The 115,392-nt window shown below is 43.4% G+C and overlaps 2 protein-coding genes across 2 annotated transcripts; both read right to left on the bottom strand.

Annotated features, from left to right (window-relative positions):
- Positions 1-16,838: 16,838 nt before the first annotated feature.
- Positions 16,839-36,072, bottom strand: LOC310800718 (solute carrier family 22 member 13-like; the record flags this gene model as incomplete). The annotated part of the gene is made up of 9 exons (XM_083663335.1): positions 16,839-17,037; positions 17,218-17,326; positions 17,435-17,649; positions 17,849-17,943; positions 18,045-18,165; positions 18,660-18,831; positions 25,901-26,055; positions 27,108-27,211; positions 35,698-36,072. The coding sequence occupies 9 exons, from the start codon at positions 36,070-36,072 to the stop codon at positions 16,839-16,841; spliced, it is 1,545 nt and encodes a 514-aa protein (XP_083519461.1).
- Positions 36,073-53,861: 17,789 nt separating this feature from the next.
- LOC310800708 (uncharacterized protein) lies at positions 53,862-115,107 on the bottom strand (the record flags this gene model as incomplete). Its single annotated transcript, XM_083663322.1, has 20 exons — positions 53,862-53,871; positions 64,350-64,544; positions 64,655-64,763; positions 65,138-65,352; positions 66,192-66,286; positions 66,391-66,511; positions 86,332-86,503; positions 87,346-87,500; positions 94,481-94,584; positions 98,427-98,809; positions 100,465-100,508; positions 106,801-106,995; positions 107,090-107,198; positions 107,585-107,799; positions 107,987-108,081; positions 108,178-108,298; positions 111,304-111,475; positions 112,284-112,438; positions 113,225-113,328; positions 114,733-115,107. The coding sequence occupies 20 exons, from the start codon at positions 115,105-115,107 to the stop codon at positions 53,862-53,864; spliced, it is 3,144 nt and encodes a 1,047-aa protein (XP_083519448.1).
- Positions 115,108-115,392: the final 285 nt, after the last annotated feature.

Here is a 115,392-nt window from a genome sequence, read left to right as displayed (position 1 = left end):
ATTAGGGCAAAGGAGCACATAGGCTGAAGTGAGGTCTATTGGTTTTATTGTAGGGTAGATGAGTGTTACAGTATGGTACAGGCAAAGGTTAAAGAGTGTGGCAAGGAGCGTGTGTGATCCAAATGTAAGCGAAGGGATGTGTGTGAGGAATGTGTGGAGAATTACGAGAGATTGAGTCCACAAAGTCACAATTTTCTACACTTTGCCACATGGATATTGTTACAGATGGGTCGTGAATGTGTCCATCTCATCTAACATGATATTAACTTCATCTATCTTCATTGTCTATAGCAGGGGTGTCAAACTCATTTTAGTCCACGGGCCATATGCGACCCAATTTGGTGTCAAGTGGGCCAGACAAAGAAAATCAATAATCAATAATAACCTATGAATGACAAAACCTCAAAATGTTCCTGTTTATCTTAAATAATTACAGGTACAACCCTACAACACATAGGGTTATATCAGATACCATCAGGCACATTGATTGATTGATTGATTGATTGATTGATTGATTGATTGATTGATTGATAACTTTATTGAAACAATAATAGCATGGATCGTACAAGACAACACAACATCATATTGATCAAAAGGAATAAAACACAATAAAGCCCGAGGGCTTGTTTCCATTGTGGTCCTTGTGTGTGGGACAAGAGGAGTGAATCTGTATGCAGGTATGAGCGCGTGTGTGCGCGGGCAAATACAACACAAACAGATAACATTTTACACTCAAACCAAACATACATTAAACCTTAAGTGAATGGTTATTTAGATACTTAGCAAGAATGCATCATTCAATAAATAATAAGATAGAGACCAGCTCTTAAACTAAGACAGGAACCTACCTAGGGTTTAAAACCCGCGACTATTCAGGGGACATAAGAAAAGGAAAATAAAAGGTTAGGATCACATTTGGGAGCCAACCAGCCATTTTTTCAAGGCAAGCTTAAAAGAGAACCTGGAGTTAAGGGTCTTAATACTCTCAGGGAGTTTGTTCCATAAAATAGCTGCTGAGTAAGAAAAGGTGCATTTACCCTTTAGAGTTTTAAATTTAGGGGGAACAATGTTGGAGGTGCTTCCTCTTGTGGAGTAGCCATGTACCTCACTGACTTTACAAAAATAGTCAGAGAGGTAGCGAGGAGCCTCCCGTTTAAAGATCCTAAATACCATGCACAATTTGATTTGGGAAACCCTCTCCTCCACTCTGAGCCACCTAAGGCTATGGAAGTGAGAGGGGAGGAGATGGACTCTGGGATGAAGTTTCAGAATAACCCGTATTAATTTATTCTGGGAGGTCTGAAGCCTGTTTTTGAGTTTGATGGTGATTCCCGTGAACCAGGAGGAGCAAGCATAGTCAAAGTGACATTGAATCAGAGCATTTGCCAAGGTTTCAATGGCGCTCTTGTCGATGAAAGAAGAAATTCTGGCTAGGAATTTGGTTCTTTGATTAACTTTGGAAATCACTTTTGAGGCCATGCTTTCTCCAGAAAGTTTGTTATCTAAAATGCAGCCAAGGTACGTAATCTCCTCCTTGGTGTTAACAACTACGTCACCCACGATGATTTTAAACTCGGGGGACTTTTTTAAATTAAAATTTGACCCAAATAAAATGGCCTCCGTTTTCCCCAGATGAAGTGATAATTTGTTATCCGAGAGCCACATACTAACACTGTGAAGCTCACTGCTCAATTTCCTTTCGATCTCCTGTCCTTGTGCGAGAACAAGAGGGCGGAGTCGTCCGCGAAAAGGAACAGGTTGCAATCACAGGCTGATTTCATATCGTTAATATAAATTAAAAAGAATAAAGGCCCTAAAATACTTCCCTGGGGGACCCCACACGTCAGGGGGAGGGGACATGACATTGATCCATTTACGTCCACCACCTGCTCCCTACCCTCCAGGTAGGACCTAACCCAGTTGAGGGAAGTGCTGTTGAAGCCCAGAGCCCCGAGCTTACACAGGAGGACATCATGGTTAACGGTGTCAAATGCTTTTTGTAGGTCAAGCATGACCATACCACAGTATTTGCCAGCGTCAACTTCCTTTCTGATGTGATCGTTTAGAAAAAGCAAACAGGTGTCAGTTGAATGAGATTTTCTGAATCCAGACTGAAATTTAAACAGGAGCTCCCGAGATGCAAGGTAACTGTCTATTTGTTCAAAAATGACTCTTTCCATTAACTTAGAGATGGAGGAGAGGATTGAGACTGGGCGATAATTTCCTGGTTCAAGTTTACTTCCTTTTTTATGAAGGGGGATTACCCTGGCTTGTTTGAAATCATGGGGGACATGACCTTCTCTACTGTCTGTACTGTGCATTACAATCAGGGGTGTATTGGAGGGTGAACGCAAGTAAACGCAATTTACCCACCCCTTTGAAATGAGGCAGATAGTTTATTCACCTATTTTCAGATCAACTGTATCAATCAATGAGGGCAAACAAGGTGGGTAAACTACTTAATATTTAACTTGCTCCTGAAACCTGGGGTGCCGCGTCTATGTGCCGACAGGCCGCAGTGCCGACAGGTCGCAATGCCGATAGCCCACAAGCAGAACCAGCTGAGCGAGGCGGCGTGCAGCGTGTCGGTGGAGCTATACCTCTCCCAGCCCCCACGCCAAACTTAACCTCCCCCCATGCCTAAACCTAACCTCCCCCAGACCCTAATCCAAAACCTAACCTCTCCCAGCCCCCACGCCAAACCTAACCTCCCCCCATGCCATGCCTAAACCTAACCTCCCCCAGACCCTAACCCAAAACCTAACCTCTCCCACCCCCACGCCTAAACCTAAGGTCGGCATTGCGGGTGGTCGGCATAGCAGGTGGTCGGCATAGCGGGTGGACCCCAAACCTGGTACCTCTTAGCCTTCACAAGTGCATCACATTGGATTGAAGGACTTCTCAGTGCAATTTTCACACTTTGCAAAGTCATCCTTTGGGCCTCATTGGACCCTTTGGGGGGCCGGATCTGGCCCCCGGGCCGCATGTTTGACACCCCTGGTCTATAGGGTTATTAATCATTTAAGCTATCACCAGCTTCCCGATTTGTGATCTCACATTTGTGTTTCACCCTATCAGTCTGGACCCTGGACGTGCGTTCCGGCGACCAAAGGACCAAAGGGCCGTTTGAAGCCCAATTTGGGCCGTTTGAAGCCCAATTTGGGCTGTTTGAAGGCCAATTTGGGTCATTTGAAGCAAGATTTAGTGAATATAATGCTAACGCGATGATACATGTTACCTATTTGTTCACTAATAGAAACATCAACATTGCCTAGATAACTGCAAGTATAATATGAAGAAGTAAAACCAAAAACATGCCTCTGTACAAACGCTTCACAGCAAACTTTATTTAAGGAAGAGTGATCAGATCGTGCATACTGCGTTATTCTCCACAGGCTTAAGAACTACACATCATAACAATAACAATAATAATAAACATTTACATATTCTCAGTTTCATTAAAGGACGGCTTTCCCGTGGGGAATATGAAGATATATTAAATCTCACGCCCCTAAGGTTTTCGAATCCGTTGAAATTTTTGAAATTGGTTGTTCAGAGCCTGAGCAATCAACCATCTCTCACATATTTTTTGGCCTCGCCGATGCGTTTTACGTCAGAGAGGCCAAGTCCGCCTTGCGGACGTCGAGCACCTATGAACTACAAGTGTTGTGGGGGTGTGCCGCCATGGTTCCGCCTCTAGAGGTCCTCCACGCCCCTTCAGAGGTCCTGAAGAAAAACAAAAGGCAGCCATCTTTTTTTCACACCGCATAGCCTAGGCTAGCTAATGTTAGCTCCCCATAGCTCCTTGCAAAGAACCATATCTCGGGAACGGAAACACCTACAGACACGGGACTGGCGGCATTGGAAAGCTCATCCAATTTTACATCTAGTAGAAGGTTACGAAATCAACGCTGAGCAATGTACCCTTTTTTACACATTTTTACATGAAATAGTTACAACATCAGATGCTCATAACTCCTAGGAAAATGCCTTAAAATGCATGAATTTTTTTATGAAGACATCTCCCGACATATATACTACCGTTTAAATTTGGTGCAATTTGGAGGCAATTTTTTTTTATTCTTCTTCTTCTAGTAATGTTTTTATGTCGAAGCCTTCTTCTTCTTCTTCTTTGAGTTTAATGGCGGTTGGCAAACATATATGTGCATTACCGCCACCTACTGGAGTTTGATATCAGCCAAATGCCTGAGGGGTGGGCGTGGAATCGAAGGCCACGCGAGCCCAGTGCATTGTGGGAACTGTAGGATTTCGGCTCCCCGCACCCGCCCCTCCCCCCCACCAGCCCCCCCCCCACACAGAGTGGATTTTGGTTGATTGCTCAGGCTCTGAACAACCAATTTAAAAAATGTCAACGGATTCAAACTCCTTAGGGGCGTGACATTTAATATATCTTCATATTCCCCACGGGAAAGCCTTCCTTTAAACATCTTCCTGTTTAAGCAAGCCCCTAACATTAAAGACATGGTAGTGTGTTCTGCTCAAGCCCCAACCTTTGTTTCTGAAAAATTTGGCCAACAATGGTTTTAGTCTCTATAGCCTATAGCCAAGTGTTGAGCAATGCAAAACTCAAGGCTCCAACACAAGAGTCCAGAAATGAATGAGTGACATCCAGGGATAGCGGAACGCATCTGAACTTGGGGGGGCCGGGGGGCGTGTCGGGGGGGCGTGTCGGGCACCCCCCCCCCCCCCCCCCCCCCACACACACACACACACACACACACACGTCTGTGAAGCACCATCATTGATTATTATTATTATCATCATATAAAGATTTTGGTCGTTTGAAGCCAGATTCATATAGGAATATCTAATTTTAAATTAACATTAGGATTAGACGGTTGTGATGTCAGTATTCAGTCTTAACAATCATATATTCGCTCCTTTTCTCACTCACTCCTATGTCACCACCTGCTCTCACTGCAGGGTTTGAGATTCAACTTTTTTTTTATCACCAGCCAATATGGCTGCTAGATTTTAAAGTTACGAGCCAAATAATTTCAACTAGCCAAAATGTTTTTCTTGAAATAAACCAGAATATGAGTGCGACTGGGTTTTACAGCAGGGCTATTCAACTAAATTGTTCAGGGGGCCACATTGTCAGAAACCTAAGGGACCGGGGGGCCGGACCATTCCCCGAGCCAGTACACTTGACACAATCCGCCACCATATTTTCGCAGCCGCGCTGGAACTATTATTAAGTAGAGGGTGCTGTAAGGAATGGAATCTCGGCAGCGTCGAAGAAAATTTTATGTTTTTTGGACTTTTATCCATATTTAGAAGAATATTTAATTTTAAATTAACATTAGGATTATACTGTTGTGATGTCATTATTCAGTATCTTCTCCTTTTCTATTACTAGTATTAAATACTGAGTATCTCATGAAAACCTATTAATATTGCATCTTTTGTGTTTAGCTCCGTCTCACAGCAGGCCCGGCTCCAGAACCAAATTACAGAGGGGGCCTGCCCCTAGCTTGGGGGGGCAAGCTACCCAAGGGGGGTCCGGGGGGATTTTGTACATTTTAAAGTAAAATTCGTCAACCTGGTGCATTTGAGAGCAAAATGAAGAGGCTAAATCTATGAAGAACTACACACATCTCTAATGTGTTGTGACTTTACAAATAATTAGGCCTAAACAATTAATATTAAATGTATTTACACATTGTGCACAAATTGCATTCATTGTGACAAATTTACAATAGTTAATATCCAGCCAGAATCATTGCAAATGGAGGTTCAAAGTAACAGTTAGCAATAGCATTCAGTTAATCAATGCCTAATGACAGCCAGATTCCGTTTTAAACTTTAAAACAGAAAAACGGAAAAACATTTTTAGCACACACACACAAAAAAAAAAAATTGAATGGGGGGGCCAGTTTAGGGAATGGGGGGGCCCGGCCCGGTCAGGCCCCCCTCCAACGCCGGGCCTGTCTCACAGCATTGTAACATTGTAGTGCAGCAAGAAAGGAAAACTACTGTAAACATTTGAACCATATTTCTTGTTTAGAACCTATAGCTAGCAACATCGCCATCCCCTGAAAAACATTAATATTGCACCTTTCTTGTGGCTACATCACAGCATCTACTGAAAAACATTTATAGTGGATCTGACTTGTTTAGTTCACTTTAGATTCACATCACATCTGAAAAACAACCAGTCGAGTGTAATAAGTAAATGAGGTTTAATTGTAAAAAAAAAATCTAAAAAATAAAATAAAAAAAATTGGGAACTGAAACGTACCCGGGCCCGGGCCCGTGTGGCCCGGGCGGTTCCGCGATCCCTGGTGACATCATGATGGCTCTGTCCATATTTTCATACCGTCTATGGTTCCGAGCTTCTGAGTCCAATTTTACAATGAGATACTTTAGCCACTTTAACCCTGCAGGTGTAATTATTACTTCAGACTAACTAATAAAGTAATAAAACCACTAGTAAACCAGTAGGTGGCGCCTGGCCTGCTGTACAGTGAGTGGCCTGACTGCGGGCACACACAAAAAAAAGAAAAAAAATTGCAGGCCAGGCCAGGCCACCGGGCATCGGCCCGACGTGCCCGATTATGCAGTCCGCGCCTGACTCCAAGCAGTCCACAGAATCCACAGGATGCTACACATCGGTGGTAGAGTTGAGTTCCCTCCCCCTCCCTCCCCTGATATGTGAAGTGCATTGAGTATCTAGAAAGGCGCTATATAAATCCAATCAATTATTATTATTATTATTATTGACAGACAACTCCTTCAGCCAATCAGCATAGCCAAATACAGTCCTTCAGCCAATCAGCGTCAGATCCAGTCAAATGCAAATCCACTCGGAAGAACAGCAAAAATGTCTGTTGTTATTGTTGTTATAGACCCCTATTTCTGCAATACTGTAACTGCACCTATGGCTGTGTAAACTTGACAAACGTTGACATTAGTGTTCGTTGCTTCACGAGCCGGAGAGCCATGATGGGAGCAGCCATTACTGTTTTTGCCAGCGGACAAAAACGGCTCGGAATTGTAAACTATAAGCAATATTTAAGAACACGAACAGCCTGACTCCACAGATGGGTGGCTTCCATAGAAAAGAATGAGTAGTCGAATTCTGAGGCTAGGAAAAGAATAACACTTGAATTAATTTGAGTTCAGATAACAGAAATACATGTGTCTACATCAATGTATTGCAAATGTTCGAGTTATCAAACATGTTTGTAGTAGAAAAACAAATCTTTGACATAATTGTGGTTACAAAAAAAATGTATTCAATAATTTACACATCAAAATATTAAATAATTAATAGATTGCATTTATACAGCACTTCAGATATCGGGGAGTGAGTCAGTGTGTGTGACTGAATGAATGAATGAAAGGGGGGGCACGGTGACGCAGTGGTAGCTCCATTGCCTCACAGCTAGAAGGTCCTGGGTTTGATTCCCACCTGAGACGCTGTGAGCGCTGAAGGAGTGCGTGCCCGTCCGCATGTCCTCGAGCGCCCACCTCCCGGGTGGGGTCGTCAAAAGGGCCTTTCTGTGTGGAGTTTGCATGTTCTCCCCGTACTCCCTGGGGGTTTCCTTCATATAGGAACCCCTCACAAAAACATGTGGTGCCTACTCTGGTCGTTCGGGGCGCCTGTTCGGAGGGAGGGCAACTTGTTGGAATAGCGTGATCCTCCCACGTGCTATGTCCTACCGGTGAAGCTTCCCCTGTCAGGTGAAAAGAAGCGACTGGCTACTGCCCATGTCTCGGAGGAAGCATGGAGCCAGTTTCGGCTCTCCCCAGATCGGCAGAGGGTGGAGCAGCAACCAGGATACAAAATCGAGGGGATTTTTTTTTTGCCCCTGATACCCGAGATATTTATTTTCTGATACCCAAGAGATTACGAGTAATATGTTTCTTTTGTATAAAGATAATGGTCTGTTGACTTATAGTAATCAACCAAAACTAAGAACCTATCATTTCATAAAAGACAGTTACTGTGTAGAGGCCTACAGTATGTGAAGTTTGATTTGGACAGACAAAAAATATATCTGTGTGCTCAATTACGCTCTGGAACTCTTCCCTTAGCACTAACCAGTAGGTTTAATGCTACCTCTGAAGAAGATAGACTCTGTTTACTATGAGAATTACCTGAAATTGAAAACTAGATTTTTTTTTGTTCTACTGTACTGTATATGATGATGCAAGGGATGTACTGTACTCTAGTAAAATGTCCACTATTTATTGATGTCGAGAGAACACAAACTACGAACCAAAGATTGGACCAGTGGACATGACGATGGAGAAACTTAACCGACCAGCAGTCTGCTTCAATCAATGAATGCTTTATATTTATTAAAATGAAATATGGTGATATCTGGTGGTCTGAAATTACTCTCTAGCTAGGGTAACTGGCTCATAGTGTGTCATATTATTGTAACGTCTGAATCAGCGTTTCATAACTTTATAATAGCCTAACGTTACTGTATAGCCTGGATTACATTAGCTAATGCTACGCAGCCTTCCATTGGCATATGCTGCCTTTAGCTTGTGGTATTATGGTACAGTAATATTGTATACAGTAGCTGGCTAGACAGACGGGTTTATCTGGAATCAGTGTGACAAGATCCCTGCTGCTAGCTTGTCTGCCTTTCTGTGTCACAGAGTAGCTACAGTATCTTAACAGACTGCATTACATGCTACACCATGCAAATATATTTCAATATAATTCAAACAATTAGCCCACCATACCACTGGACTGTACAGTATTGCTGTGAAAAAGTTACATTTGATTGTGTCAAGTGTTACACGTTATATTTCTAACTGAGCTTTGCGGAATTACCTCAACAGAATTGTGTATCAGCTTTAAATGTCCAATATATACAGCATTAAACAAATGACCAGCAGCATTCAAATGTGCAAAAACTTTATATTTATTGAAATGTGGTGATCATGTCACATTACATGCCCAAATGGTCTACTGCCCAGAAGCGTCACTTTACATGTTTGGCAGGGAATTATTTGAATTATGTTAAACCAGCATAATGCATTAAATCATAATCACAATGCTATGAAGACATTAGCTGATCACCACAGAGCTGCACAGACCAGTTTATCAGATAATTTCGCCATAAAATGTGTCCAGGTGATCAGCTCTGAAGCCCCAGCTTGTATGGTCGCTGCCCGTCCGCTAAAACCCGATTTCGATATAGCATTAGGTGTTATTTTGATCAACAGACCTCATAACGGGGATCTATACTGTTACGTGTGTCTACTAACATCATTAAAAGATCATAAATGCTGTTTCTGGTAGTTTACTTTAATCTATGGCTACGTTGCTAGCTCGCTAGCCTGCCTTGGCAACTGATTGTGCTGTGGTTGGGATCATCTGGTTTCCTGTGGCTGGTGTCAATCAAGGAAAATCCCGCCCCAAAAGTTAGTCTTTTTTTCTCGCCTCTTACTCGAAATGGGAACATCATTTAGAAAACAGAGCCCATGAGAGCATGAAAAAGACTTGGAATTGTTTATTCAGACCATAAACTCATTCGGAAAATGTTTATTTAAGATACAGACTGAGAGAGAAGTCGGCTCATTTTTCAATTGAAGCCAATGTGCGTGACGTCACTTCCGGACCTGACGTGCTACGGCCTTTCGTGTGGACGGAGTTCCCAGCATGCCCTGGGGTAGTGTGTTTTGTTTGTAGATCTTTTTGTCAATGTTTGTCAATTGTTTGTCAATGTGTTTTGGGGGTTAAAATGACTTATTGTTCTATATGCATGATGTTAGTTATCTGCAAAGTTACGTGTCGACTAATAGTGCTGTTCTGCATGCTAATACAAAGTTGAAATGTTGGCACCATGGGTGAGTCTGGTGTGCAGTTAAGTCACCCCATCTGAGATGCTATGTGTTGGTCAGTGTGTTGAATGCAAATAAATGGCATTTCCTGTAGTTTTACCCATAGCTTATTGGGCCACAGGATCTGTTATTAAAACGGGAGTTGAGTGTTTGATTATTAACTGTAATGTGATTACTGCACTTAGGAACAGTAGTGTGTCTTACACTACTCATTACAGTGATTACAGTAACCAACACTGGTCTTCAGGCACCTTCTCCACCTCATCTAATCCCTGATAAAATAATATTTGAGTTTGGTAAAAGTGTGGGGGGGGGATCTAGGTTTTGAAAAGTGGGAGGGACATGTCCCCCCTCTCCCCAGTGGAAAATACGCCCCTGGAGTTGGATGATTATGCTAAACATGGGTTGTGTTTAAAAAAAAGGAGCCTTCTTAATAGAACATTCTATTTGCCAGGCATGGGAGCAAAGACAGAACATTTTTGTTTAGAAAGTGATGATGTTTTGTGGTTTGAGCAGTATGTTGACTTGCCACTTGTCTTAACTTAAATGTACCACTATAGCGCCGGTTTATTATCATATTTTGTGTGTGTCTTGTAAACCCATGAGGGTTGAGCACTGTAGGCTGAAAAAACAAATCAATCAATCATTCAATCATATATATATAGATAGATAGATAGATAGATAGATATATATATATATATGTACATACACACACACACACACACACACACACACAGTATATATACATACATACATACATACATACATACATACATACACACACACACACACATACAGTACAGTGCGTATATATATTATATATTAGGGGTGGGAGAAAAAATCGATTCACCTAAGTATCGCGATTTTTAATGTCACGATTTTTTTAATCAATCTTTTATTCCAGAATCGATAATCGCAAAAAAAAAAAAAAAAAATGGTGCCCGCAGTCAGGCCACTCACTGAACAGCAGGTCAGGCGCCGCCTACTGGTTTACTAGTGGTTTTATTACTTTATTAGTTAGTCTGAAGTAATAATTACACTTCAGGGTTAAAGTGGGTGCATCTCATTGTAAAATTGGACATGGCCCAAATTGGGCTTCAAACGGCCCAAATTGGGCTTCAAGCGGCCCAAATCTGGCTTCAAACGACCCAAATTGGGCTTCAAACGGCCCAAATCTGGCTTCAAACGACCCAAATTGGGCTTCAAACGGCCCAAATTGGGCTTCAAACGACCCAAATTGGGCTTCAAACGGCCCAAATCTGGCTTCAAATGACCCAAATTGGGCTTCAAACAACCCAAATTGAGCGTCAAACGGCCCAAATTGGGCTTCAAACTACCCAAATTGAGCTTCAAACGGCCCAAATTGGGCTTCAAACGGCCCAAATTTCACGCGTGTCGGCCCATATCGGCCTGGCCTGCTTGGTATCTAATGCCCGGCCTGAATTATGATCCCAGTCCGCCCCTGTTTTTAACTATATCGCCCAGCCCTACTCATGATATAATATACAGTCTCTAGTGTATGATTAAACTTTTCCCATGTTCTAATCTAGTGTAAAAAAGCAAACAAACTGAAAAAAGAAAAGAAAAAAAGAAACAAAAATCGCAATAAATCGTAACATCGAATCGCAATAATCGTAGAATCGCAATATTTAAGAATCGCAATATATATCGAATCGGCACCCAAGTATCATGATAGTATCGAATCGGGAGATAAGTGAATCGGCACAGCCCTATTATATATACAGGATGTATATATCTATATAAATACTGTATATAGATATATGTATATAATAATAACAATAATAATAATAATGAGAATAATTTTTTTTTTATAGCAATTGACTCAAAGCATATGTGGGAAAAGAATAACACTTCAATTTATTTGAGTTCAGATAGAACTTCATCTGTATCTACATTCGTTTATTGCAAATGTTCCAGTTATCAGTTATCAAACACAACTTTTGTAGTCTAACAACAAATGTTTGTCAGATTGTGATAACAAAGAATACAATTTCTATTGAATAATTTACACATGAAAAATATTATTTTGAAGCTTAGGTGACAGTGTTAGTAACTGCATGCTGATATTTCTGTGTTCCATCAAGATGTAGTCTACATGATTTCTACCTGAAATCTACTGAAGAACTGTGAAAACTGTATTTGTGTAAAGAAAATCTGCAGAAAATACAAATATTAAACTCTATCACTATGATTCCAGTACGAGCAATCAGCGTGACGTAACAACACCGCAAACCCCCGGAACCGTGGCAGTTAACTACATGTAGTATGAGTTGTGCCAAACAAACGTAGAACAGAAGTAGCTCAAGAGTCTGATGTATAATGGATGTCATGTTAAAGTTGTGTGAACTGTTGCAGTTTTTAAAATGTAAACAGCACAGGGCTAGAGTGGACACTCAAGGCTGGCTCCATAGGGTCCCATTGCCGTTTCCACCCAGTGACGCCGTTTGTTTACCAAAATGCTTATCGGCTGATCCCTCGTATACATTATAATCTTGTGCTCTTCTCTGGCTTTTCCTCTTTATCGCAGAATCTATTTTCAACACTCCCATTCTCTGGTTTCCTGAAATTAAAAAGAGAGGCAAAATTATTATAGAAGTACTTTGAGTTAACCATGACCATGTCCCAGATGGTTTGCTACACCATCTGGGAATTCCCACTTTGAAAAAATGTTGATTGGATGAACCATCTCTGTATCACTGTCTATCAGGGGCCCGCCTTCGATGCCGATTGTTCCAGCCCACTGCTGGGACAGATTCAAACGCATATCTGGCAGCGTGGCAAGATGAATTTCTCACATGATCGTGATCTCACAAATCCAGCTGTCTTGCAAGGTTAACTTGGAGTTCTTTCTCTTAATACCAGTAATACCTTTTTTCAAGGCTCCGGTGACCCCTGTTTCAATCACGGGGTCAGTGTTGACATCGTGGAGGATTACAAGTACCTTGGAGTGTACATTGACAATAAACTGGACTGGGCTAAGAACTCTGATGCACTCTACAAGAAGGGGCAAAGCCGTCTCTACTTCCTGAGATGGCTGAGGTCCTTCAACGTCTGCCGGACCATGCTGAGGATGTTCTATGAGTCGGTGGTGGCCAGTGCCTTCCTGTATGCTATAGTGTGCTGGGGCAGCAGGCTGAAGGCAGCGGACGCCAACAGACTCAACAAACTGATCCGTAAGGCCAGGGACATTGTGGGGCTGGAGCTGGGCTCTCTGACAGCGGTGTCGGAGAAGAGAACACTGTCCAGGCTACGCTCCATCATGAGCAATGACTCTCACCCACTCCACGGCGTGCTGGTCAAACACAGGAGCACGTTCAGTGAGAGGCTGATCCCTCCCAGATGCAACACAGAGAGGCACAGGAAATAATTCCTGCCTGTGGCCATTAAACTCTTTAACGCCTCACTTAGAAGAGCACCTTGGAGACACTCAGTCTCCCTGAGACTGAGTCAGCCAATAGGTTAACTGTGCCTTAGCTGAGCCACATGTAATGTGCAAGCTGACTTAATATAATTCCAGTGTGCAATAACTGCAATTTGACACGTACTGTACATTCTACTTTATTCTACTTTATTCTACTTACTCTACTTTATTTTAGTTGACTCTATTGCATTTTACTGCATTTTACTTATTGTATTGACTGTTTACGTTTAGGGAGATACTGGGCCCTATTCTCCCACAAGCCTTCGGCGCTAAAACGGGCCTTAAACGCAAAAAAACGTGCCTTGCGCCTGTTTTGGGACGATATCAATATGGCTTTAGGCTGCCAAATGCGCTTTAGGCCGAATGGGCGTGGCGCAGTCCCAGAATGGGCCAAAGTGGGCGTGTCGGCGCTAAATACCGGCGTACTGCTATCTTCCGACCTGGCGTTAATTTAGCGCCTTGCGCCTTTGAAAAGCAGGCCTATTCAGTGGGCCAGTTGCGCGGAGCGCTCCCCTCTGGCTCTCTCCCTCCCCTCTGGCTCTCTCCTCTTTCACCCTTCTCTGTGTCACCTCTCTCCCTCTCTCCTCAGTCTGACAGGCACAATACCGACTATCTCTGACTCCCTCGCTCAGAGTCCCATAGAAAAAATAAGCTGTAACTTCACTGCAATGTGAATGTCCCAACATGCATTGTGTTTCTCCATTTCGCTACTAAATAGCAACCAAATGAGCCGAAAACCTATATTAAGGGAGGATCTAAATAATGTGTAATGGTAAGACAACCTCCAATTGTAGAACATTTCAATATTGGACCAAATAAAACATCGAAATGAAAACACCACCCTATTTGAAACATATATGTCCTACTGGGGCTATAAATATCCCTTGTCGATTTAACGTGATTTAGATAAGTGACAGCGGAACGCGCTTCGGAAGCTTCTACTGTCATCTGCTATACTGTGATGTCCGCTCCAATAACTTGGCCCTACTCCACATTTAGTTTTACAATAAAAACACATTTATGCAATGACTTTACATAATGTAGGCTATATTTATGTGCATCATCCTTCCTGCAGCAGGCGAGAGAAAATGATATCTTTCTGGACAAACTTTCACCAATCTAATTGGCTATATTTTTCTAGCTGATGCGTTTAGAACATTATTTTCACTTTGATCTTGCTATAGGCTAGTGTAGCGTTTTTACATGCTTGCAGTATTTCAACTGCAGTTATATTGGTTTGAGAAGCATCATAATATGGAATAATAGCCGATATATGGAGACAGACGGGATGAAGGGAGGTGGGGGGGGGGGGGGATCAGAGGCTTGGGTTTCGTCTGGTTTTGCTGGACCACTGGAATGGAGCTTAAAAGGCAAGCATGCGATTTGTTTATTGCACTTATCCAATGAACTGACGGTGCATAATTTTACGCTTAAAAGGCGTGGTTGTAATGGTTGAGGCTGCGTCTAGCGCCAAGACCAAGATATCAAGTGCGCTGGTCCACGCCCACTGATTTGAGCTGCGCCAGGCGCTCGGCCTAGAAACAGCGCCGATGCAACGATAGGGACCACTGTGTGATACTGTGTTATGCTATGTGTGTTCTGAGTGCGAGCAGCTGTAACTTGTCCCAATTTCCCCCCGGGGATCATTAAAGTCTTTCTGATTCTGATTCTGATTTTACATCAAAGGTCCCACTAATACACGTTTATTTTGTTACCCAGGAAAGCAGGGGGGCAGCAGCAGCAGCAGCAGCATCACAATTTTAAACTTTTTCTCAACCCGTTCAGTTTCTCCACGGCTGTGGGCTCTTTCTTCCCCCTCCCTTCTCACAAGGAGAAACATCCGGTTAAAACTTTCAAAATAATGTAATTTAAACAAGTAAATAGCCTTAGTGATGCATGTTGGAGGAGAAAAGGGTGTTTCAACAAACAACACAGCAAATATTGTATCAAAATACTTGTGATGTTAAGATTACATATGGAGTCAAACTGTGGCTGTAAAGCATTACTCAAAATTAACAATGTTAACGTTACAACAAGGGTTTTATGTTGAAAGCCCTAAAGTGGATGACCTACTTACGTACATACTGACTGACTTGATGCCTATATGTACAGTCTATGTGGTTGACGCATATGCATTACTATATCTGGTGTGTCCCAGGCTCCAGCCATAAATGGGGAGACATGCATTTTTCTGTCAGCATATTCCGTCAATGTAAAGACATTTTAAAGTAATTAACTGCTAAGAAAGTCCAATTTCAGCCTGTGGGAATCACTGAATCACTGAATCACTGACTCACTGGAAAAGGGGTGGGCGGCAAATCCAGAGGAGGAGAGTCAGGGGCGGAAAATAATGCGTTGGACCACCGGCAAGTTTTATATCACCAGCTGTGCAGAGCCGTCACGTTAATAACCCGCTTCACTTGCAGGGTTGCTGCAGCTAAACAGGACGGCTGGCAACTTTTAGACTGAAGAAAATGCCAGTAGTTTGTGGATATTAATGAGATCTTTGGCCAATCTAAAAGGGCCTTAAGTAGCCTATACCCTTAATACAGTATCTACTGCTATAGAGTACCGCAGTCTTTCATTTCATGTCTTTCATACTCATATGACATCTTTTCAACAACAAAAATTAGTGCTATATAAATGTACATTAACATAAATGTAGTGTAAATCATTACATTACTAAACATACAATGAGTAATAATGTTCTGTAATTCTACTCATATTCTCATATGCAAATTTTTCTTTTTTCTTTTTTTGAAAAGATGACATAGTATGAAAGACAGTAAGTTTTGGCCTGTCAGATGTGACTGGGGAGGGCATTCCAGAGGGAGGGGATACCTGCAGCAAGGTCAGAGCCCCCAGTCTAAATAGCAACTTGCGCTGTGACTTTCCAGTAATTTTCCACTGTTGTTGTGTAAGACGAGTTGACGTTCTATGCAGTTTTAATGTTATTAATGAATAGCCGAAACACTCGCGGAAAAGGAAAGCGGAAGTGATGGAAAAGACACCGTCACTTCCATTTCGGCTATTTGCTAAAAACATTAATGCATAAACACACTGCATAGAAGACGTCAACTCGTCTTACAACAACAGTAGAAAATTACTGGAAAGTCGTGGTGCAAGTTGCTATTTAGACTGTAAACAGTGGAGCGCGGACGCGGAAAAGGAAGTGACGGAGAAGCGAGGCACAGGAAGCTGGGAAAACGGTAGGGCTGTCCCAGAGTCTATTAATAGTGTATAAAATAGACTCTGGGTTCCTAGATTGGCCAGACAGTGACATGGAGATTTACAATAGTGAGCTATTTTTTTTTACCACTGCCATGGGAGTGGAAATTTGTGTTCAGCAGGATAATCTTCACAAATGAGGACCACTTATATGACTTTCGAAGCATTTTCTGAAAATCACATTTAAAAAAGAAAACGCGTTTATGCTTCAAAAGTCATAAAAGTGGTCCTTGTTTGTGAAGATTATCCTGCTGAACACAAATTTCCACTATTAATAGTTTCATTCATCCACCCATCCATTCAATCCATTTATTACCCTACAGTGAAAGGGCTAGTCATCTCACATGGCTTCAGTGTGGTCCTGAAGTTCAACATTGAGGGTCTCAGGCAGCAGCAGGCAGAGCCCCCCACTAGCCACGGGGATGATGCCATATATCAGCATGGGGATGGTGTGATGGTAGACCTCCAGGAGCCTGATCAGAGGGGCGAGGATGCCCGCCACACGAGCGCACATGGAGTTTAGACCCAAACCATTCTGCCTGAAAGGACAATATGCACAACGGGCTCATCAGGAATCTCAAGTCACATTTAATAACAAGGAAAATTTGCATTTTCTACCAGTATTACCTCTAATGACAGATAATCTGTTTGTTTGATGTCATCAGCAGGTAATAACAGAGAAAAGAAACATAAATGTTTTAATGTTGGGAGAAGATTACCTTAGAACAGTAGGATACAGTTCTGCAGTATAAACGTAAACTATGGTGAAAGAGGCATTGGCAGCAAACTTCCCCAGTACAGCGATGACTGTTACCACTACAGGAAGGTCTGATGGACAAATACATCAGATACACATGCATTTATCAGATCAATATGGGCAAATTCAGACTTCCAATGTGTTTCAGAATGCAGAAGATGTCTAAGGTTAAACGTTACCCTTTGGAATAGCAAGGATCACAAGGCAAGTACAGCCTGTTAAAAATAGGGTCACTGCTTGACATATTCTCCTCCCAAAGTGTTGAATAACAAACAAACTGCCCAGGCCCGAAGGAACCTCAACAATGCCAAAGATGAACTGTGTGAGGTAGATGTCCAGGCCAAAATTGCCAACATTCAGGCTCAGACCATAGTATACCAAGCTTGATGCAAACCTAACAGAGTGGGAGAGAGAGAGAAGCTATATGGTCTTGACTCTTGACAAATATATCATGAAAACATGGAATTTACTGTAGTGATTACATGTCACTATTAAAGATAATTGATGTGTTAATGCAATTTATACGTTGAGAATGACAGTGGCATGAACCATTCAATGAATCTCAACAGTTAATGGAGAAATTATAGACTCACCAGGCATAGCCCACCACGACAGTGCGTTTTCTCAAGTATGAGATCCTGAAGATGTCCAACATGTTTCCTCTTTTGGATGCAGCCTCGGCCTCCAGCTAAACACATTTTGTATAATTTTTAGATGATATGTGTTTAATTCAGAGATTTGCTGGTGTTTAATTTTGGTTAAATTCAAAATGAGGTTGATGCAGCTCACCTTGTCCAGCAGAGCTTCTGGGACCTTCCTCCCGTTCACCCCGGCTGCCCTCCAGACCTCCTTTTGCACTTCCTCCTTCCTGCCCTGGGTCATAAGCCAGCGAGCTGACTCTGGGAGAATCCTAACAGGCATATAGGTCCAGGATCACAAAATATAATTATCATTAATGATTTTTCTGGCAACAATGCTGGAGACTATAACATCTACAGTAAACTATTTTTCTGTAAGTATTCTGGCCACCAATCTGGGAACCCCTTGATTCAAAGTAATATCATTAATGTATATTTTGAAAATCTGTCTTGAAAGATTATCTGTTTGAAAGGGAAATTATATGCACATCACGTATATGTGGAAGGCTCTAGGAGAAAAAGCTGTATCAGTGAAAGGAGGTAGAGTCTGCACACTTACTCCATGCCGTAGTTTAATAAAGACAAAAAAGAATAATTGACAACGTTTTGATCCTACATTGGATCTTCGTCAGGTCAGAAAGGACCTGACGAAGATCCAATGTAGGATTGAAACGTCAATTATTCTTTTTTGTCCTCATTAAACTACGGCATGGAGTAAGTGTGCAGGCTCTACCTCCTTTCATTGAGAGATGATCTGGCCACTGACCAGTAGAGGACTCCCATGACCAAGAGAAGAGGGCTGAAGAGCACCAGCTGCAGGATCCTCCAGTTACGGATCAAATAGGCCATGCCTGACAACACCACCAGTCCAATAGAGGAGGCAAGCATGGGCAAGATGGTGAAGAGTGCAACCCTAGAGGGATCAGTCCACTCTGCACCTTCAAAACAGACAAAGGTTTGTAGTTGTCAGTTTACATTCTGACACATTGACCACTGAGGGCAGTTTTAAAAAGTGATAATAAAAAGTAATAATAATAATATTCCTCTAAATGGCATAATGCCATCTTCAGAAAGCTCCTTCAGTTTTTCCTGCACTGTTGCATTACAGTAACATTCAAATTATATAATCAAAGTAACGGTGAACAGATACAGTACATACCTATAACAAATGCATTCATTAGAAGGCCAGAAATTGAGGTGCCAGCTGCAAATCTGACAACCAAAAGCACAGTGCTGTAAAATGTGGTGGAAATGAGCCATATGAGGTGTCTGACTCTGCTGCGGACATGTGGGCCCCTATTCTCCATAGAAAGAAGAGGAAGTCTGCACACTGTTGACGCTCCAGCAACCACAATTTTATTTAAGGCTCACACAACGTTTCAACCCCTTCGGGTCTTCATCAGGTATGAAGAGTGCAGACATAGGCAGGTTAAAATAGGGAGCAAACAATCAAGTCCCAGCTGTCTCGGGGATAATGGACACCCCCCCCATCTTAAGGGGACAGGCTACAAACAGTATAATGAGTAGAAAAATAGAAATTCATTCATTTTAGTGACATAATGTAATGACATAATGCAGCACAATACAGTTTTAAGAGGCAAAAGAGCCAATGGACTAATTATATTATATTATATTGCCTCTCTACGCTACTGGGGTATAGAGAAGGTAGATAGGCCCCCTCGAGGGGGCGATCAGAATCGATTATTACTGCAACGAGAATCCTTCTATATATATACACTAAATACCATGGCCCCTGAGGAGTTTGACGTTAAACCTTTTCTGTAATAGCTTTTTGTCTTTTAACTTTTAATTTTTCTCTTTTTATTATACTGTCTTTTTGTCTATGCCTTCCCTATGGTACCATATTTGTGTACTTGTTCACTTATTTGATCTGTGCATCTAGGCCTTGAGTGATGTCTATTTGGAGCCTGTAAATGATTGCTCTATTCCTAATGTGTCTTTTTTGGGATCCCAAAAACACCCATGTACTGCCTATAATTAGTCCATTGGCTCTTTTGCCTCTTAAAACTGTATTGTGCTGCATTATGTCATTACATTATGTCACTAAAATGAATTTCTATTTTTCTACTCATTATACTGTTTGTAGCCTGTCCCCTTAAGATGGGGGGGGGTGTCCATTATCCCCGACACAGCTGGGACTTGATTGTTTGCTCCCTATTTTAACCTGCCTATGTCTGCACTCTTCATACCTGATGAAGACCCGAAGGGGTTGAAACGTTGTGTGAGCCTTAAATAAAATTGTGGTCGCTGGAGCGTCAACAGTGTGCGGACTTCCTCTTCTTTCTATGGTGTGTATTTTTGAGTCCAGCACCTGCTCATTTTTGGATATGTGGATTGAACTATGCAATGGAAGCCTCATCACTACCTTGTATCAAAAAGATACTGACAAAAACACTCTTCTCCTCTCCAGCAGCGCCCATCCGAGAGCTCTTAAATATGGTTTACCAAAAAGCCAGTTCTACAGGCTTAGACGCCTTTGTCATTCAGATCAAGACTTTCTTGACAAAGCTGCTGCCATGAAAAAACGTTTTCTGGACAGAGGCTACACAGTACACTGTGTGGATGAGGCTTTCCAGGTTGCTCTTTCAAAACCCCGCTCTGATCTTCTAAAGAAAAGTGTTAGAAAAGACATAAACTTTTCTGTTTCTTGTATTTGTACGTATACTCCTCAGACTCATATCCTTAAGAACACCATTCTAAAACTGGCCTATTTTGACCTCTGACCCAGCAGTGGCTCAGCATTTTAAAGATCCTCCTCTTTTTGTCCACAGAAGAGGTCCAAACCTGCGAAACAAGCTGGTGCGAGCTAATATTAAGACAAGCCCAAAACAGACTCTTCTAGCCCCACTGAAGGATGGGAACTATCCATGTGGCCATTGTGCCCAGTGTCACAACACATGGAGGACTCCAGTTTTTAGACATCCTAGATCAGGCAAAAGCTTCCCTGTCAAGGGCTTTATCACATGTAGTACAGAAAATGTCATCTATCTATTGAAATGTCCATGTGATAAAATTTATGTAGGTAAAACAACACGTATGCTGAAACAAAGGATTAGTGAACACAAGAGCTCCATCAGACGAAATTATATTAATTATCCTGTAGCTCGTCACTTTAATTTGTGTTCTCATCCTATTTCTTCTTTTCGTTTTCAGGGCATCGAACATATTGAACTGCCAAGAGCGGGAGATATAGATAGGAGATTATGTCAAAGAGAGCTCTTCTGGATTGATACCTTAAATGCTTTAGAACCCACTGGCCTTAATGAGGATTTTGACATGAGTGTTATGCTGTAGATCAGGATGTTTTTTCTGTTCTTGTCTTGTTCACTAATTCTCTCTTTCTTGTGTAGAGTAGGAGGCCTGACAAATGACGGCTCCAACCTGAAACCCTTTCATAGCTCCCTGTTCTATTTTTGATATTTAGTTTTTTATCTTACTTTGATAAAAATTTAAGGTATTTTCTATACCTGTGATATTTGTTTTTTTGTGGCACTTTACTGTAATATGCTTTATGATTGTTACTTTGTTTTTCTGTATTCCCTGTGTTACACTTTTTTTCAGTTAGTCTGGTAGGTCCCTTCAGTGGGACTCACAGCCTGAGAACTACAAACACCAAAAACTACAATTCCCAGAAGGTGTTGCTTCTACCTGAGTGTGCACAGGTGTTCGGCATACTGCTGATGACCAGAGCAGGAGTCTTAAGCCTGCCTGTCATTTGTGATCTGTATGCTCTGATGAAGGTCTAGTCGACCGAAAGCTTAATAAATGTGAAATCTGTACAGATTCAAGTGTGCGGAAATTCCTTTTATATTTGTAACTCTAGTTATTTTTCCAGCACCTTGGCCGAGACTTGGCTGGGTCGAGCGGTGGCCCTCCCTCAGATTTGAGTCCAGCACCTGCAAATTTCTACGGAGATGTGCGTGCTTCCCTTTTTGTTCTGGCCCCTATTCTCCCACAGGCCTTCGGCGCTAAAACGGGCCTTAAACGCAAAAAACGTGCCTTGCGCCTGCCTCGGGAAGATATCAACATGGCTTTACGCTGGCAAATGCGCTTTAGGCGGAATGGGCGTGGCGCACTCCCTGAATGGGCGAGAATGGGCGTGTCGGCCTTAAATGCCGGCCTAATAAATAGACGGCACGGTGGCTCAGTGGTTAACACTGTTGCCTCACAGCAAGAAGGTCCCGGGTTCGAACCCCGGTCCGTCCCAGGTCCTTTCTGTGTGGAGTTTGCATGTTCTCCCCGTGTCCGTGTGGGTTTTCTCCGGGTGCTCCGGTTTCCTCCCACCATCAAGAAAGACATGTATGTTAGGGTTAATACTCCTGTCAGTGCCCCTGACCAAGGTACTGGCAAAAGAACTGGAGTTGGTCCCTGCACAGTGGCTGCCCACTGCTCCTAGTTCTAGGAAGGTTCCTAGTAGAGGATGGGTCAAATGCAGAGGATGAATTTCCCCAAGGGGATAAATAAAGGATAACTTAACTTAAACTTAACTTAATGATATCTTCCCAACTGGCGTAAATTTAGCGCTTTGCGCTTTTGAAAACCAGGCCTATTCAGTGCGCCAGTTGCGAGGAGCGCTCTTCTGCCTCTCCCCTGTCACCCTTCTCTGTCTCTCTCTGAAACCAGGCCTATTCAGTGCGCCAGTTGCGAGGAGCGCTCTTCTGCCTCCTCTCTCTCTCTCTGACTCCCTCCTTCAGACAGACACAACACACTTCCCATAGAAAAAAGAAGTTGTAAGTTCACTGCCTGGCATGTCCCAGCATGCATTGTGCTCCTCCATTTCGCTACTAAATAGCAACCAAATGAGGCGAAATAGATATAAAAGGTAGATCTAAATAATGTGTAATGGTAACACAACCTGCAATTGTAGAACATTTCAATATTGGACCAAATAAAACATCGAAATGAAAACACCACCCTATGTGAAACATATATGTCCTCCTGGGCCTATATATATCCCTTGTTGATTTTGTGCGTGCGTGCGTGTGTGTGTTCAGCCAGTGTGTGTGAGCACTTACATTTTTACACTGGGCCCAAATGTTTCCACAACAACAGCATGGAGCATTAACACATTCAGTGCCACAGCGCTTCAGTAAAATTGTCTGGAGCCTGTGCCAGATTCACTTCCATTCAGTTGAAAACAGCTATAGAATTTTTTCTATTATGGCTATATTAACGGGGCTGGACTTTAATGAAAGATTGAACACTCCTGCTTCTTCCAAAGAAGAAATTTTGTTTCTAGACAGTTCCATTATGAAATTACAGCCTCTCAAAAAAGTGCACTTTCATGGGTTTTCTGTCGTTTTTTTTTTCTTTCCAAGATATAGCCCCTTTTATGAATACCTTTTGCACTCTAATTTCGAGCACCTTCACTGACTCTGGCTGGTGTTTTCTGATGTGGTGGCGTGTGGTGTGGTTTCTGTGCAGCCACACACCCCTCTCCCCCCCCCCCCCCCCCCCCCCCTCTCCACCTCTGAGCTGCGGGCTCCTCCCACACGCACAGAGTTTGCTTTCTCGACTCGTTTTTGCCCCGGACAGATCCCAGCTTTGCTGCGCGCATCATTTCCTTGATGGGCATCAAGGAAATGATGCGCGCTGGCAAACGCGACTGAACGAAAAGGCTTGGCCCGTTCGGCTTCGGATGCTGCCTTTCTAGGAAATCGTGTGGAGATAGATAGAAGCATAAGAGCTCAGTTGTGAGCGCGGATGCAGCCGAGCCCACTCTCGCTGTAGACGGAGCAATATATAGGCTCTGGCAGAAAGCATGCATCGGTTTCCACGGCTTTCTCCGCTGTCTCCTGTACAAAGTAAAGGATCTGAGGTGGGTGGAGCAGCTCCTGTGACGATGTTTAAGGTGGCGCCGTGTGATCCCTTGAAGGGATTCATGCTCACTGGCTGGGTACGACCTTAAACAGCAGAATTATGGAATAATATGAATTATGATTTTAGGACGTCCACAGACGTCCTTGGCACTGAACGTTACTTTTTTTTAGGACGTGCACAGACGTCCTTGGCACTGAATGTGTTAAGCACGGTGGAACACAGGTCATCATATAGGGATAGGCTATATTTTTCTAGCTGATGCATTTAGAACATTCTTTTCACTTTGATCTTGCTATAGTGTAGCGTATTTACATGCTTGCAGTATTTAAACTGCAGTTAGATTGGTTTGAGAAGCATAATAATATGGAATAATAGCCTATATATGGAGACAGACAGACGGGATGAAGGGAGGGGGGGGGGGGGCAGAGGCTTGGCTTTGTCTGGTTTTAACGGATTTCTCCTGGAATTGGAGCTTGTACTGCACTTCTCCAATGAGCGGACTGTGCATAATTTTACGCTTAACACCTTAACTGCCAACGACGAGTGTAGTCGTCAAACACAATCCAGCTGTTCACTGCCAGCGACGACTTGACTCGTCAAAAAAATGATTTTTTTTTTTTTGACCGTGGGATGTGCATCTAACCCTTTTACATCTCTTATATAATTATTGGAGCCACCGAACGTTTACAACCCATTCCACCGACCCACTAAGTGGCAACAGTGCTCTCCTGGCTAGAGGAAGGCAAGCATTTTTTTAACTTGTCACGCCATTCTCACCCCAGCCATTCTCATGAAAATGGATGGGGGAAAACGCTCTCGTTTTCGCGCTGATTGCTGGCGATGCGGGATTGCAAATTTACATAATACATTACAGGTGGAACACACTTTGAAACACGCAGCATAAATATGACCAGAATCGCAAAAGCTTCTCTCAACCAAAACTCCAAGAAGTGAGCGAGTCCATGCCGACTTCCTCAAACAGCGGCCGTGCAGACAGGCACAGGACAGCAGCAAAAGCACTGAGACTGTGACGGCCGCTGCAGCCAAGAAGAACGCCCACGGAGGGAGGAGTTGAAGCAACTCTCCCTCTCGCTCTCTCCCTCTCTCTCTCTCTCTCTCTCTCTCGCTCTCTCTCTCTCCCTCCCTCCCTCTCTCTCTCTCTCTCTCTCTCTCTCTCCCTCTCCCCCTCTCACTAGGATTAAACCTAGTGCGTCTCCCTCCCGAGAGGGAGGGAGAGAGAGAGAGAGGGAGGGAGAGCGAGAGGGAGGGAGAGAGAGAGAGAGAGAGAGAGAGAGGGAGGGAGAGCGAGAGGAAGGGAGAGAGAGAGAGAGAGAGAGAGAGAGAGAGCGAGAGAGGGAGAGAGAGAGAGAGAGAGCCAAAAATGAATGGTTAAAGTGACATTTCTATCGAATTTCACAAAAAGCCGTTTATCTCTGAATATTTTTTCTGACGCTAAAACCATGCTGTATTCAACTGCTAATGCTTACATAACTACTAACTCTACAAACTAACTCTTTTAGACAGAGAAAGTACACATTCTATTAGTACTTTTGAGATATTGTATGTTCACAAACTCCAAGCAGAAAATAATCCTCGGCTCTTGTAAAATGAGCCACAATCCTCAAAAAACGGCTTGGCAGAAGCTACCTACAGCAAGAAAAAAACGGCTGGCAGTCAATGTGTTAAAAGGCGTGGTTATAATGGTTGAGGCTGCATGTAGCGCCGATACCAAGATAGCGAGTGCGCTGGTCCACACCCACTAACTGCGCTAGGTGGCCTAGCGCTAGGCCTTAAACGCAGTTTCTATGCCGATTGCAACGATAGGGCCCGTGGTGTTTGACCAGTGTGAGCTGCACTAGCTTGTGCGGTATGGAGCATACTGTATGCATTTGCTAAGTCCAGCCACAACACTGACAGGTTACCCCTGTTCTCCCTGGCCTCTCAATTAAAGTATTATTTGGTAATAGTAGTAATTTAGAAACATCTATCATTTCAATGTAGTTTATAAGTAATAATAATAATGTTCCTCTAATGGCGTAATGTAATGTAATGTAGACAATGTATTGTAGTAAATCGCCTTCAGTGTTTCCTGCACTGTTGCATTATATATATATATATATATACAGTATATATATATAATCAAACTAACGGTGAACAGATACATACCTATAACAAATGCATTCATTAGAAGGCCAGAAATTGAGGTGCCAGCTGCAAATCTGACAACCATGTAAACATAGATGTTGGGTGAAAAAGCAACAGCTACACCAAACAACATTAGCCCAAGGACTGAAATCAGGACCACAAAGCGTCGACCAAACCTATAAAGACAAGAGAAGAGGATTAGCCATTGTTTTGTAATTCTTAGGTTTGAGATAACTCCTTTGTTCTTTGGGAAAGCCATCTCCATATCTCTATTCATACTGTATATTTTGTTTTGTTTGTTTCTGATGTAGCGGATATTAGGGGACAATTATGAACAAAGCATGTGGCACCAACACTAATCTACATCCATGATCCCCCCCCCCCCTTTTTTTTCCAAATAATGCTCCATTGCTTGAAAAGCAACCTTGACCTTCAACACTCACTGGATCGGTTTGCAGCTGAGTGTGAAGCGGCTAGAATGAGAATCAGCACCTCTAAATCTGAGGCCATGGTTCTTATCCGGAAACTGGTGGATTGCCCATTAGGGAGTGAGTCCTTACCCCAAGTGAGGGAGTTCAAGTATCTCAGGGGTCTTGTTTGCAAGTGAGGGGATGACGGAGCGTGAGATGGGCTGGAGAATCGGATGCCTTTGCTTTATCGCACCATTGTGTGATAGTAATTTTTCCTCCCAATCCTCATCTACTGTATGGTCATGAACTATGGGTCATATCAAAATGACAAGATCGCGACTACAAGGGGCTGAAATGGGTTTCCTCACAAGGGTGGCTGGCATCTCCTTTAGCGATAGGGTGAGAAGTTCAGTCATCCATGAGAGTCTCAGAGTAGAGGTGCCTCTCCTTCACGTAGAAAGGAGACAGTTGAGGTGGTTCGGGCATCTAGTAAGGATGCTCCCTGGTCGCCTCCACAGGGAGGTTTTCCAGGCACGTCCAGCTGGGAGGAGGTCACGTGGCAGACCGAGGACCAGATGGAGTTATTATATCTCCACACTGGCCTGGGAATGCCCTGGGATTCCCCCGCCAGAGCTGGTTAATGTGGCCAGGAAAAGGGACATTTGGGTTCCCCTGCTGGATCTGCTACTACTGTGACCCAACTCTGGATAAGCAGTTGAAGATGGATGGATGCTTTAAAAGCACAAAATATAATACATATCAAGTACATGGGAGTAGAGGTGGGAATGAATGACTGTAGTGTAGGGGTCCATGCATACCTGTCAGCCATCACCCCAAACACCAGCGCTCCAACCAGGAGACCTGCCATGTAGACGGACTGTGAAACCTCAAGCAAACTGCTCCTGTCACACACTAGATTAAACTGAGAAGAGAGAGGAGGACATGAAGAGAAGGTCCTGTCACACACTAGATTAAACTGAGAAGAGAGAGGAGGACATGAAGAGAAGGTCCTGTCACACACTAGATTAAACTGAGAAGAGAAATAGAGGAGGGCATGAAGAGAAGGTCCTGTCACACACTAGATTAAACTGAGAAGAGAAATAGAGGACATGAAGAGAAGGGAAAGGAATGGATCAAAGGAGGATCTGAGACATACAACTTCAAAGCACTAGATTTTCAAACCAAAGAAAATACCATTAGGCAATTTTGGATGTTCTCTACCATTTTTGCCATTTTGAAAGATGGAAAATGCGACTGCCAAAAACCCAGATTTTCAGAAAACCCCTTAAAAAAATCAAGAAGCAATTAGTACTGTATAATTTTACGCTTTATTCATTGAACACAGTCAGGTGCCTTAGTAGCTGTTGGAAGAATCATACGCAGACAGAACAGCCTGGCACCTCCTCCTCATGCTGGTCACCAGCCTGGTCACACATCTGTGGGATGGAAATGGCATTCCATTCCTCAACCAGGATTCATCACATGTCAGCCAACATGGTTGCGTTGGCCATCCTACAGTAGCACGCCCGAGCTGAGTTCACTTGGGATGAGTTCTGGGCTGTTAGCAGGCCATTCCACTCTCTCTACTCCCACATTCAGGAGGTAGTCTGTGATAACACCGGCTCTGTGCAGGTAGTCTGTGATAACATCGACTCTGTGGAGGTATTCTGTGATAACACCGACTCTGTGGAGGTATTCTGTGATAACACTGGCTCTGTGGAGGTATTCTGTGATAACACCGGCTCTGTGGAGGTATTCTGTGATAACACCGGCTCTGTGGAGGTATTCTGTGATAACACCGACTCTGTGGAGGTATTCTGTGATAACACTGGCTCTGTGGAGGTATTCTGTGATAACACCGGCTCTGTGGAGGTATTCTGTGATAACACTGGCTCTGTGGAGGTATTCTGTGATAACACCGACTCTGTGGAGGTATTCTGTGATAACACCGGCTCTGTGGAGGTATTCTGTGATAACACTGGCTCTGTGGAGGTATTCTGTGATAACACCGACTCTGTGGAGGTATTCTGTGATAACACCGACTCTGTGGAGGTATTCTGTGATAACACTGGCTCTGTGGAGGTATTCTGTGATAACACCGACTCTGTGGAGGTATTCTGTGATAACACCGGCTCTGTGGAGGTATTCTGTGATAACACCGACTCTGTGGAGGTATTCTGTGATAACACTGGCTCTGTGGAGGTATTCTGTGATAACACCGGCTCTGTGGAGGTATTCTGTGATAACACCGACTCTGTGGAGGTATTCTGTGATAACACCGACTCTGTGGAGGTATTCTGTGATAACACTGGCTCTGTGGAGGTAGTCTGTGATAACACCGGCTCTGTGGAGGTATTCTGTGATAACACCGACTCTGTGGAGGTATTCTGTGATAACACTGGCTCTGTGGAGGTATTCTGTGATAACACTGGCTCTGTGGAGGTATTCTGTGATAACACCGACTCTGTGGAGGTATTCTGTGATAACACTGGCTCTGTGGAGGTAGTCTGTGATAACACCGGCTCTGTGGAGGTATTCTGTGATAACACCGACTCTGTGGAGGTATTCTGTGATAACACTGGCTCTGTGGAGGTAGTCTGTGATAACACTAGCTCTGTGGAGGTAGTCTGTGATAACACTAGCTCTGTGGAGGTAGTCTGTGATAACACTGGCTCTGTGGAGGTAGTCTGTGATAACACTGGCTCTGTGGAGGTATTCTGTGATAACACTGGCTCTGTGGAGGTATTCTGTGATAACACAGACTCTGTGGAGGTATTCTGTGATAACACTGGCTCTGTGGAGGTAGTCTGTGATAACACTAGCTCTGTGGAGGTAGTCTGTGATAACACTGGCTCTGTGGAGGTAGTCTGTGATAACACTAGCTCTGTGGAGGTAGTCTGTGATAACACTAGCTCTGTGGAGGTAGTCTGTGATAACACTGGCTCTGTGGAGGTAGTCTGTGATAACACCGGCTCTGTGGAGGTAGTCTGTGATAACACTAGCTCTGTGGAGGTAGTCTGTGATAACACTGGCTCTGTGGAGGTATTCTGTGATAACACCGGCTCTGTGGAGGTATTCTGTGATAACACCGACTCTGTGGAGGTATTCTGTGATAACACCGACTCTGTGGAGGTATTCTGTGATAACACCGACTCTGTGGAGGTATTCTGTGATAACACTAGCTCTGTGGAGGTAGTCTGTGATAACACTAGCTCTGTGGAGGTAGTCTGTGATAACACTAGCTCTGTGGAGGTAGTCTGTGATAACACTGGCTCTGTGGAGGTAGTCTGTGATAACACTGGCTCTGTGGAGGTATTCTGTGATAACACTGGCTCTGTGGAGGTATTCTGCTGTGATAACACCGACTCTGTGGAGGTATTCTGTGATAACACTGGCTCTGTGGAGGTAGTCTGTGATAACACTAGCTCTGTGGAGGTAGTCTGTGATAACACTGGCTCTGTGGAGGTAGTCTGTGATAACACCGGCTCTGTGGAGGTAGTCTGTGATAACACCGGCTCTGTGGAGGTAGTCTGTGATAACAACACCGACTCTGTCGAGGTAGTCTGTGATAATACCGGCTCTGTGGAGGTATTCTGTGATAACACCGACTCTGTGGAGGTATTCTGTGATAACACCGGCTCTGTGGAGGTAGTCTGTGATAACACTGGCTCTGTGGGTGCGAGTATTGTCATCTTGGAGGATGGAGTTATAAGTCCCAGATTGTGGAGATATGGGATCGCCACTGGCTGCAGAATCTCGTCACGATATCTTTACTGCATTGAGATAGCCTTCAATGGTGACAAGCCTTGTTTTGCCAGTGAGGGGGATGCTGCCCCACACCATGATTGTCCATGTTGTCTGTCATCCCACAGCAACGTGTGACCAGGCGACCAGCATGAGGAGGAGGTCCCAGGCTGTTGTGTCTGCCCATACGGAAGAGGCATATATACACATATATGGACATACATCCGACACAAGGTCCACATATATGTCACATACATGTACATGTATGCACTTTGCATACAAACCCACCTGAGATATATGTATATATATGTGAGGATCATATATGTGATCCAAATATAAATTGACATATATGATCATATAGGCAATTAACATATATGAGTACTCCCATACATGTGATCATATATGCTCATGTAAGTAATGGACATATAGGATTATTCTAGCATATGTTTAGATATATGTACATATAAGCAATTAACATATAAGAATATTTCTACATATTTCCGCATATATGCAAATACAAGCAACACACATATATGTTATTCTCTTGCATATCAATATATGTGTGCATATAAGCATTAAACATATATGATCATTATTACGTATGTCAACATATATGCTCATATAATCAATTAACATATGCGGATGTTCGCATACATGTAATCATATATGTTTGTGTAAGCATTGAACATATAGGGTTAAACTTACATATGTCTACACATATGTGCATATCAGCAATTAACATATAAGAATTTACTTACATATGTAAGCATGTATGCTCATATAAGCAATTAACATATATGAGTATTCTCATACATGTGATCATATATGTTAATGCAAGTAATGGACATACAGGGTTATTCTTGCATATGTTTAGATATATGTACATATAAGCAATTAACATATAAGAATATTTCTACATATTTCCGCATATATGCAAATGCAAGCAACACACATATATGTTATTCTCTTGCATATCAAAATATGTGTGCATATGAGCATTAAACATATATGATTATTATTACGTATGTCAACATATATGCTCATATAATCAATTCACATATGCGGATGTTCGCATACATGTAATCATATGTTTGTGTAAGCATTGAACATATAGGGTTAAACTTACATATGCCTACATATATGTGCATATCAGCAATTACCATATAAGAATTTACTTACATATGTAAGCATGTATGCTCATATAAGCAATTAACATATATGAGTACTCCCATACATGTGATCATATATGCTCATGTAAGTAATGGACATATAGGGTTATTCTTGCATATGTTTAGATATATGTACATATAAGCAATTAACATATAATAATATTTCTACATATTTCCGCATATATGCAAATACAAGCAACACACATATCTGTTATTCTCTTGCATATCAAAATATGTGTGCATATAAGCATTACACATATATGATTATTATTACGTATGTCAACATATATGCTCATATAATCAATTAACATATGCGGATGTTCGCATACATGTAATCATATATGTTTGTGTAAGCATTGAACATATAGGGTTAAACTTACATATGTCTACACATATGTGCATATCAGCAATTAACATATAAGAATGTACTTACATATGTAAGCATGTATGCTCATATAAGCAATTAACATATATGAGTATTCTCATACATGTGATCATATATGTGCATGCAAGTAATGGGCATACAGGGTTATTCTTGCATATGTTTAGATATATGTACATATAAGCAATTAACATATACGAATATTTCTACATATTTCCGCATATATGCAAATACAAGCAACACACATATATGTTATTCTCTTGCATATCAACATATGTGTGCATATAAGCATTAAAGATATATGATTATTATTACGTATGTCAACATATATGCTCATATAATCAATTAACATATGCGGATGTTCGCATACATGTAATCATATATGTTTGTGTAAGCATTGAACATATAGGGTTAAACTTACATATGTCTACACATATGTGCATATCAGCAATTAACATATAAGAATTTACTTACATATGTAAGCATGTATGCTCATATAAGCAATTAACATATATGAGTATTGTCATACATGTGATCATATATGTTCATGCAAGTAATGGACATACAGGGTTATTCTATTATGTTTAGATATATGTACATATAAGCAATTAACATATTAAGAATGTTTCTACATATTTCTGCGTATATGCAAATACAAGCAACACACATATATGTTATTCTCTTGCATATCAAAATATGTGTGCATTTAAGCATTAAACATATATGATTATTATTACGTATGTCAACATATATGCTCATATAATCAATTAACATATGCGGATGTTCGCATACATGTAATCATATATGTTTGTGTAAGCATTGAACATATAGGGTTAAACTTACATATGTCTACACATATGTGCATATCAGCAATTAACATATAAGAATTTACTTACATATGTAAGCATGTATGCTCATATAAGCAATTAACATATATGAGTATTCTCATACATGTGATCATATATGTGCATGCAAGTAATGGACATACAGGGTTATTATTGCATATGTTTAGATATATGTACATATAAGCAATTAACATATAAGAATATTTCTACATATTTCCGCATATATGCAAATGCAAGCAACACACATATATGTTATTCTCTTGCATATCAAAATATGTGTGCATATAAGCATTAAACATATATGATTATTATTACGTATGTCAACATATATGCTCATATAATCAATTAACATATGCGGGTGTTCGCATACATGTAATCATATATGTTTGTGTAAGCATTGAACATATAGGGTTAAACTTACATATGCCTACATATATGTGCATATCAGCAATTACCATATAAGAATTTACTTACATATGTAAGCATGTATGCTCATATAAGCAATTAACATATATGAGTATTGTCATACTTGTGATCATATATGTTCAATCAGGAGAGGCCAGTTGGTAGGATTAGACAAACTTTATTTAGCAATCGGCGTGCATGGCAAATGCTTTGGCGCTTGACTCCATTGGCCAGTGGCGCTGCTCTTGAGGCAGAGGAGGGCGCCTGCATGGGCTACTCCATTGGCCAGTGGCGCTGCTCTTGAGGCAGAGGAGGGCGCCTGCATGGGCTAGGAGATCCCCCCCCCGTGGGGGATCAGGAGTCAAGACTCGTTGGTGGTGGACTGGGGAGGTGGGTGGGGCAAAACAACGCTTCGGGGCCGGCTTCAAGGGAGATGGACTGCCGTGGGCTGCTGCTGCTATGGTCGGCCAGAGAGAGAGAGGTGACGTAGGACCCTTGCTATATATATGAGGATTAACTGACGTCATGTTTGACGTCATAGCAGACGTCATACTAGGATTTTTTGACCACGTTGAGATCGGATTACGCGTGAGTGGCCTTCTGCTTGAACTATGGTCTGGAGACCTCACTTCATGCAAGTAATGGAGATACAAGGTTATTCTATTATGTTTAGATATATGTACATATAAGCAATTAACATATAAGAATGTTTCTAGATATTTCTGCGTATATGCAAATACAAGCAACACACATATATGTTATTCTCTTGCATATCAAAATATGTGTGCATTTAAGCATTAAACATATATGATTATTATTACGTATGTCAACATATATGCTCATATAATCAATTAACATATGCGGATGTTTGCATACATGTAATCATATATGTTTGTGTAAGCATTGAACATATAGGGTTAAACTTACATATGTCTACATATATGTGCATATCAGCAATTAACATATAAGAATTTACTTACATATGCAAGCATGTTTGCTCATATAAGCAATTAACATATGAGTATTCTCATACATGTGATCATATATGTTCATACAAGTAATGGACATACAGGGTTATTCTCTCATATGTTTAGATATATGTACATATAAGCAATTAACATATAAGAATATTTCTACATATTTCCGCATATATGCAAATACAAGCAACACACATATATGTTATTCTCTTCCATATCAAAATATGTGTTCGTATAAGCATTAAACATATATGATTACTATTATGTATGTCAACATATATGCTCATATAATCAGTTAACATATGCGGATATTCTCATACATGTAATCATATATGTTTGTGTACGCATTGAACATATAGGGTTAAACTTACATATGTCTACATATATGTGTATATCAGCAATTAACATAGAAGACTTTACTTACATATGTCTACATATATGTGTATATCAGCAATTAACATGACTTTACTGACATATGTCAGCAGGTATGCTCATATAAGCAATTAACATATATGAGTATTCTCATACATGTGATCATCTATGTTCATGTAAGTAATCCAGGGTGCAGCAGAGAGACTGGTTGGAGGGGGCGTGAACATTTCTCCAGAATTTGCATGGAAGTCCCATGATGCATTTGGGGCAGAGATTAGGGATCTAATATGGTTAATAACTCCACAGGATTTAATTTATGAAGCTTTTAAATTATATATTTGGAATCAGCTTTACGATGAGCTTCTAAATCATATATAATATATAATGTTTACACTAAAACCATAATATAGACTGTGGGGCATTTTAATGACTCCACTGTCAAAAAACCCTTATTTTTCAATCTCATGCACACTGGACAAACCTTGAAAATATCCAGTAGTGCTGGAAGTCTTGCACAAAACTAACCATTTTCATGGTGGGTTTCACTTCTGAGATGTTGTTCAATCAAAAATAATTTGGAAAATTACATCTCTTTTAATGAAGAGATATGTGTTTTGATTCCATACATGTTCATATATTGTGATATATATGCACATATATCCTGGATATATAGGTGGATATATGTCGAATAGAGATAAATACATACAGTTATACACAGGTAATAGTCATATATGTTCATATAAAATAAAACATATATGTATGTATAGTTATTATTCATATATAGTTTTATATGTATTAACCATATATGCCCGTATAGTGTCAATGCATACAAATGTACATATAATTAATTGCCATATGTGTCCATATACAATCTATACATGTATGCACATATATAATTATATAGGACAAACATATATGGACCATATATGAAACGTTCCAATTCCATACATGTTCATATATTGTGATATATATGCACATATATGCACATCTATCCTGGATATATAGGTGGATATATGTCGAATACAGATAAATACATACAGTTATACACAGGTAATAGTATTATATGTTCATATAAAATAAAACATATGCATGTATAGTTATTATTCATATATAGTTATATATGTATTAAGCATATATGTCCGTATAGTGTCAATGCATACAAATGTACATATAATTAATTACCATATGTGCCCATATACAATCTATACATGTATGCACATATATAATTATATAGGACTAACATATATGGACCATATATGAAACGTTCCAATTCCATACATGTTCATATATTGTGATACATATGTACATATATGCACATATATCCTGGATATATATGTGGATATATGTCGAATACTTATATGAACATATACTACATGTATGTTTACTACATATATGTGTATATATGCCTCTTCCGTATGGGTGATAGGGTTCAATCATCCAATCCAGCAAACAACTCAAAACTATAGAGTCAATACCAACAGAAGGATACTGTATATACTTTATCAATAACCTACCTCTGTTACTATGCTGGAGGCGCTCTTGGGTGCCTCATAATCCCATCCGTCTATGCACTTTGTGGTAGTATTAATCCCATATGCTTCAATGGTTTCCAAATCCAAATCCACAGGTGTGAACATTTCACAGCTTTCAAACGCCCCATCCGTGTTCAGAGGAAGGGTGAGATGTTTCTGTCTCTCATATGTCAAGTTGGGGCCACGGGCCAAGATCCAGTCAGTGTCACAGTGATGAGGGAAGCTCAAGCCCGTGAACACCTGAATCATAATGTCGAAGCCTACAAACAAGCGAGTTGTGCATATTGCAATTAATAAGCGCTTCTGAAATAAACCAAACTCCCCAATCTCCTTTAGGACCTGCCCGAAGTTGCTCATGTTGATGTCTAGCAGAATGTGCAGCGGTTCCTCTCGAGTTGTTTCAGAAGTGTCCTGTCAGCGTGTCAAAGTTCCTCTTGACGCTGCAGAGGGACTTTGCTACCTCCGCCTCCCCCCCCTCCCCCCCACACACAGGTGATTGGATCTGAGCCAGTTGAACCAGACTGTAGAATGTTCAATGTGGCATTGTCTTCACCCGCAGGGACAGCGTGTGGCTGGTATTCTCACCTTGTGAGTCTGTAGTGCCTTTTAAACATGAACTCTGGATCATGTCAGGCTAGAGAGAGCAGGATATTTTCAGGTTTTGCCTTTCTAAACGCCGCTCCCTGGCTGTAGCGGCTGCGTCCAGATGTTTTCGGGCCGCCACATACACAGTGGCCAGGTGATCTTGGTGTTCTTTCACCCAATCATCTGCCGTAGTAGAAGCTGTCTCTTCGTCGGCTCGTCCCAGCAGTAAGTCAACGGGCAGCTGGGGCTTCTGGCCAAACATCAATTCATATGGTGAATGAGCAGTTGACTGGTGGACTGTGGTGTTATAGGCAAACAGCAACTGAGGGAGCATTTGAGGCCACTTTCGCTTCTTCTCACCTGGGAGGGAACGCAACAGGTTGTGCAGTGTGCGGTTAAACCTCTCACATTGTCCGTTTCCCTCTGGGTGGTAAGGGGTCGTCCTAGTTTTTGCTATGCCATACAGCTGGCAGAGGCATTTGAGTAGTTCTCCTTCAAAGCTCCGGCCTTGGTCCGAATGGATCCGTTTAGGGACCCCGTAGGTGTAGAACCACTTCTCAGTCAGAATTTTAACTACTGTGTGGGCCTTTTGATCTGACGTCGGATATGCTTGAGTGAATTTTGAGAAAACGTCGGTCACGACCAAGATGTGTTCTCTCCCATCACTGGCTCTCTCCAACGTGGTAAAGTCAATTGCTAGCACTTCCAATGGTTTGGAGGCCATTAGGTGTCCCATAAAGGTTCTGACTGATGGCCGTACTGCTTTGGCAATGACACAGCATTCACACTCTTTACACCACTGGTCAATGTCCAAGCGCATGTTGGGCCAGTAACACCTCTCCCGGACAAGGGCTGTTGTCCTCTCTGCCCCCTGGTGGCCATGGTTGTCATGTAGACTGGTCAGTACTAGGGATGCACCGATTGCCATTTTCTTGGCCGATTCCGATTTCTGATTTTTGAATAGTCTGACTTGCCGATACCGATTTTTGCCGATTCCGATTTTTTTTCTAAAAACAACAATTGACAGCTTACACAAACGTTTTTGTAACTTTGTTTGAAAATTAAGATTCATAGAACAATTCTTACATCTAATGGGGATCCAAATAATCTTATCTTATCTTATCATTTGCATGAAGTAGGACCATCTCACTCAAACACATCTCAAAATAAAAGTGTTCCAGGTTAGGCTACTGGACAGAGCTTTTTTGTGCAAATACAATGAATACAAAAATTAAATTAAATCCAATAGCCTATATCCCACAGCTATCATGCATTTACTTTTCCAAAAGAAAACAGGTGCAACAGAACAAAATGATCCATGGACAAGGAGTTTATAGCCTGGCTCCAGACCAGTCCTCTTGAGTAGAGGGGAAATGAGTTTATGAGTTACAGTAACGATCTTCAGTCTGAATATCAGGCGGAGTTTACACACAGTCCGAAGTTTGGTATGCATATTTTTATCTGCCATCTGAAAAAATATCGTCACGCACAGAAATCCTTGCACACTTGTGAGTCCGATGCATTTTTATTATTATGTCCGTCGTTCTATTTGCAATACGAAACAAATAGTCTCTCCTGTATCAACGTTACAACATGACTGACAGGCTGAGGCACCAGCGCTGATGTGGAATGGAGAAGGCAGGTCGGACTGGACACAATGCTCGCGTTCACCTCGCCAAGTCGGCTGTGCACTGTGGCCGGGTGCAGCAGCACTGCTTCCCGGGTAGAGAGAGCAGAGAGAGGGGGGCCAGTGAGGTGAAGCGAGCCGCTCAGACTGGACTCCAGCCGAGCGGGACTCGGCCGCATCTCTGTCTCCACGGCTTATTTTCGATTTGCATGTGTGACAAACTGCGAGATTTGTCTACTTCACTGACGGTGAAAAAAATCCACAACGAGGAAGGTATGCTGGCGTGTGTGGTGTGGTGGCTGGGTGCCTGTCTCGGTGCTTTGAGTTGCGCGCACGTCATGTGAAAATCGGCTCACAGAATCGGCTATTTAGAGTGACCGGAACAGATCACCGATCGAGGCCGATCACGTGAAAATCGGCCATTTCCGGTCACGTGCCGATCGATCGGTGCATCCCTAGTCAGTACCTCAGTGTGTAGTGCTTTTGGTAATAGCAGCTGTTGCACTGCCTTTCGGCCTGGGGGCATCTGTACTTCTCGGTACAGCACGCTGTCTTTCTCTCTTATTCTCCTCCACTGCCGAGCGAGCTCCAAAACCTGGTCAGCTTCCCTTGACCGTTCTACATTGTTTGGGGGGCGCCCTCTCCTCCAGTAGGTAAGGAATGGTTTAATCACTGGGTCAGTGGCTTGCAAGGCCTGCAGGTCGGCCTTCTCCCGCACTGGAGCTGCGTCCACGGCCATGGTACTGACCGTGAGCCGTGGTTGCCCCACCGGGCGCTGTATGGAACTATTGGCCACGTGTGGGGGGACGGAGGAGCCAGGCACAATGGCAGGGAGGGACTGGGGCACTGGGGTGTTTGGTTGGCGGGAAAGGGCATCAGCATTGCGATTGGCTGTGCCGGGGTGGTACTTAGGGTCAAAGTTGAAACTGGCCAACTGGGATGCCCACCGCTGTTCTACAGCTGCCAATTTAGCCGTCTGGAGATGGCTCAGGGGGTTGTTATCTGTATATACAGTAAAGGTCGTCCCTAGGAGGTATTCTCTGAACTTCTCGGTGACGGCCCACTTCAAGGCAAGAAATTCCAATTTCATGGAGCTGTAGTTGGACATGTTTCTTTCCGTTGGCTTTAGTCCCCGACTGGCGAAAGCGATTGGCCTGCGTGCGCCATCCTGTACTTGGGAGAGTACCGTACCAAGGCCCTGGTGACTGGCATCAATTTCCAGGATAAAGGGCTGCTTAAAATCGGCATAGCCCAGGACAGGGGCAGTGACCAGCTTGTTCTTTAGTGTCTGGAATGCCTGTTCACAGTGTTCACTCCAATGTCCTTCCAACTTGACACTGACCCTTGACCGTCGTTTCTTGGGGCCTCCTTCCAACTCTCCGACCAGCCGGTGGAGTGGAGCAGCATGCTTGGCAAATCCTTCCACAAAACGTCTATAGTAGGAGCAGAAACCTAGGAAGGAACGGAGCTCGGTCACGGTTGACGGATGTTTCCACTCTGCTACCGCCCTGGTCTTCTCCGGGTCGGTGGCCACACCGGCAGAGGAAATGACATGGCCCAGATATTTCACCTCCCGCTGAAAGAAGTGGCATTTGGACAGCTTCAGTTTCAGGTTGTGCTGCTGGAGTCGACTCAGGACCATCTCCAACCGCTGCAGGTGTTGGCTGAAGGTCGTGGAGAAGATGACAATGTCATCCAAGTATAGCAGTAGTGACTGGAAACTCTGGTCGCCGAAGATGCGCTCCATCAGGCGTTGGAAGGTGCCTGGTGCGTTGCAAAGTCCAAATGGCATTCTGTTGAATTCAAAGAGGCCAAACGGGGTACAGAAAGCCGTCTTCTCTTTGTCTTTCTCTGCCATTGGTACTTGATTGTAACCGCTTGCCAAGTCGAGAGTCGAGAACCATCTAGCACCTGTAAGGGCATCCAACAACTCCTCGATGCGTGGCAGAGGGTAGGCGTCTTTTCTTGTCTTGGCATTGAGTTGTCTGTAATCAACACACAGCCGTATATCCCCACACTTCTTCTGGACCACCACGATGGGGGAAGAGTAGGGGCTGCAGCTCACTCTCACGATGCCCCGCTGTAGCAGGTCTTGTATGTGGGCCTTGACAAGTGAGAACTGAGAGGGGGGGAGGCGGCGGTACCGCTGGCGTACCGGGGCCTCGTCCATCACTGGAATATCGTGGTGGATCAAGTTGGTACAACCCAACTCCCCGTCAACAAGGCTGAATGCATCTCGATACTTAGTTAACAATGTCTTGGCTGCCTGTACATCATCAGGGGGGAGGTCAGGCCACTTCAGCTCATTCAGACCAGAGAGGGGGGGAGGGGGGAGGGAGACGGGGAACGGGGCTGTGCTGACATGGACTGAATGAATACGACCTGTCTGTCCGAGTCCTCAAACTGCTCCTCCACATGCACCGACTGGGAGGGGGAATGTAGATCGGCCAGATGTAGTGACCCCAGCACTGTTTTTGGTTTCAGCCACTGGTCTTCCTCTCCAACATTCACAATGGGGATGTTGACAGTCCCCCTGGAAACAGCGAGGAGGGCACTGGAAATCAGCAGGTTTACAGGGAGGTGACCTTTTCCATAGGGCAGGGGCTCCAGCATTACCTTGTCCAGTGCCGGACCAGGGCCTTGGTTACATGTGGCCTGGACGAACTTTAGGGAGCCTGCTGGTATGCGGAGTGCCGGACCTGGCAGGGCCACCGCTTCCCCCACACAGCCAGTCTGTAGGAGGCGTCCCAGCTTGTTGGACTAGAGGAGAAGAAAAGAGGTTGTTACCATGTTCCCTGAATAATACAGAATAGCAGCCACTGAGAATGTTCATTCCCAGCAGGCCAGGGACAGCAGTTTTTCGACACTTTGAAACTGGGTGAGGAGGGTCTTTTACCACCAGGATACCCATCTGTGGGAGGACCGTGCCCAGGACTTCAACATCCAACTCCACATATCCCAAGTATGGGATCTCCAATCCATTGGCTGCTATTAAAGGCCGGCTTTACCGTGGGGAATATGAATATATATTAATTCTTAAAAAATCTTAAATTTCGAATCCGTTGAAATTTTTGAAATTGCTTGTTCACAGCCAGAGAAAAAAATTAATTAAAAAAAAAAAAAAAAAAAAAAAAAAAAAAAAAATGGGCCAGGTGACGCGTTTCGACGCGAAACGGATTCGAAATTTAAGATTTTTTAAGAATTAATATATATTCATATTCCCCACGGTAAAGCCGGCATTTAAGTGAAGCCAGTTACAAGATTTCAGCTGTTCGTTAGTTTGGGGCTTAAGATGTTGTTCAAAGAAGGCCTGTGTTACGGTAGTTACCATTGACCCGGTATCAAGCAAGGACGGCACCACCACCCCTCCTATGATGACCTTAACCACGGGGCAACGTCCAATTAGCCTGGATGCTAAACTTGCCTGTTTTGAACCCAAAAAAAAACCTCCTGATGCCGGGTTCCCAACAACAGAGGGCGCTAGTTTTCCTGCTGCTCAACAGCATTCATCCTTACCCCCACCCTTTGGCCCTGTCCCCTTGACTCCACCCCACCTAGGAGCCCACTAGTGTCAACCCGACAAAACCTTGCAATATGACCTGCTCTGTTGCACCGCATGCATATTGGTTTACCATCTGGCTGAAACTTGTATGGCTTCAGCCTATTGCCATTGTGGAAGTCCTGGGGATTTACGTAGTTGGGGACAGAGGAAGAGGGGCCTAGATGTTTAAGAATGGCATCGAGTTGTACCTGCTGTTTACGTAAACACTCCTTCAATTCCCCCAACTCATCACTGGGCCTAACAGAAATGGCATTAGTATCAACCTCACCTTGACCAACTCCTGAGGCATAAGAGTCACAAGAATAAGCTCGTGCTCTATGTGTACTAGTAGGGGGCCCTCGCTTTTCCCATTTGATGGTGGCATTACGTACCTCAGTAAATGACTGGTTCGGGTGTTGCCGAACCAGATGAGCCAATTCACGCTGTAATTTAGTATCGCGTACATTTTCAATGAAAGTGTCACGAATTACCAATTCTGGATGTAAAACACCACGTGGATCTTTGCATTTAAGCAGCTCCATCAAATGTAACAAAGCATGAGAGAATTCACGTATGGACTCATTGTCCTGTTGTCGGCGTTGAAAGAACTGTCTCTGTAGCGTCACATATGTTTGATCACAACCAAAATTGTCAAGCAATATAGTAAAAATTTAGTCAGGGTTGGCTCTATCTGCTGAAGAGCCAAATTTAACTTCTCTTTTTGCTTCCCCATCTAAAAGATCACAGAGGAACGCTGCCTGTTCAGCTGGGGATGTTTGCCGTACAGACAATGACTTTCGCGGCTCCTCCACCCAATCCTCTACAGTCAAACCATCCTGAACCATGACTCCTGAAAAGCGTGGACATTTCCTCTCTCTTGGTGCATAAACATACACCCGCTCCGGTGCTGGATCATTTGTGACACCGTTAGCAGCTACATGGCTAGATGACCCAGAGGCCTCTACATTCACTGTGTCATTACCCCTGTCTTTGAGCCTATTATTTTCTGCCTGTAGCTGTTTAACAAGTCCAGTCAAAGCCCTGATTTGTTCATCAGATTCAGACATTTTACTAAGCTTTTTTTTTTTTTTTTTTTTTCCACAGCCAAAATGTCAATAACCTGGGCAGAGGTGAAGCACACAAGAAATGTCCACAGTGTATGCACCCGGATGGTATTGCAGCTAGAGGGCGGTAGATGTCCTCTTGATCTCCTCCTGGACAACCACTGCTCTTTTCCTCCAACCCTAACCTGTTGCTCTACAATGTTAGTGCCTCAAATTAACAACACACAAAAAGCCTCTGCGTCCGCTGCCGACTTACGCCAAATGTGACCAGATGGATGCTAGTCGTACTTTTGGATGAATCAAAGTGACAACGCCACTCTCTTTAAGGGGAGAGACCCTGAACCAACTATACAATTACTCCGTTACTGTTGTGACCAAATATCCCCATTCAGGTTGACAAGACAGACAGAGGCTTTTGTGCATACAATCATTTGACACTTTATTTAAATAGCAGGAGAAAGAGTCTACAGATAACACTATGTCTGTACCAACACGCTCATTGACCGGGGGGGGGGGGGGCAATAGCACTTTACAAAATAATCACACAGCATACAAAATAATCACACAGCACACTGATAATATTGAACACTGTTAAAACACTGCACTGGGGAGGGGACAAGCACGGTCGTCAATGTGAAGGTACAAAATAAGTGAGGACTCTTTATAAACTGAACACAAGGGAGGCACTTGGGCTACTAAAATAAACTAAATGGAGGAAAAGAACAGTGGCTGCCCTGCTGGGGGACCGCCTTCCATTCCGAAACACCACCGTTCCGACACCCCCCCACTCAGAAACCTCCCCATTCCGAAATTGATTTTCAAGTCCATATTTCTCCGAGTTTCCTGCATTCCTGCAGCATGAAATAAACGTTTCAACTCATTGTTTTTTTTATTATATGTCACTGTCTTCATATAATTTCGCTATAGCAGTAAACACGAGCCTGCTGCATTCAGATAGATACAGGAATGTGAACGTTGGATACATCCTAAAATCAGCTGTGGATCACAGACATGTTTGCACTCTGTGTTGTTCAGAATCACGCGAGCCGCTGCTCAGGGACTGGGCACAGCTGTCCCGCTTGCTTTCTCCCCCACTCCGCAAAGAAATAGGCTACACCTTGACAACGCACACTCTAGTTAAGCGCGTATCGGGCCCGGAGCAGTGTTTTTATTTTTTGGCACACAGACTTTCCACTCTGCTGGTCTAAATACCAGGTGTGGTCTTGCGCATTCCTGGCTCGCAGTTTTCTGCAGGTGCACATCTCTCTACAATCACTAAACATTGTTAATTTATGTTGTCTTGCCATACAGTTTGTTAAATTTGTCAAATGCGTAATCCGAGAGCGCAAGGATCTGTTCCACAGCAGCATATTCAACTGATTATTTATATCTCCTGACACGCCGAATCATAAATGATGTTTTCTACACATCTAAAGGTGAGCTGTTACACACGCCCACATCCATACCGTGAAAAGTGTTTGACATTTTTTTATTGTAACTTTGAGTCAAATGCTCACAGTTGAATAAGGTTCATTGAGTCATATTAGCAAGATGAGGACGTCCTTATTTGTGAATAACAGTCGGGTTGAACTGATTTTGTTTTATGAAAATCTGAGGAAATTTAGCTTCCCCATTCCCGATGGTCTAGCGCCGCTCACGGCTGGACTGCAATGTATTCTTACCGGTGCGATGGCCGCTGGGCCGCTGGGTAAGTGGGCCGGTCAGGTTGGTGAAAAAGTATGTATTATGTATTTGATTGGGCCGGTAGCGGCCCATTCAGGCATCAATAATGAATGATTCTGGTCTCTGGAGTCGCCCTCTAACCAATGCTAATGTATAGCGTGTTGAGTTAGACAGACTCACGACACGTCTGGTCAGGTTGAATACCCAGTCTAGACTGAGACAAGCTTTATTCTTCGTCACCCACAACCACTGCATCACACAGCTCCAGCACTCCTGCAGTGCCCCCTATGGGAGCACTTAGTATACAACATCATAATTGTGCATAACTCTATAACAGGCTGAGGAAGAGCTATTACTACATCTCCCTTTCTAAAGAACATCGGAAAACTCACATTCTCATTCTCATTCACTTTTTTTTTTTTTTTTTTTTCATTTCAACCAAACAGTCTCACTTCAACAAGCCTACACAGGCCAGGGTGGACTACCTGAGCCTGTGACTGAGGGTCTATGGGATTATTCTGCCCATGTGGTGAGACCACTCAGTGTTAGTTACAGTTCACATGAAAGTCCCGCAAATATGGTGGGGGGCCGCGCACCCGCTCGGGGTACCGACGCGGAGGAGGGGGAGGTGACTCTGCCCCCGGGGGAAACACATCTGGCTGTCCCGGTACGTCTGGGATGGCAGGATCTGTCAAGCTCTCACTGTCTGGCTGAGTGAGTGTGAGGTCCCTGCGATTACGCCTTACTATGCGGCCTTGCACTTGCACATAGTAGGACCGTGGTGTGTGTGCCTGCTGGTGCACTGTCCCTTTTTGTTTAGAGTCTCGCACCCAGACAGTGTCCCCTGGGTTGAGCTTTACGAGGGGTTTGGCCCTGTGGCGAGCGTCGAAATGAGCCTTCTGCTTCAGCTTGGCCTGCTGCTCCGCCTCTGAGAAAGCAGCCAGGTCAGGCCAGGCTGGTGTGAGGAGCGATGGATGAGTTGGCACCGTTGTGCGGAGTCGCCTCCCTTGGAGAAGCTCTGATGGGCTGTAGCCGCTGGCAAGGGGCGTGGAGCGGTAGGCCAGTAGGGCCAGGTAGGGGTCAGGTGATTTCCTGAGGAGTTGCTTTGCTGTGCGCACAGCGCGTTCTGCTGCACCGTTGCTCTGGGGGTACAGGGGGCTGGAGGTCACATGTGTGAAGCCCCAGGCCTGTGCAAACAGCCGGAAAGTGTCGGAGGAGAACTGTGGTCCATTATCTGTTATTACGTTCAGAGGGACCCCCTGGCGGGCAAACCAGGACTTGATGCGCTCCACGACTGCTTGTGAGGTCGTTGACTGCAGTTTGGCAACCTCAATGAACCTGGAGAAATAGTCAAACATGACGAGATACATGGAATTGTCCAGATGGAAGAGATCTGCCCCGACTTTCTGCCACGGGCCCTCTGGGGTCTCCCCAGGGAGGAGAGGCTCTGGGGGTTGCAGTCTGTATTGGGAGCAACTCTGGCATTTTTCCACCGTGTCTTGTAGCTGCCTGCTAAGACCTGGCCACCAAACCGAACACCTGGCCCTCCCCTGCATTTTGTGATGCCTTGGTGTCCAGTGTGAAGTTTGTCCAAGATGTCGTTTTGCATTGACACGGGGATGACCAGCCTAGCTCCTTTAAGCAGTAGGCCCTGGGCTATTGTGAGCTCTCCTGAGACAGCCCAGTAGGCCTTGAGGGCACTGTCCTTCTTAATGTCTTCCGGCCAGCCGTCCAGGCAATATTGCACCACCCGTCTTAACAGTTCGTCCGCCTGCTGTGCACGTCTCAGTTCTATGAGCCGCCCCTCTGTGATGGGCAGTGAAGTGAGCACAGCGTTCATGTACCCTTCCACTCGCTGCTCTTCAGCGTAGTCCTCGGGTGAGCAAGGGGGGCCAACCGGCGCCCTGGAGAGCACGTCTGCAGTGGCCAGACTCTTGCCCGGGACGTGTATGATAGAGAAATGAAACCACATGAGTCTCATTCTGAACCGCAGTATACGGGGAGACAACTCGTCCAGGTGTTTGGTTTTCAGGAGGGGAAGGAGTGGTTTGTGGTCAGTTTCCACCTGGAATGTCATCCCCATAATGAAGTCCTTAAAGCGTTCACAGGCCCATGTTATGGCCAGAGCCTCCTTTTCGATTTGAGCGTAGCGCTGCTCGGTGGGAGAGAGAGCCCGGGAGACATATGCAATGGGGCGCCAGTCGGAGTCCTGTCGCCGTTGGAGGAGGACTGCCCCCAGGCCGTAAGAGGAGGCATCTGCTGAAACCTTTGTCTCGTAGGAAGGGTCATACAGTGCCAAGCCCGGCGGGGATGTTAGCTCCTTCTTTATATCAGTGAAGGCCTGAGATTGTTGAGGGCCCCAGTACCAGGCCGCCTCCTTGCTCAGGAGGTCTCTGAGCGGCTTGGTTTTCTCTGCCAGGTTAGTGATATATTTCCCCAGGTGGCCCACGAGGCCTATGAAGCGACGGACCTCCGAAACATTTTGTGGTTCTACCATCTGCATGAGGGCACTGACTTTACCAGGGTCGGGTCTGACTCCCTTGTCGTTGATGATCTGTCCAAGGAACTTGACCTCCCTCTTTGAGAATTCACACTTTTCGTTTAGTGTGAGGCCTGCCCGATGCAGCCTGTCCAGGACAGCCATGAGCCGTGCATCATGCTGTTCCTGTGTTGCCGCAAACACAAGTATGTCGTCCATCTGGCATACCACCCCCTCCAGCCCCTCCAGAAGCTGGGACATGCGCCGCTGGAAGTGTTCTGGCGCAGAGGAGATCCCAAAGGGCAATCTCTGGAAACAAAAGCGCCCAAAGGGGGTGATAAAGGTGGTTAGGAGCATTGACTCAGGAGAGAGAGGAATCTGCCAGAAGCCAGATTTAGCATCGAGCTTCGTGAAGATTTTGGCGTCCTGCAGCTGTCCGAGTGTGTACTCGACACATGGCAGTATGTGGCGCTCACGGCAGACGTTATCATTCAGTTTGGTGAGATCGACACAGATTCTCACCTTCTCTTTCCCACTGGGGACCACCACCATTCCCGCGCACCAAGCAGTGGGCTGCTCAACCCGGGAGATGATGCCCAGCTCCTCCATCCTGAGAAGTTCCTCTTTGACCCTGCCCATGAGAGGGAGAGAAATGCGCCTTGGAGTGGTCAAGGCAAAGGGTGTAGCGTCTTCTTTGAGAACAACGTGGTACTCCCCATCAAGTTTGCCTATGCCCTCGAAGAGCCCTGGGAAGCGTCTTTTGGCCTCCTGCTCCACGCAGCGGGGTGAGGAGGTAACATTACTAATATCTGCTCTTTTAATTAAGCCCAGGGCAGCGATAGCAGGGCGGCCTAAAAGGGCTGTGTGGAGGCCATGGACTACGTAGATGGTCTGCTCTGATGACCGTTTGCCCACTTTTAAGTTGGCTGTGAACTTTCCGCTCACATCCAGTTTGATTCTGCTAGGGCCATAGAGCGGTTTTGTTGTGTGCTGCAAGGGCTGTGTTTGTAGTCCTTGATAGAGTGAATCAGATATTACAGTGACGTCAGCCCCTGTGTCTATCTTGAACTGAATGTTATGACCCCCCAGGCTAATGTCTGTAACCCACGGCTCCCCAGCGTCAACCTCAAGGGCGCCCAGAAACGCATCTTCTTCTTCTGGGTCTTGTGACACCTCCGACAGCATTGGGCGGGACCTACAGACTGCTGCAAAGTGACCCTTCTTCTGGCAGTTCCTGCAAGTTGCCTCTTTTGCAGGGCATGATTGTCTATTGTGAGAGCTCCTGCCACACCACGCACATTGCCTTGAAGTGTGAGGTTGGAATTTCTGGCTCACAGCGGCCCTGTTGTCGTGATCCGTCTGGTGTGATCTCAGGGTGCTGGTGTTTTTAAATGGATTTCCCTTTGCTGCTACTGCATCCACTGTCTGCTCGATTTGACCTTCGATCTGAAGGAGGCTTTGTTGTTTCTTGACAGCCTCATTTTGGAGACACAGTGTTTTTGCCTTCTCTAATGTAAGACCTGGATCCATTTGCAGCTTTTCAGATAGCTTAGCATCTCTGAGACCAACAACCAATCTATCTCTAATGAGCTCGTCACGTATTCTCCCATACTCGCAATGTTCAATCAGCTCGTATAATGCTTTGATGAAGCTATCCATGGACTCACCCCTCTCTTGAACTCGCTTGTGGAATCTGGCACGCTCAAATATCAAGTTGCGCCGGGGGATGAAGTGGTTGGAAAGCTGCGTCTTGATGATGCCATAATCCTTCAGCTGATCGGCCGTAACATCCCTGCATCTGATAATAGACTCTGCCTCCGGCCCCATCGTGTACAGCAGAGTGTTGACTTGCTTCTCCTGTGATTGTTTATCCAAGCCTGATGCCTGCCGAAAACGTTCGAAACGGCTCAGCCAAAGCGGCCATTCCTCTGGGCGAGTGAAGTCAAACTCCGACGGTGGGGAGATCTGGAAGAACGCTTGTGGTGGTGGGTCCGACATAGTGAAGCTCGGGTGTTGCTCCTTTGTCTTAGGTACTTGTAAACTTGCCTAAAGCGATCACCGTTTATGTTGAACTACCGTAGCTTTTACGCTAGCTCCTACGTTAGCCGCGGCTATGCTAACGTCACTGAACGTCTTGCCTGCTAGGCTACTCGGGCGCCGATTACGTGACAAACATTCAGTGCTGCCATTCGCATGCTTAATTAATTCCGTTTTACGTGGATCCGCTTGACTGATAATAGTAAGCCACTACTGACACCATGTTGAGTTAGACAGACTCACGACACGTCTGGTCAGGTTGAATACCCAGTCTAGACTGAGACAAGCTTTATTCTTCGTCACCCACAACCACTGCATCACACAGCTCCAGCACTCCTGCAGTGCCCCCTATGGGAGCACTTAGTATACAACATCATAACTGTGCATAACTCTATAACAGGCTGAGGAAGAGCTATTACTACATAGCGTTGTAATTTAGGATGTTACCTGAAGGCAACACAGGTGGTGACAGCCAATGACATGCACGGAAAACGTATGTATGTCTGTGTGTGTCTCTGACCACAGAGAGAGAAAGAGAAACTGTTCCTCGTGTTATATTTATTTCCTCCGTCTTGCTGCTGCTCTGGGAGTGCACGTGAGAACTGCTGCATTAACCCACTCTGCTAACAGACGTGTTATTCAAAGATGTTGTTGGTGCTCCCTCTAACTCCACAATGTGCAAGATAGTAATAGGCTATGTGTCTCTGTATAGGCGGGTGCACAACCACACACCCTGCTGAGAGCAGCGCACACACATGCTGACATGCTGCGCTGCTGAGACGCACAGTGTGCGACTGAAATGTCTGCACTTTAAAAAAATCAGTGTTATGTTTAGTAGCCTACTTGTTCAAAAGGCTGTCTATCAGCGCCGTTTGCTGAGGATGCAGATCAGGTACGCGCTGGGGATTGGAACGGACTCGTGCTGTAGCGGGCACGCGCTGTAGTGTAGCGGGCACGCGCTGGAGAGGTGAAGTGCGAGCGGACAGAGAGAAGAAAGCGAGTGAGGAGCATGGTTCATGTCCGCGGTTCAGAGACTGATCTCAGTTAGTACTGTGTGCGTGTGTCCCTGAGACCTGTAAGTCATGTCACTGTTTAAGTTATCAGTTAATTGCAGTTAATGTAAAGCATAAGTTTATATTCATGTTGGAGATTTGGTTACCCTAGAAGGATGCGTCATGCGTGATGGATTCCGCTCCTAGTACATGTGGCTGTTAATTGAATAATTGATGGAATGCCATACTCCGTGCCTGTCGGGTGCATTGTGGAGACTATGCTATGACTAAGATTATATTAGAAATAGATGTTTGCCCTGCATTAGTATTGTATAATTCATAGTGGTTTGTGGTTTGGTGCACATTTAAATAGTTTTATTGTATCAAGCTTAGGCAAGTAATAGTAATTATTAGTGATTGTTATTTCCACGATATATGTACATGTATGTTGATATGGAGGCTGATATGCTGGCTATGTATGTAGTGAACATACAATAGTTTATGTGTCAGTATATAGTGTATGTGTGTGTGTATGTTATGGAGGGTGGATCGTGTCTAAATCAAATACAATACAAACAACTAAATACAATACACACATTGAAATACAATACACATATTGGAAATACAATACATATATTGAAAATACAATACACATCTGAAGAATACAATACATGTGTAACAATAAATACAATACCAAAATGCTTAAATACAATACACATATTGAAAATACAATACACATCTCGAAAATCCAACAACTGTATTGTATTTTCGAGATGTGTATTGTATTTTCAATATGTGTATTGCCTTTTCAATATGTGTATTGTATTTCAATGTGTGTATTGTATTGAATTTTGGCATGGGTGATTCGTGCCATAATCAAATACAATACACACATTGAAATACAATACACATATCGAAATACAATACACATATTGAAAATACAATACAGTTGTTGGATTTTCGAGATGTGTATTGTATTTTCAATATGTGTATTGTATTTTCAATATATGTATTGTATTTCCAATATGTGTATTGTATTTTCAATATATGTATTGTATTTCCAATATGTGTATTGCATTTCCAATATGTGTATTGCATTTTCAATGTCAGTCAGGAACAGGGCCGGCGCCAGGATGAAATGACTGAGGGGGCTGATTTTTTTTTTTTTTTTTTTTTTTTTATATATGATATTTTTATATCGTAAAACATAGGTTATATACCCGCTATGCCTATTTCTGGACTTTTTAACCATAATAACCTCTGAAAAGCGCAATAACAACACAAGAAAGACTACTATTCAAAATCAAATAAAACATTTATTTCACAGCAGCAGATTAAGTGAGGGGGCCGAAAATTGAACTGAGGGGGCTAAGCCCCCTTAGGCCCCCTCGTGGCGCCGGGCCTGGTCAGGAATGTTTCCCGTTTTTTTTAGTTGTGACGTAATCACTCCGTTCCCGCTCCACTCAGCTGGCTCGAGTGCACCACCCAGACACTTCTTTCTGCGACCATGTATCGAGAGACATTTTCTAAAGAGTATAAATTAAGCTTAAGTTGGCTACCTTGGCTACCTTGCTGGCAAAATGTCGACGAAGACGTGGGCCGATCTGCTGCGGGAGGCAGCTAATGCCATGGATCTAATTCCTCCCCCCAGTACCCCTCCTCCAGCAGCTCATCCTGTGCCCCCAATGTCTGTAACGTTACCCTCACATGGATCAACTTCCATGGAATCAAGAGTTCGTGGTGCTGTGCAAGGTAACGTTAACGTCAAAACCACTGGAAAATATCTAGTTAGCTAGCTCAGATCGCTAGCTAGCATCGCGCTGCTCGCTGCTGCCAAGACGCCAGCATGCATTGAGAATGAATGGCAGCCGGCCGGCTGCTCTCGCTGTTCGTGACGGTCCCTTTGTGAATCCACAGTAAACGCTAGCTGTTGGAATGAAAGGATAGTGCTAGCTAGCTAACAACATTAGCTAGCTAGGCTATGAGAAACCCAAAATACAGATTTGAGCTTGGTTACCGACTGTGCACTTTATTAATGTCCTCTACTGCTGCTGAATAAAAAACAAGTAATTCTTGCCGAAATGACACAACAGAGATTGTATTTTAATCATCATAATGTTTATTTGATTCAATATTGATGTAGGTGAGGTGTCCAGGCTGTTTCAGCCTTACAGCCACCGTCGATCAACGCCATTCAGGAGCCCTGCTGTCCCAGCAAAGAAAACCAAACTGCTGCCCTACACACACTTCTGCTGCCTGGGCGGTAGGAAGGACAACAGTGTCCCTTCGATCTACGAGAAGGAGGAGTTATTGGTAGCTGGTCTGGGCCACAAAGGGATAACGTTCCCAGGTAATTGATAGTCATTCATGAAACTGAATGACACTATTTGAAGGGGTGTACATAAGACTAACATGACACTGTCATGAACCTGTCATATAACCGTAACATGAATGAATCGAGATACACCATCAGATCTTTCTCCTCCCCTCTCCTCACCTCCTCCCCTGTCATATAGATACCTCTCAAAACCAATAACCCTATTCTTTCTGTTTAACCTGATATTCAGGTGGATGAGAACTACGGCATCGACTGGATTGGATCCAGTGACCCGGGACATGCTTCTGTTATTCAAGTGCATGAGATTCAACTGTCACGCCAACTTACTCAGGCAGAGCTAGACCAGCTTCCTCATCCTGACAACACAGAGAATGATTATGGGGTGCGCTTGTATTTGCGCACAGTGGATGTCTTGACTAGATTGTTATAACATTGCTGAATCGATTCATAACAGTTAAGAGACAAAATTAACCCCCCCCCCCCAACAATCCATTTTGAAAAACAAGTTATAATAAATAAATAAAACTCTTGCGTATACTGTTCAAGTGTGCACATTCTTTTGTTAAAAAATAAAATAAAATAAACACCAAAAAGAGGCAACAGGCATACAGCTATAAGATTCCGAACCCTGTGTCACAGGTGTTCACAGCAGCTGTAAGATCATCAGAAAAATCCTTGAAGGATGTGTAGTGGCCAGGGACTTTCAGGAGTTCGGTGCAGGTGGCTGAAGTCGGCATCTTGACCCAGGAGCAAACTTTGATGTTGAGGGCTTCAGGCAGGACACACCACCCTACCCAGAACCTGACCAGTTTAAATTATCCCTTGAGATGAAGAAGGTAGCGCTAGAACAAGTCTCATATGTGAAATTACTAGGTCTAACCCTTGATGAAAAGCTGTCCTGGTCTGCTCATGTCGACAATGTAGTAGCAAAAATAGGGAGAGCTGTATCTGTTATCAAGAGATGTGCCTACTTATTGAATGATCCCTCTAGAGCACAGGTAATTCAAGCATTGGTGCTATCTCACTTAGACTACTGTTCGATGGTATGGTCTAGTGCAACTAAGGAAGACATTCATAAGTTACAAATTGTTCAAAACAGAGCTGCTCGCCTTGTTCTGAAATGCCCTTACAAAGCTAATGTTAATGTTATGCATAGTAAGCTTCAGTGGTTAAAGGTTGGGGATAGGCTTTCTTATAATCTTCTCTCCTTTTTTCATAAAATTTGTATACAGGCCAAGCCTACATCTTTATACTCTAGGATCTGTCATATTGAAGATATTCATGATTATTCAACAAGACAAGTGTCTAGGAGATTACTTGTATTGCCTTCCACAAATTTAATATCTACTCAAAAATCTGTTATGTATAGAGCCACTGCATTATGGAACAAGCTGTCTGATAGTATGAGACACACCCAGTCTTTAAGTCTGTTCAAAAAACATCTTAAAAACAGTCTATTGATTGAACATTGGTCCATGTGAATCTGAATTTGGTGTCGGTATTCGTAAATGTTTTATTACTTTTTTTTTTTTTAATGTTTATCTGTAAACTGTTTTAATCAAAAGCAACCATAGTTGGGTTGTGGTTATATTTTAAGAAAGCTTACATAGCATTACTTAATTTTTTCATGAATTAAGTTGTACAAACTGTATTTGAATAATTGTATCCATCAAATGTATGTCATTTTTTTTTTAACTTTTATATTGTGGACCCCAGGAAGAATAGCTGCTTCCATGTGTGGCAGCTAATGGGGATCTAAATAAACAATAAACAATAAACCTGACCAGTTTGGTGAGTTGTTCAGATGTCGCTGCAGGGAAAAAGACACATCAGAATCAGAATCAGAATCAGAAAGACTTTAATGATCCCCGGGGGGAAATTGGGACAAATTACAGTAGCTTGCTCACAGAACACACATAGCATAAAATAAACAGTAGTAAATGCGATAGAAGCAAAAATAAGTAGAATGTCTAAGTAAGCAAAATACGTAGAGTAAGTATACATTCCGTGCCAATTATCATTAGCACCTCGGAAACGCTCAGTCTCCCTGAGACTGAGCCAGCCGATAGGTTAACTGTGCCTGGCTGAGCCACGTGTAACGTATAGGGCAAGCCGACTTAATATAATTCCAGGGTGCAATAATGATAATTGGCACGGAATGTATACTTACTCGACGTATTTTGCTTACTTAGACATTCTACTTATTTTTGCTTCTATCGCATTTACTACTGTTTATTTTATGCTATGTGTGTTCTGTGAGCGAGCTACTGTAACTTGTCCCAATTTCCCCCCGGGGATCATTAAAGTCTTTCTGATTCTGATTCTGATTCTGATGTGTCTTTTTCCCTGCAGCGACATCTGAACAACTCACCAAACTGGTCAGGTTCTGGGTAGGGTGGTGTGTCCTGCCTGAAGCCCTCAACATCAAAGTTTGCTCCTGGGTCAAGATGCCGACTTCAGCCACCTGCACCGAACTCCTGAAAGTCCCTGGCCACTACACATCCTTCAAGGATTTTTCTGATGATCTTACAGCTGCTGTGAACACCTGTGACACAGGGTTCGGAATCTTATAGCTGTATGCCTGTTGCCTCTTTTTGGTGTTTATTTTATTTTATTTTTTAACAAAAGAATGTGCACACTTGAACAGTATACGCAAGAGTTTTATTTATTTATTATAACTTGTTTTTCAAAATGGATTGTTGGGGGGGGGGGTTAATTTTGTCTCTTAACTGTTATGAATCGATTCAGCAATGTTATAACAATCTAGTCAAGACATCCACTGTGCGCAAATACAAGCGCACCCCATAATCATTCTCTGTGTTGTCAGGATGAGGAAGCTGGTCTAGCTCTGCCTGAGTAAGTTGGCGTGACAGTTGAATCTCATGCACTTGAATAACAGAAGCATGTCCCGGGTCACTGGATCCAATCCAGTCGATGCCGTAGTTCTCATCCACCTGAATATCAGGTTAAACAGAAAGAATAGGGTTATTGGTTTTGAGAGGTATCTATATGACAGGGGAGGAGGTGAGGAGAGGGGAGGAGAAAGATCTGATGGTGTATCTCGATTCATTCATGTTACGGTTATATGACAGGTTCATGACAGTGTCATGTTAGTCTTATGTACACCCCTTCAAATAGTGTCATTCAGTTTCATGAATGACTATCAATTACCTGGGAACGTTATCCTTTTGTGGCCCAGACCAGCTACCAATAACTCCTCCTTCTCGTAGATCGAAGGGACACTGTTGTCCTTCCTACCGCCCAGGCAACAGAAGTGTGTGTAGGGCAGCAGTTTGGTTTTCTTTGCTGGGACAGCAGGGCTCCTGAATGGCGTTGATCGACGGTGGCTGTAAGGCTGAAACAGCCTGGACACCTCACCTACATCAATATTGAATCAAATAAACATTATGATGATTAAAATACAATCTCTGTTGTGTCATTTCGGCAAGAATTACTTGTTTTTTATTCAGCAGCAGTAGAGGACATTAATAAAGTGCACAGTCGGTAACCAAGCTCAAATCTGTATTTTGGGTTTCTCATAGCCTAGCTAGCTAATGTTGTTAGCTAGCTAGCACTATCCTTTCATTCCAACAGCTAGCGTTTACTGTGGATTCACAAAGGGACCGTCACGAACAGCGAGAGCAGCCGGCCGGCTGCCATTCATTCTCAATGCATGCTGGCGTCTTGGCAGCAGCGAGCAGCGCGATGCTAGCTAGCGATCTGAGCTAGCTAACTAGATATTTTCCAGTGGTTTTGACGTTAACGTTACCTTGCACAGCACCACGAACTCTTGATTCCATGGAAGTTGATCCATGTGAGGGTAACGTTACAGACATTGGGGGCACAGGATGAGCTGCTGGAGGAGGGGTACTGGGGGGAGGAATTAGATCCATGGCATTAGCTGCCTCCCGCAGCAGATCGGCCCACGTCTTCGTCGACATTTTGCCAGCAAGGTAGCCAAGGTAGCCAACTTAAGCTTAATTTATACTCTTTAGAAAATGTCTCTCGATACATGGTCGCAGAAAGAAGTGTCTGGGTGGTGCACTCGAGCCAGCTGAGTGGAGCGGGAACGGAGTGATTACGTCACAACTAAAAAAAACGGGAAACATTCCTGACCAGGCCCGGCGCCACGAGGGGGCCTAAGGGGGCTTAGCCCCCTCAGTTCAATTTTCGGCCCCCTCACTTAATCTGCTGCTGTGAAATAAATGTTTTATTTGATTTTGAATAGTAGTCTTTCTTGTGTTGTTATTGCGCTTTTCAGAGGTTATTATGGTTAAAAAGTCCAGAAATAGGCATAGCGGGTATATAACCTATGTTTTACGATATAAAAATATCATATATAAAAAATATAAAAAAAAAATCGAAAAAAAAAAAAATCAGCCCCCTCAGTCATTTCATCCTGGCGCCGGCCCTGTTCCTGACTGACATTGAAAATGCAATACACATATTGGAAATTCAATACACATATTGGAAATACAATACATATATTGAAAATACAATACACATATTGGAAATACAATACATATATTGAAAATACAATACACATATTGAAAATACAATACACATATTGAAAATACAATACACATCTCGAAAATCCAACAACTGTATTGTATTTTCAATATGTGTATTGTATTTCGATATGTGTATTGTATTTCAATGTGTGTATTGTATTTGATTATGGCACGAATCACCCATGCCAAAATTCAATACAATACACACATTGAAATACAATACACATATTGAAAAGGCAATACACATATTGAAAATACAATACACATCTCGAAAATACAATACAGTTGTTGGATTTTCGAGATGTGTATTGTATTTTCAATATGTGTATTGTATTTAAGCATTTTGGTATTGTATTTATTGTTACACATGTATTGTATTCTTCAGATGTGTATTGTATTTTCAATATATGTATTGTATTTCCAATATGTGTATTGTATTTCAATGTGTGTATTGTATTTAGTTGTGTGTATTGTATTTGATTTAGGCACGATCCACCCTCCATAGTATGTATGCATAGATGGATATATGTATAACTGATGCTATAGGCTTTGTGGTGGACTAGTTTATTACTGTAATTATAATAATGTATATATATATTTTATTTCTTTACAGAACCACATACACATGTAAACCACGCCCATGTCTGACCATTGCTCAGTCAAGTAAAAGTCTTGAAAGAAGATAAGTTGTCTGCTTCCGTGTTTTAACAGACACACCTGGAGCGAAGTTTAAATCCAATCAGAACCAGCAAGTTATAGTATCATACAGTCCTTTATTATAGCCTCAACAACAGTACTGTACTTATGTCTATTTAATAAGTAAACGTTGAGTTCTCACTGGGCACGTTTATTCAATGATGCAACATCATTACACCTAAAACCCCTAGACCGGGTCATAACATGTGGCTTTATAAGTAAATCCCCAACCCATGCGAGCGCGAGCTTGAAAAATTGGGCCGATTCGAAATTGTGGGCCTGTCTGACACATGGCAGGTAGCTTTTTTGGTCCCAGTCCAGCCCTGGCGCCGCTTATGCATATTTTCAATAAAAAACAATGAGTTGCAGTGTTTGATGCAGGAAACTCGGAGAAATATGGACTTGAAAATCAATTTCGGAGTGGGGGGGTTTCGAAATGGAGGGGATGTCCCCATTCGGAATAGCGGTGCCTTTAAAAAAATGGGAAAACCCCTCCAGTACGAAGAATGGAGGTCGATCTTCGGAGTGGGGGGGTTTCGAAAAGGCAGGGTGTAACCGCCCTGCTGACCACGGTCCTGTGTGTCACCAGTTCAGCCTCCTAGGCCCGAGGCACCTATGTACCCAACAGGTAGGAGCGTGGGCTGACCAGGGTCTGGGTCTGGTCTGGCACTCTCAGACTCTGCTAATGCACATATGGCAGTGTGTGGTTTCTGGTGCCCACACAACTCCTGCTGCACAGCACCACCAGAGATTCTCTGTAGTTAGTTGCACACACGGCGCTGACCACCCGGAAACAAGGACACACGACGGACGAGAACAAACGTGACTGTCTCTGATCTCACGGGATCTGCTCCTTACCATATATAGGCTGCTTTCGCCTGCTCTGAGCTCCCAGGTCCTAGAGTCCCACCCCTCACATAAACATGAGGGGTCTCATGACATGAGGGGTCACTGCCAGCCGTTTTTTTTTTTTACTGTAGGTAGCTTCTGCCAAAGGTTTTTTTTTGAGGATTCTGGCTCATTTTACAAGAGCCGAGGATTATTTTCTGCTTGGACTTTGTGAACACAAAGTTCACAAAAGTACTAATAGAATGTGTGCTTTCTCTGTCTAAAAGAGTTAGTTTGTAGAGTTAGTAGTTATGTAGATATTAGCCGTTGAGTACAGCATGGTTTCAGCGTCTGAGACTGAAAGCTGAGATAATCGCAGTTTTGTGAAATTCAATCAAACAGGCAGAACAGTCACTTTAACCATTTATTTTTGGCATCAGTGAAATATCAGACATCTAAACAATATAGTTCTGAACCCCCTCTCCTTCAAACTCCTCCCTCCGTGGGCGTGTCTGGTGGCTTTCAGCAGCGTTTGTCACAAGCGAGTTTCTACTGCCTGTCTGAGCAGTGAGCAGCCTCCCTCCCTGGCGGCCCCCTCGTCGGCGAGTCTGGATGGGGCTCACTCGTTTCTTGGGTTTGAGAGCTTTGATGAAGCTTTGTGCGATTCTAGGCTTTATGCTGCGTGTTTCAAAGTGTGTTTTGCACCCAGTCTATTTTTGGAACCCCCCACCGTTGTGCGCCCGTGTGCACCAGCGCGAAAGCGTTTTCGCCTACAGTATGAGAATGAGGCTCGTTCGTTTCTGGGTTTTCGGTTGAGCTCAGCTGGAATGAAGCTGCGTGCGATTCTGGGCTTTCTGCTGGTGTTTCAAAGGTGTTTCAAAGTGTGTTGCACCCATAATCTATTATGCAAATTTGCAATCCCCCACCGCCAGCTCCCAGCGCGAAAGCGAAAGCGTTTTCGCCAATCCATTTTCATGAGAATGGCTTCCTCAGGCTGCTTTTTGCTTGGCTTCCTCTAGTCTGGAGAGCACTGTCGCCACTTAGTGGGTCGGTGGAATGGGTTGTACACGTTCGGTTGCTCCCATATTTATATAGGAGACGTAAAAGGGTTAGATGCACGTCCCACCGTTTTTTTTTGACGAGTCAACTCGTCATTGGCAGTCAACCGTTGGATTTTTTTTGACGAGTCAACTCGTCATTGGCAGTGAACGTGTTAAGAAACAACTGGATATGAGCCGGGGGGGTGGGGGTGGCGGTAGCATGTATCGAAAACAAGAAATGTGATAGGAAACAGCTTTAGCGAATTTGTAACCAAACGTGTATCGTTCCAATTTTAGTATAGCCTACTCAATTGGAACGATACAGAGAAGACTGGCGTGCGGTCGTGTATCGTTCCAATTTTAGTATGCGTGCGGTCGTGTATCGTTCCAATTTTAGTATGCGTGCGGTCGTGAATCGTTCCAATTTTGTGTGTGCGCTCACATGCAGGTTGGGTTACTTTTAAAATGTATTCCATTAATCATTATTGAATGCATACCCTAAAATGTAATTTCTAATGTATTCCATTAGATTACTTAAGTTAAGTAAGTTATGTATTTCTAAATATTCCTGATTAGTTTTGGAATACTTCAAAATCATCTTGCTGAGCCTATTAGTCTGGGTCACTCTGAAATGAATGTAGTTAACATTTGCGGATGGATTACTGCCCTACAGTCAAAGGTCTTTGTCATTTAGGCTATTTATTTACCAAAGCCACAAAATTCCTCCATAATCTAAATATTTGTTTAGAAGGTGTGAAAATGGCTCTGTCACAGTGAGTGTTCCCTTCAGTTTATCTATAGAGCTTTAGCAGTAATGTAAAGTCATGGTTTACAAAGACCCAAAAATGTTGTTTTCCACTCGATCTGTCAGAAAATGACACACTGACTCATAGTATGCAGCTGCTGTGTACACTATACAGTAGATTTGGGGGCATTGGGGCGGCTGTGGCTCAGGAGGTAGAGCGGGTCGTCCACTAATCAGAAGGTCGGTGGTTCGATCCCCGGCTCCTCCAGTCCGCATGTCGTGCCTTGGGCAAGACACTGAACCCCGAATTGCAAGGCACTGAACCCCGAATTTCTCATGATGGCTGTGCCAGCACCCTGCGTGGCAACTTGCCGCCTTCGGTGTGTGAATGGATGAATGTAGGCACATTGTAAAGCGCTTTGGATAAAAGCGCTATATAAATGCAGTCCATTTACCATTTACCATTTACCAATATCATGATTCAGGCCCTAAGCAAGATACGGGATGCGTTCGGACCCTCGCGTTCAGCAGACACCACAGCCCTGGCTGAGTCCCTGGCTGACTGCAATCTTTGGGACATGGAAAAAAATTGGTTTCAAAATATCTGTACACCATATATGTCTTTACACCTACGCGGGCCGCTCATATAGTCGAACCCACCCTAAACCCCTCCCTTTCCAAATACCTTCTCCATACATAAATACACAGTATACTCTGTATTGTTGTGTTGTTGTGCTGCCGTTTATATGCATTTGTTAATGTTTCACGTGTGTGGACAGGAGTGGTTGGGAAGCCAAGCGCAGTTCTTTTCCAATAAGGGCTGCGTTGTTGTTAATATAATATAAAGGTAAAGGTAAAGCAGCTTGGGGTTGGTTTAAGTTGTACTGCAGCGTAGGAGGTAGAGAGCTGCAAACCCGAGGGTACCCTCGCGGGCCCCTCGGGCCTGCCTAAACGGGCCCGGGCCGGGCTCGTTTTTTATTTTATTTTTATTAATAGGTCCGGGCCGGGCCGGGGTCGGGCCGTTTTTCAATAATTAAATAAAATAACGTTGTATTACTCGCTTGATTTTACACAGCAGAGCAGTCACACAAAGAGGAGGAGCGCACACTGCACAGACACTCGCCTAGCCACAGCCACACACACACAGACACACACACCCTCACCGTGACGTTAGTCTGCCACTCCGTCAGCGTAAAAAACAACAACAAAACAAGCCGCGTGTGTCCGTGTCCGTGTCGTGAGAGAGAAATAAGATCGATGGACATAAAACAAAGTTTGCGAGGGGAGAGTTAAACAGTCCCCACTGCAGTAGGGAAAGCTCATTTCAACCTGTTCAAAATGAACCCATCTACCATACATTGTGAGGACACTAATGTGACGTTATTCAATGCAGCTATAAACGGTAAGTCTGCTGTTTTAATTTCGATATGCTTGAGTGACATAATGTTTCAGTTTGTGGGCATTGTTGCTGTTGGCAATTAAACGATCTAACGTTCTCTTTCTCGAGACAATATGTGTGGATTTTGATAGGCCACGGTAGCATGTGTGAGAGGGGGAGAGAGAGACAGAGAGAAAGCTGCAGTGTTTGTCTTTAGGCAACACAGTCTAGCAACGAGTTCAGCGGCGCGGCAGCATGCACAGAGAGGGAGAGAGAGATGTGTCGTCATATCGTGATATTGATGTCGGGCCTCGCAACGGGCTCGGGCCAATTAATTTCATGACTCATCCGGGCCGGGTCGGGCACGGGCCTGCATGTCACGGGCCGGGGAGGGCTCGGGCCGAAATTTCAGGCCCGCGCAGCTCTCTTGTAGGAGGTAAGTATGGTCAAAACACATGACACATATACCGTACACACCCACTCACATGCTTACAGTACACACCACACATGCACATAATCCATACACATAGAATGACACACTCACATGATTATTATTGTTATTCTCACTTATACACAATTTTGCACAAGTTATAATTCACATTTGTATACTCTGGTAGACAGCATGTTCATCAATAAATCGATTAGATTGATATGACTTCTGAGTCATAAAATGTATTTCTGCCCGTATCCCCCAGGTGCATACATATGCATACATGTACATTACGCCACTATAATCATCAGCATAGCATGCATTTCACTGATCTATGTGTGTCCACTCAGAGGAAGGCGAAAGACCCAAGCACAGAGTAGGAGTTAAAGTGGAGAATTACTGGTTTAGCAATTAAATGTGAGAAGAATGTTTCGACATCCCCATGCTGGGTGAGATAATGGAAAACCATAGCAATAGTTGAGCTAGGAAAAGAGGTCGCTGTGACCTGGCTGAACGGATCAAACATCCGATCATTCAGAGAAGTATCAAGTTAGTGCCAGATAGTTTGAGATGTGGGCCAAGATGCGATCTGTGGAGATTGTGAAATATTTTGGTATTCTGAACAGCACATGAGTTAATCTTTCCTAACATGGAGGGGGGGGGGGGGGGGGTGGCAGTTTCTGACCAATGGGATGATAGTGTGGGGGCTTAGTGTGTGGGGGCTTACTAGCCTGGATGGAAAAACCTCGCTCCAAGTTTTTTTTTTTTTTTTTTACCTTTATTTATCCATTGAGATTAAGAATCTCTTTTTCAAGAGGGACCTGGTCAAGAAAAGCAGCATAAAATTATACAAGTTGCAGATGCCACAACAAACATCTCATAACATTACAACACTACATGGTACAGATTGCAGGTACAGGGGAGCTGACTGGTGTACTGCTCTGTAGGCCAGTACCAGTGTCTTGAATTTGATGCGTGCCTACGGTGCCAAGATGGGAAGCCAGTGGAGGTCCTGGAAGAGGGGAGTGACATGAGAGAATTTGGGTTGGTTGAATACCAGACGGGTTGCAGCGTTCTGAATGAGCTGAAGCGGTCGGATGTCAGTGGCAGGTAGGCCGGCCAGGAGCACGTTGCAGTAGTCCAGGTGAGAGATGATAAGTGACTGGACCAGGAGTTGAGTCGCTTCTCTTGTGAGAAAGGGACGGATTTTGCGGATGTTGTAGAGGGAGAACCTACAGGAGCGTGCTGTCGCAGCTATGTTGGCTGAGCAAGACAGCTGGTTGTCAAGGATCACCCCAAGGTTCTTAGCCGTTTGGGAGGGAAGTACAGTGGTATTGTCAATGGAGATGGAGAGATCTGCGAGAGGGCAGTCTTTCCCTGGGAGGAAGAGTAGCTCTGTCTTACCAAGGTTGAGCTTGACATTGGGGACGGGGATATTATTCATGATGAGACCAGAGGAGAAAGCATCTCCTGGTCTTCCCTCCAACACGACTTCCAGCACCAATGGTCTCCCATCCAAGGACTGACCACAGCCAGGGTTAGCTTCCCCAGCAAGCCAGCAATGTAACGCAGGAGCCACGGTCCTGGCTAGAATTCTGTTGAATATTCTGTTGAAGCTTTGCGTACACTGTAAGTAACTGCATGCTGATATTTCTGTGTGCAGTCAAGATACTAGCTAGTCTAGGCCTACCTTATTTCTACCTGATACTGAAGAACTGTGTATCTGTATCATCATCATCCTCAGTATATAAATGGGAGCTGGGGCTCTGTCTGTTTGTTTGTTTCTCTGTCCCACTGTGATTGTCCCACTGTGATGCCATAAATCCTATTGTGACATCATCCGTGATGTCATCAATCCCACTGTGACATCATCAGTGATGTCATAAATCCCAGTGATGTCATAAATCCCAATGTGACATCATCAGTGATGTCATAAATCCACGGTGACATCATCAGTGATGTCATGAATCCCACTGTGGCATCATCAGTGATGTCATAAATCCCACGGTGACATCATCAGTAATGTCATAAATCCCACTGTGACATCAGTGATGTCATAAATCTGACATCATCAGTGATGCTGGTCTCATTGGCCACACAGCAGCTGAGCTGCGAATGCGAGCTGCAGGGCCAGCTTGGCGAGCTGCAGGACGGGCGAGGCCGCGTAGCGGGCGAGCCTAGGAATCGAGCGCGCGAGATCCCTAGTTAGTTAAAAGAAAATCTGGGCACAAAATAAAAATAAAAATCAAATATCACTTTCTGTATAAATTATAATTTTGTGCTTTTCTCTGGCTTTTCCTCTTTATCACAGAATCCATTTTCAGCATTTCCATTTTCTGGTTTCCTGAAATTAAAAAGAGGAGGCAGAATTATGGAAGTGCTTTGAGAACAGACAGTAAACCCTTAAAATCATAGCCGACTACAGTGGAATCCACTTATATTGAACAACCGCTTATAGCGATCAAAAAGCTTGGTCCCGAATCCTTCCTATACACATGCTGTTTAAATAATTAGCTTATAGTGATCAATACTCCGCTTACAGTGATCATTTTGACCAGTCCCAAGATGATCACTATAAGAGGAGTGCACTGTACAATTAATTGTTTCATTTACCTATCTACCCATTTTCTACACTACGGTGAAAAGGCTAGTCAACTCACATGGCTTCAGTGTGGTCCTGAAGTTCAACATTGAGAGTCTCAGGCAGCAGCAGGCAGAGCCCCCCACCAGCCACGGGGATGATGCCATATATCAGCATGGGGATGGTGTGATGGTAGACCTCCAGGAGCCTGATCAGAGGGGCGAGGATGCCCGCCACACGAGCGCACATGGAGTTTAGACCCAAACCATTCTGCCTGAAGGGACAATATGCACAACAGGCTCATCAGCAATATCATGTTTCACATTTAATAATAGGAAAAATAGCATTTTCGACCAGTATTACCTCTAATAACAGAGAAGTTACCTTAGAACAGTTGGATATAGTTCTGCAGTATAAACGTAGACTATGGAGAAACAAGCAGAGGCAGCAAACTTCCCCAGTACTGCTATGACTGTTACCAATACAGGAAGGTCTGATGGGCAAATAATAAGATATATAATATATACAGTAGTCAGATATATTTATCAGACAGATGGGCAAACTGAGACTCTTGTATCAAATTGAATGTGTTTAATTTAATTTAAGATGTTTAAGGTTAGAAGTTAGCATTTGGAATAGCAAGGATCACAAGGCAGGTGATGCTTGATATATTCTCCTCCCTGATCAGATTTATTAGCATTGTACTGTATTTATTTATTTTCTAAATTAAGAATTGGTTTCCCCCAGTTCTCAAGACTCAGTGATTAAATAAACAAGCAGCCTGACATCACATAAACACTGGTTAATGGATACCTAAGACAAACTTGTGTATCTCAGAGTACAAAGGAAGTGTAATGTTTTGGTCACCTTTTGGAATAGCAAGGATCACAAGGCAAGCAGAACCTCCAAAGAAAAAGACCGCTGCTAGGCATATTCTCCTCCCAAAGTGTTGAATAACAAACAAACTGCCCAGGCGTGCAGGAAGCTCAACAATGCCAAAGATGAACTGTGTGAGGTAGATATCCAGGCCAAAAGTGCCAACATTGAGGGTCAATCCATAGTATACCAAGCTTGTTGCAAACCTAGTAACACATTGGGAGAGAGATCTCAATTGTCACAGCAAAAATTAGGGATGCACCGATCCACATTTTTCCACTTCCGATCCGATTCTGATACCTGAATTTGGATATCTGCCGATACCGATATTATGCCGATACCAATATTTTTCTTGAATATACAGTATAGGCAAAGATTTGGTCAATTAAAGATTTAAAAAAAATATATGCCTTGCAGCAGACAAAATTAAGAAAATACACAAGGCAAAGAAGGATACTATTATACATGGGCAAATTACGGCCCGCGCTGGAATTGGGGGGGGGGGGGGGGGGGGGGGCGGGAATCCCCCGATTCCAATCCGATCTGATCCGTGAATTAGTGCCAATATCGGCACCCGATACCGATATTGGATCGGATCGGCCCCATCCCTAGCAAAAATATTATGTTATAATACTCTGTCCATGTGTACATGCAGTTTACTGTAGCTATTAGCCTACATGTCATGATTAAACATGATTGATGCATGATTGATGTCTTAATGCCATGCTAGCTTGTCAGGAAGGTAGCTAAATAACACTCCAAAGTTAGGCTAAATTTTGGCAAGGGAAAAAAACTTTTTCAAAGGGGTCCTCTTTTTCACAGCCTGGTATACGCAGTGGAAGTGGTCTCTGGGAAATTTGGTTTGGTACGTAGTGGTACTTAGTCAGAAAAGTTTGGGAACCCCTGCTCTAGCGGACCACCAGGTGGTCCGCGGACCACAGTTTGGGAACCAATGTCTTAATGTAATTCATAGGTGAGAAGGACAGTGAGTGGCATGAAACATTCAATTCATCTAAAAACCGCTGGAGAAATTACAAAGACCCACCAGACATAGCTCATAATGACAGCACGTTTTCTCAAGTATGAGATCCTGAAGATGTCCAACATGTTTCCTCTTTGAGATGCAGTCCCAGCGTCCAACTAAACAAATAACATTTTATTTTTAGATTATTTACATTATTCAAGTCAGAGCTTTGCTGGTGTTTAATTTAGGTTAAAGTCAAAATGAGGTTGATGCAGCACACCTTGTCCAGCAGAGCTTCTGGGACCTTCCTCCCGTTCACCCTGGCTGCCCTCTGGACTTCCTTTTGCACTTGTTCCTTCCTGCCCTGGGTCATAAGCCAGCGAGCTGACTCTGGGAGAATCCTAACAGGCGTATGATGATGATGATGATAAGAAAAAGAAGAAAAAGAAGAAGCATTATTTATATTAAAGTGCTTTACAATTAAAAGGGCAAAAGACAAGAACAAAATTGTGTCACAATTTCAAAATGTTTAAAAGTTCGCTTTAGAGCCTTCTGAGATGGAGGAAACATGACTGCACTGTCATGACATGACTACACTTCATTCAGTGTAATTTTTTGCCTTGACAGTGGTGCCATTGTACAGGCTTAGACCAGAGTAAAAAATGACTCCCAGATTTCTACAGGTAGATGTTATGTTGCAGAGAGGGGGATTTCATATTTATCTGTATTGAGCTGTAAGAAGTGACATCCAGCATTGAATAACTAGCAGGCAGTTTTATATAGTGGGCAGCTCTTCCTCTTCTCTTAATGGAAAGGTATAGTCAAGTCAAGTCAAGTTTATTTGTATAGCCAATTCACAAGCATGTCCGAGAGGGCTTCACAGAAAATATGTCTAGCTAATTCTAGCTGACACAACAGTAGCAAATTACAGTAGTAATGATAACACATTGAACAATTGATAAAGAAATATAGAAAATATAGAAATATAGGATAGAGCGGAGGAGGGAGCAGGAGAAGGGAGGGAGAGCAGGGGGAATGTGAGAGAGGAGAGAGCAGGAAAGTGATGAGGTGGGGAGGGAATGGGAAGTATAGGAGGTGGGGAAGGAGCGGGGGGAGGGGGAAGAGTAGAGAGCAGGAGAGGGGAGGGGGAGGGAGAGCAGGGGGATGTGGGGGAGGAGGGAGCAGGGAGAGGGAGGAGGTGGGAAGAGAATGGGAAATGTTAGGGAGGAGAGAACAGAGAAGGAGAGGTGGGGAAGGAGCAGGGGAAGGGGGAAAGAAAGAGAATGGGTGCCATGCTTTAAAATAGGATGGATGCCATGCTTTAGAATAATGGGGAAAGGGGGGGGGGTTCGGGAAGGGGAGGAGGTGGGGAGGGAGAGCAGGGGGAGTATGAGAGAGTAGTCTCTTAGAACAGACGAGTTGGCTTCCGCAATTTTCAAATCCACCATACCGTATGTACTTCGTGGGGGAGAATCATGCACCAACCGGAATGGGAAGTAGAAAGGCGGGTTTTCCGCTCATTAGTCCAATCAGAATCGCAGAAAGGCGGGTCTTCCGCTCATTAGTCCAATCAGAATCCAATATGCCGCATTTTTCGTGGACACGTGTCGTGATTGGTCGGATTCCGTCGAACTTCTTTCCTGTCTGAAGGTTTTTTTCCGAACTTCCTTGTGCATGTTCTGGGGGTGTAACGTACAGACTGTATAGCTGCATTCGCCGGATGTAGATGAGACAGTCTGTTTTAAGAGACTAATGAGAGAGTATATGGAGAGAACAGGGAAAGGAGGGCTAGCTGACACAACAGTAGCAAATTACAGTAGTAATAATAACACATCAAATAATCATATGATAGAGAAATATAAAAAATATGGAAATATAGGATCGAATGGGTGCCACGCTTTAGGGTAGAATGGGTGCCATGCTTTAGAATAGTGGTGGAATAGTGGGAGAGGATAGAATGGGTGCCATGCTTTAGAATAGTGGTGGAATAGTGGGAGAGGATAGAATGGGTGCCATGCTTTGGAGTAGAATGGGTGCCATGCTTTAGAATAGTGGGGGAGGAGAGATCAGGAAAGGGAGGAGGTGGGGAGGGTGCAGGGGAGGGAGAGCAGGGGGGAAGGTGAGAGAGGAGAGAGCAGGAAGTGGCAGGGAATGGGGAATGTTGGGGAGGAGAGGGGGAGGGGAAGGAGCAGGGGAAGGGAGAAAGAGGAGAGAGCAGGAGAAGGGAGGGGGAGAGCGGGGATGTGGGGGAGGAGCATGGAAAGGGAGGAGGTGGGGAATAGTGGGGGAGGAGAGAACAGGGAGAGAGAAGGGGGAAAGAGAAAGAGAATGGGTACCATGCTTTAGAGAATGGATGCCATGCTTTAGAACAGTGGGGGGGGGGGAGAGTTCAGGAAGGGGAGGAGGTGGGGAGGGAGAGCAGGTGGAGTATGAGAGAGAGTATGTGGAGAGAACAGGGAAAGGAGGGGATGCCATGCTTTAGAGTAGAATGAGTGGCATGCTTTAGAGTGTGAGAGAGGAGAGAGCAGGAAAAGGGGGGAGAAAATCAGACAATCTGTCTACTCTACTCTACTCTAGTCTGATCTTAGCCTGAACACTATAATAGGTCTACAGCCTATAGTTAGGCTGTAGCTAATCTATCGCCTAACCTAAGATGAGCTGATGATGAGATAAACTTTATTGTCCCAAAGGGAAATTTGTCTTGGGCAAAAGTACGCATAGCCACATCCGGCGTTACAAAAACACAAGTAAGCACAAACAGGACAGACACAGCATTGCACTAGGACACAGTGGGGAGATGCCAACTGAGACATGAAATTGCACAGCCCTATTGCACAATTTGTTTAAATCATACATACCTACATGTATACATACATATAGGTAAAAGAATATAAAATCAACAATAAAACCAGCAGCGAGATATGCATAAAAGAATAAAAGAGTAAAAGAATAAAACATTAAAATAAGATTAAATGAAAAGTAAAAGAAATAAAATTAAATTAAATAAGAAGGTAAAACATGGGGCTAAGATTACTGTTCCTACTTAAAGTGCCTCCACCTGACTTCCGGTTATGGCGGCCACGTAAGAGGACGTGTCTCAGACTGCTCTGCTACTAACTAAATATAAAACTACTGAAAACACTCTCATTTGCGACAAAGAGGATCAAAAAGCTGGCGTGAAGGTAATGTCAACGAGAAGGGGCAGGAATAGGGCTAGAAATAGACGCTCATCGCCACCAACGACGAGGCAGCCGAAGTTAACTGAGTTTACATTTAGCGGAGAAGCTCAGACGGCTAAAGAAGCAATGGCGGGGGTTGGAGAAGAAGGGCTAGCTGGCGAAAAGGCCGATGCTATACTGGCAGCAATAAACTCCATGAAGGCTGACTTTTCATTAAGATTTGATGGAATTGGTACGGCGATAAACAGCATGAGGAAGGAGATTAGTGACTGTATGGAGCGAGTGGCACAGGCAGAAATACGGGTATCAAGCACTGAAGACGAGCTAACAAGCCTGCAGGCTAAAGTACTCACACTCGAGTCAAAAACCAAAACAATGGAAGACAAGCTCTTAGACTTGGAGTCTAGATCCCGTATGAACAATTTGAGACTGGTAGGCTTACCCGAAGGTGCCGAGGTACGGGAGACGTGTGCATTCCTGGAAAAGTGGATCCCAGAAACTTTGGGCTGTACCGCAGTTATGTTGGAGAGGGCACATCGGATCGGCCCGATGAGAGAAGCCACGGCGCCACCAAGAACGCTAATAATGAAGTTTCTTAATAGCAAGAACAAGGATGCGGTTGTCAAAGCAGCAAAAGCTAAAGGGGACATTCGGTACAAAGACCAGCGAGTGCGGTTCTACCCGGACCTGGCTGCAGGAGTAATCCAACTGAGGAAGCGATTCGACCCGATCCGCCAGGAGCTGCGCAACATGGGGATCCGACACGGAGTGATCCATCCAGCGAGAATGTTGGTGACACACAAGGAGCGGACCCATACTTTCAACACCCCAGCCGAGGTAGAGGACTTTGTCAAGAAGATTCAGGGGGACGCCGGTGGCCATGGGAGACAGACTGCTGAAGTGACGGTGCACCGCAATGAGGAGGGGTAACGTTAATGGCTATTTAGCAACAGAACTCAGTAACACTGTGCCTTGAAATTTAAGTTGAATTGCAGTTGTTGTTTACACTTTTGGGGAGGTTTATATAACGTAGGTTACTATCACTCGTATATACATCTATGCATAGGTATACGGACATACAAAACGGACATACTACACTCAAAAAAAAAAAAAAAAAAAAAAAAGTAAATTACACTGTAAAAAAAAAAAAAAAGGTGCTGGCACTAGAGAGAGGCTTATTTTTCTAATTTTTCTGTTTGTATTATTTTCTTTGAGAATGTTATTGTTTGGCACTCTAAGGAGTATATCATTTTGAAGTAAAAGCGTGTTTAAGTACTGTAAAAAATAAGGAACAAAATAACACATGGTTTAAAAAAAAAAGTGTACGGTAATTTGATTTTTATTATTTTATTTTATTTTTTCTCTTCCTTTTTCTCTGTGAGTGTTAAAATCTCTCACGTGGTTGAAGGGAACCAATAACTATTTGGGGATGTTGGGCATTCCAAAGAGAAATGTGTCACAAGAAAGGAAAAGTACAGTAAATATATATATATTAAAAAAAAAAAAAAAACGGGTTGTAAAAAGAGTGTAATTTGAGTTTCTAAGAAGGGAAAATATGACATTTAAAAGCAAAAGAGGGTTAAACACGGTAAAAAAGAAAGAAAAAGGCACAGGTTGTTAAATAGAGTGAAATTTAAGTTTATTTTTTATTTTATTTTTTTAAGAGCGCGAAATATGGCACTTGGTTGAAGGAATGCAGATTGCTGTTGGTATCATCAATATAACGATATAAGTATTATAATTTAAACTGCTTTGTTTTTGGAAGTGTATGCACTTTGAGCTGACTCACAATTTACGTTGATATAATTCTCATGGGAGTGTGCATAAATACACACAAATGACATTTTATAGTTCCATTTATCTAAACAAATCTAAGCATAAGGTATTTAAGTCGGGGAAATCAGGTGAAGCCTTTATGAGGTACAGACCTAAAGTAAAATTGGATCAGGTTGCAGATGAGAGTAAATTGACCTTGTAGTAGGAGGGGCAGAGGGGACTGTTTGGTGAGTGGGAAGTAAGGAGTGGACTGACCGATCCTCACTCACATGATAACGGAAGTCGACATGTTTAAGTGTTTGGAAGGGTTCTCACAAAGGTGGGAATCGGGGAGTTTGTGTTCGGGGTGTTGGTGTTGGATGTGGGTTGTAACATTCATGTGTGTTAGGCTGCTCTATCTTACTATTATTTTCATATTACTAGGTAATCTAATGTTTTTTGTTAAAAATGTCTCAGGGAGTAAAACTTAATTTTGTTTCTTGGAACTGCAGAGGTCTTCAACAGCTTAGGAAAGTTAAACAGGTCATGAATAAATTAAGTGATATGGATTCCAAAATAGTGTTCTTACAGGAAACTCATCTTTTAGAGGAGGATAATAAAAAGATTATGAGGAGGTGGCAGGGTAGCGTATACATGGCATCATGTTCATCACTTATCCATAAGACAGTGCCATTTCAGGTAAAAAACGTAATTAAAGACAGATTGGGAAGATATTTAATAGTCCAGGGTTGTATGCTTTCAGAAAATTTAAATTTAGTAAACTTGTATGGCCCCAATACCGATGAGCCTAGGTTTTTTGAGGATCTGTTCCTTACTCTCTCAACATTGGTAGGACAATATATAATAGCAGGTGACTTTAATTGCACACTGAAGCCAAGTATGGACAGATCAACAGGAATAGACCAATCACATAATAGGAGTAGAGCAGTTATTCATAATTGTATTAAAGAACTAAGGTTGATGGATATATGGAGAGAAATGAAACCACAAGATAAGTCATTTTCTTGTTATTCTAGTGTATTCAAGACATTTTCCAGAATTGACTATTTTTTTATTTCTTCAGAGTTACGATCCAAAATACATAACTGTTTCTATGATGCTATTGTGATTTCAGATCATGCACCTAGTTGTTTAGTATATGTGGATGCAAAATTGACCAAAGACCCTAGTAGATGGCACTTTCAGCATAGATGGTTACAAGATGAACAATTTGTGGAATATATAGGAAAACATATTGATGAGTTTTTTGTAATGAATACTACGCAAACGTCTGCAGGTATAAAATGGGAAGCATTTAAGGCTTTCCTTAGGGGACATATTATTAGCTATACTGGTTCAAAATCAAAAAAGGCACGAGAAGAGAGATTAAAGTTGGAAAATAAGATAAAGGCTTTTCAAGAGAGAGTTTATGAGAACAGAAACCCGCAATTAGAAAAATAATTACTTATTTTAAGGGCTGAATATGATAAGCTATCTACCTCTAGAGCTGCAGCTAGTCTATTACGATTAAATCAGGCATTTTATGAACAAGGTGATAAATCTGGAAAATTATTAGCGTGGCAGATTAAACAATTAGAAACTAAAACGTCGATTTCAACCATTATATCCAATGGGCATAATATTGTAGATCCAATTGAAATTAATAATGCCTTTAGAGGATATTATGGAGAATTATATGGGGTAGAGAATGAAGTTAATTTACAAAGTCTTAATGCGTTTTTAGATGGACAAGTTATACCAAATATCCCAAATGAATATAAAGAAAGCATGGAACTAGAAATTAATGTAGGAGAACTTGGGGGGGCCATTGATAATATGAAGTCTGGCAAAAGTGCAGGCCCTGACGGACTTCCAATTGATTTGTATAATAAATTTAAGAATAAGCTGCTAGCACCACTCTTGGAAATGTTTCTGGAGGCATTTGAGAATGATAGCTTACCATCTTCTATGAATAGCGCCCTAATTACTTTATTGCCAAAGCCAGGCAAGCCATCTAATAAATGTGAGAACATGAGGCCCATAAGTTTGTTAAATTCTGATCTCAAGATAATATGCAAAGTTTTAGCTAGACGTTTACAATTAGTACTACCAATTGTTATTAATAAAGATCCAAATGGATTTATAATGGGAAGGCAAGGTTTTCACAATGTGAGGAGAGTATTGAATATTATTCATTATAACAGAGGAACACCAGACACAGCACTACTATCATTGGACGCCGAAAAGGCATTTGATAGAGTACATTGGCCCTATCTTTTCAAAATATTAGAGAGATTTGGATGTGGGAATAACTTCATAAAATGGGTTCAAATAATATATAAAAATTCTACAGCTGAAATCTTAACCAACAGGAATATTTCAAAACCAATAAAGATTAGTAAAGGTTGCCGTCAAGGGTGTCCACTCTCACCTTTATTGTTTACGTTAGCCATTGAACTTTTAGCAATAGCAATACGTTCACATCCACAATTTTGTGGAATTTCGGTAGGGCCGACAGAACATAGAATTGCCTTGTACGCTGATGATGTAATCTTATTCATGTCAAATTTAAAGCAATCAATTCCAACCTTGTCAAAGCTGATAAAAACATTTGGTGAAGTGTCAGGGTATAAGGTGAATAATACCAAGTCTTTTATACTACTTCTAAATGAAAATGAAAGAAGGAACCCATTTCCAGAAGTAATTCAATTCAATGTAGTGGAGCAGTTTAAGTATTTGGGTGTACAAATCTTGCCTGAGTTAGAGCATGTTGTTGAAGCTAATTACGAACCCATATTAGCAGGAATTAAAGAATCAATTGAAAGATGGATGTCATTACCAATATCTTTAATTGGGAGGATTAATGTTTTAAAAATGAACGTATTACCAAAGCTACTTATTATTATTAATTAATACACAGGACAAGATGTTACTATCCCTTGTGCCAAAATCCGAGGAAAAACACATTTAGAAGCCCAATCCAGAATAAAACAAGCTAACAGGCTAACAAACTAATAAACAAGACACAAATCACCAGTTACCTACCCTAGCCAACAGCAGTATGAAGCATGTCATTGGGGTTTTCAAGTGGGCACCTTCCTTCACCGACGTTTCGTTAAGTTAGGCCCACGACACCTCAAGAAGGCTTAACGGTGTAATCCAGCGTCCTGGAAACACCCCCCTCCATGCTACCACCGCACAACTGCATATTACCTCACTATCTAAGCCTAGCTATCCAGGTCGATTCGGTATGACATTCCTGACTACACCACCACTGTCAATGATTCAGCCCTGTTGATGCGGACCGTTAATCATGACCACCAACAAACAATCCCTAACTACACCACCACTGTCAATGATTCAGCCCTGTTGATGCGGACCGTTAATCATGACCAACAAACAATCCCTAACTACACCACCACCGTCAATGATTCAGCCCTGTTGATGCGGACCGTTAATCATGACCAACAACAAACAATCCCTAACTACACCACCACTGTCAATGATTCAGCCCTGTTGATGCGGACCGTTAATCATGACCAACAACAAACAATCAATCTGACCTTAGCGAGCTCCCCAGCTAGCATGTTTCCTCCTTATCCACAGCCATTCACTTGCTCGTTCTGCTGCCTGAGACATGTTGCTAACCGCAAGTTTCAGGCTCCGTCCCCGAATGCCCAACTCAGTTAGTAGGGCAATAACGGACTTTGCCACAAAACCACGGCAGCCCACCTCTACAGGCCGCACTCGAGCCCTCCAACCTCGCTGCTCTGCCTCTGCTGCCATTTCAGCATACCTAGCTTTCTTGCGCTCATAAGCCTCCTCAACTCGATCTTCCCACGGGACTGTGAGTTCGATAAAATAAACTCTCTTCTCTACCTCTGACCACAGTAACAAGTCCGGACGTAGCCGGGTGCTAACTATATATGCTGGGATGACTAGCTGTTCATTCAAGTCAACCCTCATTTCCCAGGCTCCACCTACACTTAGCTGCCCTAACTTGTGCCTGACCTTAATTGGTCTAATCTTTTCTCCCTCACGTACAAATTTGATCTGTCTATTCTCTTTGCTAGCAACTAGAGAATTTACTTCTAGCCGCTTTTCCTCAACTGCAGCTGCCAAACATTTCAACACCTGGTTGTGACGCCAGGTGTATCGCCCCTGGGAGAGACTGACCTTACACCCTGACAGTATATGCCTCAATGTACATACACTAGAACACAACGGGCAGGCACCATCCTCGCCCAACCACTGATTTAAGTTCTGGGGAGATGGCAGCACATCATAAGTAGCCCCTAGAATAAATCTAATTCTGCTGGCCTCCATGCTCCACAACTCTCTCCACTTCAACTTTCTCTTCTCTACACTCTCCCAGTTCACCCACTGTCCTTGCTTTGCCTGCGACACTGCCTTAGTACATCTTACTGCCTCCTCTTGCCTATGTACTTCTTCAACTACCATCTTCCTCTTTTCTATTACTGATGCCTTGTTCCACACAGGTTTCCCTATGCACAACCCTAAGCCTCCACGCCCATGCTGCACCTGACCTATGATATCCCTGTGTCTAAGAGCTGACTGTGCTTGCTGTACTGCCTCCTTTGGGTTCCACTTCCTCCCTGTTTTAACTGTGGGCGCTACACTCCTAACCACTGGATCCTTTGACTGAGTCAGAGTCATTTCCAGTCTAACCTTAGCACACTTGAACTCCTCTGTCAGGCTAGATAATGGCAATTCCAATATGCCTTTCCCATATAAGGCTACACTGCTTAGGCAGCGTGGGACTCCGAGCCATTTTCTAATGAATGAGTTAATCATCCTTTCTAGCTTTTCTACCTTTGAAAGGGGAACCTCATACACTGTCAGTGGCCACATCAACCGAGGCAACAATCCAAACTGCAAACACCACAACTTTAACTTTCCTGGGAGCCCTGACTTGTCTATACTTGAAATACCTTGAATCATTTCCTGCCTCACCTCCTCAAACTGTCCCTTATCACTGAGACTTGCATCATACCATCTTCCCAAACTCTTGACTGGTTTCTCTAACACTGTAGGCACCACCTCATCATTTATAACAAACTTCTTACCTACTACCCTCCCTTTAATGATTGAAATACTTCTGGACTTACTTGGCTTCACTTTCATTCTAGCCCACTGCAGATTACTATTTAACTTATCCAACAATCTGCTAGTACATGGAGCGGTTGACGTCATAGTCGTCATGTCATCCATGTATGCCCTAATTGGAGGGAGCCGCAGCCCTCCCTGCAGCCTTTCTCCACCCACTACCCATTTTGAAGCCCTAATAATGATCTCCATTGCCATGGTAAAAGCTAATGGGGAAATTGTACACCCTGCCATAATGCCTATCTCCAGCTGCTGCCAAGCTGTAGTGTACTCTGCTGTGGTAAAGCAGAGTTGAATATCTAAGAAGTAGGCTTTAACTAAGCTCTTTATACTACCTGGCACTCTAAAGAAATCAAAGGCCTCCCATAACAGACTATGCGGCACTGACCCGAAAGCATTAGCCAGGTCCAAGAATACTACATGCAGGTCTCTCTTCTCACGCCTAGCTGACTGGATTTGGTGCCAGATCATGCTGGTGTGCTCTAAGCACCCGGAGAAGCCGGGAATTCCAGCCTTTTGCACCGAAGTATCTATTAGCCTATTCTTTTCTAGATAACTAGACAGCCTCTGTGCCACAACACTAAAGAAAACCTTCCCTTCAACATTAAGTAGACTGATAGGTCTAAACTGACTTATCTCTAACGAGTCCCTTTCTTTAGGAATGAAGATTCCCCCTGCTCTACGCCATGCCTTAGGAATAACCTGCTTCTTCCAGACTACCTTCATCAGCTTCCATAGAAACTGCAACACATCTGGAGCACTCTTATACAGCCGGTAGGGGACTCCATTAGGACCCGGGGCTGAAGAGGCCCTTGCACGTCTCACTACTTCTTGAACTTCTTTCCACCTTGGTGGGCTATCATCACACTGGCTCTCTATTTCACCAATAGGTGGAATATCAGCTGGGACTGTCATCTCTCTAAACCTTTCCCTATCTTTGTGAACCTCCTCCAAATATTCCTCAAGCTTCTGCTTAGGTACCATAAGGCTACCATTCTTTTCCTTACTAAACAATGACTTCACAAATCTAAATGGATCCTTATAGAATGCTATTCTAGCTCGCTCTTTCTTTTTCCTATTTTTCCTAATGCTCTCTGCTCTTCTTAAAACTGCCAACCGATCCCTCACATCTGACTGCAAGCAATCAATGCCTTCCTTCTCAACCTCTGTAGCTTTCCTCCACTGCCTCTTAAGCTGTCTTCTCTCCTGGATAAGTCTATCTATCTCTTGTTGGCGCCTAGATTTAACTACCTCACCCTCTAGTTTCTTCCTTTTCTCAAAGACGCCAAACCTTTCCTTACCATAATCATAAATACAATCTCCCATTTTCTCCAACTTACTCTCAGCAGTTCCTTTAAGCTTCTCTAACATCCTAACCAAATCACTATTGATATCTTCCCACTTCCTACTTTCCGCTGCACCTGGCCACTTAACTCTAGGCTTCTGACCGCTAATCTTCTCCCTTTTTGGCTGGCTGGCCTCTCTGCTTTCCTCGGTGCTAGGACCTGCCTCAACATCAGGGGTGCTGATGTCCTGCGAGCTGTGGGTTACTTCCTGTCGCTGGACTTCACCCGACTGACTTGATAAACTTCTTAAGAAATAATTATCAATGCGGGGTCCCTGTGTTCCCTCTACCAAGCACCTCTTCCTGCCTTGATGGATTCTAAGGCCCCTCAAAGTTGTTACCTTCTGCCAGCCACACAAGCAAACCTGACGCTTCTTTCCATCTACATCTGAACTAGTGGCTTCCACTGACATGTTTTCCCTACTCATAGTCAAGTCCGTTCCAGAGTCAATAACCGTGTCAACCATAGGTGAGTCATCTTCCGCCCCCGCTCTCGCAGACTCTAGGGGTGTTTTTTCATAATTCTGTTTCGTAGCAAGTTTGGGTGTAACCAATGGCCTATTGGCCTTGGCTACTGCCACAATGAGCAGCTAACCCATTGCAGCCCCGGTGGGGTCTAATCCCTCCTGTCAGCTGTCTTTCCATGCTGTCACTAGGTCTTTCCCTAGTTGTCAGCTGCACTATTCACAACAGTCACTAGCCTAAGCTAGCTTTAGTATTAATTAATACACAGGACAAGATGTTACTATCCCTTGTGCCAAAATCCGAGGAAAAACACATTTAGAAGCCCAATCCAGAATAAAACAAGCTAACAGGCTAACAAACTAATAAACAAGACACAAATCACCAGTTACCTACCCTAGCCAACAGCAGTATGAAGCATGTCATTGGGGTTTTCAAGTGGGCACCTTCCTTCACCGACGTTTCGTTAAGTTAGGCCCACGACACCTCAAGAAGGCTTAACGGTGTAATCCAGCGTCCTGGAAACACCCCCCTCCATGCTACCACCGCACAACTGCATATTACCTCACTATCTAAGCCTAGCTATCCAGGTCGATTCGGTATGACATTCCTGACTACACCACCACTGTCAATGATTCAGCCCTGTTGATGCGGACCGTTAATCATGACCACCAACAAACAATCCCTAACTACACCACCACTGTCAATGATTCAGCCCTGTTGATGCGGACCGTTAATCATGACCAACAAACAATCCCTAACTACACCACCACCGTCAATGATTCAGCCCTGTTGATGCGGACCGTTAATCATGACCAACAACAAACAATCCCTAACTACACCACCACTGTCAATGATTCAGCCCTGTTGATGCGGACCGTTAATCATGACCAACAACAAACAATCAATCTGACCTTAGCGAGCTCCCCAGCTAGCATGTTTCCTCCTTATCCACAGCCATTCACTTGCTCGTTCTGCTGCCTGAGACATGTTGCTAACCGCAAGTTTCAGGCTCCGTCCCCGAATGCCCAACTCAGTTAGTAGGGCAATAACGGACTTTGCCACAAAACCACGGCAGCCCACCTCTACAGGCCGCACTCGAGCCCTCCAACCTCGCTGCTACTTTATCTGTTCCAAAACATTCCATTGCCACCGCCTTCAGACCTGTTTTCAATTATAAAGAAGTTGTTTGTTAAATTTATATGGAACAATAGGAGGGCAAGAATTCGCTTGACTTTATTATATCTTCCGTATGATAGGGGGGGGCTAAAATGTCCAAACATTCTGTGGTATTATTGGGCTGTGCAGCTGAGATCTATTATGTTTTATTTTTCCACAAATGATTCTCCACATTGGGTTGAGATGGAATCTCACGGTCTAAAGTTACCTCTTCCCTCATATATATATTCAGATACAGTTAAAAAATAAAAAAAACGAACTAAAAATCCAATTGTAAAACATATGATAAAGGTATGGTATGATGTTAAAAAATATCTAAATGAACCACAAGTGTTGTCTCAATTTAGTCCGATATGGGGGAATCAATTTTTTATACCAGGAAGGGCAGATGCAACGTTCAAAATATGGGACGCTAAGGGACTTAAAACTATCAAAGATTAGACATGCCCGATTCAGATGATATGATGTCTTTTGAAGAGCTGGAGAGTAAATTTGATCTTAACTCATTGAGTGCCATGGACGGACATGTTCGTCATTTCAAATAGTAACGTAGAGTGCCAAGGACGGACATGTTCGTCAATTGCATTTTTTGACGGTGGGGCGTCGATCAAAGCCTTCTGCCTCTCCTGTACAAATATTATAGCTATTGGAGGTCTATAACCTATTTTACAGAACCCTTAGGTGGCGACAGTGCTCTCCAGGTTAACAGAAAGGCAGAGAAAAACAGAGAATAAGTCGTTGGGGAAACGGAAATCGCATCGCATCCGTATGCATCGATATGCATGAAGCGTTTTAACGTTAGATGTGCCTGCAGCAGGCAGCAGCCAATCTGCTCCCACAATTGAGCTCCTCCATGTCCGCTGCGACAGGCTGTCGCCGACAGCCCATTCGCATGATCAGCCGTTATTATTCTCAACTGGAAGCATACAGTAGTAGCCGGTGACAAACACACGCGGAAAAAGCTGGATGTCGCCGAGGCGCACCCTTCACAGTGCAGAGCAAACTCAGCAGAGAGCCACCTCCCATAAGGAGGAGTGTGCAGTTGAGGCGGGGCGGGGCGGGGGGGGGGGCACGCAGAGCAGCACACAACACTGACCCAGACAGACCCAGGCAGCAGGACAGGGTTGGCAAACGCAAGCCAGAATATCCGATGCCCACCAGCAGCAAATCAAGATCAGCAAGAAGCTGCGACCAGCAGCGCACGCAGGGGCCAGCGCTGCTGGTTGCAGCTAAAAATATTATTCTGCCAAACAAAATTCCCTGGCCTTCACTGTTTTATTGAAGGAAATTATTTTTGAGGTGTGACTACATCAGAAAATTAGCTTCAGAGTCAGTGATGTGTTTGAAATGTTTAATTTCACAAAAGGGCCATTATCTCAGCTTCTAGAAAAAAACTGCTCTTTTTTGTTAAATCAAGCTATCTTCTCCAGCTGATAACTAAAGAACGGAAAATGATATCAATAAACCTGTTTTTGCTGATGATAGAAAAGAGTCTCATCGTTCTTTTTGCGTGTTCATTGTTTACATAGTAATATCACACAATATTCTGTGGGCCTCGAGAAATCACTGAAAAAAGCTCTGAAACTCTGGCACTGGGAGCGTCCGTTCTCCAAAAGTGGCTGGCACTCAATGAGTTAATAGAAGGCATTTTTACAAATATCTTCAGATTAGAAATTTTGTTAGAACAAATCAAATCAATATATTGACCAAACCTCTACAAACAAATTTAGAAGAAATGATGACAGGCGACAGTCTGAGAAAGGGAATCATATCAGGTTTTTATTGTCTACTTATATCTCGCTCACCTGAGAACTCACGATATAAGCTGAATGCGTGGAAGGAAAACTTAGAACTTGAAATTTCAGAGGAAGATTGGGAAACAGCTTGTGAGGAAGTTCATACTCTATCTATAAATTCACGACTTAAATTGATACAATACAAATGGTTAATGCGGATGTATGTGACCCCAATGGATCTAAATCGTTATAACAAAAACATACCTGACACATGTACAAAATGTACAGAGGAAAGAGGAACTCTCTTTCATTGCATGTGGCAATGTAGGAAAATTCAGTTATTTTGGGAAGAGGTAAGAAGCATGATCGAGGAGATTATTTCGAAACCAGTCTCACTGGACCCTAAACATTTTCTGCTAGGTTTATACCCAGAGAATCACAGTTATAGTAAAAGTGAAATGAAATTTATAGATCTCGGTTTGCTCAATGCTAAAAAATGTATTGCACTGTTGTGGAAAATGGTTCACAGACCAAGCTCAACCCAATGGATTAGACAGATGCTGTCAAATCTTCCACTTGAAAAGATTACTTACATATTGAAAGCTAAACAACATATATTTGAAGATATTTGGATGCCATTCATAAGTTATGTTGGTAATTTAAATTTAGCAGAAGATGAAGCATAATTAGGTTTTGTGTTGGCAGTGCAGTTCCAGAAGCTAGAATGTCTTTTTGATACATTGTTTTTATTTATTTTCTTTACTTGTACGATGTTAAACTTAAAAAAAAAAATGGTTTAAGATTACCCATGTACAAATTGGAGGAGCAGAGGTGTGGGTGTTGGTGTTGTTGTTGTGTTGTAGGTGTTGTTTTGTCTATGTATTGTAAAGATAACAAACTGTAAATAAAAACATTTTGGAAAAGAAAAAAAAAAGTGCCTCCACCTACAAACTATGGGTTACTACAGCCTGGGGGAAGAGCAGGCTGTTTGTTAAGAAGTGTAATCAAGGTAGGGAGGAAGGAGAGCTTATAGCGGTTGCTCCTGTATCTGCTGGCTCTGAATCTTCTGCCAGAAAGTAACAACTCATATTCAGAAAATAAAATGTGAGGAGGGTCGGTCAGAGCTCTAGACCTTTTTCTCAAAAATGGACTGGAGCATCAGTGATTCTTTCTTGCCGATCACATTCATGGCTGTGTTCACCATTTTTTAAATTCTAGATTTGAGCTTGACTGTAAGAGACCCAAACCATGCCGCCATGCCATATCTGATCAGGCTTTCCAGCACAGCATTGTAGAATGTTGTCATGATTTCGCTATTCTAACCTACCGGCAGCCCTCGACCAGTGATGGAGAGCACCGATGCCCCCCACCCCGGCCCCCGCCCCCACACACATAAGGCGTGGGAGAGAAGGCCAGGCCGGGACACAGCGGCACCCCCTCACCCCCAGTGCGCGCAAGGAAACCTTTCCACCACATGGATTGCCACATGGATTGCCTCAGTGACTTGTTGGCTGAGAAGGAACCTTGTGAGGGCCGATGTACAGCTGGACCCCATCTGGGGACCCCCCTCCGGGACAGGCCGAGAGATGCCGGGCTAAACCATTTAGGGACCGTTCGTTATTTAGAAGGGGGGGTCACTGGAGGGATTTGGTGTGCTCTGAAATAAAAAGCTGTGGCCCTTCTCTGATCAAAATATATTTTTCCTTGACCCTCCCCAAGTGATTTGAAAACTATGATTGACCCTCCCCAAACAATATGCTATTTTCGCTTGTGAAACAATCTTCAGTCTGTGTATATCAATATTTGTGTTTAAATACCGGTCTCTTTTCTGTTTGGTTTAATTGGGGGTATGTTCTATAATTGCAATACACCCCACCAGCAGCCCTGCCAATCTCAATAAACTCCGCTTTCATGTATTATTGTCTATTAACTCAATCATGCATTAAACATTTAATATGAATATGCGGGAAATTAATGCATGTTGCTGCCAGTGCCTATATCCTACTGCCTGGAAGTGCCAACAGACATTAATTGGCAGGCAGCTCGTGTTGCCATCCAGGGCCGCTGGAAGTCACTTTAAGCAGGGGGTGCTGGGAAGAAGGGACTCTCGGTGCGAGCCCCACCGGAAAAAAAAATTACGTTTTTTTTTTTACATTTTTTTGCCATATTTAGAGGAATATCTCATTTTAAATTAACATTAGGATACTGTTGTGATGTAATTATTCAGTATTTTCTCCTTTTCTCACTCATTCAGAGAAAAGAGGGAGATGTATAGCATGATGATAATGCTCTATATCTCCCTATTTGCTCTGAATACACCAGTTAACATGACACAGACTTAACATGATATAAATATTATCAGCAAACTTAATGACTAGACTAATTATTCTGATGAGAATGGCAATGATTATATCAAGAAACATTGACTCCTCTCTTTGCTGTATAGTGGGAGGTGCATTTTTGAGTAGGCTATTAAAATAGCATGTTCAACACAACATGTGCGCGCATGCGCGCTTCTTCTTCTTCTCTAGCCTACAAGCATGTAACTTCCTTGATTGTTATTGTTGATAATTCTATTTAAATAGGCTTTCAGTATATCAATAATGCAATCATTTCCCGAAACATTCCCAAACAAGAAAGGAACAAAATATTTTTTATTACATTTCGTCGCTGTCGTTCCAGGACCTTGAATCTCCAAAACAGCAACTTTTCAGGAAGTTAAAAAAACCTGTTTGCTCTTAAAATACTGAACCAAACGTTGTCAAAGTTGGCACATGTCTTAATTATAGTTAGTTTCCCGCTGAATGTGTCATTACTTTATTAATATCTTACCTGGATAAGCTCAAATGATGTTGTTTATATTATCAGTCCGACTTGGAAGCACTATCTCCCGGCCAGTCAGGCGTGAGAGAGTCGTATGCTCATGCACGAGCCCCAAGCTCCGGGCTGCGGGGGGCGCGCGCAGCAGCAGTCCCCCTCGCCTCTCATGGCCGAGGCGGGGGCTTTGGCATTGGGATGAGAACAGTCTGACATAACGTAGCGTTAACGTTACTTTATTCTCGTCAGAAAACACTCCGATTTGCATGTTAAAACAAGTTTGCAGCCTAGGAATAACTGGAAAACATTTGATTGATCTATTAACGTCCGAGGAAGCCAGGATTAGTCAAAACGATATGAGAAATACACAGCACGTCTGCCGTGTGACTTTTCCGGGTTTACTGTCCTGCGTGGGGGGGTACAGACGGAGGTAGGGGATGAATTTCAAGGTTTGACTGACAGATTGAGGGCGAATGGCATTACGAGATTTACTCACAAGCTCGTTTTAATGCTTATCCATTGGTTGCATTTGATAAAAACCACACAGAGACGTGAAGGGTGACCAATGGCACTGATTTATGACAAAAAGTAAAAAAGTGGAAAAAAGGGACATTCGAGGTCCTGGCACAACAGCGACGATTGTAAAAAAAAAAAATGGGGGGGGGGGGGGCGGGGGCCTGTTGCCATCTGCCATCAAAGTTGATCTCAATACAATACGCTACAATACAGATACACTTGGAGGTTGAGATGTGTTCACTTGGAGGTTGAGATGTGTTCACGTTCAAAAAAAGAAGGAAAAAAATATTATTTGGCCAAACAAAATTCCTTTGTTTTCACTGTTTTATTTAAAGGAAATTATTTTTGAGGTGTCATTACATCAGAAAATATTAGCTTCAGAGTCAATGATGTGCTTGAAATGCTTCATTTCACAAAAGGCTGAATATCTCAGATTCTAAATTGAAACGTGTGTTTTTGCTGAAATCAACCTATCTTCTCCGGCTGATAACTAAAGAACGGAAAATGATATCAATAAACTTTTTTTTGCAGATGATAGAAGAGAGTCTCATCGTTCTTTGTGCATGTTCGGTGTTTACATAGTAATATCACACAATATTCTGTGGGCCTCGAGAAATCACTGAAAACGCTCTGAAACTCTGGCACTGGGAGCGTCCGTTCTCCAAAAGTGGCTGGCACTCAATGAGTTAAAGAGAGTGTACCCTCCCTCAGACTAAATTTAAAACAGGATGACCCTCCCCTATTTTTCTCCAGTGGACCCTTCCCTAAATAACGAACGGTCCCTTACAGAGTTTCAGATTATGGAAATAAAGTTTACAAAAGAACAGAAAATTGAAAATGTAAATAGGAGTCCAACAAAAGTAATATGAAAATGTAGTCTTTAAATGATCCTAAGATCAGGGAAGAGAGTTGCAAATATAAAAGGTACAGTCCAAAAATAAATAGAAAATATAGTCTTTAAGTGATTCGTAACTTCAGGGAATACTAGCTAATTAGCTAGGTGAAAAAGGGGTAAAAAGATTGGGAGATTCCACGAGGGTGATCTGAAGGATCCATGAGTCCGCATTGGTGACATCAACCAAGAGGAGAGGAGGGGAGGATAGGGGTCGGTGGTGATGACGAGGCCAGGGGAAGGGGGGGGAGGACGTCAGGCAGGGCGAAGGAGTAGTGGGTAGGTGGGCCAGAGTGACGACAGGTGACCAGGATGATGAGGATAGGGGTCGGTGGTGATGATGAGGCCGGGGAAGGGGGGGAGGGTGTCAGGCAGGCGAAGGAGTAGTGGGTAGATGGCCCAGAGTGACGACAGGTGGCTGGGACGATGATGACCGGATCTAGGGCTGCGGCGGCGGGCGTGTACGTCAGGCCAATATAATTGAGTATAATTGATAGTATAATTGAGTATCATCTGCATAAAGGTGGAAATTAATATTGTGTTTTCTAATTATGTGACCCAGTGGACGCATGCAAATTCAAAACTGGATGGGGCCCTGGGGAACCCCACAAGAAATTGTTGCTACTGATGATCTCCAATGGCAACAGAGAAAGTTCTATATATGAGGATAAGGATGAGGAAAGCCAGGCCACAGCCATCTTGCCAAGCTCCAATCTATTGGTTTGAACCAATCAGCCTCCTATGAGGCAGCTGGCTTTGGTGTGATGCCAGCGAGAAGCGATCCCATGATAAACAGATGGTTCATCCAATCACCTGGCAGGTATTTTTTGAAAGTTCCTGCCCTTTGAAACGGTTTCAGGAGCGATTCGTTCCCAAATGGTTATGGGAAAATAAACCATCTGGCAGTGTCAGGTTACCACAGCCATGCCCAAGATAATAACCCAGTGTTTGAGCCAATTTAAAAGGATGGAATGATCAGCTGTATCGAAGGCTGGATTTCCCAGAGTCAGCTGCTAAAATACATTCACTACTGTGGAAAGTTCTAAAACCAGATCAAAAAGGTAATTGCTGCTCATAAAGGTAATTTGTTGGTTAGCTGACGATTTTCTCCAGTAGGCTACTTTGGGCATAACATAATGATTTTTGGCAACACTGATGGAGACCATAGCACCTAAAATGTTTGTCCAAGTATTCTGTCTCAGGTGGCACTGACCAGTAGAGCACTCCCAGGATCAGGAGCATAGGGCTGAAGAGCACCAGCTGCAAGATTCTCCAATTACGGATCCAATAGGCCATGCCTGACAACACCATCAGCGCAATAGGTGTGAAAGTGTGGGACCCAATGGTGAAGAGCGCAACCCTAGAGGCATCAGTCCACTCTGCACCTTCAAAGCAAGACAGACAAACATTTGTGGTTGTCAGTTTACATCTCAACACATGAACCTGTAACCTCTCAGATGTGTCTCTGGTTGGTTTGCTAAATGTCCAAAATCAAAACAGTGACTCCCTGCCCATACTATATCAGCTTCATCTGTACTGTCCTAGTCTTGCTGGCCAGCCTCCCCTCCCTACCGGGAGAGGAGTCTGGCACCGCAGGTCTCCATAGTGGGATTGTGATGGGCGGCGCTTAGCGCCAGTGCGCTTGGAAAATAGTTTCCAACAATCCAACTTGCCGTTTTCAGCGTGTAGCAACGAGCTAGCGTGTAGGTTTCTGCCGTTAGCTTGCTAGCTAGTTAGTGTTGTTGTTTTCACTGCGGCGGCAGGGCACTATTTACAGCGACACAAAGGGAGGAGGGAGCGGAAGCTGCTCTGATTGACATGGTAGGAGCCAATGACAGAGCTTGCAATAAGCCGGGAGCGGACATCCGGCAGCAACTGAAACAGTCTCTCCAATGGGAGAGCAGGTAGAGCAGGGGAGGGTTTATCCCATTATGGAGACCTGCGGCGCCAGACTCCTCTCACGGTAGGGAGGGGAGGGGAGGCTGGCCAGCGAGACTAGTACTGTCCTAATCATTGCAATCACTGCCAACATAGCTTGAGATTATGGCCAAACCTTCGGCAGTAAGTGGTTAGAATGAGTAGTAAATAGAGTGAATAGAGTAAATACTCTCTTGAATACTCTGTTCCTGGTGGTCACAGTGGGCTCCTGCACTCTTCAGTCAATTGGCCATTACATTTAAAGCATTATTTCAGGTTGGACTGTAGTAAAGGTGAACAGTGTACCTACCTATGACAAATGTGTTCAACATAATGCCAGCAGTGCAGGTGCCACCTAAAGTTTTAAGAACCATGTAAACATAGATGTTGGGTGAGAAAGCAGCAGCCACACCAAACAACATTAGCCCAAGGAATGAAAGGAGGACCACAAAGCGTCGACCAAACCTATAAAGACAAGAGAAGAGCATTAAGGCCAGTGTTTCCTAATTATTTTAACCCTTTATAGGGCACTCATTTAAGTACTTGGAAATTTCAAATTTCAACCCTAGAGTGTTATTGGAGGCTATTACCAGAGGCCTTTTATATTCGTGACTTTAAAAAAAAGTCATATTTATATTGCAAATCAAGGGCAAAGAAGTTACCATATATGGTTCCTTGCCTGTCGCAGGTAAAATCGTATCCAAAAATTATGTTACCATTTATGGTTCCTTGTCCCTTGTAGGTATAATTTTACATTGTATATATATAAAAAGAAAAACACATAAACATAAACTTAATCAACTTAAACTTTATTTGAAAAAACATTCCACCCCCATGTCTGTAGACAGCAGAGTGACAACCCTGTTGTCCTTCCACCTCAGAGCCAGGATCCCATCATCACTGGTGATGTGGTCGTATGTACCACGAGGGACAGCTTTTTTCTCCATCTCTTTGATGGACTTGAGTGGAGGCTGGCTTATTCTGTTGTCCCTGGCCGTCCCTGTGTACCTGCAGTTCTTCTCCTTGAGGTACCGCACAATCTCCAGGCTGGTGAAGAAGTTGGCCCCTATTCTCCCACAGGCCTTCGGCGCTAAAACAGGCCTTAAACGCAAAAAAAACGTGCCTTGCGCCTGCCTCGGGAAGATATCAACATGGCTTTACGCTGGCAAATGCGTTTTAGGCGGAATGGGCGTGGCGCACTCCCTGAATGGGCGAGAATGGGCGTGTCGGCCTTAAATGCCGGCCTAATGATATCTTCCCAACTGACGTAAATTTAGCGCTTTGCGCTTTTGAAAACCAGGCCTATTCAGTGCGCCAGTTGCGAGGAGCGCTCTTCTGCCTCTCCCCTGTCACCCTTCTCTGTCTCTCTCTGAAACCAGGCCTATTCAGTGCGCCAGTTGCGAGGAGCGCTCTTCTGCCTCTTCTCTGTCACCCTTCTCTCTCTCTCTCTGACTCCCTCGCTCAGACAGATTCTGCCTCTTCTCTGTCACCCTTCTCTCTCTCTCTCTGACTCCCTCGCTCAGACAGACACAACACACTTTCCATAGGAAAAAGAAGTTGTAAGTTCACTGCCTGGCATGTCCCAGCATGCATTGTGGTACTCCATTTCGCTACTAAATAGCAACCAAATGAGCCGAAATATATGGTTACATGCTCCCAAAATAATGTGTAATGGTAACACAACCTGCAATTTTAGAACATTTCAATATTGGACCAAATAAAACATTGAAATGAAAACACCACCCTATGTGAAACATATATGTCCTCCTGGGCCTATATATATCCCTTCTCGATTTAACGTGATTTAGATAAGTGACAGCGTAACGCGCTTCTACTGTTATGTGCTATACTGTGATGTCCGCTCCAATAACTTGGCCCTACTTCACATTTAGTTTTACAATAAAAACACATTTATGCAATGACTTTACATAATGTAGGGTATATTTATGTGCATCATCCTTCCTGCAGCAGGCGAGAGAAAATGATATCTTTCTGGACAAACTTTCACAAATCTAATAGGCTATATTTTTCTAGCTGATGCATTTAGAACATTCTTTTCACTTTGATCTTGCTATAGTGTAGGGTATTTACATGCTTGCAGTATTTAAACTGCAGTTAGATTGGTTTGAGAAGCATAATAATATGGAATAATAGCCTATATATGGAGACAGACAGACTGGATGAAGGGAGGGGGGGGGTGGGGTGTTGAGCGCTTGGCTTTGTCTGGTTTTACCGGATTTGTCCAGGAATTGGAGCTTGTGTGAGAGTAAAGAGTGTGACTCTTTACTGCAATTCTCCAATGAGCGGACTATGCATAATTTTACGCTTAAAAGGCGTGGTTATAATGGTTGAGGCTGCGTGTAGCGCCGATACCAAGATAGCGAGTGCGCTGGTCCACACCCACTAACTGCGCTAGGTGGCCTAGCGCTAGGCCTTAAACGCAGTTTCTACGCCGATTGCAACGATAGGGCCCGTTGTCTGCAATGGCTGTGGTAGTGGAGGATGACATGGTGCTTGCCAGAACAGACACTATCTGGCTGGTGGCACCCATGGCATTTTGTTCCGGTGTCAGGGGGACACCATGGGCCTCAAGCGTTGTCTTCCCCTGGTATAGCACCATGTCATGGATGAACCCATCCTCAGAAGCCCTGGCAAACAACTTGAATCCCCATTTGTCCGGTTTGTTCTTGATGTACTGCCTCAGGTTGCCAATTGTTCTGCCTTTGTAAGCAACCATAACCTCATCTACTGACTGCTTGGGGGTCTGCGCCTCATTCCTGAAGGCAATATTCAGGAAGCTGAACAGTGGTCGGATCTTGAAGAATCGGTCAATGGTGCCAGGGAGCTGAGTGTTGTCGTTGAAGTGGACAAACCTCTTCATCATCTTGAATCTCTTAGATGACATGAGGTTTGCAATTTGAGGGACCCTGGTTTCCATTGCCCAGTAGTCCTCAACGGATGGCAGCTCACAAATCCCCATATAGATCAGGATAGCCACAAAAGTCATCACCTCGTCTTCAGTGGTGGTGAAGGTTGTGTTGACGTCCATCTGGGTTGCATATAAGTTGGTCTGGTACGTTATGTGCTCGATGACCTGGGGGCTGAAGTACCTGCTGAAGTACTGGAATGGAGTGTCAACCACGTCAGGGGGAGAGTGCTGATACTCAGGCAGGGCTGGGTTGTTCAGGTCAACCTTCTTCCAAGTGGTTTGTCTGGCTGCTAGCTTCCTCTGCTCGGTCGACATCTTGGCTTGTGGTGCTGGCTGGTCTTCATCCTCGTCGTAACTGCCGTCCTCGTCCACATCCTCAATCACTTCCAATGCAGGCCGCACGCACTTCCTCTTGGCAGGGGTCCCATGTCACTCGGGCCTGGAGTGTCCAGGTTGTGGGCGGGTGGGATGAAGTCAGGGTCTGCCACGTCATCGTCCACCTCGGGCTCGGAGTCCTCATCGTCACTGATGGCGGGGTGGGCTGGAACAACAACAGTCCGTTTCTTTCCGTAAAAGGTCCGAGTAGACAACTGCAAAAGAAAAGAGTATACGTTTTTGAGTCAATATCAAGCCCAATTTGAATTATTTTTGAAGGAAAACAGTAACAGTGAAGTGTAGATCTACTGAAAACAAAGAATATTGACATATACATTGTAAATACCGTAAATTCCGGACTATAAGGCGCACCGGAGTATAAGCCGCAGCAGCAAATTGCCTGTTTGTTACATATATAAGCCGCACCGGACTATAAGCCGCAGGTGTTTTAATGTTTTTTTTTTTTTTTTTTTTTTTTTTTTTTTTTTGTGTTTTAATGTTTAATTACCATATGTAAGGGTTCGTGCACAGAGGGGATTGTCGGGAAAGAGATGGCTGTTTGAGGAAGCTCCCATTTATTAACATTTCAACAAAAGAACATAACACAACACCACCTGTGTTTTTTTTTACAGTGCACACAGTGTCCGCGGTGTGGTGAAAAGAGAGCAAGAGAGGAAATTAAAACAGAAGTGGATTTATAGTTAGAAAGAGTGCTAAAGAAGAGAGAATTCCGTTTTTTATTTTTTTATTTTAGTTACTCACAGTACTATTGACCAGTCCAACTCAAAAGATATTCGTCAGTTTCACTTTCAGCTCTTGTTCCGCCGCTGTTGCGCTGATGCGCTTTTCCGCATTAGAAACTCTGTTCACGGTTGCCTTATTTTCTTTAGTGAGTGAGTGGATGGACTTCTGCACGTTTTCAAACTTGTTTTCAAGCTGCTCAAAACCTCTGAGCGATGTCGGACTTAATCGATAGTGTTTCACGGAGTAAAAGTTAAGCCCAAGCCGTGTATCTCCAGCCTCCAGCAGGTGAGTCATTTCCTCATTCATGGCGGTGATTGCTTCGTCTCTTTTCTTTCTGCTTACTGGTTTTCAGTCTTGTGCTTTTTCCAGCAGACATTCGCCCCACTCTTTAAAGTTATTCAGTTGGTTCTGGTCACCTTATTCATTTTAGATCAGATCGCTAAAACATATTGTTTGGTCTGGTGTAGCAGCTGTCTAGCTGAGCGCCATGTTCACCGTGATGCCGGTTGATTTCCGCCAAATGATGTCAAGTCAAGTCAAGTCAAATTTTATTTATATAGCACCTTTCATACACAAAGGCAATTCAAGGTGCTTTACAAAAAAATAATCGAAAAAAACAAGCAGCAAAGCAATGCACATAAAATGTGCAGATGAAGCTGTGTAACCTGTAAAATCCATCGATTTTGGAGGTCACCGAGTGGCCGTTTGCTGAAAAAATCCATAGATAAGCCGCACCGTTATATAAGCCGCAGGGGCCAAAAAACGGGGAAAAAGCCGCGGCTTATAGTCCGGAATTTACGGTATATAACATGATTGACATATCAATTGTAAATATATAATACTAAGTGGAAAATAGCACTTTACTAAATGATATGGCTTACTAGATGGCCCAGTATGGCTTACTAGATGCATCGGGCGTACTGTATGTCTGTAAAAGGACACTCAGTCACTTGCACTAGTTTTACCAGCACGAGGCGTATTTGTAAAAAAAATCCTAAGTATGCCTTACTAATGCCTTACTAGATGTATCGAGCGTATGTCTGGAAAAGGACACTCAGGGCCCTTTCACACCTAAAAGTCCGGACCAAGGTCCGAACCAAACTCGTGTTGTTGTTACATTGTATACATTTGGTCCAGTAAGGTTCGCTTTCACACTGCAATGATCCCAGCGGACCAGCGGACTTTAACATGACAGACCTACGTCCTGTCGTCATCACCTGCGTGGGCTGCGTCTCCACTGATTGGCTTGTGGATGAGCGTGCGTCTGACGTCAGCGTCCCGGAAGCGTCTGCTCCAAGGAATTTGCTCCTTGTTTACACCTATTTATTTATGTTGATGGTTTACACCAGGTGTACACACCACAATGAATGAACAGATCAAACTGCTGTTCTTAAATTTGTGCCGTTTTAATAATAAAATATACCAAGTCCACTTAACGTGACGCGTGGGGGACGCGCCGGCGGCATTAAACGAGCGCACCCAGTTCAGAGTCAGAGAAGCCTCCCCTCCCCCTCCCCCGGTGCTTCTCTGCACTGGGGTGCGCTTGTTTAATGGTGCCGGGGCATCTCCCGCACATGAGAAGTCAGTTATTTTGTTGTGAAAACTTTTAAGACAAAGAAGAAACTTCACGTTCTTTCCTGTTTTCAACCCAAAGTGAGTACAAGTCTTCAACTGTGAATTTAACTCACCTGTTTCCAAAGTGAAAGTTGAAGTTGATACAGCACTAGCAATATTGAACGGCGCAAAACAAATAGGCTAACGTTAACGTTACAGATCCTGACCAACAACGTGTGTGTGTGTGTGTGTATGTGTGTGTGTGTGTGTGTGTGTGTGTGTGTGTGTGTGTGTGTTGAATTTAACTAGCTGGCAGAAAAGTGACAGAATTACTGGCGGATATAACGTTAGATTCACGTGGGCTTTTGAACCTAATAAGAGAGAGTTGAGGAGACTGGAGAGAGTTGAGAGAGAAATACAGCAGCAGCTAGCTACTGCTAGCTGTTACAGCAGTAGCTGCTGAGTCGCCTGGCTCTGTGCAGGAGTAGTAGCCTGCCTGTCGGTCTCATGAAGAGCTCAGCTGTCCTACTTTTAACGTGCATTGCAGCAGCGGATGGCGTTAATCACGATGTTTGACTGTGAAACAATCACGATGGGTATTTCGGGTATATCGCACAACCCTACTCACAATACTCGAGATTAGTTCGAATTCGCCAAATGAACACCCTTGTTGTGCGCAAACTGTACCAACGCAGACAGGCAAGGAGGCGAGCCATCGTTTTTCCCACTGTTTTCCTGTTCTGGCAACGTGACAAGTGACGAGTCAGCTGTAGCTTCCTGTAATTGGTCCGATAGTGCGAACCTTCCAATAAAATGCTTTCACACTGCACTTAAGCGAACCTTGGTCCAGCTTGGTCCGGACCGAGACCACCTCTTTTGGTCGGATCAAAGACTCGGTCTTTGGTCCGCACCATGGTCCGTGGGAGGTTTCACACCTGTCATTTGGTTCGGATCAAACTGGAAAGTCCGGACCAAACGAGGTAGGTGTGAAAGCGCCCTCAGTCACTTGCACTAGTTTTACCACATGTGGGCATATGATCGTGTATGGGCACACCTGTTTTTCATGTAAACATTTCACTAATTCTGCACACATGACACCTATTTCATCATTTAGCACCATCACTTCAATGTATAATGTGTGAGTTTCATCAACTTACCATGGTTAGTTTCAAAGTTCTGAACTTTTTGGTGAGAGAAGGTACAAGCAGAAATGCTGATTTTCCACTTCCTGAAACACAATGAAGTTCATGCTGCTCCAGGCCTTTGCTGATTGGTCGGATACCATGACAACACTATCTGTCATCAAGCATGGTATGTGCTGATTGGCTGGAAGAAATCACATGTTTGCAAAACCTCACTAATTAGCATAGGGGAAACAGTTTGTGATGTCATGGGAAATTACCGAAAACGATGCTTCGCCCTATAAAGGGGACACACAGGATTAACTTTGTTCTTTGGTTGTTTGGGAAAGTAAACCTCCATATTAATATTATGTTTGTTGTCATTATGGAATGTTACCAAGATTAGATATTAAGTTAATGTAGCAAAGTATAGAGGAGAATTTCTGAACAAGGCATGTGGTACCAAATGGTGGAGAAACGATCTCCAACGTTTTTAAAGATAAATTCAGTAGAGAATATCTTCACTCCAAAATAATTCCCATAATATTGGGATATATTAGTGTTGGGATACTGCTAGTTAATATGTGTACGACATGTATGATATGGTAAGTCAAACCCTTTGAGACATGCTTGCGATGAAGAACTACGGTACATAAATAAACTTTACTGCTGTCAAGTCAAGCACGGTGTTATAACTAAGATTGGTGAATAAAATATTTAACCTGTCAGCCATTGCCCCAGACACCAGCGCTCCAACCAGAAGACCGGCCATGTAGATGGACTGTGAAACCTCAAGCAAACTGCTCCGGTCACACACTAGATTAAACTGAGAAGGGAAAGGAGGGAAGGAGAAAGTAAGACAATAATAGATCAAAGGAGGATCTGAGACACCGCTACCCACCACTATATTATAGCACCAAAGTTAGTTCAATTGAATGGATAGAAGGGAATCAGCTGATATGGGCTGGCTTGAGATCAGCTGCTACTGTATCAGCTGATGTAGGCTGGGTTTGTGAGCTGAGCTAGACTCAAGTTATGGCCTGTCTGAACCAACTATGCTCAATTTTGGGCTGTTCTCCCTCTCATTTTTGAAAATGCAGCATGTCAGTTAGACACTTTGCTCTTGTTAGAGCTTTGTTAGAGTAGGAGGATGGTATAATGGTATAATGGTATAATGGTTTCCATAAAGTATACTTTATGAAAATCACCTTTTAAATTTTTCCCTATTTGTTTTCTGGAGCAGTGTGACAAGACATACAGGACAGACATAATTTCACTAAAGATGACAAATCTTAGTCTCAGAGCTGCCAAGTCTCACCCTTTGAGAGTGAGAGTCACGCAATTTAACCTCTTCACACGTGCACACACCACACTTGCTATTTCACACGCTCATAAAGGTTTTTCCCTCTCACTGATATTATAATATTTCCATAACTTGCTGCTTGCCGTAGTTCAAGTCTGTCACAGAGTGAGCCCGCCCTATTCTGCCTCTGATTAGCTGACCCAGATATTCTTACCCTAACCTTAACCAATCATCAGTCCCCTGCCTAAATCTAACCAACCCAACGAAAGGCAATCACGAGTACCAACCAATCAGAGGCAGAGTAGGGCGGGTCATGGAGTCACTATCCCAGGAAGAGAACAACAACAAAACAGTTTGGCGAACAGTTTGAAAAGAAAACTCAGTTTTCTGTGTCAGCTGAATAATGCCGTGACACTCTTTCAACTGAAGTGGGAGGTCAAACGGTAGGTAACCACCTCATTTTGATCATCCAAAATATGTTATTTTTATAGAATACTAGAACGACCGCAACGCGGACTTATGCCTCCGCATTAGTTCATTCTGGAGTCCAAATCGCCATTTGAGGCAAATTGGAAGAGATTCCGTCAAGGCGCTCCTGTGATGTTGCGTTACAGAGCTTGGAAATTGGGTGTGTGAGAGGTCACAGTGAGCTTGAACTTTGACCACCAAAATGTAATCAGTTCATCCTTGAGTCCAAGTCGATGTTTGAGACAAGTTTGATTAAATTCCGTCAAGGCATTCCTGAGATATCGCGTTAACAAGCTTGAAAATGGCGTTCGAGAGCTCACCTTGACCTTTGACCTTTGACCACCAAAATGTAATCAGTTCATCCTTGAGTCCAAGTCGATGTTTGAGACAAGTTTGATTAAATTCCGTCAAGGCATTCCTGAGATATCACGTTAACAAGCTTGAAAATGGCGTTTGAGAGGTCACAGTGACCTTGACCTTTGACTTTTGACCACCAAAATGTAATCAGTTCATCCTTGAGTCTAAGTAGATGTTTGAGGCAAATTTGATGAAATTCCGTCAAGGTATTCATGAGATATCACGTTAACAAGCTGGAAAATGGCGTTTGAGAGGTCACAGTGACCTTGACCTTTGACCTTTGACCACCAAAATCTAATCAGTTCATCCTTGAGTCCAAGTCGATGTTTGAGACAAGTTTGATTACATTTCGTCAAGGCAGTCCTGAGATATCGCGTTAACAAGCTTGAAAATGGCGTTTGAGAGGTCACAGTGACCTTGACCTTTGACCTTTGACCACCAAAATCTAATCAGTTCATCCTTGAGTCCAAGTCGATGTTTAAGACAAGTTTGATTAAATTCCGTCAAGGCATTCCTGAGATATCGCGTTAACAAGCTTGAAAATGGCGTTGGAGAGGTCACAGTGACCTCGACCTTTGACCTTTGACCACCAAAATCTAATCAGATCATCCTTGAGTCTAAGTCGATGTTTGAGGCAAATTTGATGAAATTCCGTCCAGGCGTTCCTCAGATATCGCGTTAACGAACCTCGTACGGACGGACGGACAGCCGTACGTACGTACGGACGGACAACCCGGATCCATAATGCCTCCGGCCTGGCTATCGCCGGCGGAGGCATAAAAATGCGTTATAGTCACTCAGTCGGAGCAGGAGTAACGTTACACAGGCTGCTGGTGAACAGCGTGGCAGGTTGCTGCGGTGGGTTTAACAAAAAACAACAACCGTGACTAATAGCAGTGTTAGTTAAAATCATCAGGTATTTGCGTGTGTGAGCTAATTGATACTTACTATGAGCTAAGGGGATTTACAGTAACATGTAGCTCTCTTTTGAGACTGTGGGTCATGCAGTCCTTAACTGCACACTTCCATTTTTGTCTGTTTGAAACAAATTGAAAGATGTCAGCGAAGAAGAAGCAGAGAGACCTGCTGTCATTCTGGGCAGTGAAAGGTCAACCACCCCCTGCCAAACTTTCCAGGTCAGAGGAAACAGTGGAGGAGGCTGTGGATCTGACTTCTCTTCTTACAATTATTTTAATTTCTACTTGTGCTGGTCAATTGTGAATACATTATATATTAAATAGCAGGAAACTGGTTTTTAAGTTGCACAAATAATTGGGTGGAGAGGAGCTGCCTGAATAATGACAGAATAAGACTGAATAATGACATCTGACAGCCTAATCCTAATGTAGACTTGACTGTGTATTCTATTCATTTTAGCAATTGATCATATTTCTTGCATGTTCACTATTCAGAGTGAGAGAGAGAGAGAGCACGAGGAGGCTGACAGTGCAGGGAGAGCAGCTGGCATGGGGGTGAAGACTGAATAATTACATCACAACAGTAATCCTAATGTTAATTTAAATTGAGATAACCCTCTAAATCTACCCTAAAAAAGGGCCAAATCTCACTCCTAACTGTGGCTGAAACTTGGCAGCCCTGTAGTCTGGCTGCACGGAAACAGGCTACTGGCATAAGCCCTCCGCTGCTCTACAGCTGTTCCCCATTGGAGCGACTGTTTCAGTTGCTGCCGGATGTCCGCTCCCGGCTTATTACAAGCCCTGTCATTGGCTCCGACCATGTCAATCAGAGCGGCTTCCGCTCCCTCCTCCCTGTGTGTCGCTGTAAACAGTGCCCTGCCGCTAACTAGCTAGCAAGCTAACGGCAGAAACCTACACGCTAGCTTGTTGCTACACACTGAAAATGGCAAGTTGGATTGTTGGAAACTATTTTCCAAGGGCACTGCCGCCAAGCGGCGCCCATTCGCAATCCCACTATGGAGACCTGCGCCGCCAGACTCCTCTCCCGGTAGGGAGGGCCTGGCCAGCGAGACTAAACAAATCTTGATGAATGGGCTACACACTTTATTGCCCTGGGCTACTGAAACAGTATCAGCTAGTCCCAAATCTGAAGGTGCCGCGTCTATGTGCCGACAGGCCGCAGTGCCAACAGGCCGCAATGCCGATAGCCCACAAGCAGAACCAGATGAGCGAGGCGGCGTGCAGCGTGTCGGTGGACTGGCTGGAGCTAAGCCCAGCCCCCACACCTAAACCTAACCTCCCCCCACGCCTATACCTCCCCCAGACCCTAACCCTAAACCTAACCTCTCCCACCCCCCACGCCTAAACCTAAGGTCGGCATTAACCTAAGGTCGGCATTGCCGGTGGTCGGCATAGCGGGTGGACCCCAATGTGAAACTTAACAACGTTCTCCTTTAATTGACACATAAATCACATGGGGTGGAGGCTAGTCTAATTTCACAGCACTTAGGTCAGTAGAATCACACCCATTAGCTGAGATACTAGATGACCAGTGTGCTTCCATCCAGTAATCTAATGTGTTTCCTCATCATATGCAGCAAGTACACCAGGTCAAAGGCCTACCTCTGTTACTATGCTGGAGGCGCTCTGGGGTGCCTCATAATCCCATCCATCTATGCACTTTGTGGTAGTATTAATCCCATATGCTTCAATGGTTTCCAAATCCAAATCCACAGGTGTGAACATTTCACAGCTTTCAAATGCCCCATCCGTGTTCAGAGGAAGGGTGAGATTTCTCTGTCTCTCATATGTCAAGTTGGGGCCACGGGCCAAGATCCAGTCAGTGTCACAGTGATGAGGGAAGCTCAAGCCCGTGAACACCTGGCCAATCACGTCGTAAATTGTAAAAAAGGTGGGGATGCATATTGCAATTAATAAGCGCTTCTGAAATAAACCAAACTCCCCAATCTCCTTTAGGACCTGCCCGAAGTTGCTCATGTTAATGTCTAGCAGAATGTGCAGCGGTTCCTCTCGAGTTGTTTCAGAAGTGTCCTGTCAGCGTGCCAAAGTTCCTCTTGACGCTGCAACCAGAAGGACTTTGCTACCTCCGCCTCCCCCCCCCCCTTCCCCCCACACACAGGTGTTTGGATCAGCTGAGCCAGACTGTGGAATGTTTATTATGATTAACTATCTTTACCGGCAGTGACAGCGTGTGGCTGGTATTCTCACATTATGAATCTGTGTGTGTGTGTGTGTGTGTGTGTGTGTCATCATGGCAAAATGTCATCCTGGAGACACCTACCACAGAAGCAGTTTTGAGTACTTTGCCAGGTAAAATCTATCTGTCTGTGGACAGACTTTATGAACGCAATAGCATCACAACCATGTAAGGTACAGTCACGAAACTTTACAGGTGTAGTTTAGATCACAATGAAGGCAGAGTTTGAAGATGCGTGTGGTCCAAGCAAGGGGAAGTAGGGGTGTAGGAAGCAGGGAAGGGCCCCCCGCCCTTTATGCCCCTGGCCCACATTGACTTGGCATAATCTTACGATGGTCTCTACAGTAGTTCAGTTCATGTGTAGGGTCATTAGGCTATATTAGTTACAAAGTTAGCAAGTTCTCCATCTACAAGATTAACAAACAGCTGACCTTTCCATTAATAGGTCTGAAACAAATGTAAATACCATGTAAACAATAACACTCATCGCTTCATTGTTGCAAACACAATAGCTTGAGGTCATGTTTGTGATTCTGAAAACTTTTAACTTGGTATAGACTATCAAGCCCCAAACGCACAGGGAGCGTCAGACGCTCGCATTTGGAAGCCCACCCATTGTTTTAAATGGCCGAACACGCACCAAAAGCGCTCTGACGCGCGTCAAACTGCCTTGACGCCCGTACTCCGAACCTGTTTCGATTTTGGAGCGTCAAATGAGGTTCCAGCAGCGACCAAAGTGCTCTGAGCTCCACCCCCTCCCTCTCTGCCCACTTCCATCCCAGTCTGTCTTGCTATGCTCCTCAAACATGTGGACATGTTCATCGAGTCCTCTGCCGATATCGGTGAACTGACTGATGTTGTCACTAGTTGGACCTTGTACTGTGAAGATATTGTGATTCCTGATAGAAATATCAAAGTCTATCCGAACTCTAAGCCATGGATATCAAAGTCCCTCAAATCACTTCTTCATAGGAAGTACAAAGCCTTTAGAGAGGGGAACATTTTAGAAATGCGTAGTTTACAAAAAGAAATTAAGAGTGAAATAAGGGCTGGTAAAATGAAGTATAAGGAAAAAATAGAGGCTCAACTCAGAGCAAACAACCTGGGCTCTGCCTGGGATGGTATGAAAACCCTCACAGGGCTGAAAGAGAGCAGCAGGAAGAAGGTTAGCCATACAACTGCGACCATCAACTGGCTCAGAGCCTCAATGATTTCTACGCCAAATCTGATGCCCATGATTTCAGCGAGAATCACTCTGAGATCAGAAATAGACTTCTGTCTGCCCCCCCCTCAAGTCCTTTTTTCGATGAACAGCATCAAGTGTTTTAAAAGGTGTAAACCTAGAAAAGGTGCGGGTCCAGACCATATTGGCGGTCGCATAATAAAGACCTGCGCGGAGCAATTGGGTCCCATTTTTAATTACATATTTAACTCGTCTCTTACCCAGCAGAGGGTGCCGTCCCTGTAGAAGCAGTCCACTGTTGTGCCTGTTGCCAAGAGCAACAACCCAAAAACACTTAACGATTTTAGACCCGTTGCTCTGACCTCTCTGATCATGAAACAGTTTGAGAAACTAGTCAAGACAGAACTCGTGGCTAAAACTGAGAGCCTGCTAGACCCTCTTCAATTCGCGTACAGGGCTGGTAGGAGCGTTCAAGACGCAACTGCCACTCTACTCAACCTGCTTTATAAGCATCTAGAAGGAAGTAAAAATCACGCTAGGCTGCTTTTTGTTGATTTCTCGTCGGCGTTCAATACCATTCAGCCCCATGTTCTGGTAGAGAAATTAGTTGCCGCTTTCGGTCTAGATCCATGTCTGGTGGGCTGGATCCTCGACTTCTTAACGAACAGATCTCAACGTGTAAGGGTTAATGAGATACTGTCCAGTCTTCTGTCAACTTCCACTGGTTCGCCTCAGGGCTGTGTTCTATCTGCTTTCCTGTACATTCTTTACACCAATGACTGTCGTAGCCGCCATGACAACAGATTCATTGTCAAGTATGCTGACGACTCTGTCATCGTCAGCCTGCTTGGCGATGATGAGGATGGCCACGGTCAGGTTATGGATGACTTCCTGTCCTGGTGCAACGACGCCTTCCTAGAACTTAACATCTCGAAAACGAAAGAGATCTGTATCGATTTCAGACGTCCCCCCGTACTACCCAGAATAGTGTCGTCCATGGTCAGTCAGTGGACATTGTAACCAACTACAAATATCTGGGCACGATTATTGATGACAAACTGAAATTTGATTTAAACACCGACATGCTGTGCAAGAAGGGCCAGCAACGCCTTTACTGCTTGAGGAAACTAGCCAAGTTCCAAGTAGACAAGAGCCTGATGAAACTGTTTTACAGTGCTTATATTGAATCTGTTATCTGCTTTTCCTTCATCTGTTGGTACGGTAACCTCTGTATCAAAGATAAAAACTCCCTCTGGAGAATTGTGAAAACAGCTTCTAAAGTAGCCGGCATCCAACTGGAGAGCCTTGACCTCATCTATAACAGACAGATGCTCAAAAAAGCTCTGTCCATCCGCACAGACAGTGCCCACCCACTCAGTTCAGATTATAGGCTACTGCCATCCGGCCTTCGCTTGTGTGTCCCACGGACCACCAAAAACAGGTACAAATATTCCTTTGTCCCTTCCTCCATCCGTGCAGTGAATGCTGCTGGAGGAAGGAAAAGATGACTGAGGAATTAACGTTTCATCAATCTGCTGTACCAGCAGTCGGCTCTTTTATGTTCTTAGCTCTTCTTATGTTTTTTTTTTTTTTTTTTTTTTTTTTTTTTTTATACTGTTTTATCGGCCGTATCAGCCCTGGCTCATCCCGTTCTTAAGTTATTAGTGTAGTTTTATTTTATTTTATCAGCCGCACCAGATGTATGCTTTTTTTATATTGGCTCATCTTATGTCTAAATGTTGTTATATCCTGTTTATTTATGTCATTGTACATATGGTTTGCACTTCTATGTTTTTATGTTTCAAGCCTCTATGCCTGCTGTAATCCAATTTGCCCTTTGCGACATTAATAAACTACTTGAACTTGAACTTGAAACAAATCTCATGGCAGTTTAAATACAGCAAGCATGTAAATATGCTACATGGTGCGGCTGTAGCTCAGGAGGTAGAGCGGGTCGTCCAGTAAGCGTTTTGGATAAAAGAGGTCGTGGTTCGATTCCCGCCTCCTCCAGTCTGCATGTCGAAGTGTCCTTGGGCAAGATACTGAACCCCAAATCCCCCCCCCCAGCTTCCTGAGCCGTGTGTGAGTGAAATTATGACATCACTGATGATGTCATCAGTGGGATTTATGACATCACTGATGATGGCATCAGTGGATTTGTGACATCACTGATACATCATCAGGGATGTCATCAGTGACATCATCACTGAACTATAGCCTGGTGTGTGAGTGAATTTATGGCATCACTGATGATGTCACAATGCCTATGTATGACATCACTGATGGCATCAGTCACTGATGATGTCATCAGTGACATCAACACTGAACTATAGCCTTGTTTGTGAGTGAATTTATGGCATCACTGATGATGTCACAATGCCTATGTATGACATCACTAGTTCACTCAGTGACATCAGTAACTGATGATGTCATCAGTGAACTATAGCCTTGTGTGTGTGAGTAATTCACTGATGGTGTCATTTATGACATCACTGATGATGACATCAGTGGGACAGACAAGGAAACAGAGGCAGCCCAGACAGACAGACAGAGCCCTAGCTCCCATTTACTGTATATACGGTACTGATGATGATAGACAGATTTATGGCTGTCTCAAAGGAGTGAAGTCAGCTCGTAGTGGAGGGGGAAGCCTGTTTCTAAATTAAGCTTCCATGCTCACGTGAGCAGTGTCTCGCTCTATGCCTTTACCCAAGATGGCGACCAGTCATCTGTACATTTCCCAGCCACTGGTGGCGCCGGAACGAGATTGCACATAATTCAGCTCCCTGCACTTCCGTGAGTCCCCCTAAGCGCACTCCTCGAGTTTGAAGTCGATCGGACGAATGGTTCTCAAGATAAACCACTTTTTGTGTGGCCAATAGGTGGCGCTGTGCCGAATTGCACGAAATTCGGCACTGCACTGCACAATAGGGCACACTCCCAAAGTTTGAAGTCGATCCGACCAACGGTTCTTGATGGCATGCAGCAGATGATGCTCATCCATAAGCAGTGGTGGAAATGGCCAGGTTTTACTCTGGGAACCCTACTTACACAGGATGCGGGTTCCCGGAAGTGGTGTTGCCCTAGAGCAGAGGTTCTCAAATGTTTTTCAGCCAAGGACCCCTTATAAGATAGAAAGTATACCGGGGACCCCCTCATTCTGATTTGTGATTTTGGGCTCAGCTTGTTTCCACGTGCTTGACATTTAAATTTATAGGTTTGTCAGATTAGAATGTAATCCATGAACCATTTTAGATTTAAAGCATAACATATTTTCGTTGAACTATGAAGCTTTTGCACACACAAAAAGTCCCCCCCCCCCCCCGAAAACTTTTCGCGGACCCCCTGGCAAAGTGCGATGGACCCCCATTTGAGAACCACTGCCCTAGAGGATATTATTTCTGAATGCGTGACTCATTAGAGCCTACCATTATAGCCACGTAAAAATCTCTTCGAAATCTCACTTAACTAAGATCACTCAGCTCTACTGATTATTTCCCCTTGATTTTATTCCTGACCGACTTGAATATTAATGCTGCTTTAGCTTATTCAGCTTAGAAATACATGTTCTCTCCTCTCTCATGTTTACTTAACACCCCCTCCCATTCAATCTCAAGGACTCGATGTTGACTTAGTTAACAACCCTGCGTTTACTTTTCGCACCTCCTGTCACAGAGCGACCCGCCCAGACACTTAAAGGGCATGAAGGGGCGCAGAACTGAAGACAAATGTTCAAATATCGAACGTGTTTCGCATCCGAATCGCACGGAAACAGGGCACCGCACTCCGTCGGGTCGCCATCAGCGCACCCTCCAAGTTTCAAGTCGATCCGACCAACGGTTCTGGAGATACACGAAGGACAGAGAGAGAGAGAGAGAGACAGATTGTATCGTCATTATAGTATAGATTATTATCACTTTGAAACAGTGCAAAACTTGTCATCTCAACAATAAAATAAAACTAACCATATACTATACCATTATAGCAGCAGCCAATGACAACACATTCAAGCCATCCAAAAGTGCATTAGTGAGTGCAGTACAGAGTCCGGGTATGTCTGTCTCTCAGGTGTAATAATCCCACAACGATCACGGCTTTAACAATTGTCACAGGCTGTGTAAACAGTGTAAAGTGGGCTCTCTGTAACTTGATCCCCAGAAGCTGCCGAAAGCGAAAGCCGAGCAGGGAGTCGGAGTCGGTGGGGGCGGGGGGGGGAGTGCTCTTGTGCGGCTGCGGATTCTCCTCTTTTTCCCTACTCTCTCTCTCATATTTAGGGGGACAAAATGTCCCCTTGTCCCCCCGCTTTTTACCAGGGTTTGGCTATCAATCAATACGATAGGCATCTAAAAACGTTTTGCTTCCAAGTGTTCCAGTGACATAAGGAGTCCACACAGTCCTGGGATTCAACAGTAGCCGATTGAGTGAAATTGTTATCATTTGATCATAAAGTGCTAATGAAGCAAAACTAAGGTAGCCTACTTAACTGTACTTTGACAAATAAAAACACATATTGCAGAGACTTCTATTGACACTGACGGCATAGCCCAACCAACTATTTGAAACAACTTATTCAGAATCACGGCACACAGCAAAAAATCAAAGGAAAAAGGCCAAGAATGAAACACCCAGTATAAAAACGAATCAAAGCCAAATGTCATTATTTGCATATTAGAAGTTACTTATTACAAGTAGGCCTACTTATTTTTCATCCACATAAACAATTTTCAACTCCCCCTGCAAGTCCCCGGATGTGTCTCACAACAGGACGAGTTGAAAGTTCAGAACAGTCGATCAAGCCGGCATGGCAGTCCGTAGCATGGTAAAACACTGCAGATATTTATCTGATTTAGAGAATATGGTCGATGCCATTCGAATTCGATGGCCGCCCGTATATATTTGAGCTGGAATAACGTCATTATGGATTACAAACTGAGGAGCGGGGAGAACGGGAGCTTCTGTGACGGATAGCAGAGAGGGTGAACAACACACTGGCTGCAGCAAGGTAAATACAGTGTTCATTTTCTCACTGTCTCTATGATATAATAAGGATATGAGCAGGTGCATGTCAGAAAATAATCTTTTTACAGGACGTAAATACACACATTACACATGCCCCTATTTCCTCTGTTCCAGGCTGTTTCGCGGCACGTAAATATCTTTATAGAGTCCTTTTCAGAAAGTTATGTTCTGGGTGAGTACTGAGTAGGATAACATACATTCAATTGAAAATATGGTCCAGGTTGTAAAAAAACAGAATTCTCCTTTTAAGTGCAGCTGTGCAATTTACTTATGTAGCTATCTAAAGCAGCTACACCGGCTTTTAATAAGTTGTTCACTAATGTCAGCTGGAGACATTCCATGCTAATAATGCTTAAGATGCAATAGTGTTGGGAGTGTTTAGACTGCTGTGAAAGTTTAATTATTGCGTAGTTTCCAAAACTTTCCAATTCCGAGCCGTTTTTGTCATGTCACATTTATTTTCTGTTCTTCGGGATGTGTAATTACAGGTTTCTACCCATAGCCACAGCAGAGATGGTGCTGCAGACCTGAGACTACGATTGAGTGAAATGAATGAGTAGTCGAATTCTGAGGCTAGGAAAAGAATAACACTTGAATTAATTTGAGTTCAGATAACAGAAGTACATTTGTGTTTACATCAATTTATTTCTCCAGTTATCAAACACAACATTTGTAGTTGAAAAACAAATCTTTGACATATTGTGATTACAAAAAAAATAATTTTTTATTAAATAATTTACACATAAAAATATTAAATTAATAGATTGCATGTAAACGGTACTTTTCAAGGCACCCAAAACGCTTCACATATTGTGTGTGTTTGTGTGTGTGTGTGTGTGTGTGTGTGTGTGTGTGTGGGGGGGGGGGGGGGGTCTGTTGAGAACTCTTGCGATAAGTGCCGATGGGATGATCTATATTGACCTCAGAGTCAGGACCTCAGTTTAACATCTCATCCGAAGGACAGTGCTCACTCACATGGGGATATTATTCGTGAGACCAGAGGGAAGAGCACCTCCTACTGGTCTTCCCTCCAACACGACTTCTAGCACCAATGGTCTCCCATCCAAGGACTGACCACAGCTTCCCCAGCAAGCCAGTAATGTAACGCAGGACCCGCCGTGCTGGCTAGAATTCTGTTTAATATTCTGTTGAAGCTTTGCATACACTGTAATGCTGATGCATGTATTTATGCATGCAGTCAGGATACTGTAGTCTAGGCATACCTTATTTCTAGCTGGTAGTGAAGAACTGTGAAATCTGTGTTAGTTAAAAGAAAATCTAGCAGAAAATAAAAATATGAAACTATCACTTTCTGTACAAATTATAATTTTGTGCTTTTCTCTGGCTTTTCCTCTTTATCACAGAATCCATTTTCAGCACTTCCATTCTCTAGTTTCCTGAAATTGAAAACAGGAGGCAGAATTATGGAAGTGCTTTGAGTTCTTTGTCTTAACAACAGACAGTAAACCCTTAAAATCATAGCCTACTACAATTAATTGTTTCATTTACCCACCCACCCACCCATCCATCCATTCAACCCATTTTCTACACTATGGTGAAAAGGCTAGTCATCTCACATGGCTTCAGTGTGGTCCTGAAGTTCAACATCGAGGGTCTCAGGTAGCAGCAGGCAGAGCCCCCCACCAGCCACGGGGATGATGCCATATATCAGCATGGGGATGGTGTGATGGTAGACCTCCAGGAGCCTGATCAGAGGGGCGAGGATGCCCGCCACACGAGCGCACATGGAGTTTAGACCCAAACCATTCTGCCTGAAGGGACAATATGCACAATATCATGTCATTTTTAATAACAGGGAAAAATTGCATTTTCTACCAGTATTACCTCTAATGACAGAGAAGTTACCTTAGAACAGTTGGATATAGTTCTGCAGTATAAACGTAGACTATGGAGAAACAGGCAGAGGCAGCAAACTTCCCCAGTACTGCTATGACTGTTACCAATACAGGAAGGTCTGATGGGCAAATAATAAGATATATAATATATACAATGATCAGATACATTTATCAGACAGATGGGCAAACTGAGACTCGTATCAAATTTAATGTGTTTAATTTAATTTAAGGTTAGAAGTTAGCATTTGGAATAGCAAGGATCACAAGGCAGGTAGAGCCCTGCTTGACATATTCTCCTCCCTGATCAGATTTATTAGCATGGTACTGTATTTATTTATTTATTTATTTATTTATTTATTTTCTAAATTCAGAATTGGTTTCCCCCAGTTCTCAAGACTCAGTGATTAAATGAACAAGCAGACTGAAATCACATAAACACTGGTTAAATACCTAAGACAAACTTTTGTATCTCAGAGTAGAAAGGAAGTCTAATGTTTTTTTTCACCTTTTGGAATAGCAAGGATCACAAGGCAAGCAGAACCTCCCAAGAATAAGACCGCTGCTAGGCATATTCTCCTCCCAAAGTGTTGAATAACAAACAGACTGCCCAGGCGTGCGGGAACCTCAACAAAGGCAAAGATGAACTGTGTCAGGTAGATGTCCAGGCCAAAAGTGCCAACATTCAGGCTCAGTCCAAAGTATACCAAGCTTGTTGCAAACCTAACAGAGGGGGAGAGATCAATTGTCACAGCAAAAATATTATTGGATACTGTTCATACTGTACATGCAGTTTACTAGCTATTACATGTCTGTATTAAACATGATTTATGTATTAGTGTAATTTATAGGTTGAGACAGACAGTGGCATGAAACATCCAATTAATCTAAAAGGTTGGAGAAGACCCACCAGGCACAGCTCATAACGACAGCACGTTTTCTCAAGTATGAGATCCTGAAGATGTCCAACATGTTTCTTCTTTTAGATGCAGTCCCGGCCTCCAGCTAAACAAATAATATTTAATTTCTAGATTATTTAATTCAGAGCTTTGCGGGGTGTTTGATTTTATTTAAATTCAAAATGAGGTTGATGCAGCTCACCTTGTCCAGCTGAGCTTCTGTGACCTTCCTCCCGTTCACCCTGGCTGCCCTCAGGACCTGCTTTTGCACTTCCTCCTTCCTGCCCTGGGTCATAAGCCAGCGAGCTGACTCTGGGAGAATCCTAACAGGCATAGAATAATATTTCTGGGCTGAGGAAACATGACTGCAAAAAGGAGAAAAGGCCAGCACTCCAGAATGTCCTTTAAGCGTTTAATAAGGTTTAGTACAGCAGCAAACAACGTACACGTTTCAGCAGGTAGCCTTCATGCTGTATCAGGCGGAAATGGCGTATAAATACAATCAAACCGGAACTACATTCAATAATCCAATCAGTTACCAGGTATAGGTGTGCCTAGACAGATAAGGACATCAAGATAGTTACACAAAATATACAGAAAATGTACATAGCAAATACATATTTCTAGTAAAGTATTTACAAATAGAAATAATTAAATAAAGCCCTGTCGGATATGTTCCCCTACAATAGCCCTTCACAAAGAACAGGCAGAAACATGAGTATACAAACTGGGGGTCAAGTGGACACAATGCAAGTAGAAAGATAGAAAATTATGAAATAAAGTTAAAAAGTACCTAGAGGCCATTTCCGCCTGACACAGCACAACGCTGATGAAGGCTACCTGCTGAAACGTGTACGTTGTATGCTGCTGTACTAAACCTTATTAAACGCTTAAAGGACATTCTGGAGTGCTGGCCTTTTCTCCTTTTTACGTTTCTACCTTGGCCCTGCACCTTGATTTACTTTATTTTGGAGTGTGCTTGCTACTGCTGTTTTTTGAGGAAACATGACTGCACCACAATCTAGGCTTGGACTGGACTTAAAAATGACACCCAGATTTCTACAGCTAGATGTTACAGTATGATGGCAGAGAGGGGGATTTCATATTTCTCTGTATCCATTCATCCAGCTTTGAAAAGCTTTGAAGCTGGCCGTTTTGTAAAGTGGTCAGCTCGCCCCAATTGCATGGTTCAATTGAAAGGTTTGCCTGGTTTAATTAGAAGGTATAACTGAGTTAGCCTGGGTAAACCCAGCCGTTTACCCAGGCTATAACTGAGTATCATCTGCATAAAAATGGAAATTAATATTGTGTTTTCTAATGACATGACCCAGTGGATGACATCAGTGGAATTTATGACAGCACCGATGATGTCATCAGTGGAATTTATGACATCATCACTGAACTATAGCCTTGTGTGTGTGTGTGTGTGTGTGTGTGTGTGTGTGTGTGTGTGTGTGTGTGTGTGTGAGTGAATTTATGACTTCATTGATCATGTCATCAGTGGAATTTATGACGATGTCATCAGTGGAATTTATGACATCACTGATGATGTCATCAGTGGGACAGACAGAGAAACAAACAGACAGAGCCCTAGCTCCCATTTATATACTGACTGACGACTGATGATGAAGGAACAATACCAGAAAATAAAGTTGGACGTTTTTCCAGCATGGGAGACCGTGTGTTCTCATCTCTGGGGCCACGGCTGTGGAACCAGCTCCCAGAAACGATTAGGCCATCAGATCAGACTCACTCGCTGTTTTTAAATCACAACTTAAGACTCACCTGTTCCACTGTGCATTCTCCTAGTTTTACCATGTTGTGTGCTTTTTATTGCCTGTTCTATGTGCCTTCTAGTTGCTTTTATGTGAACTGATCTGTTTTTAGCTGATCGGTTTTATGTGCTTTTACTATGTTGCTATTATTGTTGCTATGTTTGTTTTTACTCTGTGAAACACCTTGAGATTTCGTTGTATTTTAAAGTGTGCTATACAAATTAAATCCATTATTATTATTATTATTATAAATTATACAACAGGTAGTTCCGGTCGAGCAATTTGATTGGACAAGAGGGATCCTACGAGTGCCTATATTTCATGATAATGCACTGGCGCTTCACTGTGTGTAGATCACTCCGCTTCACAGCTGCCCTAATCAACAAAATGCTTCACAGCTCTAGAGTAGACAGTAGTAAAGTAGACAGCCTGCAGTTAATTAGGCTGATTAGGCTACATTTTCTGCAAAGGGAAAGCTGGGGGGACTATTTTTGTTGGCGGAGGAATAAATACAGAAATCATCTATTTTCTCAGCTTTTTGTCATTTTTTTAATCAGCTTTGTTTAATAGAACTGTTGTATAAAAGCAATATCACACTCGAGGTCGTGCATTGTTGTCTAATATTGGCACTGCTATGATTATCTACGGCACTCGGCCTGCGTGCCTGCTACCGAATCACAGCAGTGCCAATATTAGCCAACAATGCACTCCCTCTCGTGTGATATTGCTTAAATAAGGAGATACATTAGAGTAAAGCCCAATTTATGCTTCGTCTGCCGACACTTTTGAAATGGTCGCCGACAGAAATGAGGACTTGAGTCGACACTTTCAAGTGTCTGCGAGCAGTGTCTGCTACCTGGTGAAATGTCTAGTGTCGCTGACTACGTCATAGTATCGCGCAAGTCTGATTGGCTATATAGTCGGCATGCGTTTGACTTCCTTGTTTTGGTTTTCACTCGATTGAAATGAATGAACGTGTCTCCGCTATTTTTATCAGCCTGTCCTTGATCTATGACTTCGTGAAAATCACAAAGAACATTGTGCATTTCCCAGAGAGAGAGAGGAGGTGAGTTGTGTGTCGTTTATATGCGGCTGCAGTCAAGTACGTTACATCTTGCCTCCGATGTGGTTTCACTGTGCGTTCCCTCTCTTCTCTTGGCTGTCAGCATTTAATAGCGTTCGAGTGTCACGTGACCGTTAAACAGAAGCGAACATTCACTGAAGTATAAATGCAACACCATGAGCGACACTTTCTTTTTCGTCTGCGACCATGTGCTGAGCGACACTTTCTAATAAGTATAAATTAAGCTTAAGACATTTAGCCAGAATACAGTGGCAGATCATTTCAAGAACCTCCAAGTCTAATGGACAAGTAGAGGGCTTCATTTTAGCTATGGTCTCACTTATAAGTCCAGCATAAAAAGTATAATCAAAATGTTTGAATAATGTTTTTTTCCCTTCTGGCAACACTGCTAGAGACTATTAATTACAGTATGTCACCTAAGCTATAGCCTATTTGTTGTATAAGTATTCTGGCGTTAGGGGCCACTGACCAGTAGAGGACTCCCAGGATCGGGAAAAGAGGGGTGAAGAGCACCAGCTGCAGGATCCTCCAGTTACGGATCCAATAAGCCATGCCTGACAACACCAACAGGCCAATAGGGTAGGAAGTGTGGGACCCAATGGTGAAGAGCGCAACCCTAGAGGCATCAGTCCACTCTGCACCTTCAAAGCAAGCCAGACAAAAGTTTGTGGGATATTGTAAGATATATTTTGCAAATGCAGTATGCACTATTCATAGTTTCATTCTGTTGTTATCAGATGTGTCTCTGGTGGGTTGGTAAATCCAAAAGACAGTGACTCCCTGTCCACACTTTATCATCTTCATCTGTATACACTGTAACTCTCTGGAATACTATCAGTTCCTGGTGGTCACAGTGAGGTCCTGTGCTTTTCAGACTTTATATTGATATTATACAACAGTTAGTTCCAGCCGGGCAATTTGATTGGAAAGAGGGATCCTACCAGTGCCAATATTTCATGATAATGCACTGGCGCTTCACTGTACTACTGTAGAGTAGACAGTAGTAAAGTAGACAGCCTGCAGTTAATTAGGCTGATTAGGCTACATTTTCGGCAAAGCAGAAAGCTGAGGGAACTATTTTTGTTGGCGGAGGAATAAATAGAGAAATCATATATTTTCTCAGCTTTTTGTCATTTTTTTAATCAGCTTTGTTTAATAAAACTGTTGTATAAAAGCAATATCACACTCGAGGTTGTGCGGTTCTTGGCTAATATTGGCACTGCTGTGATTATCTTCGGCACTCAGCCTGCAGCCTCGTGCCTACGACCGAATCACAGCAGTGCCAATATTAGCCAACAACCGCACTCCCTCTCCTGTGATATTGCTTAATTGTATCAAAGCTGGCAAAATGCCACAGCCAACAGTTGGTCATTACAGTGACATTCAAAGCATTATTTCAGGTTTCGAGTGTTGTAAAGGGCACTGAACAGTATACTGTACTGTACCTACCTATCACAAATGTGTTTACCAAAATGCCAGCAGTTGAGGTGGCACCTACAAATTTAAGAACCATGTAAACATAGATGTTGGGTGAGAAAGCAGCAGCCACACCAAACACCGATAGCCCAAGGAGTGAAAGGAGGACCACAAAGCGTCGACCAAACCTATAAAGACAAGAGAAGAGCATTAAGGCCAGTGTTTTCTAATTCTTTTAAGGGACACACAGGATTTAACTGTTATTTGGTTGTTTGGGAAAGTAAACCTCCATATCTGTATGAATATTCTCTTTGTTGTCATTATGGAATGTTACTGAGATGCAATATTGTTTTAATGTAACAAATTATAGGGGAAAATTTCTGAACAAGGCATGTGGCACAAAATTACATTAAGATGAAGGTGGGGAAGCTCTGTCCAATGTTTTTAAAGAATTCAGTAGAGAATATCTTTACTAAATAATTCCTCATTTATAGGATTGCAAAAAAGGCTAGACCGCACCCAAGACAATATAATCTTCAAGCTCGATCTCATGGAGTCGCACTATAGCTGTCTAACCCATTGTTTTCTTTAGAATGCACAGCTCCAAAGATCTCAATTAAAAAAAGTTGACAGATTGATGTGACAACTGTTCAGTCTTAGTCTATTAAGGACAATGGTGAAGGTGTTCTGGTTTTCATCTGTGGATTTAATCGGCACCAAATGAACAAGCAAAAAGTAATAATAATACCATTCATAAACCACTGGTGTTCATCATTCCTGTTTCAGGGATAACAACAGTCTCTCTATAGGCTGTAGAAGTACAATAGTGCTTGCAGTATTATAATAGTGCTGTGGTATGGTTTATGACATGTACAGTATATGAAATGGTATGGTATGTAAAACACTTTCCAACATGCTTGTGATGAAGAGCTACATAAATAAAATTGACTGGATTGGTTAATAAAATATTTAACCTGTCAGCCATTGCCCCAGACACCAGCGCCCCAACCAGAAGACCTGCCATGTAGATGGACTGTGAAAGCTCAAGCAAACTGCTCCTGTCACACACTAGATTAAACTGAGATGGGAGAGGAAAAAATTGGAGGAGAAATTATGACAATAGATTAAAGCAGGATCTGAGAGACACTACTGGTACAAATCACTATATTTTTCAACTAAAGAAAACATCAAAGTTAATTCAGTCAGGACTATTCAAAAGAAAACTTTTATTGCCATTTGCGCTAGTTATATTTGGTAGTATGGCTCTGTTCTGGGAGCTCCCTGCCCTTCCATGTCACATTTACAGGGAAAGCCTAAGGGAGAGCACAGAGAGACCCCCAGGTGCAGAACAGAGAGATTACATCGTTTAAGTCAGACACAGCATCCAATAAGGAGGAGCTGGAGGGGAGTTGAGTTGCATACGGCTTGCAGAGGATGCAGCAAGCTTCTTGTAGTGCTAGATTGATTTGGTGTGAGTTGCCGAGTTTTGGACATAATCAGCCGAGTAACCCGGTCATGATTTCTGGAAAGAATCATTGCTGTTGAGTTTTTCAAATGTATTATTATTATTATTATTTTTGCTTTGATCACCACAAGCCGAGTGCCATTCAGTTCCATTGTATTCGAGAGAAGGCAGACATCTTATACGGCCAATATCTCCAAAACTCTGCAGCTCACACCAAAACAATCTAAATGTATAAATAGCACTACAGGTAAGTTTTGATTGGATTTTGGGATGTACTGTCCCTTTAAGTAAGTAGGAGTATGTATGAGATTTGCCAATTGAATGTCTAGAAGGGAATCAGCTGATGAGGGCTGGCTTGAGATCAGCTGCTATCAGTTGATGTAGGCTGGGTTTGTGAGCTGAGCTTGACTTTGTGGCCTGCCTGAAATAATGCTATGCTCAATTTTTGATGCTTCCCTGCTCCTTTAGACACTTTGCTCTAGTCCAGGGGTTTTCAAAGTCTGAGACTGTGGGCCTCCCCCACAGCAAATAAAGCTTAAAAAATTGAAAAAAGGCGCCCCCTCGCTCAATTCCTGGATGCCTATGGGATCATGATTAGATTAGATTAAATACCTTACTGACCACACAGCCAGGCAGGTGGAATTTGTTGATTATATCATGATTATATTATTCTATCCCATAGACCCTCAACAATTGAGCCAAGATGATATTGCTGTTTGACATACCAGACTACACAAAATAAAATAAAAAAATCATTTATTTGTTTCTGACTCTGGGAAAATGGGGAAAACAGTCCAATTCCTCAACTACTGTGTCTCTGAACTATCTCTTTAACCATCACATGGGGTGGGAGATGAGGTTAGTGTAATTTAAACAAAACACATGAGGTCGGTAAAATCACACCTATCCATGAGCCTAGATATTTAATATCATGGGTAGTAGCCCTGACCAGTGTGCAGGCGTCCAGTAGTGTCTTTCCTCATCATATGCAGCAAGTACACCAGGTCAACGGCCTACCTCTGTTACTATGCTGGAGGCACTCTGGGGTGCCTCATAATCCCATCCGTCTATGCACTTTGTGGTAGTATTAATCCCATATGCTTCAATGGTTTCTAAATCCAAATCCACAGGTGTGAACATTTCACAGCTTTCAAACGCCCCATCCGTGTTCAGAGGAAGGGTGAGATTTCTCTGTCTCTCATATGTCAAGTTGGGGCCACGGGCCAAGATCCAGTCAGTGTCACAGTGATGTGGGAAGCTCAAGCCCGTGAACACCTGACCAATCACGTCGTAAGCTGTAAAAAAGGTGGGGATGCATAACGTAATTAATAAGCGCTTCTGAAATAAACCGAACTCCCCAATCTCCTTTAGGACCTGCCCGAAGTTGCTCATGTTGATGTCTAGCAGAATGTGCAGCGGTTCCTCTCTCTCTCTGAGTTGGACAGAGAAGTGTCCTGTCAGCATGAGAAAGTCCCTCTTGACGCTGCAGCCAGAGGGACTTTGCTACAGGGTGCACGTGTGGCAGGAGCTGCAGAAGCAGTGTTGCCAGATCTCGAAAAAGAGAAACAAACAACCAGGCAACAAGCCCCACCCCTTCCCATTTATGCTATCTAGACCTGGATAAAGAAAATATATTGGTAACACTTTATAATAACGTTCAGTAGTATGTCATTTATA

This window comes from Poromitra crassiceps, assembly GCF_964638095.1.
Source record: "Poromitra crassiceps genome assembly, chromosome: 2".
NCBI classification, from domain to species: Eukaryota; Metazoa; Chordata; class Actinopteri; order Beryciformes; family Melamphaidae; genus Poromitra; species Poromitra crassiceps.
The sequence above is the reverse complement of the archived record's forward strand: the minus strand, read 5'-3'. Positions and strand labels throughout refer to the sequence as shown.